General features: G+C 37.5%; 1 protein-coding gene and 3 pseudogenes across 3 annotated transcripts; 3 read left to right on the top strand and 1 right to left on the bottom strand.

Moving 5' to 3' along the window:
• Positions 1 to 9,791: 9,791 nt before the first annotated feature.
• Positions 9,792 to 9,889, top strand: LOC123806989 (annotated as a pseudogene).
• A 37,380-nt stretch (positions 9,890 to 47,269) lies between these two features.
• Positions 47,270 to 132,181, top strand: KLHL8 (kelch like family member 8). 3 transcript variants are annotated; one of them, XM_045820329.1, is made up of 10 exons: positions 47,270 to 47,395; positions 93,502 to 93,864; positions 103,144 to 103,692; positions 107,022 to 107,208; positions 115,020 to 115,163; positions 116,777 to 116,888; positions 125,338 to 125,506; positions 125,724 to 125,883; positions 128,432 to 128,633; positions 128,862 to 132,181. In XM_045820329.1, the coding sequence occupies exons 2-10, from the start codon at positions 93,652 to 93,654 to the stop codon at positions 128,983 to 128,985; spliced, it is 1,860 nt and encodes a 619-aa protein (XP_045676285.1). In that variant the 5' UTR covers positions 47,270 to 47,395; positions 93,502 to 93,651; the 3' UTR covers positions 128,986 to 132,181. The 3 variants fall into 3 exon arrangements, with proteins under 3 accessions (XP_045676285.1, XP_045676286.1, XP_045676287.1); XM_045820330.1 differs by lacking the exon at positions 93,502 to 93,864; XM_045820331.1 differs by lacking the exon at positions 128,432 to 128,633 and having other exon boundaries at positions 128,862 to 129,002.
• LOC123806730 lies at positions 57,114 to 75,298 on the top strand (annotated as a pseudogene).
• A 2,233-nt stretch (positions 132,182 to 134,414) lies between the features above and the next one.
• LOC123806729 lies at positions 134,415 to 135,626 on the bottom strand (annotated as a pseudogene).
• Positions 135,627 to 144,179: the final 8,553 nt, after the last annotated feature.

Raw genomic sequence — 144,179 nt, 5'->3', positions numbered from 1 at the left:
TAAAGGCCACTTACTTCCCTGTAGGCTCACATGACTCCAGAGGCAAGGGATTCCTCTGAGGTCTCTTTAATGTGCCACTTATCTCATTGATGATCTAATCATTTCCCAAAAGCCTCGTCTCCAAGGGTAATCACATTGGGGCTTAGCTTTTAACCCATGCGTTTTGGAGGGACACAATCATTCAGTCTACAGCAAGGATCTTCTATAGTAACAGTAATCACAGTCAAATTACAAGGAAGCATGTTCTCACTTGCCCAGGATGCAGTCTGGACTTCCCATTTGAAGTGTTCAACAGCTCCACAAACCCAGTGTGTGGTTAGAGAATATTCATAAATTCACATCAAAACACTTACAAAAAACAAAATCATTTATCTATTCAATTCAACACAGACTGGTCTTTTTTTATTTCCACATAGGAACAGAGGATAGCTCCAATGGTGATTCATTATCTCAATATAGATGTTGTTACTTTTAAATGTGGAGCTAACTTGTACAGTTAAGACTTAAATATTCCCAGACAACACCTCAGAATCTTAATTGCTTATTCAAATATTTAATTCTAATAACTAAGAACTCTTTTCTTCTGGTTCCTCAATACCTTGGCCCTTCTGATGGGTCTTTACTCAATAGTTCATAATTTGTCCAATTATATTGGTGCGTTTGGTCCTCTGCTTCTCCTCCATTATACTCATTCTCACTTCAGCCTCCCCCCTCCAAGCTCCTGCTCAAACTCAGGTCTGGTCTGGAAACATGCCGTATTTTTCAATCACTGAAACTATCCTCTATTCCCATGTGTAAATAAAAGAAGAGCAGTCTGGGTTGAATTCAATTGCAATGTGATTTAAGTATTTCCAACAATATTGTCATACTAATCGACCTTGTTATCTAATTACATTGTAAATTTGAGTGCTCTTTTTGCCTTAATGAATTCAATACAAATAGTATCCAAGATGAACAGACTACACCAACATTTACACTTTTCAAACCAAACAAGGCTTTTTCATACAAAAATGAAAAACTATTCACTCAGCATGAATTTCATTAAGTAACTTTCATAGGAAATTTATGATACTAAGCTGGGGATAAAAATCAGAGATTAAGATGTGATCCTTGCTTTAAAGACAATTACAATAGAGCCGGAGACTAAGCACATTGTAAGTAACTGCTCACCTAAAGTAAAATAGTCAGTGCCCTTAAAGTTACTAACAAAGTGATTTGTGAACAGTGATGCACCTTGAATGAGAAGGATTTACTGAGGTGATGTCATTTAAGGTCTTAAAAAAGGAGGAGGCACAAGAACATTCTGAAGACAGAAGTGCATGGGGGAGTGAAAGTGTATGTTAACACAAAATGTACACTTTAGGAAGTGTGTGCTTGTAGCAAGTCTTCCAGGGTTAACAGTGGTTATGTCGGAATTTGGGGGGAAGTAAGCTTGGAAAATATGTTTGGCATCCAACAGTGCAGATCATTGGAAAAACGTGTCGAGGTATGTGGACTTTATTTAGGAAAGCATGCAAAGGTAGTATACATAAAACCAGTGAGGTCAAATTAGTAGAGAAAGACAAAACTGGTATTGACATGGAGGACAAAACACAGGGGAAAAAAGTAAATTATGAAATAACTAGTTTGTAAATAAAAATAAATGTATGTGAGGAACAAGTATAAAGGACACATGGAGCCCTGGCTGGCATAGCTCAGTGGATTGAGCGCGGGCTGGGAACCAAAGTGTCCCAGGTTCGATTCCCAGCCAGGGTACATTCCTGGGTTGCAGGCCATGACCCCCAGCAACCACACATTGATGTTTCTCTCTCTCTCTCTCTCTCTCTCTCTCTTCCCCCCCTCCCTCCCTTCCCTCCCTAAAAATAAATAAATAAAATCTTAAAAAAAAAAAAAAAGACACATGGACAATAACAAGGGGGGGTGGAAACGGGAGGGAGGTGGGAAGGGCAGGGGAGTGGGCTGGGATGGGGGTAAAAGGCAGAAAACTGTACTTGAACAACAGTTTAAATAAATAAAAAATATGTGTTATTAAATTTCACAATATACAGTCACAAGGTGAAACTGTACAAAATTTCAGTTGCTGTAAGTGTATTTATTTGAGCCATCAACTAACTTATACATAATTTATTATTGACCATTGCAAGAGTAAAGTTGATACATTTTAGCTACTTTTTTCTGATTACTCACTATCCTGCTTTATTCCAAAAATAACTTCTAGTGCTTCAAGAGTATCTAAAATTATTTTGCTTGCTTTTTTCTTTCGCTGTTAGGTTCTTTGAACAATAATAAAATAATTTAAAAGATAAATAAATAAATAAATAAATAAATAACTTTTAAAAAAGACACAGGTCTAGCGGTACTGAGAGTGTGTAGCAGATTGATAACTTTTCAGATTCAGAACTAAGTATAATGGGGGCAATAAACAATATTAAAATAAGCATAGCATCTAAACATAGAACTATTATACAATCCAACAATTCCACTTCTGGATATATATGCAAAAGAATTGAAAGCAGGGACTCAAACAGATATTGCACACCCATGTTATTAGCAACATCATTTGCAATAACCTAAAGGTGAAAACAATCTGGTGTTCATTGTCAGGTTAATGGGCACACACTACAACATGAATAACCTTGAAGACATTATGCTAAGTGAAATAAGCCAGGCTCAAAAAGACAAGTGTGATGTGATTCCACTTATATGAGGTATCCAGAATAACCAAATCATAAAGAAAGACAGTGGAATAGTGGTTACTAAAGGGAGTAGAGGAGAAGAAAGAGGAGGTTACTGTTTAATGAGGACAAAGTGCCAGTTTGGGATGATGATGATTTTCTGGAGTTGAAGAGTGGTGATGGTGCACAAGAATGTGAATGTATTTAATACCACTAAATCATACACTTAAAATGGTTAACAAGGTATGTAATGTACAGCAGAAGGAATGTAGTCAGTGACTACATTCACTGTGCAATAACTTTGCACAGTGATAGATGGTTACTAGACTTACTGTAGTGACCACGACATAGCTATATAATGTCGAACCACTATGTTATATATTGAAACTAATAGCATGTGTCCAAATATAATTTAAAAAATGGTTAAAATAATAAACTGGATGGTATGTATATTTTATTACAAAGTAAAATATAAAAAGAATTAAGAATAAAAAAGAATTGAAAAGTAACCTTAGCATACAAAATATTCTCAATCTTAATGGACACACATAATAAGTATATTTATTGTACTGTTTATGATTACATAATTAGTTTAGGTCTATAAACCTTTAGTGAGCACCTACTGTGTCTCTGGGGCTGTGATAGATGGGAACTGGTGATATAAAAAGAATTTGTCATTTTCCAATGAGAATGAAAATCATATTTCTGATTGACAAGTATGATACGAATTTAATCCTATCAAATATTGGCAAACTCCTATATTGTGCTCATTTTTCTCTGAGACATTTACCTACCAGTTTTACATACATTTACTCATTTAAATTTTATAACAATGCTGTGGGATAGATATTACTATTAGCAAAAACTTCAGGTAAGTAACTGTAAAGTTTCAATGCCTTGTCCAAGGCCACCCAGCTGGTGAGTGGACAGATGGGGGAGCCATACCCCAGCTCCAGGGCCCACGCTCTGAATCATCACCCTCCCTGCCTCTCATGTGAGGAAATTATATTCGTCAGTCCTTCCCAGTTCTTCTCTGACTTCTCTGCCTGAGCTTCTCTATCTCCTCCTCAAGGTCCTCTCTTCCTCCTGTTCCTTAAATACAGCTGTTCCTCTAGGGATGGGTGTAGTGAAAGCGCACACCAAGACCTCCAGCCCCTGGAGTACATGCCCTGCGTCAACCCTGGGACTGTGACTCCAACGGGTTTTTCTGTCTCAGGAAGTTATGTTGTATGACACAGTTGATTTTAAGAAAGGGAGATTTTCCTCGTGAGCCTAACCAAAGCTCATGAGCTTTGTAAAAGCAGAGGATTTTTCTGAGAAGAGAAATTCGGAGAAATGTGTTCTGGTTACCCGGAAGAAAGCAAAAGGTTTATACATTTTGTGAACTGTGTAGGCAGAAGGGTGGCTAAATGCAGTCCCCGCCCACAGCCAACAGGAAAATGGGAATCTCAGTCCTACAACTGCAAGGAAACCAATCTTTTCGAAAAGTTTGGAAGAGGACATTGATCCCAGATAAGAGGGATCAAAGAGGACGTTGATCCCAGATATAAGATCACAGCCCTTGCTGACATCTCGATGTCATTGGGATGAGACTGTGAGCAGAGAATCCAACCACCCTGTGCCTGTACTTCTGACCTACAGAACTGTGACCTAATAAATGGTGTTTTCTAAGCCATGGAGTTTTCAATTTGTGGCATTTTGTTACACAAAAATAGAAAACTGATATAGGATATCATACTGATAAGTCTTTTTCTCTGATTACAGAAATATCATGTAACTCTCACTTCCTCTTTCCAGTTAAGATATGAAATTCAATTTTTCTTTTCATAAACATCTTATAAAACATTTATCTCCTTTCCTGTTTTCCTAGGTGAAATATTTTTAAAGTGTTTGAAGTTGTTTGGGGGAATATTCATACCTCCAGATATGTTTTTCCTCATTAAGAAAATCTTATGACCTATTGATTGCTCCTGAAGAGGCTGAAATCTAAAAAGGAAGATTTTAGGTGCCCTTTAGTATGTTTTTGTTTTGTTTTTCACTTGACTAAGCCAATTCTATAAAATTGTCTAAAACCATCTCCCTTTTTTTTTTTTTTTTTTTTTTTGCAGGCAGGAAAAAGCAGGCAGAACTTGGACATGTAAATCATGCAGCATATCCACTGGTCCTTCTTGTTTCTCTGCTTGCATCTCAGAGATGCTGATCTGATAAAGGCAGTGGCCAAGTCATCTCCATTTTGCTGAAAGAGATGTCCCACCTCTGCTGTGCTTACTGGTCTTGACGTCTCTTCCCTCTCCTCTCTTGAGGGCTTGGTGTGCATACTTTCGCTGGGAGTAAAATAAAAAGTAGAAGTGTATTTACTTATTCGAAATGTTAATTTTAAGAGTCACTTTTTCCTACATCAGTAACATTAGAGATTAATCCAAAGGAATTTGTTTTCTTACCACATTCATTGAACTCTGCCTCCAAAATGTAAGTCTTCTTTTTTAAATTATTTTTCAAGTACAGTTTTCTGTCTCCTTCCCCCCACCAGCCCAATGCCCCAGTTTTCCCCACCTCCCTCCCCTGTTTCCACCGCCTCCCCCACACTATTGTCCATGTGTCCTTTATAATTGTTCCTGCAAACGCTTCACAACTTTTTCTCTGAATTCCCTCCCCTCTCCCATCTGGTCACTGTCAGCCTGTTCTCAGTTTCAGTGTCTTTGGTTATATTCTGCTTGTTTGTTTGTTTGTTTGTTTGTTTGTTTGTTTGTTTTATTGATTAGGTTCCACTTAAAGGTGAGATCATATGGTATTTATCTTTCACCACCTGGCTTATTTCACTTAGCATAATGCCTTTCAGTTTCATCCATGCTGTTGCAAAGGGTAGGGGCTCTTTCTTTCCTTCTGCTGCATAGAATCCCATTGTGTAAATGTACCATAGGTTTTTGATCCATCATTTACTGATGGGCACTTAGGTTACTTCCAGCACTTGGCTATTGTAAACTGTGCTGCGATGAACATTGGAGTGCATAGGTTCTTTTGGATTGGTGTTTCAGGGTTCTTAGGATATAGTCCCAGTAGTGGAATTGCTGGGTCAATAGGCAGTTCCATTTTTAGTTTTTTGAGGAAATTCCATACTCGTTTCTATAGTGGTTGTATTTGATGTAGTTTCCCTCTAATTTCTGAAAGCTCATTGTGAGTTCATTGAACTTCCTGATAATCATTGTTTTGAACTCACTATCTGATAGTTGAGTTGCCTCTATTTCATTTAGCATTTTTCCTGAGGCTTCCTCGTTTCCCTTCAATTGGGGGTTGTTTCTTTGTTTTCTCATTGTTCGTGGGTTTCTTCTTGTTAGCCTCTGTTTCTTAAATTGATCTGTTCTGGTTCCCTGTAATTATGGTGTGAACTTCTGTGGTAGAGTACTTGTTAGATTCAGTGGTACAATGTCCTTCATGTATCCTGGTGTTCACAGCTTCCCCCTACTCTTTTTTTGTGATCAGTTGGAGGAGTAAGGCGAAATGGTTTAAGACAGCAAGACAGTGTACTATGATGTTTACATTAGCAGCCATTAGAGAGAGATGTGTTATCCTTTGGCTCCTTATAGTGTTATCCGTGATCCTCCACCCCACTATCCACGTTTTAGAAAGGATGGAAAGAAGGTAAGACTCTTATTGGGGATGAGAGGATTGTTAGTTGGATCTAGAAAGCTGTGAGGCTGTGGGAGGTCAGATTCTAAGGTAGGGTTAAAGATTAGTATATAGGAGTAGTGTGTAAAAGAATAGAGAGAACCCCTACAATAGTATAGTTCAGGAAATTGAAAAGTGGGCTGTGATCAGGTAGAGGTATTGAGTAGTATTTATAATTGTATGGACTAGGTTTTTTTAACAGTAATAGTAAAGTGACAGTCTTGTGGCAGAATCAATGAGATCTAGATAACAAGAATAAAGAGTATAGAACCTTGAGAGGTGTATTAATGGAACACAGATGAAGGATAGTAACTTATCAACACCTTGTGACTGAGATACCAGGGGAAACCTATCAAATGACAGTATAACCAGCCAAGCAAAGAAGATTATACAGAAAGAAAAAGAATGCCAAGATATTGTTAAAATAAAAAATGTCGGAAAAGTGAGGAAAAGATAATACAAATTTACAGTAACTTGCAAGATTTAAAAAAAAGGAAAGAAAAGCAGAAGATGGAGTGCAGGAGAGATAAATTTGGAGTGGAAAGAATAATATTAGGATGAATGGAAGAGAAACATAAGGGATTGCGAGATATAAAAATAAGAAGAATTGAAAAATAAAATGTCACTTAAAACATAAGATAAAATCAATCAACCAACAACAGCCACAAAAACCAAACCAAACCAAACCAAACAAAATAAAATAAAAAAACCTCTTGTTGGTTTCTAACTGGCCAGACCAGTTTTTCTGATCTTGCTGGTTTCAGCTGGCTGAGGGACGTTTGAAATGCTTCTCTCTCTTCCTGGCCAGATCTCAGCAAGTCTCTCAGGAACCTTGGGTGATCGTGAGCACACTCGCTCTCCGGGGCTCACTGCCATGTTCTTCTGGACTCCAGGGTCCCTGCAGGGTTCCAGCTCTATGATCTCAGGAGGCACCTGCGACGTTTTGGGATTCACTGCGCCCACCCTGGGAGTTGTAAAAGGGTGCGCCCCTCCACCAGACTTTTGAGATTTGGGCTCTAGGAACCCCTAAGCTCTGCGACCCTTCCAGGTTCACAGCGCTCGAGTCAGGATTCCCGATGGGGTGCACGCTTCCACAGATCAGAACTGCAGGCTCCCGAGACCTGAGAATGCCCGAGCCCTTCCCAGCTCTGGGTTTGCCACTGATCCACACTCCCACCAGGCTATGGGTGTGGGCACATTTCCCGGCCGCCCCTGGTCATGCCGGCTGGAGGCCCTCACTTCTCCCAGGTCCCTGGGTAGGTGTTCATAGTCCCTGGGTAATTTTTTCCCAGTCCAACTGGCCAATCTGTGCCTTCAAGCAACAAGTTCTCCCCTGGAGTTGCTCAACCCCTGTATCCAGGGGAGGGAGCAGTGACTCCCCTCTCCCAGGAGCCCCGAGGCAGACCTGGGAGCACCGGGCCTGGGGACTGCATACCCCTAGTCCTTGCACTGATCCCTAGGCCCCTTTTGTTTTGAAGCAGTCTCCTTACCATCTGGTTTTTCAATGATCGCAATAATTTTTGATGTCCTGCTTTCAAAAGTGATTCGGTATCCTAGTCCACTTGTTCTGTTTCTCCACCGATCCGCAAGTTTCCCTCCTCTTCACAGAAGCCGAGAAACACACTGCCTAGAGTAAAGCCGCCATCTTCCTAACATAAAATATATTTTTCATTTAAATATCCTGGAAAGATATACACCAAAATATTTGCAGTGGGTGGGATTTGCAATGATTTTTTATATTTTTCTACTGTCATCTCTGTTGTCCAGGTTCTCCCAGGGTTTCTTTTTTTTAAATTTATTTATTTGTCTAGGTTAGGTTTCTTTTCTTTTATTAAGACAGTTAACATTTAAAATATCAAAGTTTCATAAGAGAAAAGCTGTTTTCATTTTGGATAAAGAATGGTGTGTGATTATAAATGGTGTTAAGAAAACATTCCTAGGGATTAGATACCTTTAGGGGCTTCTCTTTTGCTTTTTATTATAGATATTCATAAAATATATAAAAGTAATAAAATGAATCTTATATACTCATCACAGCCTCTGCAGTTGTTAGCTCTTGGCCAACTTATTTGATCTATATTTTTACCCTCTTCCACCTCTTCTATTATTTTTTTAAATTGTGATTTTAAAAAACCCACATACATTAAATTTACCATCTTAACCATTTTTAAGTGTACAGTTAAGTAGTGTTAAGTATTCACAATGTTTGCCATAGATCTCTAGAACTTTTTATCTTGCAAAACTGAAACCCTATATCAATTAAACTCCAACTTCCCCTTCCCTCCTGATCTCAGTCCTTGGCAACCACCTTTCTACTTTCTGTTTCTATAATTTTGACTACTTTAGACACTTCATATAAGTGTAATCATACAGGTTTGTTATTTTGTGTCTGACTCATTTCACTTAGCATAATGTCCTCAAGGTTCCTCTATGTGGTAGCATGTGACAGATACTAATTCAAATACTAATGTTTGCCTAATGTTTCACTGTATGTATATGCCACATTTTCTTTATTCAACTGATTGCTTTCACCTTCTTCTTCTATTCTTTTATGCAAATTCTACACATCATATTATTGGAAATGTTCTTTATTTAATATTAGTCCAATCCAAGTAAGGCCATTCATACTAAGTACCTAATACAATATCATATATCTCTGGGTAATCATGTTACATGATATAAAATTGGGCAGAGGACATAATAAAATAAGAAAAAGAGCTTACCGGGGGGTAAAATGTTCAATTTTTTTAATATAGAGATTTGTTGCACTGTTATGGCTACTCATCAATCTTTCTAGAGTTAAGAGGAAAGAAACTCCCCATTCCAGCACCAAAGCTGGGCAATTTATAGAGGTTGCTTTAATATGAAAATTTCAGATTTTCCCCAGCATCAGTGTTTGCTCTAAGAATACAGACAACTAAATTGGTAAACACACTTTAAGGAAAAAATTCTTAAATTAGAAAACATTTTCTAGAGGCATCAAACAAAATCAGTTTGAATATTTAAAAATCAGTGGGATAACTAGCAAAATCCAAATAAGATCCATAGATTATAGAATTATAGCAATGTTAATTACCCAGTTTTAATGTTTGTACTAAGGCTTATGTAAGGTATTAACACTTAGAGAAATTGGTTAAATATTATGTGAGGGGGCACCCAAAAGACCCTGGAATTATCTTGGAGTGGGCAGTACAGGCTTTTCTCTGCTAGGTGAGTGCTCTAGGAACCCATCTGTGTCAGTGTACCAGTTGGTGTTGTTGTGAGAGGCTGCATTCAGATTCAGTGAACCTTTTTTGAGGATTTTTTTTTTTGATGCACTTGCCCATTTCACAATGGGTGAGTCATGAGTGCACCTGACCACAACATGCTGAGTGTTCAGCAATTTTCGATCCAAAATGGAATGGCCCCCCCATGCCCCACCCTCCTTATTCATCGTATTTCACCCCAAGCAAGACTATATTTTCAGGGATCATTTCTGTAGTTTGTTACTATTTCACCCCAAGTGACGTCTTTTTTTATTTTCCCGGATGAAAAAGTCCTCAAAGGGAACCGTTTTGCCGATGTGGAAGAAATGAAACAAAAACATGGCAGAAGCACTAAAAGACATCAAAATTGATAAGTTTAAAAAACTGTTTTGAGCAGTAGAAAAAATGTCTCACTAGGTGTATCGCATTAAATGGAGAGTACTTTGAAGATGACTGAAGCTTAAACATGTAAAAATACATACATAATTTTTAATAAATAAATTCCATTTGGGGGGGTCCCCCTTCATATTTGTATTATTTTTGCCACCATTGTGTAAATCTGAAATTATTTCAAAATGAAAAAGGTTTTTGAGTGGTAGTTTCTCTATATTATATTTGGCATCTTCTCAGACCTGGCCAGATAGCTCAGTTGGTTGGAGCACTGTTGCCTGAATTCACCCAAGTTGTGGGTTTGATCTCCAGTCAGGTCACATGCAAGAATCACCCAATTAATGTGTAAATAAGTGGAACAACAAATTGATGTTTATCTCTATCTAAAAATCAATCAATAATAATAATAATAATAATAATAATTGGCATCTGAGTAAAACTTGCATTTACCCTTTTAAAAGCCCAAACTTGATGGACTGGAGATTGTGAAATGCACTTACTGTAAGAAGGAAAAATAAAAAGACAATTATCTTGGTCATCCTGCCTTCGAGCAAGCCTGGGACATATTGGGAGCTTCCTGCCCAGAGACCTAGCTGCCTTTCTGATGTGTAAAGGAAAGCCAGGTGCAAAGATACAAGCAAAGATACAACCAAGCAAAGATACCCATCGAGTTCTTAATCTCTGACTTTTTTTCTATAAAAATAGAATTTTTATCTGCAAAATGACCATGAAAACTGGAGCCATGTAAAAGATAGGCAAAATGGGGCTTAGTGTTGTTTTAATTTATTATTAGCATGAAGGAAAATATATAAGTTAAATGAGCTAACAGCCTTCTTCATGATTGGATATAATTGCATTTTCATTAATTTCTTCATGCTTTTTTCCTGTGTGCCTGCATGAGCTTATCAAAAGCTTTCCCTGTGTTCAGTTGATCTGAGCTAACAGGCCTGGCCCTGTGTACAATTAATATTGTCTTTGAGCCTGATGTTAAAACTATTAGTAGCCATTAATTTCATAGTAGTTATTCTCTAGTAAGCAAGCACAAGTCTTAAAGATGAAGCTCTAGACACCTGGGCCAGGTATGAAAGAAAACTCTGAGCTCAGTTGATCTGACACAAGGCAAATAGTTGGCCTGGGAAAAATTCAGTCAAGGTAAAAGATGGGCTAATCTAGAGTAGGTTCTGGAAAAGAAGTCGTAATTCTTGCTTTTAAGGAGGGGGAAAGAGTAAGAAGAGCCCATTTAACACTGTTTGCTTTCTTGACCATTAAGGGACTGTGGTTTTATAGAAGCAGAAAAATTGTGGTAGCAAAGAGAAAGAAAAAAATTATTTTCATGAGTCAGTGACAAAAAATAGATTTTGTCAAGTAAGTAAACAAGTATGAGTAGTCTGGTAATATTCGTTATGGCAATACAGGACACTGTAGCAAATAAACCCCACATTCCCTGCAGTTAATTAATACAACAAATGTGTGTTTCTTACTCATGTTAAGGACCCATACTTGTGTGCCTGGTCAAAGAGCAGATTCCATGGCTATTCCAGGGAATGGGGTCCTTCCTTTTTTTAGTTCTTCTGTTTTCTGGGATCTCAGTGTCTTCTGAAGTGATGGTGTAAGAGAGAATGGAGAAGCCTCATCAACTTCTACAAGACATGCAGCCCCATGCAAATACCATCAACAGATGAATAGATAAACAAAATGTGGTATATCCATATGATATTATTCAGGCTTTAAATAGGAAGGAAATTCTTACACATGTTACAACATGGGTGAGCTTTGAAGACATCATGTTAAATGAAAAGCCAGACAAACAAGGACAAATATTGTACAATTCCAGTCACATGAGGTACTTAGAATAGTCGAATACATAGAGACAGACAGTAGAACAGTGGTTACCAGGAACTGGAGGAAGGAGGGAATGCGAAGTTATTGTATAAAAGGTCCAGAGTTTTAGTTTTGGGATAATTAAAAAGTTCCAGAGGGACAGTGGTGATGTTTGTACAACAATGTAAATATATTAAACACCACTGTATACTTAAAAATGGTAAATTTTAGGTTACATATATTTTACCAAAAATTTTTTTGAAAAACCTTCAGCTCAGAACTAGTCAAGAGAGTCTGGTAACAAATAATCTTTGGCTGGGCAGCTGCCTTCCAGTAATACCTCCTCACTGGAGAGGAAGCACAAAGTTTGGGTGGACATCTAGCCTCTAATGCCACAACTGGAAAGGGAGGGGCAAAGCACTGAAGTATTCCTTTTAAAAATGACCCTGTCTGCTCCTCACTCATACCTATTCAAACAAAATATGTTCTCAGTCATTATTTGTTCATAATGTTTAGAGTTTATTCTCACCTTTTTAAATGCTTTCTATATAGTTACATTTATTAAACCCTCACCATGTCCCAGCCCATGCTACAAATGCCTTGAACCACAGTAAAACTTTTTTGAGGTAGCTACTCTTGCTATCCCTATTTTAAGATAAAGGACCTGAGGGTACTGAGGAATTAAGTAACTGGGCCAGAACATGCAGCTGCTGTGTGGCACAGCCAGGACTGGCCTCACTATCCAAGGGTGTCTGTATTCTTAACCACTTTACCACACTTTCTTCTAGGACTCTGATGTGTTGTGATTAATTTGTGGTATATTTGGCTCAACTGCTTTTTAATATTGGCTTACACAAAAGAAACGTTTTACTTTTCTCTCATTTTAAAAGTCTAAGCTGTTGGGTAGTCTGGGGAAGAGGGCGGCTTTACTCTACAGTATCACTTAGGGACTCAGACACTTTCTAGCCTGTTGCTCCACCTTCCTCTAGGGTGTACTCCAGCATGTCGTGGTTCCAGCTCAAAGAAAGTGGAAAAGAGGGAATGGGGGAAAGCAGCTTCCTTCTAAGTACTATTTGACTGGAAGTCACACATACCACTTCTATTCCTATGGCTCAGCCATAACTTAGTCATATAGTCACACGCAGCTGTAAGGGGAGCCGAGCATGTAGTGCCCAACTCGGCAGCCATGTTTGCCTTGAAAACTCAGAGAATACCTGCTTGTTAGCAATATCTGCTATGCCTAAAGATCATATGCTCAATCATCAGACCATTTATAGGAACAAGGTACAAGAGGGAGAATTATTAAAAAGTCTACCCAAGATACCCAATATCTGTATAACAATAGAACCAGAAAAATAAATATATAAATAAAAACAAGAAAGGGAGAAAACTGTCAATTAAACCATAGATATCTAAAATTGATCAAAATGAGTGTCCAAATCGAAAAGGCAACTTATATTTATACATGAGTATCCTGACTGAAACATTGCTACCAATAGTGAGTAAGAAAAGATTTCTACCAAAGTGCATCATTATTAAAGTGTGGACCACCAGGGAGAGAGATAATCCTGAAAGCTTACAAAAAGAAAAAAATGTCACATTTAAAGGTCTGGGGAGATAATAGCATCAAACTTTTCAGCAGCAGGATGGGGAGGCTAAAACACTGGGAAGCAATGCCTACAAAATTCTGCGGAGATACAATTTTAGAACTAGAATTCTATATTCAAGAAAATTACCAAGGAAGTATAAGAATAGAAGAAGATATTTTCAGAGATGCAAGCTTGCAAATGTAAGTGCAAGCAGAAATGGAAGCTTGTCAATCTGCCACACAGCCTTTCTCAGGAAGTAGTCACAGGATAGGCTTCATCAAAATGAGGGAGCAAACCAAGACACTGTGTGTTGCAAGAATTAGAAGAAAAACAGGGACATACAGGAAGTGAAGTTACAGCAGGACTAGAGAGTAGCAAGTCCACCTTGGAGCCAGAGGAAAAAGGCTCCCAGGAGGCCATCTCAGTGGTGTTCCAGAGCTGACTCAGGCAAGACCACAAGGGCTGCTGCTCCTCTTCCCAACCCACAGCCAGTGGTGTCATGCTGAGAGCTTGAAATCTGCTATGGAGGGAGTGTTTACACAATGGAAGGAAGCCCTCAAAATCAGGGTTTGGTCCTCCCTACACCCAAAGAGAGGTGGTTGTTAAACATTGACATCTCACTTCTGAATTTAGCAGGTTTGCTCTTAAGTTTGACTATATGGAAATTTATATTAAGAGGTGTTTTACAAAGCTATGGAGAACTGTGAGAAACTTTCACCAATATTTCAAAGAAAATTAAGCCAGTGGGAAAAGAAGAGGCAATTATTATCTCTAGGGGAAAAATTATACAATAATTACACTGTAATTATAATGCATTATCTGGCTCATCCATGGGCAAAATTAACATAATCATAATAATGAAAGCACTAAATGTGAATTTAATCAAAATTGTAGTATAATTATATTGGAGAGAAGAAAAAGAGAAGGGGGTCTGTGTAAGAGAGGTAAAATCTTCACCAGTCATATTGGAAGTGGTGGCAGACATGAGATTGCCCCTTTTAAGATCCCCAGCTATCCCTGGCTGGTGTAGCTTAATGGATTGAGTGTGGGCTGTGAACCAAAGGGTTACTGGTTCAATTCCCAGTCAGGGTACTTGCCTTGATTATAGGCCAGCTCCCCAGTGGGAGCCACAGGAGAGGCAACCACACATTGATATTTCTCTCCCTATCTTTCTCCCTCCCTTCTCCTCTCTCTAAAAATAAATAAAATCTTTAAAAAAAATCCCCTCCTTTTGGTCCAAGGGCCCAGCTGCCTTTGAAATCCACCACTAGGTCATGCTCCTGAAGGGCTGCCTCTAGCCAATGATGGAGAGAGAAAGGTAGGCTGGTTCCTGGGAGTAGGGGATACCTCCGATGATGGGTGACTGCTACCTGAGGACTCCCCAAGGCCTCTTGACCTTTCCTGGTCTAAGGTGATTCTAACCAATCTTCCTCTTTTTTCTCTCTCCTGACTTAATAAAACCTGCAGGGCAATCTGATAGCATTCCAAGCCTTTCCCTGGTTTCCTCCTCATTTTTTCTCAAAGACATTTACCCTAATAAATTTCTTGCTTTTGTATCTGCTTCTTGAAGGGTCTGGACTAAAACAGAAGTCAATTAATAATGCCTAATAATTAATCAAACTATGGCTGTGTATACATTTTTCTTGGAATATGCATGTAAATATCAGAAGAACTAGCTATGAGAAGTGGAAGTGGAAAAGAGGCACACAGTTTTCAGCACTGATTGACTTTTTAATATATATGTATACTGTTTTTAAGTAAATTGTTTAAAAAATGAAAGACCAGTCTCACTGGTCTTTTTCTAATGGAAAGACCGGTTTCCATTATTGAGAGGAACCAAAGTTTCATCTTGACTTTATACTTCTAGCAGAAGACTCCTTCTATACAATGACTCCTTTTTTTATTTTTTTTATACCAGTGGTTGATCAAATTCCTTGAAAGTGGCTCCCCCTAGAGGTAGCAAAATGAGCTGCTAAGTGCCTACTCTGAGATGAAAGCACTATTGACAATGTCCTTGAGTTGTTTTTACGTTGAATACATACAGAAGGAAAATTTTTAGAGATTTTTCCCTCCTTTCCTCCTCATTTGGGGTAGGACAAGCCCTTAGACCTTGCCTTTGGGTTTTTTCAAATGTCTATTAAAGTGGTATACATTGTAAAAAAAATTCACTAGAACTTTAAAACAAAATCCAGGCGAGTACCTTTTCACACTTATAAAAATGTTTTATATACTAGGACAGTTTAATAAAATGCTACATTTTATTGTCAAAAACAATAATAATACCATTCACCATTTTCATGATAAAGACTATTTCCCCAGGCTATGCTGAAGTCTTTATGAAAAAGCTACCTGGCCCTAAATCCTTCAGATTTTTTACTGAAAATGTAGTGGAAAGTTCTAGTTAAATTGATAGATTGAAACATAAACTTATCACCATTGCTTCTCATAATTTCTCTAAAATGGCAAATAAAGGAATCTTTAAAAAGTACAAAGTGTCAGGATTCAAACAGATAAGACTACAACAGTCTTAGAAGAGAATACAGATGGCAGATGGATGAGTGGTAAGCAACTTAGTGGGAGAGAGAAAGCCGAAACCCCAACCCCCGGAGGAGTAAACCAAAAAGAAGCAAACTGATATTTGCACCCAACTTTTGAGTAAGTTAAAGCAAAACAAGAAAACAAATATGATATCCTCAAGGATTCAAGATATAATATATCCTCAGAACAAGAAAAATGTGCTGTTTTATAAAAGGAACATTTTGAGAACGAGAGGAGAAATCTTGGAAGTTAAACATAATATTACAGATATTAGAAGTGTGATAAAAGATTTAGAAGATAAAGCCAAGGAAATTTCACAGATGTTAAAAGAGACAGAGAGACTTAAAACAGAAGGAGAAAAAGACAAGAAAGCAAGAAAACCGGAAGAGTTCTAGAGAACAGAAAGAAATGGAGGACATTAAGAAACAACTATTACCAAAATTTCCCCTATTCATTTTATTGTGAATTCATTTCTTAACTTTTTAGAGAGTGTGTACTATATGCCAGACTCTATTCTAGGTGATGAAAATTCCTTAGTAAATAGTAAAAAGCAGTAAAATTCCTGATCTCATGGAGCTTACTCAGAAATGAAGATTAGAGCGATAACTTTTTAGACAGAAAGAGTCCACCGAATATCATTTGCAATAAATAAAAAGATTGACAATAATGGCCAACATCATGAATTTACAGAACACCTGGATGATGAAATGCTCCAAAAATCTTCTGGAAAAAGAAAGTTTATATACAAAAGACTGTGAATGAAAAAATGGGCTTCTCAGCATTCCCACAGGAAGCTAGAAGCAGATAGAACAATTTCTTCATGATCCCCCGGAAATTATTTTCTACCTGAAATTTAATTCCCAGCCAAACTACTAATCAGCATGAGGGCAGTATGTAGTCATTTTCAGATATTCCAAGTTTTCAAAAACTTTACCTATCATATTATCCTTTCTTGGGAAGGTACTAGAAGAGGTTCTCCACACAATAGAAAGTAAACCAAAAAAGATCTGGGATCTTGGAAATAAGAAATCCAACACAAGGGGAACAAAGGCAATTCTAGAACCGAAGTTGGGTCTCAGATCTAGAGAGCAAGCCACTCCAGTTGGAACAGAAGGTCAGAGAGCTCCAGGGTGCTGCTATTTGCAGAAAGAGTGAGAGCAGGAGAGAAGGGGTCTAGGGGAAAGCAGATCTCTGACCTAATACATATGTATAATTTCAGATGAGATTCATCCTGCTGACAACAGTTATAAACAAATAAAGGAAAGGTGGATAAAAAAGAATAAGCTAAAAAAAAGGCGATTAACTTGGGAGGAAATTGTATAGAAAAGAAAATATAATTGTAGTACATTATGTGGCTCACTTGTGAAGAATGCTTCCACAGTCATAATAATGTAACCTCTGAATATTTAATTTAAAAGGATTGTGGGGTTCCAGTTCAAGATGGCAATGTAGAAAGACCCAGAACTCACCTCCTTGGTGGAACAGAATGGATCTTCAGCTACACATGGAACAATTTCCTGTAGAACTGATCATCTAATTATATTGGGAGGATAGAGGGTGGAAGACTGCGTGAGTTTAGAGAGGAGCTGTTGGGTGTGTAAGATGGCTAATTCATAGAATGTAATTAGGAATATGGAAAAGTGGAGAAAAATAGTAGTATAAGCATGTTGTTTAGAAACTTGGAAATAAATACTTGAGAAACTAGTTTAAACCAGTAAGTGTTTCTTCTGGTGAGAGGATTCCTGTTTTACATGACAAGGCTGTTAAACTCTAAGTACATGCATTTCTCTGATAAAAAAAAATTAAATCATAAAAAGGCAGATGGTTAAAAATTGATACTACTTAGAGCAGTTTTCAAACAGTATATAATAGAATATAAAAATAATTGCTCAATAAATCTATTTATTTAACAAATAAAAAGAAGTGGACTATTCTGGCTAGTTCAGGTACTCCCTGAATCTGACAGAAGACCAAAGGAAGCAGGTCATCTATGCTGGTTCATGATCTAGAACAAAAAGAAATCAGGAAAAGCCTAAACCAAATTGGAACAACTGTAATAGCATAATCAATAAAATATAATTAAAAAAAATCCCCATGTGCATAAAATAAGGGCTGCTGCCCACTCACAAACTAGTACCAAAGAGAAAGTGTGTTTTGCCCCTCTCCACAGCCTTCTTCATACATCACTTCCCAAAGCTCTAGTGTTACAGGGAGTTATAGTGCATCCTAGATTGAAGTGTTTAATGAGTGGAAAAATTAAACAAAAACAAAAGAGCCATCACAAACTTCAAATTAAGGGATCAGCAAAACCCCTGTTGGTTTAAAAATCCCATTCAACCTTGCCAATACGCTAATTAATATAATAAAACACACAAAGATCTTGCTTAACATTAAGCCAGCAGGCTGCCCACAGCTTGCTGCCCACTCTCTGAGCATGCATCTGGTTAGAATGTAACCAATTGTCTCTTTGGGAGGTTAAAGGAAGGGAGGGGAAATTGCTTTGGCAGAGAGTCTAACAGTTAACTATGCCTCTTTTGAAAATTGAATTCTTATTCTGTTTTTAATGCCAAGCATATATAATGTCAAGTAAATCTGTCTTAATATAAAACATGTCAGAACTGCAGCAAGTGGATGAAAGTGAATGCGACCATTTACATTAACAAAAATAAGAGAAAAAGTCTGTACACAATGAATCTCATAGTGTTGACCAACATTTGAAAATTTTCTTCTTTTTATTTTTCATTCCTCTCTTGTGACTAGAACAGAGCTTGGCACATATTTGGCACTCAATAAATGTGTGTTTAATAACTCTAGTTAATAAACAATACACCTGTGATGTTCCACAGTCATTGTTAATATTAATGATTCATTATTAGTTCTCAATGCCCAAACTCAGAGGCCAAACACCTTGCCTTGCTTTATTTAGTCAGTAGTCACTTGTCATGCTCATCACTGTTCTAGGCACAATAAACAATATTTTTAAAAATCTCAGTTTCCTTAAGCAGCTTACATTCCTGTCTGCAAGAAAAAAAATGCACAGATAGTAAAAGTTAAATAACAGTACAGAGAAATAAGAAGTGAGTGATATAGGAATACGCTGCTGTACTTCTATTTTGATTCTTCATAAATAGTAAAAGATGCCACTGATTAAGCATTTTCTATGGGCAAGACACTGTAGTAGGTGGTTTAGATACTGATTTCATTTAGTTCTCACAACTTTGCTTCAGATTAGGTTTTACAATCCCTAATTTACAGGTACTCAGAGAGGTTACTCCTGGAGATGCTGTTAATAAAAGACAAAGTTTAGGATTCCAGTGGTCTTACTTCAAAGATTATACCCTTTCCAAGATGTCATGCTTTCTTCCTGTTTTAAAAATTTATGAAGTATGTTTGTGCCCGTTTTTGAAGCTACAGAAATATTTAGGAGATGCAGTTTGGATACTGAATTCTGGAATTGCTTGGATATCTTGAGAATTTCAGAGAGGGAAAAATTGTCCAAGAATTTGAAATCTTGGATTATTCGGGGAAATTTCTGCTCTCTGTTCACAGTGTATGTGTGAACATGAAAGATTATTTAAAGAATAGGCAGGACATTTTCATAAAAGATAGATGAGATTTTTGAACCATGCCTTAGAGAAATCTAGAGTAAGATTCAACCCTTGTACTGAAGGAGCTAATGGTCAAGAAAGTTGTAAAAAACAGACATTTGTATAGGATAGAGACACTTAGAATTAAATTAGTTTTTGTTAACACAACTAAAACATTGGTTCTACACTTCAGTAATTAGTTGTAGTTGGCCTCAGGCAAGGTTCTTAATAACAGCTGTGACTCCTCTTCAATACATCCTTTATTTTACTACAAAGTAAAAAGTAGGGTTGTAATAACTCCATGGGCCAAGAATTATATTTGGGACTGTTCACAAGATTAAAGACAGAATTTGTAATTCCATTACATATAATTTTAAATAATAAAAGTAAAACATAATCATAAAAAATTCTAGCAATAAAAAAATTTACAAAGCTTAAACTAAAGGCCACTCTTTCCCTTAAACTTCCTCCCCTGGAATCCTTCCATTCACTCATTATTGAACAGATATTTATTGTGTACTTACTATATGCCAGGCAATGTCCTACCTAGACTCTTGGACAACTCATGAACAAAATAGACTAATATCCTTATTCTTACTGATTTTACATTCTAAAGAAAGTCAACAAATAATACATATTTAAAGTATGTGATTCATTAGAGGGTGCTAAGTTTTATGGAAAAAACAAGTAAAACAGGACAAGTAAAAGAGTAAAAGAATGCAATCTGGTGGGGTACAATTTTAAGCAGGGAATCCAAAGTAGGTCTCATTGAGAAGTGCCATTGTCTATGCAAATCCCAATATATACTCAACCATTATTATTTTTACAAACATAAGATCATATTCTGGCACTGCTTTTTTCTGTTCAAGAATAGATTGTGGACATAATTCCATGTCATTATATATGAATCTGCATCATTCTTTTTAGTCATTGCATGGTTATTTCATTTTATTTATGTGTATCTCTTTGCTACACCTTCATGAACACTAGGTATTATCGTTTCATTTAAATCTTTGCCAATGATTAATTTTTAAGCAAAAAACTCTTGCAAAATATTTGCAGTTCTCTGATTATTATGTTATCATATGTTTATTGTTCACTGATTTACAAAGTGTTGTCAAAATATATTTTATTCATAATATACTTGAATATTTATCAAATATTTGATTCTAAAATTGTCTCCTATAGAATGCTCTGAATATTTATTAATATTAACCAAAATATTATTACTAAATTAAATGTTCTCATAGTAGTACTCTTCAAGATGTTTTGACCTCTCACTACTCCTAGAACCTTAACTTTCTCTTGTCCTATAAACCTTAAGAATGTTGTTTAAACTTGATTCTTAGTTTATTCTCACAGCTCCTACTACATTCTATCAAAGATATTGCTAGTTTTTCAACAAACTGGATTATGACCTAAAAAAGAAAAAAAAAGGAACTTCTTAAAAATACTGAAGTGGGACTTTATCATCCATGGGCCAAGGAAACTCTTTAGAATGATATTTAGGACTGTTTATAAGATTTTTAAAGGAGATCTAGCCAGATTAAAGACTAATGGGGAGAAATACAATATTTGCTTTGTATTTTACCTCTTCTTCCTCCTCCCGGGTTTTCTTTCACCCATACTTTTCTGTTAGTTTAAGCATTATTAAGTCCCCTGTTATCTTCTATACTATATGATTCAACTTTGGCACACAGGAAAATCACCAAGTAAAGTTAGAGCAGGACACAAAATTAAGGGCGAAGCCTAAGTACTGTAGGCAGCAAGAACTCTGCCTTTTTCCACTCTTGCCCCACAATAATTCATTGCCTAAACAGTAGTGAGGATGAGAATGTGGCTACAAGAAAAAATAAGATCATACATTTACTTTCTTAATGGCTTTCCATTGCACTTAAAATACAAAGTCCATACACTGGACTATAAAGCCCTGTAAGATCAAGCCCCAGGCTGCATATCTGACCCTGATCCCTTCTCTGACTTCTCTCACTGTCACTGCATTATAGCTAAACTTGCTTTTTTTCCTATTTCTCAGCAGACCAAGTTTCTTCACACCACAGGACCTTTCATCGTGCATTTTCCTCTGGCTTCAACACTCCCTGGGTAGTCACATGATAAGACCTTTCATTAGCACTTGGTAGACTGTGGATAAATATTTGTTGAATGAATAAAGGAAGACAGTGGTAAATATCATACATCAATTAATTCTGCTAACTCTTTTGGATCATCTATTATGTGCTGGGTGTTGGTGATAACAAAGATGAACATAAGACAAATTACACCCTTACATTCCTCTTCTTTCAGTAGAAAAAGGACTGTTGTTTTAAATGCTTACAGAAATCTTAAAATACCAACTTGCAAATACCAACTTCAGCACAGTATTTCTAAATCAAGAATTAAATTAATATAGAAACAAAGGAACAATAAAGCTTACATTTAAAGACCTTTTCCTATTTTGTAATTTGATATTGCAAAAAAGAAGAAAAAAATTTCAGGCAAAATGACCTAAACTTTCAAATGTAAAGTAGAACACATCCTCTATTGAAGCAGGAGAATCAAGGATCTGAGGATTTGAGCCTGTGGGGAAATTTTGGAGATCCACAATGGAGGAAGTGAGAATAATTTAAGAAGATGTGAAAGTGATCAAGTGGAAATTTGCAGTAATCCCCATCAAAAGGGCTTTATTCAGCTTTAGGATAAATAAAGAGAAAAACGGTGATGTTCTGGCTTTGAAGATAACTAATAGAAATAGCAAGGAGGCAGAAAAGTCAAAGACCCTTGGGAAAGTAGAAGTACATAATAATAAACTCCTGTGTTCTCATTGTCTATCTTCAGTAATTATCTCCTTATGGCTTATCTTGTCTTACTTATATCTCCATACTCCCCAACTCATTAGATTGTTTTGAAGCAAATCCCAGATATATTATTTTACCTGGATTTTAGTGCATATCTCTAAAAGATAAGGGCTCTTTAAAAAAAAACAATCACAGTACCATTGTTACACCTGAAACATGAACAATAATTCTTAAAACAAATATTCACTCCATGTTCAAGTTACTCAAATTGCCTCATAATTTTTTATATTTGTGTCACTTAGTTCAGATTACTACCAGAATTCACTTATTGCTTGTTTATAGGTCTCTTAAGTTTCTTCAAACATAGCTCTCCCTGCAGATCTTTGTTTCTTTGCAATTTGTTGCTGAAGAAACTAGAAGTAGGAGAGGAGATCAGACATGCAGCCAGTGGGGCTAGATCTTGTAGGGCTTTATAAGCCATTTTAAGAACTTTGGGGAGTTCTTAAAATGGCTTATAATTGCAATGCAATTGCAATGGAAAGCCAATAAGAAAGTAAACTATTGCAATGGAAAGCCAATAAGAAAGTAAACTATTGTGATGTCATTTTTAAAATTCTCATTCTGGCTGTTGTGTGGACAATAGATTTTTGTGGGCAAGAGTAGAAACAGGCAGACTCATTGCCATCTTCAGAGCTTAGGCTCTACCCTTAATCTTGTGTCCCTAAATTATGCCTTCTCATGAAGATTATTCTATTTTTCCAGATAATCAATGACTACATTGGGTGTAGATGTTTTCTACCATCTTTGGGGCAAGAGACATCCTTCTTTTTAGGGTTCCTGATAATGAACACGAGCAAAAATATAGCTGATTAATCTTGGCATAGCAAAGAATAAACCCTCACTTGCTCTGAAGTGCTCCCCTCTGTGCAGAGACAAAGTGGACTTTGGCCAGACTCGCCAGTGGGAACTGGCGCCTACTGTTAGCATCTTGCAGTACAAGCCTCACTGAGCCTGCTTGAGTTGGCAGCATTAAAAGAAACTCAGCCCATGTTAATTATGAGAGCCAAATGCCCCATCTTGTTTTTTCCAAATTCCACTTCAAAATAAAATGAACATTTCTTATTCTATTGAGTGCTGCAAATAGAATTCAAAGATGTAATGAAACACATTTTTCAAAGAAAATTAGTATGGAAGTTTCTGGGTTTGCCTGCTGCCAACAATATCTGAAATGTAAGTGCCAGAAATGGGCCTTTCCTAAGTCAGGAAAAAAATTGTTTTATTCTTCTGTTTTAAAAAATTAAGATTTTCAATATCTCCTAGAAAGCATAATTTTTGTCACTATACACTATTTTTTATAAAGTTATTTCCTGCTCATCATTTCCATCAGAACCTTGTTGCATAGTCACAATGACAAGACAAATAATGTACTGGTTGAGTAGACTTCCATGCCAGACTGCTTGAGTTTAAATCACAGCTTTATCCCTGTCTTAATTGTGCGACCTTAGGCAAGTTACTTAACTTCTCTGAGTTCAGGTTTTCCATCTCTAAAACGTGGATATAGTAATAGGACGATGCCATAGGCTTATAATGAGGACTAAGTACGTTTTTTGAATTTGAACACTAACAATAGCTAATGTGATAAAGTGTTAGGTATTATTAGCTCCCTCCACAGCTTTAAAATGTTGCTGAAGATATGATTTGTTTAGTTTAATTACGTGCCCAATTCAGTGGTTTTTGGTATATTCACAAAGTTGTGCAACCATCACCACTATTTAATGCCAGGACATTTTCATCCATGCACAAAGAAACTCACATATATTACGAGTCACTCCCCACTCCCTGGCAACCACTAACTACACTTGGTCTCTATAATTTGTCTGTTCTGGATATTACATGTATATGAAATCATAAAATATGTGGTCTTTTATGTATAATTTCTTTCACTTAGCATAATATTTTCAAGGTTCATCCATTTCACAGCTGTACCAGTACTTTATTTACTTTTATGGCTAAATAATATTTCTTGTATGGACATACTGCATTTTGTTTATCTATTTGCCAGATGATGGACATTTGAGTTGTTTCCACTCAGAAAGCTATTATGAATAATGCTGCTATGAATATTTACATGCAAACTTTTGTATAAACATGCTTTCAATTCTCTTGGGTAAATGCCAAGGATTAAAATTGCCAATCTGTTTTTCCAAGGTGCTTATACCATTTTATATTCCTACCAGCAACAGATGATAGTTCCAACTTCCCTTCATTCTTATCAATACTGCTTGTCTTGATAATAGCCATACTAGTGAGTATGAAGTGGTAACTTATTGAGGTTTTGATTTGCAATTTTGCTAATGATGTTAAGCATCTTTCCATATTGGCCATTTCTATATCTTCTCTGGAGAAATCATTCAAGTCCCCTGATGATTTTAAAATTAGGTTTTTAGTCTTTTTATTGTGGGGTTGTAGATATTCTTTATACACTCAGGACAAGTCTCTTATCATATACATGATTTGCAAATATTTTCTCCCATTCTGTGAGTTGTCTTTCTTGATAGTGTTCTTTGAAGCACAATTTTTATTGTTGACAAAACCAAATTTTTAAAAAATTTTATTGTTATTATATTGTTATCCCAATTTCCCCCCTTTTCCCTCCTCTACCCATCCCACCCCCTGCTCCCAAAATTAATCCACACACCATTGTCTATGTCCATGAATCATTCATACATGTTCCTTGACTAATCCCTTCCTATTCTTTCCACCATTATCCTCCACCCACCTCTGGCTGCTGTCATTCTGTTCCATGTTTCTATGTCTCTGGTTCTATTTTGCTAGTTAGTTTATTTTGTTCATTAAATTCCTCTTATAGTTGAGATCATATAGTATTTGTCTTTCACTGACTGGCTTATTTCACTTAACGTAATATTCTCCAGTTCCATCCATGCTGTCATGAAAGATAGAAGCTCCTTCATTTCTTCTTCTGTGTAGTTTTCTATCCACTCACTTACTGATGGGCACTTCAACTGTTTCTAGCACTTGGCTATTGTGAATAGTGCTGCTATGAACATGGAGGTGCTTAAGTTCTTTTGAATTGGTGAGTCAGAACTCTTAGGGTATATTCCCAGCAGTGGAATCACTGGGTCAAAAGGAAGTTCCATTTTTAGTCTTTTGAGGAAATTCCATACTGTTTTCCACAATGGTTGAACCAGTCTGCATGCCCACCAACAGTAAACTAGGGTTCCCTTTTCCCCACACCCTTGCCAGCACTTGTTGTTTATTGATTTATTAATGATGGCCATTATGACAGGCCATTTTGGCAGGTGTTAGGGAATATCTCATTGTGGTTTTAATTTTCATCTCTCTGATGGCTAGCGATGTTGAGCATATTTTCATATCTCTAAGGGCCATCTGTATGTCCTCTTTGGAGTAGTGTCTACTCAGGTCCTTTGCCTGTTTTTTTAATTGGATTGTCTTTCTGGTGTTGAGTCATGAGTTCATTATATATTTTGGAGGTTAAACCTTTGTCTGATGTATCATTGGCAAATATATTCCCCCATATGCTCAGTTCTCTTTTCATTTTGATGATGATTTCCTTGGCCATGCAGAAGCTAAGAATGTTAGATGAGTAATGGCAAGAAATGTGGATTTGAGAGGCTAGAGGGAAGAGAAATAGTAAGAGAGCAGAATAGAAACAAGGCATAAAAAGGGAAATAATAAAATTTAAAACAAAAATAGTGAGGACAAATGCAAAATGAAGAGAAGGGAGGAATAAAATATGAGATTTGAAATAAACTAAAATTAAAAAATAGTGAAATAATAGGAACAAACTTGAAGAAAAAGGAAAAAAATGTTAAAAAGCTGTGCAGGAGAGAAAAATAACTGAAATAATGATGAAAACTGCAGTGAAATTCATCTCAGCAGAGTCTACAGTTTGCCACTGTGTTCTTTCTGGATCAGCCCCTACTAATGTCAGATGGTGTCCTAGTCTCACTCTAGGCAACCCTTTTGAGATGACAAGTGATCCACAGTCTATGGCTGTCCCCTTCAGGCTTGCTGGTCCACCAGTTATGCCCTGCCATATTTCCATCTGCACAAGGCCCAGGAGTGGTTCATATAGTTATCTTTTTAAAGAACAAGCTCTTGGATTCATTGATCTTTCTTATCTTTTAAAATCATTTGTTATATTTCATTGATTTCTGCTCTGATCTTTATTATTTCCTTCATTCTACTCACTTTAGGCTTTGTTTGCTGTTCTTTTTAAGTTACTTTAAATGTGAAGTTAGATTGTTTAGTTGAGCTTTTTCTTGTTTTTTATTTTATTTTATTTTATTTATTTATTTATTTATTTTTTTGAGATAGGCTTGTAATGCTATGAATTTCCCTCTTAGGATTGCTTTCTCTGTGTCCCACAGATTTGGATTGTTGTGTCCTCATTTTCATTTGTTTCAAGTTATCTTTTGATTTTGTCTTTGATCTTATTGTTGCCCCATTCATTGTTTAATAACATGTTATTTAGCTTCCATATCTTTGCATGTTTTTCAATGTTCTTCTTGTGCTGATTTCTGGTTTTCTAACATTGTGGTCAGGGAAGATGCTCGACATGATTTCAGACTTCTTAAATTTATTGAGACTTGTTCTGTGTCCTAAAATGTGATATATCCTAGAAAATGTTCCATATATACTTGAAAAATATGTATACCCATTGCATTGGGATAAAATCCTCTGCAGGTATCAAATAAATCCATTTGATCTACTGTGTCATTTAAGGCCACTGCGTCCTTGTTGATTTTATGTCTGGAAGATCTACCCATTGAAGTCAACGGAGTGTTAAAATCCCTGACTATGACTGTATTTCTGTTGCTCTCTCCCTTTATGTCAATCAAGATTTGCTTCACATATTTAGGTTGGGTGAATAAATGTTTACTAGGATTATATTGTCTTGTTGGATTGTTTCCTTTATCATTATGTAGTGTCCTTCTCTGTCTCTTAATGTAGTCTTGGTTTTAAAGTCTATTTTGTCAGATGTAAGTACTGCTACCCCAGATTTTTTTCCCATTCCATTTGAATGAAATATCATTTTCCATTCTTTTACTTTTAGTCTGTGTGTATTTTTCCATTGGAAATGGGCCTCTTTTAGGCAGCATATCTATGGACCTTGTTTTCTTATCCATTCAGCTACACTCTGTCTTTTGGTTGGAGCATTTAAGTCATTCACATTTAATGTGATTATTGTTAGATTATTTTCCTCTCTTTTTTTCTTTTTTTTTTTAATCATTGTTCAAATACAGTTTTCTCCTTTTTCTTTTTTTCTTTTTCTCCCTCCTTCTCTCCTTCTCCTCCCCCTCCTCTACCCCTCCTCCTCCTTTTCCTTTTCTTTCTTTTTCTTCTTATTCTTCTTCCTCTTCTCCTTCTCCTTCTTCCCATCTCCTCCTTCTTTTCTTCTTAAAACAAGCCCTTTATTATTTGTTGCAGTATCAGTTTGGTGTTAAAAACTTCCTTTAGCTTTTTTTTTTTTTTGGTCTGGGAAGCTCCTTATTTCCCCTTCAATTTTAAATGATAGCCTTGCTGGGTAAAGTAGCCTTGGCTTAAGTCTTTGCTTTTCATCACCTTGAATATTTCATGCCACTCCCTTCTGGTCTGAAATGTTTCTGTTGAGAAATCAGATGACAGTCTAATTGGTGTTCCCTTGTATGTAACTACCTGTTTTTGTCTTATGGTTTTAAGGATTCTCTACTCGTCTTTTAAGCTTTGTCATTTTAATTATTATCTGTCTCAGTCTAGGCCTCTTTGGGTTCAACTTGTTTGTGACTCTCTGAGCTTCCTGTGCTTGTGTGTTGTTTTTCTTCACCAGATTACGGAAGTTTTTGTCATTATTTCTTCAAATAAATTCTCAATCTGTTGTTTACTCTCTTCTCCTACTTGTATTCCCATGATGTGGATGTGCTACATTTCATGTTGTCCCAAATGTTTCTTAAGCTCTCCCTTTTTTAAAAAATTACTTTTTCTTTTGGCTGCTCTGCCTGGGTGGGGTTTTTTTTTTTTCACTTTGTCTTCCAAATCACTGATTCAATGCTCTGCTTCATCTAACCTACTCTTTATACCTTCCAGTGTATTATTTATCTCAGATATTGCATTTTTCATTTCTGATTGCTCCTTTTTTATGGTTTCCATGTCTTTTTTCATGCTATTGAGAATCCTTATAATCATTACACTAAACCAGAGGTTCTCAACCTTTTTGGCACCCAAGACTGGTGTCACAGAAGACAATTTTTCCATGGGCCAAGGGGCAGGAGAGACAGGAGGCAGAGTTCAGGCAGTAATGCGAGTGAAGCTTGCTCCATCACCTGTCACTCACTTCCTGCTGTTTGGCCATTTTTAACAGGCTCTGGACAGGTACTGGTCTATGGCCATGGCTGGGGACCACTGCTCTAAACTCTCTGTCTGATAAACTGCTTGCCTCCATTTCATCAAGTTCTTCTTCTGGAGAGTTCTCTTGTTTTTTCATTTAAGGGTGCTTCTTTGTCTTCCCATTTGGGCTGCTGCTTTGTATTTTCTGCCTTAGTTGTTAAACTGGTCAGTGACTATAGCCTCAAGCTGTAACCAGCAGCCCCACATAGTGGGGCAAGATAATTCCTTTGGGCAGGGCTATTGCCTCCCCCCAGACTGATGCCACTTGGAGAAGCGTGTTCTACCTGAAAAAGATGGCCTTTATTATGTTGTGGTGAACTGGTTTCTTCTGTCTGTCTCTGGTTATAAGGCTTCTCTCCAGCAATTGTTCAGTTGGTTATTCAGGATGATTTCTCTCCAATTTAGTTGTAATTCCACATTGGTTCTGGGAGGAGGTTAGTGTAACTTCCACTTACTCCTCTGACATCTTAGGACTCCCTAACCTGACTGATTTTCATTTGTTTAGCTACCCTTGTATTCTGGGGATAAATCCCACTTAGTCATGGTATATAATCTTTGTAAATGATGGTGACTTCAGTTCACTAGTATTTTATTGAGGATTTTTACAAAACCAAAAGATATTGGTTTTAAACAGTTTTCTTCTCTTATGATGTCTTTGTTGGTATCAGAATAATACTAGCTTCATAGAAGAAATTTAGAAGTTGAGATGGATTTAGGAATCAGTCCATTCATGTAGGTTATCTATACCTATATGGCATATAATTGTCATAGTATTGTCTTATAATCCTTTTATTTCTGTAAGGTTGGTAGTAATGTCCCTGCTTTCATTTGTGATTTTAGTCTTCCTTCTGTTGTTCTTGGTCAGTTTTGCTTAAGCTTTATAATTTTATTAATATATTTTTAAAAACTTTGTTTCTTTATCTTTTATTTTTTTTCTATTTCACATAATTCCATTCATTTATTATTTCTTTCCCTCTGTTTGCTATCAGTTTACTTTTCTCTTTGTTTTCTAGTTCCTTAAGGTATATAATTCAGTTATTAATTTGAGGTCTTCCTTTTTTCTGTTTTAAAATTTTTCTCAAGAGTTGTAAAACAACTTTTTCCCCCTTCTTTTCAAATATACACAACTGCTGATATAATTATTTTCCTGCTCTAAGAAGATGTTTGTTAATACATTATCAAGGACTAAATGCCTGGACTGTAAGATGTAATGATTAGCATTCAAGTATCTAAAAGTTATTAACAGGGTATAGACTTTATTTCCAAAGGGGGAGCAAGAACAAAACTCATCACTATCAATGTTAAATCAGTATTATTATCTTCAATACACCAACTAAGAACTACCAAGCTTAACATTATTTTCAGAAGTAGGGTATCAATGATAAATATATATGATAATGTACCACTCCGTTCATTTCTACCTGTAGATCAGCCACTATGTTTTATGCCCTTTTAACATAGTTATCTCAGTCTAATGATTTATTTAACCAAAAGTTGTATCAGTATGTGGTTTGTTAAGCCTTCCAGTGAAATAAAATACACCTAGGTTAACTTTCTTTTCTCCTAATTATTTTATTTTTTAAACATTGTTGGAGAGAGTTTCTACTGATAACAGCTAAGTAAACAATTTTTAAAAAGAAATATGTGATTCAAAATGGCAGCAGATTAGGCAGAAGGTATACTCATCTCCTCCCAGGATCAAACTGAAATTACAACTAAATTATAGAATAACCAGCCTGAATAACTAACTGAACTAGCTGAATAGAAGTCTTTTAACCAAGGACTTACAGAAGAAGCCACCTTGAAACTGGCAAAATGGGCAGAGATGTGAAAAGGGCTGGCCCCACTCCCACAGGTGGCAGTTGAGGAATATCTCAGGTGCAGGTGTGATCCCACTGAGGAATGTGGGTTCTAAACCCCAAGCCAGGATCCCCAGCCCAGAGCACCACAGCCAGGAAGAGGTGCACACATAACATCTGGCTGTGAAGAACAGTGGGGTTTCTGTTCACCAGGAGGAGACAGAAATCAGCTAGAGAGATAGGTGGCTGCTTAAAGGGCCAATGCACAAATTTCAATCACAGTCACTCACCTTATGCTCTGGTGGAGGGAGGGCAGAGTAAAAACAGTCGTGTGAATATAGGCAGTTTCTTTCAGTGAATGAGCCTAACAGGCAGCCATCAGGTAGAGACAGGCAAAAGCAGATATCAGAGTGCTTTGGAATTTTGCTGACCTGTCTCCAGGCCCAGAGCTAGTAAAAGCCAGCCTTGGTGAAAAGGTTGGTCCTTCCCATGTGCACCCAGGCCCATGGAGGTATCCACAAACTATGGGTTACTTGTAAGTCAAAACAAGTTGCCCAGGGGCAGTCACAGGAAGCATCTGGCATAGGTCTGCACCAGAGAACTTCCCAAGAAGCCTAGAATCAACAAACCCAGTGGCCAGCTTCTGACAACATCAGAAGAGGATCCAATAAGACTCACCAGCAGCATATCCAAAGGGACATCTCAGCAGGCACCAAACTGGGCTGAGGGAATTCCATTTTGTGTGGTCAGCTTCTGCACAGCAGCTCCCATGCTGTGGTTGGGGTTGAGCCTCACAGTTAGCCAGACTGAGGGTTGATCCCATGTATGAATGGGCCAATAGCAATCAAGGCTCAATTACAACAGGAGGGGTGGCCTACACATACCCTACACAAGGGACATTTTTGGGCCATCCAGTTCAGGTGATCAAGGAGACTGCACCACTGGATCTGATAGGACACCTACTACATAAGGCCACCCCATAAATACTAGGAGTCATAGCACATCTATTACTTGGAAGAAACCCAAATGTCCATCAGTAGATAAGTGGATAAAAAAGCTTTGGTACATTTACAAAATGGAATACCATGCTGCCATAAAAAAAAAAAAGAAGGAAATCTCAACTTCTGCAACATCATGGATGGTCCCAAAGAGCATTATGCTAAGTAAAGTTAGCCAGTCAGAAAAAGACAAATACGATATAATTTTACGTATATGTGGAATCTAATGAACAAAATAAACTAACAAGCAAAATAAAAACAGATTCATTGATAGAAGACAGACTGACAGTGGTCAGAGGGGTGAGGGGTTGCAAGGCTGGTGAAAAAGGTAAAGGATTAAGCAAAAAAGAAAAAGAACGTCATGTTCACAACAATAGTGTGGTGATTACCAGAGGTAAATGGAGGTAAGGGGAGGTGGAGGAGGCTGTAGGGGGAGAAATGGTGATGGAAGGAGACTTGACTTGGGGTGGTGAACACACAGTACAATATACAGATGATGTATTATGGAATTGTACATGTGAAACCTATATAATTTCATTAATCAATGTCACCCCAATATATTCAATAAAAAAGAAAAAAATAAAGAAATATGTACTGGCCAAGTACCTTATCAGTCGAGTCCCAGCTCAAATACAACTTCCTTTTCTTTGAAGCCTTTTCTGATCAATCCAGAAAATTATGTCTCCATAATCCTCAAAAATATTATCATAGGATTTGCCATGTTTCATTGTTATTGTCTGTATGCTTATAGCATCTTCCCCAGTAGGCTGTTAAACTGTCAGTTCTGGAAGGGTGAGGCACATGCTTTATTCATGACTGTATCACCAGAGCCTGACTGAGTGCCTGGGAGGAAACACTATGTTCATCAAGGAACATGGTTACCAGCCATTTCTGGGATTTTAGCCACGAGCATTTGTGGCACTGTGGAAGTTTGTTTCACAACTGTTGCCTTCTTGTTTGCTCTCCCATTATGACAGTGTTTGGGACTTCGGAGATAGATGTCATCTTCACTTTAAAATTAGGACAGAGTACAGAGAAGTTAGATGACTTTCAAACAGTTGCACTGTGAATAAAAGTCTGGGCTATAAATAAAAGTTTAGAACACTAATGGTCAGTCATCAGCGTTCTAAAATGATGTGCTCTTTCCTGAGGCTGCTCCTATAAGGTGTCAATTAACAAATCAAGTTCATGCTTTTTTCCTACCATAAGGCAAATATTCCTTAAGTAAATGGAAAAGTGATGAATTCTACATAAAACCATAGAAGAAAGCCTACTGTTGTTTTAAGCTTTCCCTTTAACCTAGTGTCAAAGCTAACTTAGAGAGAGCCATTTGTTTCCATTCCTTCCACCTTGGAGAAAGAGCACTTCCTTGACCCCTGCTCTTTTAGTAACATTCCAGCAGAGGGAGCTTCAAGTGTTTTACAACTACCTATTACCATCCTGCCTTCATTTCCTCCCTCTCCACCTAGCCCAGAGACTTAAGTATTGGGGCTAATTCTGGTGCCAAGTCATTGGACAGCCCCTGGCTTTCCCCTTGGGTTGCATTAGAAGCTGCTAGGGTCTGAAAACCCTGAAGAGAGAGACTCTGTATTTTGATCACACATCTCTATATTCAATTAAGGAGGTCATACTTAAGTATACAATATGAAGTATAGAGCATAATTTTTTAATTCTTGATTTTCTATATAGTTAGACATCATAATAGATGGTGATTAAATGACAACCATGCTTCCTCCTCAAAAGGTGTAGCATATCCAATTCATCTCAAAGGATGACACAAGGCAATTTTTACATAGTTTTTCTATTTAGCAGGTCAAATATGTAAAAATATCTCTACATCTGCAATATGAGCCCAAAGCTCATCTCACTCTAAATCTAATGATTAGCCTAAGAATTGAATGCTGATTGTGGCAAATTGTTGGCTTTACTGTGCTTTTGGTAACTTATGCAGCATATAAACAATGACAAAGAATGTATTGTGGAGTGCTTCTAAAAAATTCATTTAGCTTGAAATAAGCATTTAAAAAACATTTATTCAAAGTAACAAGTTGAGCCCTGACCAGTGTGGCTCAGTTGGTTGGACATCATCCCACAAAACAAAAGGTTGACAGTTCTATTCCTGGTCAGGGCACATGCCTGAGTTGCTGGTTTGGTCCCCGATCTGGGCAGGAACGAGACTGATATTTCTCTCACATCGATGTTTTACTGCATCCCTTCCCCAATCTAAAAATAAATAAATGAAATATTTAAAAAATAATAAATCAAAAAATGAAAAAAGAGATGGAAAATATTGAGTATCTTCTAGAGGGTTGCTATGATGTAGGCATAAATAGTAACATAATAAAAATTTCATTTATAAAAATCAATTCAGGCAGACTAAGAATTTAAGTATAAAAGATAAAACTCAAAAGTTTTGGAAGAAATTATTTTTATGTCTCAGGAATAGGAAAGTGTTTCTTAAGGAACATATAAAAAGCTCAACCCATTAGGTAAACATTGATAATTACCTTCTAATTAAGACCTGATTATCAAGAGATAATGTTACTATTAAAAAGTAAGAAGACAAGCTACAAACTAGAAGAAGGAACTTAATACTTACACAAAGTACAGCTGCTTTCCTGCTGGAACCATGGAGAGCACAGAAGAGAAGAAGGTTCCTGCTATGCTAGGAACCCTTTAGAAAAAGTGAAGGAATTTTGTGGAACTGAAGATCAAGCACCTGAGAAAGAAGTTTGCCCAAAAGATGCTTTGAAAGGCATGGAGGAAGCTTATCTATGAAAAATCTAAGCACTATCACAAGGAATACACACATATACATACATATATACATATGTACATGTATATATACACACACATATATACATAAATTATCAGTGTGAATGATACAGATAAAAATGTGGAGAGAGGCACTCCTGTGTTTAAAAATACACTGAATCCTACACCAGACTAGAGGGATTATACAGCAGTTGAAAATGAGGGTGTTCTAAATGATAAGCCCAGTATGAGCAAAAATGTTAATAACAGGTATGCTGAGTATCTTCTAATGTATCTCTAAATTCCTCTTCACCCTGCTCTAGCTTACTGTGTGCCAGGAAGGCTGATATTTATGGACAAGATTAACAGACTTTCTTGGATTTCCAACAACTTCCTTTGGCAGGGTATCACTACAGGTCAAAGAGAGGGAGAGGAAACTTCCGCCCAAGATGGATGCATAGGTAGACATGTTTCATCTCCTTGCACAACCATGAGAAGGATCACAGCTAAACTCAGAACAAAATACAACCAGAACTGCTAGAAAATTGAACTGTATGGAGGTCTGACAAGCAAAGATTTAAAGAAGAAATATTTATCCTGACAGGTAAGAGGGGCAGAGCTGGGAACCAGGGCAGAGAGGACATTGTGTGGCAGCAGCTAGGGGACAGCAGTGAGGCAGTGGTGGTGTCAGCAACTGGCAGAATGGGTGGTCCCACATTCACATGTGGCAAGTAAAAATGGGGAGGGTTATGTGGGGTTCGAGCCATTCCAGCCCCAGGCCAGACGGTGCAGCCCAGGATTCCAGCACCAGGAAAATAAAGCCTCATAACTTCTGGCTGTAAAAACTAGTGAGGGTTGGGGTGGTGGAAGAAACTCAGAAGAGCCCATTTAAGGGACCTGCACAGCCCTAGAAGGTATGCAAACCCACCCACTCTAGGATTTAGGAGCAGGGCAGCAGCTAGAAGGGCACCAGTCACATACAGGAAGTGAGGGCAGTGACTGGAAATGGGGTGAGAGCCAAGTAAGTGGCATTGTTCCCTGTCTGGCTCCTCCCCGACATAGAGCCACAAAGGACAAAGCAGTTTGCTCCACCCTGGCAAACACCTAAGGCTCCACCCCTTACAATGTAACAGGTACACCAAGACAGGGAGTCAAAGCAGGGAGACTGCCAAATTGAGGAGACAAAGAAATATAGTCCCAATGAAAGAACAGATCAAAACTCCAGAAAAACAACCAAGCAAAACAGAGATAGCCAGCCTACTAGATGCAGAGTTCAAAACACTGATCAGGAGGTTCAAAGAATTCATTGAGTACGGCAAACACATAAGGGAAGAAATGAAGGCTACACTAAGTGAAATAAAGAAAAATCCACAGGGAATCAACAATGAAAGGAAGAAAGCCGGGGTTCAAACCAATGACTTGGAACATAAGGAAGAAATATGGTCAACCAGTACAGAGTAAAGGAACAAGAATTCAAAAAAACAATGAGCGAATCAGAAGACTCTGGGACATCTCCAAGTGTGCCAACATCTGAATCATAGGGATGCCAGAAGGAGAAGCGAATGAGCAAGAAATTCAAAACTTATTTGAAAAAATAATGAAAGAAAACTTCCCTAATTTGGTGAAGGAAATAGGCATACAAGTCCAGGAAGCAAAGAGAATCCCAAAAAAGTTGGATCCAAAGAAGGCAACACCAAGACACATCATAATTAAAATGCAAAAGATTAAAGATAAGTAGAGAATCTTAAAAGCAGCAAGAGAAAAGTAGACAGTTATCTGCAAAGGAGTTCCCATAAGACAGCAGATTTCTCAAAAGAAACTTTCTTCAAAAGAAACTTTCTTCAAAAGAAGGATTCTTTCTTCAAAAGAAGGATTTCCTCTTCTTGCAGGCAAGAAGGGACTGGAAAGCAATATTTAAAATGAAAAGTAAGGACCTACAACCAAGATTACTCTATCCAGCAAAGTTTTCATATAGAATGGAAGGGCAGATAAAGTGCTTCCCAGACAAGGTAAAGCTAAAGGAGTTCATCATAACCAAGCCCTTATTATATGAAATGTTAAAGGTACTTATTTAAGAAAAAATCAAAACTATGAACATCAAAATGACAACAAACTCACAACTATCAACAATCAAATGTAAAAAATCAATAACCAAAACAAACTCAGCAAACAACTAGAACAGGAACAGAATTCTAGGAATGAATATCACATGGAGGGTTATCAATGGGAAGGGGGAAGGGCAGGATGGGGGAAAAGACACAGACAGGAGACTTCGGCCAAGTGCCTCCTCACACAACCAAAATATGGACAATAACAATTTAGAAACAAAATAATAACCAGCACTGGCAGAAAATTGAACTGTATGGAAGTCGAACAACCAAGGAGTTAAAATAGACACATTCATCCAGACCAGTAGGAAGGGCAGAGTCAGGTGGCCAGGGCGGAGAGGGATCGAGGTACAAAAAGTGGTGGCACTGGGCACGCAAGGTACCCCAGGCACACAAAACAGCAGCAGGCAGCAGGCGGACCCTGGGTGTGGGGTGGCAACGGGCAGACCCAGCGAGGCCATGACTGTGAAGCGAGGGACTGCATGCAAGGCAGCAGGCTGACCAGGCAGTTCCACATTCGTGCACAGGTAAGCCAGGTGAAAATGGGGAGCGAGACAGACCACTGAACCCAAGGTCCCAGCACTGGAAAATAAAGCTTCAAAACACCGACTGAAAACACCTGTGGCGGTTGAGGTGCAAGAAGAGACTCCCAGCCTCACAGGAGAGCTTGATGAAGAGACCCACAGGGTCCTAGAACATACATAAGTCCACCCTGACGGGAATCAGCACCAGAAAGGCCCCGTTTGCTTGGGGGAAGTGGTGGAAGGGACTGAAATCTGACAGAGAGCAGAGCAAGCACCATTGTTCCATCTCGGACCCCGCCTCCACATACAGCGTCACAACCTAGCGACTGGGTTGCCCTGTCCTGGTGAACACCGAAGGCTCTTCCCCTCACTATGTAACAGGTGTGACAAGACAAAAAAAAAAAACATGGTGCAAATGGAAGAACAGATCAAAGCTCTGCAGCAAATAGAACTAAGCACAAAGAAATAGCCAACCTATCAGATGCACAGTTCAAAGCACTGGTGATCAGGATGTTCACAGAATTGGTTGAATGTGGTCGCAAATTAGATGAAAAAATGAAGGCTACACTAAGTGAAACGAAGGAAAATGTCCAGGGAACCAATAGGGATGAGAAGAAAACTTGGGACTCAAATCAATGGAGTGGACGAGAAGAAAGAAAGAAACAACCACATAGAAAAGAATGAAGAAATAAGAATTCAAAAAAATGAGGAAAGGCTTAGGAACCTCCAGGACATCTTTAAACGTTCCAACATCCGAATTATAGGGGTACCAGAAGGGGAAGAGAAAGAACAAGTGGAAAAGTTATTTGAACAAATAATAAAGAAGAACTTCCCCACTCTGGCAAAGGAAATAGACTTCCAAGAAGTCCAGGAAGCTCCGAGAATCCCAAAGAAGTTGGACCCAATGAGGCACACACCAAGGCACATCATAATTACATTACCCAAGATTAAAGATAAGGAGAGAATCCTAAAAGCAGTAAGAGAAAAGGAGAGTTACCTACAAAGCCATGTCCATCAGACTGTCAGCTGATTTCTCAGAAGAGAACTTGTAGGCAAGAAGGGGCTGGCAAGAAGTATTCCAAGACATGAAAGGCAAGGACCTACCTCCAAGATTGCTCTATCCAGCAAAGTTATCATTTAGAATGGAAGGGCAGATAAAGTGCTTTTCAGATAAGGTCAAGTTAAAGGAGTTCATCATCACAAAGCCCTTATTTTATGAAATGTTAAAGGGATTTACCTAGGAAAAAGAAGATAAAAAACATGAACAGTAAAATGACAGCAAGCTTACAATTATTAACAACCACACCTAAAACAAAAACAAAAACAAACTAAGCAAACAACTAGAACAGGAACAGAACCACAGAAATGGAGATCACATGGAGGGTTAGCAAGAGGAGAGCGGGAGGAAGAGAAAGGGGTAAAAGGTATGGAGAATAAGTAGCATAGATGGTAGATAGGAAATAGGGGGAGGGCGAGAATAGTATGGGAAAGGTAGAAGCTAAAGAACTTATGACACATGGACATGAACTAAAGGGAGGAATGTGGGTGGGAGATGGTGTACAGCATGGAGGGGAGTGAAGGGGGAAATGGGACAACTCTAATAGCATAATCAATAAAATATATTTTTTAAAAAGACACAGAGAATAAGAAGCATATATGGTAGGTACAAAATAGACAGGGGGAGGTTAAGAATAGTATAGGAAATGGAAAAGCTAAAGAACTTATATGTGCAACCAATGGACATGAACTAAGATGTGGGGAGGGGATTGCCAGAGGGAAGAGGGGTACGAAGCAGAGGAGGCAAAGAGGAAAAAATGGGACAACTGTAACTGCATAATTAATAAAATAGACTTAAAAAGGAGAAGTTTGGTGTGTTTCTATTCCAGTCACCTTTTTGCAGGGTAACCCCCGAGTGAACTGCTTTCTTTTATCAAGGCTTTATTACAGTCAGTGGGCCACTACACACAGCTTTCTCTCCTCCCCAGGTTCTGGTAACTGCTCTCTTACTAGCCCAGGTGTACTGCACTGTTCCTTGTAGCATTTCCTAGAACCTGTCCACACTTTTGCTAAATTCTCCTCCAATTGCTCCTTAACTGTACCAGGAATTTTCTGACTGCCGCCTGACTGACAGAGTGGAAATGGGCTCTGTGAGAGGAGAGAAGACTGAATAAAATGTTTGGTGCAGACATTTCTTTTCAATTTCTTTTTTCTAAAGAAAGTGGTACTCCAAATTTGAGGATAATATTCAGAATGAAGCTTAAAAATCTTAAATTACATGTAAATGTCTGCTTGCCAATGAACACGTAGCAAAGGTGATTACATACCTTCCATCCTGAGCTTTGTTTGGCCTCAACTATTTTCTACATAAAGGGAGAATCTTTGCACATGGCACCTCCAGCAGGTAGACACATATTTAATCATCCTGTGTGTTTCTATGATTCAAGTCTCAGCTGCTGATAAAAATAGCAACTGAAACCTTCCAACTAAGCTGAACAACAGGCTATTCTATTCTATAATCCAGTTTTGCCTCTGAGGAAGTTTAAAATTTTTCTTCTAGTTCTGCTTCCTTGAAAAATAAATGCAATTACAACAATTTCTCTTTTTCTTTTTTTTTTGAACAATTTTTTTTCAACATTGGCTTATAAAGTCCCAAAGAGAATCACTTACAAAGAGGATCTGAAAATTTGACCTTCTTTCTGCACCATTTGTGCAAGGATCATGGGTGCATGAGTTGTGTAACTGATTTTGCTGACCTGACAGCCAGCAAACGTTTGGGTAAAAGAATTACATCTTCATAAGCGTCAACAAAATAACTGTGAATTTATCTTAAAGTTGTCTTAAAGTTTCTGTGCCAACAGGTCAAGGCCTAGTGAAGTAAGTTCACATACTTCTCTGATATTTCACTGGTTGTTAGTACATGCAGACCCAGGAAAACATCCTAGGACTGAAAATCTACCTTCATAATTGGAGGGCAGGAAAAGATGGAAGATAAAGGCTGGCCACTCCAATATAGTAATTAGCAAAGTTTATTAAGGGAAACTTACATATAAGGCACGTCTTGGGCAGCTGCAAGACAAGATAGATCCCTTAGATGCTTAATAGGCACCAGAGAATTACATAGAGGAAAGGAGGGAAGATAGTCATGGGTACTAGCACATGGATGCTACCAGGTACAGGAAATTACATGCTTGACCAGCTCAGGACAATGGCCTGTCCCAGGACCCAGCACATAGTAGGATGCAGGGGTAGGGTTTATGTCATAATAGACATCAATTATAATCAGACAGTCTCTGAGGTGGTTTTCTGTAAGCTATCTCTGATTTGGCCCTGGTCCAGCTCGCCCGGTAGGATAGCAGTGATGTCATGGAATAGTCACTCCTCCATACCACACTGGTTTATCTCTTTCATTTTTTTTAAATTGACCTTGGGGAGAGAGAGAGACAGACACACACAGACAGACAGACAGACAGGCATTGACTTGTTGTTCCACTTGCTTATCCATTCATTGGTTGCTTGTTGTATGTGCCTTCAACAGGGATGGAACCCACAACCTTGGCCTATCTGGACGACTCTACAACTAACTGAGCTACTGGGCCAGGGCTGCTTTAGCTCTTTCTATCAGTAGTTTTCATCTGCAGACTTCTCCTGGCTCCAAACTGTCATGCCTTCTTTCTCCACTAACCCAGTGAAAGAGCAGTCCTAAACTATTAATTAATAAGGAAAGAAATCCTGCAAGTCAGGGCAGAACTGTGCCAGTTCCAAAACTTGAAAGCAGCCACATTTTGTTTATCAAATATAAATATTATCCTTTTTGCAAATTCCAACCCATCAGGGCCTGTAGTGAGACTGTTTTGGTGGTTCAGTGATCATCAGGTCATCTTCTGTCATTCTTCCACCATCATATACATGACTTCCACCTTCAAATAACCTCCTGGTTGTCAATGAAAAAAAGATTTGTTCCTGTAAACCCTTCCCCTTTTCCCCTGAAATTCCCTCCCCTTTCCCCTCTGGACACTGTCAGCCTGTTCTCTATTTCAGTGTCTTTGGTTATATTTTGCTTGTTTCTTTGTTTTGTTGTTTAGGTTCCTGTTAAAGGTGAGATCATATGGTATTTGTTTTTCACCACCTGGCTTATTTCACTTAGCATAATGCTTTCCATAAACTAGGGGTGGGTGGAAATGGGAGGGAGAAGGGGAGGGCTGGGTGGGTGGGCTGGGATGGGAGTAAAAGATAGAAAATTGTACTTGAACAACAATTAAAATAAAATAAAATAAAAAGATTTGAACCTTTGTAGATTTAAGAAAAGATATTTTTATTTGGGCCTATCTGAAGACATTTCTTGAGAACAGAGTTCCAAGAAGACATGAAACAGTCCTCTAACTTTAGGAAAGTGAGGGGATGTTTGTATGTGCAGGAGGACAAGGAAAAATACAACTATGCATCAGCACTTTTAACTACATTCAAAGATTACCAGTTTGCATCAGGTGGAGAGAATATACAGGTAAGGCAGGTTCATCAAGTACCTGTAATCAGGAATGTGGAAAGGGGTCTGGAAGCAATTAGTTTTACATTTTTATCAGGATGTGTAAAGAACAGTCACTGCCTTCTATAATTATCTTTTTTATCGCAGTTGTTGGAAAGTATATGTGGTTAGGGCCCTGGCTGGCGTAGCTCAGTGGATTGAGCGCGGGCTGGGAACTAAAGTGTCCCAGGTTCGATTCCCAGCCAGGGTACATTCCTGGGTTGCAGGCCACAACCCCCAGCAACCGCACATTGATGTCTGTCTGTCTGTCTGTCTCTCTCTCTCCCTCCCTTCCTCCCTTCCCTCTCTAAAAATAAATAAATAAAAAATCTTAAAAAAAAAAAAAGAAAGTATATGTGGTTAGGAATTTATTATGTTTTCTTGGTTACTGATCAAGTTGGAACAGCAGCTTAGACATAGTCCTTTCCTGTCTCATAGTCCAAGATGGCTGCTAAAATTTGTCATTTCTTCCAAAAAAGAAAGAAGATAAGAAAGCTACCTCCCAGATGAATCAATTCCCTTTAGACAGCCATTCCAAAGTCCTAAGACCTATCTCATGGATAGAACTTAGTCTTTCAGTGAGCATGAAAAATAATTTGTTATCCACGTACATAGTCATTCTCTAAAAAACTGTTTTTTTAATTAATGAAGCAAAAAGATACTGTTTAAGTAGTTAGCAATATCTGCCATGCTGCATGTATTTTAATTTTAAAAATTTTCAAAAAATACATTTTCAGTCCTGGTTGGGTGGCTCAGTTGGTTGGAGCATCATCCCCAAAACAAAAAGGCTGCAGGTTCCATTCCTTTTAGGGCACATACCAAGGCTCCTGGTTCAATCCCTGGCCAGGATGCATACAGGAAGCAACTAATCAATGTTTCTCACCTCTCTCTCTCTCTCTTTCTCTCTCTCCCTCTCTTTCTCTTGCTGTCCCACCCCTTGTCCCTGCCTTCTCTCTTTAAAATCAATAAACATATTCTTGGGTGAGGATTAAAATAAATAAATGAACAATTCAGAGATAGATTTTATTATGAGAACGCGAAGATGAATATCAGAAAGCTAATGTAATATAGACCTATATCTTAATGGAACATCATACATTTGCAATACATATTGAAATTGAAACAGGGTTACATTTGTTCCACTGTGTCAGTTTTTAACATGCACATGGATACAATTTTGCTCAGAAGTGTAATTGCACACATTTCAAACATGGAAATCAGAAAACAATGTTTTTCTCAATATGTTTTTCTGATAGCTAAAGTCACAGCACTTCTGGAGCATGGTAGGGATGGAGACAAACTGCTCTCATCCTGTTCTTTCACGTATTGTTCTAGAGAGATTTCCATAGCTCCCCACATATGCAGCCTGAATGCTCAACCATGTCTAGGCAAGTTCATGGGAAATGGCAAGTGATTTGACTCGGGCAGGATGGAACAGCAAAAGTGAAATGTTAGAGAATGGAAAAACAACAAAACAACTCCAAATTAAATAATAAAATTTAAAAACTCACCAACATAATTAATTTTCAAAAGAATTTTGTGTACAAACTGAACTGGCAGTGGCCATACTAAGGACACCTTTTCTTTTAGTTCCATTTACCCACCCAAGCTGAAACTACCTGAAATAATCACTCTAAACAAGAACAATGAACCAGCTATGGAAACATACTCTCAAGTATTGTCCTCTAGCCCAAAGCTGCATCCCCTCTCCTTCCACTCAATTTTAAACTCACATTCTATTTCACATAGCTATCTGGAGAGAATTAGCCATTGTTCTTGAGACAGCAGAATTGAACAGTTGCAGCAGAGACCTTATGGTCCATGGTCCTAAAGTATTTACTACTTCACCCTTTACAGAAAACATTTGCTGAGTCCTTCTTTATTGCATAAAGTTAATATGCACTCATTTATTGTCTGAGAATTCATTAAACAGCTATTATATATCAAGTACTGTGCTCCTACTTTCTAAGAAGCTCTCAGACAAATGAAAGAGTAGATAACTAGTTAAAATGCTTACTGGTAAGTGCTACCTTAGGGGTAAAAGTAGGGTGCAATGTAAGCTAATATAGAAGGTGCTAAGCCAGAATAGAAGGGTATTGTAACCAGTACAGACTTCTTGATGAAAACAGTATCTAAACTGATATTGGATGATGAGCAGGAGTTAGCCATTCGAAGAGGGAGAAGACACAACAGTTACAAATGCTGAGAGAGAAATTAAGGAAATTCAAATATTTCAGAGGTGAAAGTGAAAAAGGTCAGCAAAAGTTTAGAAATACCTATGACAGACTGCGGGCAAGGGTGGAAAAGCGGTCATAAACTAACTAAAATAGCATAAGCTGGGCCACTGGGCCAGGGCCAGAAAATAGTTTGTACTGGGGCAGAAGGAAGGAAGTGATTTTTGTTTAAGGAAGCTGAAGCATCACACTAAGGGGTGTTCGTGGAGGAAGGTGATAAAACAGGCATCATTGAGTGAGAAGAAAGGTTACCTAAAGCCCAGTGACTTTGACCTGGACAGGAAGGGGTGATCTTGCTGCTGGTGTGAAGGCTCTTTAAGGAGGTTTTCATAGACAGGCAGCTGTCCAGATGACTGCTCTCTAGTTACAAGCATTGCCTCCACTGCAAATTAAGATGAAATTGTCTTCATTAATCTTTCCAAATCCCTCTGCAGGCCACATCTGAAAATCTTTTGGAGATTATAAAGCCTTTTATTCCAGGATTAGAGATAAAGATGTAAATGTAAATATCAATTGAGGTTAAAACTGCAGTTTGTTGCCTGGGCGAGTTGGGGCAAGGGTGGAGGGATTGAGCAAAAAGAAATGAGAACTCTGGGACATGGGCAACATTGTGGTGATTGCTTGGGGGAGGTGGGTATAAGGGGACTAACTGATAGGGGAACAAATACAATAAAAATTAAAAGAAAAAAGTGCAATTTATTTGTACCAAAGTACAAGAGACAATGAGCTAACAGATATCAGATCTTCCCCAGTTTTGATTTATGGGACGTTAAGGTAAGAAAGGAGTTTCTAATGCAAGATCCTTCCTTATTAAGGACCAGTCCTGTTTATTCTCAAATGGAGCAGTAGAGCAATGAATAAAAGCTAAGATACTTTTGGGTAGATTTAGGAAATATGTGTTCTTTTCTTTCAGTTGCAGTTGTAGGATAGAAAAAAGTTTTCTTTGACCATCCTAAGGTCCCTAGCTACTGGGTCTGAAAATTAAACTGATGAAGACAAATTAACAGTATAAAAGCATAAAATTTTACTGAATATTTACATGTACATGGGAACCTTCACAGGAGAATGAAGACCCAAAGAAGTGACCAGAGCTAGAAGCTTTTCTACCTTTTAAACAAATAAACAAACTTGTGAAGAATTGGTAAGACAAAGGGGTTTGGGCTGGGATTCATAAATGGTAAAGAAGTATTGAGTTGGCCGAAAAGTTTATTCGGTGTTTTCTGTAAGATGTCTCTAGTAGCACTTAATTATCTTGAACTTCATTTGAAACAATTTTGTTAGATCGTGACAGCTGTCATATCAGCGTGCATTAAAAAAAGTGATCAGAACTGGTGAATTTTTGTATAGCCATTTTTATATTGAAGATGAAAGAAAGTACACAACATTTTCAGCATGTTATGCTTTATTATTTCAAGAAAGGTAAAAATGCAACTGGAATGCAAAAAAAAGATGTGTTTAGTGTATGGAGAAGGTGCTACGACTGACTGAACTTTTCAAAAGTGCTTTGTGAAGATTCATGCTGGAGATTTCTCGATGGATGAAGCTCCACAGTCGGGTAGAGTGGTTGAAGTTGAATTGAACCGAAGTTGAATTGAATTGAAGTTGAATTGATTGAAGTAGCAATCAAATTGAGACACTAATTCAGAACAATCAATGGTCTACCATGTGAGAGATAGCTGACATACTCAAAATATTCAAATCAATAAAGTTATTTGTGAAAATTTTAAAAATGTGTCTTTTATTTTACAGAAAATACTAAATGGACTTTCTGGCCAACCCACTATCTAGGAAGACAAGGGTTAGTTTAACAATGTTTGTTTATACAGCTTTCTCAGCCCTAAATTCCCTCTCTGGTGATAAAAATATCTTCTTTCCTACTGGAACTGGTAGAGTACCTTTTACATAGGAGTTTTATGACCCTTTTAGGGAAAGAAAGGAGAATGGGTGTGTGAAGGAAAGAGTCATATTCCTCTTTCTGTAACAGGTTCCTTCAGCTAAAGATATTCAATATGCCAAGCTGCCATATTTTGGGACAACATGTCCTGAACCATATCAAGATATAGCTTGTTTTATAAAAGATATATTTTAAAAAATAATTATTTGAGAGCATTGTTGTGGATATATCATTTTTAAGGGAAGGACTTTTCCTTTCAATCTGTCATTTCCTTTGAGAATCTCATTTAATTTTCAGAACTTTTGCCTGACACCCCTCTCCCAACACACAGCTCTACACTGGTATACCTTATATGTTCCCCTTCCCTGGCCACCCTATGCATACCTTATTATTGCTCATGATCTTTTTAGTTCTTTGTCTCCTCTACTAGATCTTAAGACTCTATCAGGGTAGAGGGTTCAGTTTGCTCACTGTGTATTTCCCATTCCTAGCTCAGGGTCTGGCATATAGTAGGTGTTCAATTAATATTTGTGAATAAATAAATAATAACAATATGGAAACATCAATATTTCTTTGATGCCATTAGTAACTACAAGTATTCTATTGTTTGCATATGTCAATTAGCAGGAAAAAAGATCTGTTCTATAAACATTGTTTTTAGGAAACATTGCATTGCAGACTAAAAAAGTACAGACTAAAAAATTCTATTAGAACATGATCCTGTTAAATATGCATTGTATTACATGATGCTTCCAGACAAATTTTACTTCCCTTTTGCTGTGTGTGCACACCTTAAAACTGGTCTTGTTCAATTTTTCTAAGGGCATTTGCATTAAATTTGCCAAATATGCTCTGAAGAGAAATATTTTGAAATATTACGAATTATTTATTTCCATTTCGACTATGTAAAAAAAGAAGTGATTTTTCTCTTCTAGATTCTAGAAATGAAATTTCAAATTCAAAAAGTCATTTTAGGATTTTTACATAAGATGCTAGTGTAACAATATACGTTCTTTTCTAGCATAATACAAACCTATCTGTTAATATCCACAAATGTATCTACAGTTGAATTTATTGTGAAATAGATTCCCAGGGTTGTTGCAGCTTGAAGTTGCTATATTTAGGGGATGCGGTTCTTTTTAAAGTGTTTGCTCTGTCTTTACCCTCCTACACGCCGTTGACTATTGAAAGGTTTATCTACTTCAACGTCATTTTTACTCGCAATGGATTTTAGCAGCGAGTGCTTAGGCTAATAAACTACTTTCTTAGTTTTATGACCTGTGGGTATGTACTTATAAACACATAGGTATTGTAGAGCATATGGAGAAAATGACAGGAATAAAAGTAGAAGCCATTTTTCCTTTTTTTTTTAAGTTATAAACCTTAAGAACACCACGCACATGAAGAAACTTGGTGGATGTAAAAATAAATTTTGTACTGCTACTGAAATGAGGAAACTGGCAACTGCAGAGGTATTTACGCAGTGTCCTATCCCAAAATGTGTTTTCTGGTCCACGGCTAGGCCCCCGGCCTGCCACACCGCAGCAGGACGACCCTGCTCAGTCACTGTCACACTCGCGCGTCCCAGGGGGGAGCGGGGGCGGCCAGGACGCGAGTCGGACCGACGAGCGAGAGAGCTGTAAACCACACTTCCCAGAGTGCTTTGCGCAGCCGGCGCGCTCCTCGCCCCGCCCCTGAGGCGCCGCACTCTGGTGGCTAGGACGCGGGGCTCTAGGCGCAGGAGGGCTCGTGCGGCGCTAGTCCTGGCCGCGGGGGGCACCTGGTGGCCCGGCTGCAGTCCTGGAGAGGCCAGAAGAAACGGAGCCGAGAGACTAGCGGAGGACCGAGGTAACTGGACACTCATTGCCCTTCTTTCTCCGCCCTTGTGTAGCGCCCTGCGGTCCCACCGAGACCTCTCTTGCCCCAGCTACAAATCTTGCTGCAGTCCCAGCTTGTGCCTCAGGCGCCTGGGAACTCCAGCCCTGTGAGCAGTAAACAAAACTCCACAGCCTAGAGGGTTTGGGCCCGTTAGGTGCTGCACGGTTTCCGTTGCTCCTTTTGGCGGGGAGAACGGGTTGCATTCCCCTTGGGGAACCGCAGCCTCCGGCTCCGTTAGAGTCGCCGTCAGCCCCCTGATGCGCGGCGACGTGTGGGTCCTGGCTCCTGTAGGTCTTTCAGGGAAAAGAGGGCCAGCAGGTACTTCTCAGGTCCAGGGAATGGGCGGGGCGGCTGGCTTCGGGTTGGGTTCAGGGAGGGCGCTGGACGCCCCCAGAACCACGGCTGTGGGGGCGGGGCGGCGGGCTGTCTTCAGGCCCTGCTGTTCGCGTAATCGCGGCCAGCTGAGAGGCAGAGCTGCCACTGCGGGACTTGCTCAGGGGCATGTTGCCCGTCCCGGGCTGGTGGGTATTGGGCGGGGTGGGGGCGAGGGTGAGTCGCCCATCCGGGATTTGCCCCTCGGCGGGCCCATTGTCGGTCATAACTGCTAGTACCAGGGGCTCTGCCTGCAACAGGTGTACCTCCCGGGACGGACACCTGTGGTGGAGACGGTGTGGAAGAGTGCCTCCTGGTGTGACACCAGAGACTGCAGCCTTTTTCAAGACACGCAGCCGCTCAGTGGAGTTCTACTGCGGCGATGCCAGCCAGCTCCTTCCACTCAGTCCTGGGCTTAGTTAGCTTGCTAGTTTCTTCAGGGAGTGTGACTTGTCTACATTGTTGGGGTGTTCTAGCCTGGGGCTCGCTCTTTACTGGATTTGCACACTCCCAGGTACCTGAGTTTGAAAAGCTTGTTATGTATTTTCCCACTTGGCAGTGTTTAATCAGATGAGTTTTCGTAAAAAACGGACCTTTTCTCATTATTCCTTTTAGTCTGTTTTGGTAGCATAACCACTTTTGGCCCTTTTATCCTGTGCTGATGTGCGAGGTAAAATAATATTAACTTTTTCTCTCACCTTCTAAGTTCTTCTGGCTGGGCTATTCATTAAATTAACAGTTTTTAATATATGCGCATAAGGAATTTATATAAGCATGAACATTTCAGGGACAGCGAGGCAACACTGGGTCGATAAGACATTGTGGACAAAGGGGAAAAAAGGGAGGGGGAGAATGAACGATTTACAGGGATTTTAAGAGTCGAACACAACACACGTGGCAGGAAACCCTTGCTGGGCTACACGGAAACAATGCACTGAGGAGGAATCTAGCCTGAAGTCCTCCTGTTTACCACACATAATTCAAATTAGGTTAAGGTGACTTCCTAAGATACCCTTCCTGAAGCAGGTTTCCTTGTCTGGATGTCTTGGGCAGGAAAGGGGGAAGGTCAGCAGTTCTCTTTGAGTCTTGTTTGTTAATAAAAAGCTAAAAAATCAAGATCCCAAAAAGATCTTATCACCTTGGAAGGATTCTTTGGGAAAAGGTTTTTGAAAGAACTTGGGTTGAAAGTATTTTATCTGCTAGCTGCACCTTTACTTTTTTTTTTTTTTTGCATTGCTTTTCTTCTGTGTAAGTTGATAATTGTTCAGCTCTTGGTGTTTTTCGTTCTCACTTTATGAGGAAATCCTCTTCCTAAATCTCCCTCCAAGTCTTGACCCTGACAGAGGGATAAACTTGGGTGAGCAGAAGATCTTTGCCTGGCAGTGGCTTTTTTCATTGCTTATTGCATTTCCTCTTGCTACTGCCACCTCTAAGCAGTCAACTCATGACCCACTTCCAGCTTTTAGTCACTTTATAAATTGCCTTTAAGATACCAAATAGTATTAATATAGATATAAAAAGAAATTTCATCAGCAGGATCTGATTTCTGTTGGCTCATTGTCTGTTGTACTTTGGTCCAAATAAATTGCATTTTTTCTCTTTTTAAAAAATTTTTATACTGTACCTTAACTATTAAAGCTACTAACATTTAAATCCTGTTAACATTTAAAGCTACTAATTCTTTTAGCATTTGATAAGATCACGGTTACTTTCTTTTATGATAATATATTCTGTAATAATTTCATGTTCTGTATTTTGGCAGGAAACTTAATTCACAGTCAATGAGTATAATTAACAAACAAAAACCAAACAAATAGTATTTACCCATTATTAAGAAGAAAGAAAGGTAGATAACACCCCCAACCCTTTTTTCAAACAGTATAATACAAGTATATTTAGGTTCATAGTAAAATTGATTTGATGGTGCAGAGATGATTCCTATACCTTCTGCCTCCATATGCCCTCTGCCCTGCCCCACATATGCACAGTCTCCCCAACTATCAAAAGCTCCACATTGGAATGGTAAATTTGTGACAACTGGTGAACCTACATTGATACATTGTTATCACCCGAAATCCAGAGTTTACATTACTCTGGACTTTGTGTTCACTCTTAGTGTCTGTACATTCTATGGGTTTAGATAAATGATGCCTTTAAAAAAAAAAGTCAAGAACGTTTGAGACTTGTAGAGAACTGAAATGGGTAGTATCATTTTTAGAAGATTAAAGATTTAGGATATTTTAAACACCCTAAAAGTTAATTTCAAATAGCTTTTATGTTTTAAAAAAAATTGAATGTTTAAACTTTGTTTTTTATGTAATTTTCAGTAATTATTTGTTTTTGTATAGTAATAAGTAGAGACATGAGGGCGAAGAAATGCTTCATAGGAAAATAAAATACTGTATTTTCAGTCCTAAAACTCATTAGCTTGACCATTTCTTCACTTTTCTGGAAAAACATGTTTTATGTTAACCAGTGAAGCAAGAAGAAATTAGATATTTTAGTTATATTCATTTTTCTTTATTGATATTGAGATATAGCTACAATAAAATGTGACTGAGAGCCCTTGAGCCACAGTTTTTCTCGTCTGGTGGCCTAGGGTTCCATGTGCCCAGTAACCCTGTTGGAAGATATTTTTGCCATTGTCTGCATGGTCAGGGCTTTGACATAGGCCATACCCATTCTCAGCACACAGTATCACATCTTTTCCAAGTTGTGGGTGAGAGAATATAATAGTTCTATTTATAGAAATGAATGGGTAAGAACAATGTAGGGGAGAGCGGAACTATACTTCACTATTTCCTGTGCAAGTTCTATTAATGCTTTAAAATACTTAGGAAGCAAACTTCAACCAATATACTTGATATCTGGAACCCATGGAGTGATTAGTAAGTTTAAAAATGGCCCACTTTCTTTTACAACGTGATGAATCATAAAAGCACTTTTTGGTAGCATCACCGCATTGAGTGACAAAACATTAATGGGTAGAATTACAGTGTCATCTCACTGCTTCTTAACCCGATCTGTGGGGGTGCCATAAATCGTCTTCCAAGAGTGTAAACTCTGTATATATCTGTACAGCAGTTTTCTGGGGAGAAGACCACAGCTTTCAATATGTTCAAAAGGGGTTTATGGCCATCCTTCCCCCAAAGTTCCTAAAAACCATTAGCTTCAGTTATTTATGCAGTTTTTTCTTTTTTTTTTACTAAGTATTTTGTAAATTATTTTTAACATTAGTTTTTTGAGAAAAGAAATTGAACAGGTAACTTCTGAAGTTCCATGAGTGCCTGTTTTCTGCCAGAAGTAGAGGTTGATACTTATGATATAATACTTTGATACGAATAATAATGTTGCTTCTTAGACCTGGAGATTATACCAGTGATTCATCCATTATCATTAGGCAGATACTGTCCACCCTTACCCTCTCTGGGCTTGATGTGCAAGAGAACACATGGCAAAGAATGGCACCCTAATACAATCCAACATGTTAGACTATTATTCTGAAATGCTAAAAGGTAATTTGGTTTGTTTATTCTAAAAGTTGGACATTTTCTCTTTTATCAACAAAACACCAGATGCTAAAAAAAATTAAGTATTTTATCTTCAAACTAGGTGATATTTATGTAGTATATGTGTTGTATAATATTTCTCCCTACATAGCACAGAGTGGAAAATATTATCTCCTAATTGATCATTTTACATTCAGTATTGCTGGTTAGGAAAGTATGGAATTTATAATCATCTTATGTAAATTAGATCATAATTTATAATTTGAATTTATAACATTTAAAATTAATCTTATTTGCATTTGGGGAATTTCAGAATTAGGTTATAGTTCTAAGTTTGAATTCATTCTTCTGATAGAGTTTGAAGTAAGTTATATCAACTGCTCTGTTTTCCTTATAAGTGATAGGTTGCTGGGCTATAAGGTTTTTTTTGTTGTTGTTTTTTTTAAATAACAGGATTTTTAAATGTTTCAGATTTAAACCAAATCATCTCTTCTATAGGAAAGATGGCATTTATAAAATTATAATTTTATTGTTTTGAAAAAAACCTTCACAGAATACACACCATATTTGACATAAACCAGTGTCAAATCCTAGAAATCATCGTCTTTAAGAAGAATTACATTTTTTTCACAGTAATTTACTGTGTAAAATGTAACTTTTCCTACATAACCATGAGAGGTAGAAAAAAGTGGAAGAGGATCTTTATTCTTATGAGTACAAACATAACAATATAAAGTGTTACCATAATCATGATTGGTACTGTGTGGTGATTCAGAAAATCAAAATCGCTAATATCAAGTGGTTTGTTCTCTTGGCTTGAGTTTGTTTTAATTGGCATATACAAATTTTAAGAGGTCCTTTTTCAGTTTTCTGAGTTCTTTTTACTCTGAATCATTAAAATGAGGAAACTTTTTTTTTATTTTATTTTAATCATTGTTCAAATACAGGTTTCTCCTTTTTACTGCCAGTACAGCCTCCCTCCCACCCCTCCCCCCTTCCCTCCCATTACCACCCTCCCCCTAGTTTTTGACCATGTGTCTTTTAAGATTGTTCCCCTGAACCCTTCCCATTGTCCTCTGAAATTCCCTCTCCTCTCCCCTGTGGTCACTATCAGCCTATCCTTTATTTCAGTGTCTTTGGTTATATTTTGCTTGCTTCTGTTTTGTTATTTAGGTTCCTGTTAAAGGTGAGATCATATGCTATTTGTCTTTCACTGCCTGGCTTGTTTCGCTTAGCATAATGTTTTCCAGCTCCATCCACGCTGTTGCAAAGGGTAGGAGCTCCTTCTTTCTTTCTGCTGCATAGAATTACATTGTGTAAATGTACCATAGTTTTTTGATCCATTCATTTACTGTTCGGCATCTTGGTTGCTTCCAGCATCTAGCTATTGTAAATTGTGCTGCTATGAACATTGGGATGCATAGGTTCTTTTGAATTGGTGTTTTAGTATTCTTAGGATAGAGTCCCAGCAGTGGAATTGAAGGGTCAAAAGGCAGATCCATTTTTAGTTTTCTGAGGAAGTTCCATACTGCTTTCCATAGTGGTTGTACTAGTCTACAGTCCCACCAACAGTGCACTAGGGACCCCTTTTCTCCACAACCTCTCCAACACTTGTTGTTTGTTACTTTGTTTATGATGGCCATTCTGACTGGTGTGAAGTGGTATCTGATTGTGGTTTTAATTTGCATCTCTGATAGCTAACGATATTGAACATTGTTTCATGTGTCTTTGGATTTTCTGTATGTCCTCCTTGGAGAAGTGTCTGTTCAAGTCCTTTGCCCACTTTTTAATTGGATTCCTTGTCTTCTTAGAGTGCAGTCTTGTAAGTTCTTTATATATTTTGGAGATTAAACCCTTGTCTGAGATATCATTGGCAAATATGTTTTCCCATACAGTTGGTTCTCTTTTAATTTTGACACTGTTTTCTTTAGCTGTGCAGAAGCTTTTAATTTTGATGAGGTCCCATTTGTTTATTCTTTCCTTTAAGTCCCTTGCTCTAGGGGACAAGTCAGTAAAAAAGTTTCTTCGTGAAATATCTGAAATTTTCCTATCTACATTCTCCTCTAGACTTTAATGGTGTCACGTTTTATATTTAAGTCTTTTATCCACCTTGAATTTATTTTTGTATATGGTGTAAGTTGGTGTTCAAGTTTCATTTTTTTGCACATGGCTGTCCACTTCTCCCAACACCATTGTTGAAGAAGCTATTTTTACTCCATTTTATGTTGCTTCCTCCTTTGTCAAATATTAATTGACCATAGAGACTTGGGTTTATTTCTGGGCTCTCTGTTCTGTTCCATTGGTCTATGTGCCTGTTTTTATGCCAGTACCAGGCTGTTTTGATTACAGTAGCCTTGTAATATAGTTTAGTGTCGGGTATTGTGATCCCTCCTACTTTACTCTTCTTTCTCAATATTGCAGCAGCTATTCGGGGTCGTTTATAATTCCATATAAATTTTTGAAGTGTTTGTTCTATGTCTGTGAAATATGCCATTGGTACTTTAATAGGAATTGCATTGAATGTGTAAATTGCTTTGGGTAGTATGGACATTTTGATGATATTCATTCTTCCAATCCATGAACACGGTATATGTTTCCATTTGTTTGTGTCTTCCTTGATTTCTTTCTTCAGTGTTGTGTAGTTTTCTGAATACAGGTCTTTTACCTCTTTGGTTAGGTTTATTCCTAGATATTTTATTTTTTCTTTTTGCTATTTCAAATGGGATTTTTTTCCTTGATCTCTGCTTCTGCAGTTTCATTGTTGGTGTACAGAAATGCCTTTGATTTCTGGATATTGACTTTGTATCCCGCTATTTTGCCAAATTCATTTATTAGGTCAAGCAGTTTTTTTGGTAGAGTCAATAGGATTTTTTTATGTATACTATCATGTCATCTGCAAACAGTGATAGTTTTGTTTCCTCCTTTCCGATTTGGATGCCTTTTATTTCTTTTTTCTTGTCTGATTGCTGTGGCTAAAACTTCCAGTACTATATTGAATAGAAGTGGTGAAAGTGGACAGCCTTGTCTTGTTCCTGATCTTAATGGAAAAGGTTTTAATTTTTTGCCCATTGAGAATGATGTTGGCTGAAGGTCTCTCATATATGGCCTTTATTATGTTGAGGAATGCTCCCTCTATTCCCACTTTGCCGAGTGTTTTTATCATGAATGGGTGCTGTACCTTATCAAATGCTTTTTTCTGCATCAATTGATATGATCATGTGGTTTTTGTCTTTGCTTTTGTTTATGTGATGTATTACATTTACTGACTTGTGAATACTGAACCATCCTTGCATCCCTGGAATGAATCCCACTTGGTCATGGTGTATAATCTTTTTAATGTATTGTTGGATGCGGTTTGCCAGTATTTTGTTGAGGATTTTAGCGTCAATGTTCATCAGTGATATTGGCCTGAAGTTTTCTTTCTTTGTTGTGTCTTTATTTGGTTTTGGAATTAGGATGATGTTGGCCTCATAAAAAGAGTTTGGGAGACTCCCATCTTTTTGGATTTTTTGGAATAGTCTGTGAAGGATAGGGGTTAGCTCTTCCTTAAATGCTTTGTAGAATTCTCCTGTGAAACCATCTGGTCTAGAGCTTTTGTGTGTTGGGAGTTTTTTGATTACTGCTTCAATTTCTTTTATTGTTATTGGTCTGTTCAGACTTTCTGTTTCTTTTTCATTGAGTTTTGGAAGATTATATTTTTCTAGAAATTTTTCCATTTCACCTAGGTTTTCAAATTTCTTAACATATAGTTCTTCGTAGTAATTTCTTAGAATCCTTTGTATTTCTGTGGTATCTGTTGTAATCTCTCCTCTTTCATTTCTGATTGTGTTTATTTGGGTCTTCTCTCTTTTTTTCTTGATGAGTCTGCTTAAAGGCTTGTCTATTTTGTTTATCTTTTCAAAGAACCAGCTCTTGGATTCATTGATCCTTAGAATTGTGCTTTTAGTCTCTATATCATTTAATTCTGCTCTGATCTTGGTTATTTCCTTCCTTCTGCTTGCTCTGGGCTGTCTTTGTTGTTGTTCCTCGAGTTCTTGTAGACGTAGGGGTTAGGTTGTTTGTTTGGAAAGTTTCTAACCTTTTTAGGTGGGCCTGTATCGCTATGAACTTCCCTCTCAGGACTGCCTTGGCTGTGTCCCATAAGTTTTGGGTTGTAGTGAGTTCGTTTTCATTTGTTTCCAGAAACCTTTTGATTTCTTCCCTAATATCATTCTTGACCCATTCGTGGTATGATTTCAATTTTCTTGAAATTCTTGAGGCTTGTTTTGTGTCCTATCATGTGGTCTATCTTTGAGAATGTTCCGTGTACATTTGAAAAGAATGTATATTTAGCTTCTTTTGGATGGAAGGCTCTGTATATATCAGTAAAGTCCATCTCATCGAGGGTATTGTTCAATGCCACAATATCTTTGTTGATATTTTGTTTGGAAGACCTGCCATTTTTGATAGTGGGGTGTTAAAATCTCCCACTATAATTGTGTTGCTGTCTGTATCTTTCCTGAAGTCCTCTTGTTGTGGAAAATCCACCCACACTCGGGGAGATAATGAAGCACAAACTTTATTACCTGGGGGCCCAGAGGGGGTGGCTAACATCCAAATCCTCTGAGCCCTGATCCTCACTCTCCCGGGGTTTAAATAGTCCCGGGCTTCCTACCTGCGTGGCGAAGCAAGGTTACAGAAGCCGAATGCGGAAGTTAGGTCCAGCTACCTTATATGGGAGACAAAGAGAAAACTCAGGAGGAATTTGCAGAAGCTACAGAGCACAGGAGCTTATCATGGGAGTCTGTGTACGACCTTGAGTAACTGGCCGTTGCTTTGGTTACGACTTGTCAGCTTCTACAGTGCTGTGTGAAACTTTGCAAGTGTTACAGTTACAGAGCATAAGAAACTTTTGGAGTTTTCTTTTCCTGCCACATTCCCCCCTTTGATGCTATAAGGTGTTTTATCCCTTTTAGCATCACTAATACCTGGCTATAAGGCTGAGGTCCTTGGGAGGGTTACAACTGCTGATACTGGTGTTGGTACTGCCAGAGGGCTAGCACTGTGGCAGCTGCCCTATGAGTCACTGTAGCCCTAGGTGTGGGACTAAGATCCGGAGGATGCAGGGTCCTATATGCCTGACACCTCCGGGTCTGGTACTTTACGGTCCTGGATGTTACTCTAGTCTAGTACCTTCCCTCCCCAAGTGCAGAGGGATTGCTGTGACTGAATGCAACCCAATGGCATGTCAGTGGAGGAGCTGAAAGCTGACCCTGGGAGATAGTAAGAGACCACTTTACCACTGAGCATAATCCTATGCCTGGGGGTATTACATTTGCAGGCTGGGGCTGAGACAGGGGCCACATTTGTTAAGCAAAGCACACAATAAATCCAAATACAGAGATCAAACAGAGACAAACTATTTCTAGGGTGACCCGCTTTACAGGGATTCCATTCCTCAGGGGCCACAGTCACTAGTCCAATTGTCAATGCTCTTGCGAAGGTGTCAATTAAAGTCAGGTACCCTGCGGAACAATGGTCTATTCCTTGGCATCCTTTTTTACTGGTTGGCGTCCTCCACTGTCTTAGCGTGGGTTTTGTTGCTGTCTTGGCCCGGCTGTAGTAGATCCAAGGGGTGACTTCTGCAGCAGTAAGTTTGTCCAGGGCAGTCCAGTTTTCTGGTCTGCATACTCGGCAACTTTCCTGTCCTCAACTATATAGCTGCTTACATCCATGTAGTGGGTGACATCAACATCAGGTTGGACCAGGGGCTGGTCCTGGAGGTCTGGCCGGCTGGTGTGGACTTCTCTGGTTACTCTAAGACAGTCATGGTCCAGCTTTCTAAGTTCTGCCGGTAAGCAGGTGGCTGGATTGACTTGTTTCATGGCCTTAACATGCACCCTCGGATTTCCTTGGAGGATGCCCTGGTATTGAGTCAGTCTGGGGTTTGACAGCCACTTATGCCTCTTGCAAGAGGGTTATGGCAGCAGTGACTGCCCTCAGATGAGGTGGCCAGCTGGTGGCGCCAGCAGATGTCCAACTGCTTAGACAGGTGAGCCACCAGGTGTTGCCATGGTCCGACAAGCTGGGTCAGGACCCAAGAGCTACCTTGTCTTTCTTGTGGGTGTACAGATTAAAAGGCCTCCTTGGCTTTGACAGTCCAAGGGCAGGAACATTACTGAGGCACCTCTTAATATTTTGGAAGGCTTTTTCTTAATGTCCGGACCCTTCAAAGCCTGGTAGTAGGGCCGAGTTCCACAGCCGCAGGGTGCAGGCTGGCTTTCTCTCAGGGGAACGAGCATTTTCCTCAGAAATCAGACAAGGTTCTGGAGGGCGTTGGCAACTCTGCCATTTTCTGTCCTCGCCCCTGATCACGCCGTGAGTACTTCCTGCAAGCCTGGTTGCTGAGCTCTGCACCTGGCGACATTGCCGGAGCCCCAAGGAAGCTTGCAGGCCACTGGGGCAGGCGAAACCGATAGAGCACCGTGAAGGGCCATGACAGAGGGCTGCGCAGACGCCTGTAGGGGGCACTTCAGCAGCATGTGCGTTCCCTCCCGGCACTGTTCCTGGAATGGGCTGCCAGGAGGAGGTTGTCCATGTACTGCAGAATCATCAGGTCCATCCCCCCTTAGCGAGGGATCTCCTGCTAGGGCTTCCCAAACAGGGCTGGGGAGTTCTGAAACACCTGGGGCAGTTTAGTCCAGGTCAACTGAGTCTTGACCGCTGTATGCGGAAAATGGGTTGGCTGGAAGGTGCCACAGGAATGCAGGAGAAGGCATCCTTCAGATTAAGGCAGGTAAACCACGTTGCTTTTGGGGGAAGCTGGCTCAGGAGGGTGCACGGGTTCAGGACCACTGGGTGGCGGCTGTTGGCTGCTTTGTAGACAGCCCACAGATCCTGGATAGGCCGGTACCCGCTCCTGTCTGACTGTTATCATGGGTCTGGGCAGGTGTGGCCCCATGTTATGGAGCCAATTTTTTCTCCAAGCTCCCACTTTGGGGGACCTGCCTCCCTGTCACATCCTGGGCAGGGGAGTCTTTCTTTATCTCCCTGGCCCAGAGCATGGCCACAGCCATTTAGCATATCCAAGTGACTAGCTGAAGGCTATAGGCATGTTAAATGACCATGCCATGGGTCAACTGCAAAGCTGGTGCTGTACAAAACAGTCCCGCATATTTTGCTCTGTGTGTCCCTCCCCTAACTTACACCTGTGGGGAAGGGGTGAAGACATCCTAAAATTTCCTGGACACCTTGAATTCTGGACTCCGTCCCAAATGCCCATTTGGGGTCCCCCCCTTGGCTGCACCTTGTAACGACTTTTCATTTTAGATATATACCCGCTTTAAATTCTTTTAAAGGACAATGGACGAAGGTCTCACTTGTAACTGCTTCCGGCTAGAAATGGACGTTGTTTTACCTACCCGTGGGTCTGGGGTGCCCTGAAAGTGGGTGCAGCACGGAGGGAGTCCTGCCTGTAAAGGGAAGGACCTTACAGAATCCTGGTCAGTTGGCTATTACCAGGAAGTTGCAGGCTCAGTGTCCAAAGGCTGGTATTACTGGACCGTTGACATCCTGGTTATATTCTGGAAGTGACAGATTTGGAAAGAGTTGGAAGGCACAATTAAATCATAACCATTAAATGACAAAGGCAGGGGCTTAGGTATGGCTTATCTGAGGGAGGTATACAAGGCATGCTACACCTATCCAAAGCTTTTGTAGTCCATTATACTTTACTCAGGCTGAGGGATTATATTATGATTTCCCTCCTTTCAGATATCTAAACCTTTCCTGTTCAAGCCACTAAGACAGAAAAGGGAAAATTAGTTTTAAAGTGAAGCCCACAGATCGCCCAAACTGCTTACTAACCCAACCACTCAGTTTAGCCAAACCATTGAGCTCCAGGGGGCGACAATGAAAATGGGCTCCTTAAGTGAGGCCTATATTGCAACCGATCACTCAGGCAATGAAGTCATAGGCATACGTCCTATGAAAACAGAAGAATACACAGGTTAATTTACACAATAGTCCCCAAACCAGTTTCCGTGCCTGTGAGACTGTCTTTTGGGAAGGCATTCAGTTGCAAGTTTTTTTCCTGCAATGACATTCAGCAATGGCAATTTGACAGGTCCTTCATACCTGTAAATTGTACATTTTGATGATATTACAAAACCAGTTTTATCCTTTAAATGAAAACAAACTTTTAAGACAGTTAGCTGCATTATTCTGATGTTTAATACTGAGCACAATGATTTTCCTTGAACCATAATTTTTCTCCTTAAGATCACCCTCACTGTTATTAAAGGGACTACTTTCTGTTTTCTTTTTTTATTTTGACTGTTCGTTTGCATAAACACACCAAGAGCAGCCTGAATTACTTATGATTCTTGATTCTGCTTTGCTGGAACCCACACAGGGAACCTTCAGATTGACTTCTCAGTCTGCCCCTCAGAGCACAGAAGCAGAGCCGCACATCCGCCATCTGGCTTCACCTGTACCAGTTGTTTCACTCAGATCCTTGAGACTTCCGTTGTGCCCACAGGTTTCTTTTTGGCCATCTTTCATGAAAGCAAACTTCGTTCCTTCCCTGGAAAGACTGCCACGAACTGCACAACCAACCAAAGTACCAGGCTTTTTCCTTGGGCTTACTCTAGCTTCACAAGTCAATCCCTGTTCCTCAGGGCTTTCTGGTGACGACCAGAACCCATACATGCCTCCTTCAGATGTGATGTTCCAGTCAAAGTCTTGGTTAACAAAACTATTATTAACTACTGGTCTTATTGGTCTTACACAAAGAAACCTTATGTTTTCACTTACTCCTTCAGAATGCCAAATTCTGGAGGGATCAGGTAGGGAGAAAAATACAAAGCCTGAAGGAAAAACTTTTCCCTTCTGATATTTACCAGGCTTCTTAAAACCTTTACTGCTACAGACTTATCTAGCATTTACAACTCTTTTATTTTTCATATATTTTCTGATATCCACCAAGAGTGTATTTCCATGCCTTATACCTTTTATTATTAACTAACATCACATAATTCCAAAATTCTTATTTTTCCATTTATCTTTAGTTTCCCACAGACCTTCTTAATTTTATATATATATATATATATATATATATAAATATTTAAATACTGAAATTATTTACTTTTCTACAGATTGTGAAGTTTTAACCTCCCCTGGAATCCTTCACTTCCTTTTCAGAGCAGATGCAGAGCAAAACCCAAAACACAGAGTTTCCAGAACAGTACACAGGTAGGGGCATTCTCTCGCACAGAGACATGCTCCTTCAGGCCCGGTCTTTTGGCAGAGACATGCTGCTTTGCCTCTGGCTGAAGCACTTATCAGCCCCAAATGACCCTTCCTGGGTCCCAAGTGGCAAAGGCATCCTCCCCAACCGGTTACAGGCAACCTTAAACAGATTTTAAGTACAGAGGGTTTTTGATCAGAAACAACACTGCTCTTTTCCCACAAAACCAGAAAACAAATAGTTGAGGTTTCCTTTACTCCAGGTTTAAAACTTTACATTCTTTATACATAATTTTACTTATTCAGATTTAACCATTATTCTTTTAATCCTGGTTCCTTTCCCACTCTGGGAAGGACAGCCGAAAGTCCCTGACACTGCAGGCTGCAGTTTTCTGAAGCTCAGACCCTGCAAACATTTTACAGGCCAGATGTTTTCCTTAACTTCAGTACATGTCCTTCAGAGCCATCCTTATCAGAACCAGTTACACAGAGAACCAGACAGATGTAGTCTGGAGAGAGCCCTTAGCTTGGCACCTTGCCCAGTTCCAAGATGGAGGGGCTCTCACATGACCCATTATCCAAGATGACGACAACCATGCACCTCCACCCGGGGGGGGGGGCACTCACGTGGCTCGTCCTCCATTTTATCCAAAATGGCGGCACACCCACATACATGCAATACAGTACTGGGGCAGAACCCCCCCCCCAACCCATGATGAGTTCTCCCAACTGACGCAGACAAAGGAAAAAGGGGATCTTTCACACACCCGCCGCAGGTGGGGGGCCCAGACTCCGTAAGCCTGGCCGGCCCGTAGAGTCACAAACACATTCACACAGACAGTCACACAGACAACCACACAGAAGTTAGCTGTCCCTCCCCCGAGAAGGAGCCCGATGGTCTGGGTCTAAGCCCAGACCCCTGAATTTTCCAGTCGAGGAGTGATCAGTCCCTTTCAGATCCTCGGGTCAGGTCCCTAGGGCACGTCCAGATACCTGAGTGGCGCCTCCGACAGTTCGTGGTTCATCTCTCCCCTCTGCCCAGGTGTTAGAGCTGTCAGGGACACGGCACGGGAGTCTCTGCCCCGGGAAGCCTGGAATCACCAGGGCACTTGCTCCTCCCCTGCGGCAGGGCTCCCGTGCCGACTCCCCCGGTAGCCTTCACCGGAGGCAAAATACCTGCTCGCGTGAGGGATTTCCCGGCCAACGCACCAAAATGTTGTGGAAAATCCACCCACATGCGGGGAGATAATGAAGCACAAACTTTATTACCCGGGGGCCCAGAGGGGGTGGCTAACATCCAAATCCTCTGAGCCCCGATCCTCACTCTCCCGGGGTTTAAATAGTCCCGGGCTTCCTACCTACGTGGCGAAGCAAGGTTACAGAAGCCGAATGCGGAAGTTAGGTCCAGCTACCTTATATGGGAGACAAAGAGAAAACTCAGGAGGAATTTGATTTGCAGAAGCTACAGAGCACAGGAGCTTATCATGGGAATCTGTGTACGACCTTGAGTAACTGGCCGTTGCTTTGGTTACGACTTGTCAGCTTCTACAGTGCTGTGTGAAACTTTGCAAGTGTTACAGTTACAGAGCATAAGAAACTTTTGGAGTTTTCTTTTCCTGCCACACTCTAAGATTTTCTTTATGCGTTTGGGTGCTCCTATGTTGGGTGCATATATATTTACAATATTTATGTCTTCTTGGTGGATTCTTCCCTTGAGTATTATGAAGTGACCTTCTGGGTCTCTCTTTATGGACCTTTTTTGGAATTCTATTTTGTCTGATATGAGTATTGCTACCCCGGCTTTTTTTTCCTGTCCATTTGCTTGGAAGATTTGTTTCCAGCCCTTCACTTTCAGCCTGTGTAGGTCTTTTATCCTGAGGTGGGTCTCTTGTAGACAGCATATATGTGGGTCATTTTTTCTTATCCATTCAGCTATTCTATGTCTTTTGATTGGAGCATTTAATCCATTTACGTTTAAGGTTATTATTGATAGGTACTTATTCATTGTCTTTTATGTACGTGTGTTCCCCCCCTCCTCTATTTTCCTTCCCTTCCTTAAAGCAGTCCCTTTAGAAACTCTTGCAGAGCTGGTTTGGTGGAGGTGTATTCTTTTAGACTTCTTTTGTCTGGGAAGCTTCTTATTTGGCCTTCTATCTTGATTGAGAGTCTTGCTGTATAAAGTAGCCTTGGTTGCAGACCTCTGGTTCTCATTACCTGGAGTATTTCTTGCCATTCTCTTCTGGCTTGAAGTGTTTCCATTGAGAAGTCAGCTGTTAGCCTTATTGGTGTTCCCTTGTATGTTACTTCCTGTTTCTCCCTTGCTGCCTTTAAGATTCTCTCTTTGTCTTGAAATTTTGCCATTTTAATTATGATGTGTCTTGAGGTGGGCCTCTTTGGGCTCATCTTGATTGGGACTCTCTGTGTTTCCTGGATTTGTGTGAGTTTTTCTCTCATCAAATTAGGGAAGTTCTCCTTCATTACTTTTTCGACTAGGTTTTTGATCCCTTGCTCTTCTTCTTCTCCTTCTGGTATCACTATTATACGCATATTATTATGTTTCATATTGTCTTGCATTTCTCTTAATCCCTCTTCATTCTTTCTGAGCCTCTTTTCCTTTTCTTGCTCTTTCTGGATGCTGTTTTCTACTTTGTCCTCTAGCTCACTAATCCGATCTTCTGCTTCATCGATCCTGCTTTTCATTCCTTCTACTGTGTTCTTCAGTTCAGAAATTATATTCTTCATTTCCTCTTGGCCTTTGTTGAGAGTTTCTATTTCCTTTTTCATGTTTATACAGTTTGCAGTGAGATTGATGTAGTTTCCCTCTAATTTCTGATAGCTCATTGTGAGTTCATTGAACTTCCTGATAATCATTGTTTTGAACTCACTATCTGATAGTTGAGTTGCCTCTATTTCATTTAGCATTTTTCCTGAGGCTTCCTCGTTTCCTTTCAGTTGGGGGTTGTTTCTGTGTTTTCTCATTGTTCGTGGGTTTCTTCTTGTTAGCCTCTGTTTCTTAAATTGATCTGTTCTGGTTCCCTGTAATTATGGTGTGAACTTCTGTGGTAGAATACTTTTGAGATTCAGTGGTGCAGTCTCCTTCTTGTATCCTGGTGTTCACAGCTTCCCCCTACTCTTTTTTTGTGATCAGTTGGAGGAGTAAGGCGAAATGGTTTAAGACAGCAAGACAGTGTACTATGATATTTACATTAGCAGCCAGTAGAGAAGAAATGGGTTATCCTTTGGCTCCTTGTAGTGTTAACCTTGATCCTCCACCCCACTATCCACGTTTTAAAAAGGATGGAAAGAGGGTAAGACTCTTATTGGGAATGAGAGGATTGACAGTTGGATCTAGAAAGCTGTGAGGCTGTGGGAGGTCAGATTCTAAGGTAGGGTTGGATTAAAGATTAGTATATAGGAGTAGTGTGTAAAAGAATAGAGAGAACCCCCGTAATAGTATAGTTCAGGGAATTGCAAAGTGGGCTGAGATCACGTAGGGGTATTGAGTAGTATTTACAATTGTATGGACTAGGTCTTATTAACAGTAATAGTAAAGTGACAGTCTTGTGGCAGAATCAATGAGATCTAGATAACAAGAATAAAGAGTATAGAACCTTGAGAGGTGTATTAATGGAACACAGATGAAGGATAGTAAATTATCAACACACTGTGACTGAGATACCAGGGGGAACCTATCAAATGACAGTATAACCAGTCAAGCAAAGAAGATTATACAAAAAGAAAAAGAATACCAAAATATTATTAAAATAAAAAATGTCAGAAAGGTGAAAAAGATAATACAAATTTACAGTAACTTGCAAGATAAAAAAAAAGGAAAGAAAAGCAGAAGATGGAGTTCAGGAGAGATAAATTTGGATTGGAAAGAATATTATTAGGATGAATGGAAGAGAAACATAAGGGATTGCGAGATATAAAAATAGTAAGAATTGAAAAATAAAATGTCACTTAAAACAAGATAAAATCAATCAACCAACAACAGCCACAAAAACAAAAACCAAACTAAACCAAACAAAAATAAATGAAAAAAACCTCTTGTTGGTTTCTAACTGTCCAGACCAGTTTTTCTGATCTTGCTGGTTTCAGCTGGCTGAGGGACGTTTGAAATGCTCCTCTCTTCCCGGCCAGATCTCAGCAAGTCTCTCAGGAACCCTGGGCGCTCCCGAGCACACTCACTCTCCGGAGCTCACTGCCACGTTCTTTTGGACTCCGGGGTCTCTGCAGGGTTCCAGCTCTATGATCTCAGGAGGCATCCGCGACATTTTGGGATTCACTGCGCCCTCCCTGGGAGTCGTAAAAGGGTGCGCCCCTCCATCTTTTTGAGATTTGGGCTCTAGGAATACCCTAAGTGCCATCATCCTTACGGGTTCACAGCGCTCGAGTTAGTATTCCCGATGGGGCGAGCGCTTCCACAGATCAGAGCTGCAGGCTCCCAAGACCTGAGGACGCCCGAGTCCTTCCCAGCTCTGGGTTTTCCACCCATCCGCACTTCCACCGGGCTATGGGTTCGGGCGCATTTCCCAGCCGCCCCTGGCTGGGCTGGCTGGAAATTTTTGAGTTTTGGGCTATAGGAAGGCACTAAGCGCCGTGTCCCTTCCTGGATCACAGCGCGCGAGTCAAGATTCCCTATGGGGCGCACACTTTCCCAGATCAGAACTGCTGGCTCCCGAGACCTTCCCAGCTCTGGGTTTTCCACCGATCCGCACTCCCACCGGGCTAGGGGTGCGGGCGCTCTTCCAGGCTTCCCCTGGTCATGCCGGCTGGAGGCCCTCACTTCTCCCAGGTCTCTACGTGGGTGTTCATAGTCCCTGGGTGATTTTTTCTCAGTCCATCTGGCCAATCTGTGTCTTCAAGCAATAAGTTCTCCCCTGGAGTTGCTCAATCCCCGTATCCAGGGGAGGGAGCAGCGACTCCCCTCTCCCGGGAGCCCCGAGGCAGACTCGGGAGCACCAGGCCTGGGGACTGCACACCCCTAGTCCCCGCGCTGATCCCTAGGCCCCTTTTGTTTTGAAGCAGTCTCCTTACCGTCTGGTTTTTCAATGATCGCAATAATTTTTGATGTCCTGCTTTCAAAAGTGATTCGGTATCCTAGTCCACTTGCTTTGTTTCTCCACCGAATTGTGAGTTTCCCTCGTCTTCACAGAAGCCGAGAAACACGCTGCCTAGAGTAAAGCCGCCATCTTCCTTCGGGCTATAAGGTTTTATAACATGAAGCAAACTTCTGCTTCTGGATCAGTTACCAGTGGCATTCACAAGTTCTGAAGAGTATGAGGTGGATCAAGTGATGTTTTACAAACTTATGAATGAATCTGTCCATCAGAATAATGTCTTTTTGTATTTTTTCTCAGATCTTTTTTGTCCTTTTCCCTTTGATATTGATCATTTTTTTTCCATTTGAAATCTAAATGTTTTTTAAAGTTCAAGGGTCTAAAACAATATTTGGGGTTTTATAAAATAAAGTAACAACTGTCTTTGCCTCTCTAGATTTGTTCTTTATAAAAATTGTCTAAGAGGTCTATGTAGATCTCAAATATTAATTAGGGAAGAATGCCAGAATTTGCATGGTACTTTATGTATGAAAGATAAGTTAGTGTGCTGCATTTTTAGTTATTTTAATGTATAAGATTGCTTATTTCTTTAATAATGAAAGTCTGAGTTAAATTAATTAGGTATAGAAAATAGAAATCATTTTAGAAAACAGTTTACCTGTGGGAGTACTATCATTTTAAGAAGATTAATGATTTTATGTGTATTCTCTTGAGCTTTTAAAAATTCAAAAACAATTTTCGTATGGACAGAATATTATTATTACCTGTATTTTAGTTCTTATAAATAATGTATGTATGCCATACAAAGATATAGTTACTCTCCCTATACAGAATGCCATCTTTGGCCTAGCGTTAAGAGTTTTGGCTTTGTAGTCAGGCAAGCCTATGTTGAGTACCAGGCATTGCCACTAATGTTTGTGTAGCCTTGGATAGGTTTCTTAACTTCTCTGAGCCTCATTATCTATATTCTTTTATGTAAATATAGAAATAATACCTCTTTGGGTTGTCCTGAGGATTGAAATCAATAAATGTGAAGTATCTAACTGAAATAATAGCAATTACTTATATAGTTTATGTGCCAGACAATTTATTAACTCATTTAATTCTTATAACAGTCCTATGAGGTTAGCACTGTTCTTTTCTAAATTTTTCTAAATGAAGAAACTGAGGTTAATGAAAAGTTCTGTAACTTAACCAAGGTCATACAGCTAGCAAGTTGATAGTAAGCATTCAATTAATGCTGACTCATTTCATTAAAAAAAAGAAAATGGGAAGACCTAAAGTAATATAGCAAGTCCTTATCTTTTGCTGTAGTGAAAATGTAGATCATTATAAGGCATATTTTATTTCTTTGCTGGAAAAATATTGATTGGAGGATTGTATTTTTTAATAATTATTTTATTGTTGTTCAATTACAGTTGTCCACATTTTCTTCCAACCACTCCCCACCACCCCAGCCAAACCCACCTCCCCTCTTTGCTTCCATCCCCTCCCCGCCCCCCCCCCCGATTTTGTCCATATGTCCCTCATAGTAGTCCCTGCAAACCCTTCCCCTCATTATCCCCTTCCACCTCCCCTCTGGTTACTGTCAAATTGTTCCTAATTTCTATGTCTCTGGTTATATTTTGCTTGCTTTTTTCTTTTGTTGATTATGTTCCAGTTAAAGGTGAGATCATATGGTATTTGTCTTGCACTGCCTGGCTTATTTAGCTTAGCATAATGTTTTCCAGTTCCAACCCTGCTGTTGCAAAGTGTAGGAGCTCCTTCTTTCTGCCGCATAGAATTCGATTGTGTAAATGTACCATAATTTTTTGATCTACTCATTTACTAATGGGCACCTAGGTTGCTTCCAGCACGTGGCTATTATAAATTGTGCTGCTATGAACATCGAGGTGCATAGGTTCTTATAGATTGGTGTTTCAGATTTCTTGGGATATAATCTCAGCAGTGGAATTACTGGGTCAAAAGACAGTTCCATTTTTAGTTTTCTGAGGAAATTCTATACTGTTTTCCACAGTGGTTGTACCAGTCTACAATCCCACCAACAGTGCCACTAGGGTTCTGTTTTCTCCACATCCTCTCCAACACCTGTTTGTTGGTTTGTTTATGATGGCCATTCTGACAGTGTAAGGTGGTATCTCATTGTGGTTTTAATTTGTATCTCTCTGCTGGCGAGTGACACTGAGCATATTTTCTTATGTTTCTAGACCCTCTGTATGTCCTCCTTGGAGAAGTGTCTGTTCAAGTCTTTTGCCCATTTTTTAATTGGATTTTGTGTCTTCCTGGAGTGGAGCTGCAGAGGATTATATTTTTGATCAATGACTCAGAATTTCATAATTTATAGAAGTATTAATGTCCATTTATTGAATACTTCCCATGTGCTAGATATAGGGCTAAATACTTTATGTATATTATTTCATTTATCCTTTACAACAAACAACCTTACAAGAAAGCTAAGACTCAGTTTTTTGCTTTGTTTTTTTTTTTAATCCTCACGCAATGAGATACGTATAATCCTCACTCAGATATGTATATTTCATTGATTTTGGAGAGAAAGGGATAAAGGGAGAAGAGACATTGATTAGTTGCCTCCTGTATGAGACCCAGCTGGGGGTCAAACCCACAATCTTTTGGTTGAATGACACTCCAACCAACTGAGCCACCCAGACAGGGTGAGACTCAGTATTTTTAAATGACTTGCCTAAGGGTACTCAGCTAGTAGGAAATCCCTAAACTATCTGTTCTAAAGTCTGCTATTAACCTCTAGTTTATGTGCCTCGTGTTAGATATGGCAATAGATGTCTGTAAAATGCAAGGAAACAGCCTAAGTAATTTTAAATAGAAAAATGAAACTACTCTCCTAGTTTAGACCTGGAAGTAAACAGTGATTACCAAAAACTAAGGTCTCATAGGCAAAACTAAGCTTGCTGCTGGTTTTGTAAAATAAAGTTTTATTGGAACACAACCATACACATTCCTTTATGTATGTCTATGGCTGCTTTCCTCCTATAGTGTCATAATTCGGTACAGTTGATGGGTGAGGCATACCCATTATCTATGCAGAGGCATAGATCTCCCTGAAGTTGAAAATCTGCATTTAACTACTTTGGCAGATTCATATACAGATTCCCAACTGTGGAGTTGTGGAGGAGACCTTTGAACTACATGGGTGTGATCTAGGTCAACTGAAAAAAAAAAAAAACCTTCCCTTAAAAAGCATATTTCAAAACCCCTAATATTGTTCAAGGGTCATCAAGGGTCACCTGTAGTGACAGAGTCTAGATAGTTCATAAAGCCTAATGTATTTGCTCTCTGGCCCTTTATAGTAAAAGATTGCTGACCCCTGACCTGGTACATCTCTATTCTTTTATGAATGAAGAAACTGAGACTTGGAGAGATTAGATAATTCCCCAATAATGTACCTATTAAAATTCAGTTCTCCTGTTCCCTAACTGAATTGTAATTTCTGCTATACCATGCTACCTTGTATGTTTTTTAAAATCAACAAATATACTATATGATTATTATATAAGACTTTAAAGTATCATAAAATGTTTATGATATACAGTCATGCACCACTTAATGTCCTGGGTGCATTCTGAAAAATGCATCCTTAAGAGATTTCACTGTGGTGTGAACATTATAGAGTGACTTTCATAAACCTAGATGGTATAGCCTATAACACATCTAGGTTATATGGTATACCACTCTTGAATCTATGGTTGTTGACTGAAATATTATGCAGCTGGTTACAGTATAAGAATATACTCATATAACCTACTTAAAATAGATATGCTGCTTATAATAACAATAAACATTTAGTCGTTTCTCTTTCCTTAGAATTTGAAGAGCTTTGGGAATATATGTGTACTTGTATGGCCCATGCTTTAAAGTTCTGTGGCCCACTTTAAACTAATCTTTCCTTATTTTCCTTCCCAAATTTCTCTAATAAAGAGGCTTTTAGAATCATTTTATTAATTGATTACAAAACAGCAATTGCAGTTGTAACCTATCTTATCATTGGAAACCTGTCACATATACAAGGTCTATCCAGAAGACCTTGTAATCCAGCCATGTGATATAAAAATGACGCGTGCTCACTGGCCTGCAGTGATTGCAGAACACTGTGGATGGCTTGTCAAAACATGAGAAAAACATACACAGAGACAACCAGGTCCTGTGGGGAAGTAGGCACAGAACAGCCACTCTCTTTAGTGGGGAGCGCCCTGTTTCCATTCCCAAGCAGGTTTTTATTAAGAATACAGACTTAGTTTGTGGATTCACAATCTGGCAGAAAAGATCAAAAGAAATAGGTGACTTTCAAAGATGCTGACAGAACCCCCACTGTGATTCTGGGCAAAGTTTGGAGTTTCATCATTTGAAAGGACTACAGGGCTCAAAGGGCTAGTTTTGGTTTCCTGTCTGTGCCTTCAAATTCTAATTCAATAACATCCTCCAGCAAACAGATCTTAAAGGATCTTGCATATTCTATATTTCAGGCCTGATAACCCTAGGGGTCCACTGTCTCTGGTCTGGGCACCCCTCTGCTATTTCTGCAGGCTTGAGTTGGGCAGAGGTGATAAAGGCAGCCAGGAGACTTGGATTTCTCACATCTAAGAACAAGGACTCAGGCTTTGACAAAGCTGAGGGGGCAGGGGGGCAGTCGATCACCCCTTCATTTCCACAGCCCTGAGTCTCTTCCCTGAGCCCTCCTCGTGATCATGCCTGTCTTAGGCAGTTCCCTCCATGGGAAGTCTTACCCATCATTGGCTAACTGATCAAGCCTAGGAGGCTAGGCATAGAGCAGGCAGCATTCATGCCAGGGGAATAAGTTTTGTCTCCTTAGTGGCTCCTGGTCTGGAGGTCTTTCACTCAGCCTAAGTCACAGGGGGTTACAGCTTCCTGAGACCAGGCAGGGTGGTCCCTAACAGTCTGTCCAAAAGACCTTGTAATCCAGCCATGTGATATAAAAATAGAGACATTTATTGAAGAAGATACAAGATATAAGAAACATTGTACATGAGACAATGACACCTCAGTTCCCTTAAAAGTAGGCACATTGAGACCTCACACAGTTCTCCCTCCAAATCACCATCAGCCTCCCCGTCATATTTTCCTGAATCTCATCGATGGTCTGAAATCTCCTCTCTTTCAAAGATTATTTTAATTTTAGGAAAAGCTAGAAGTCACAGGGCTCCAAATCTGGGTTGTAGTGGGACTGAGTCACCTGGGTGATTTGATGTTTTGCCAAAAAACTCTGCACAAGATGTGATGCATGAGCAGGCACATTGTCATGATGAAGCTGCCAATCAGCAGTTGCCTATAGCTATGGCCTTCTGAATTATCTGAATAGTTTCTGTGGAGGAATGTTCAAGCTTAATGCAACATTTGATGCAGATTTGTTGCTCTTCTTGCTCAGTCATTTTGAATGTGATGCCCATATAGTACACACATTCACTCAATGGCCTCTACTGCCCCCACTGACTAGTACAGTGAAGTTGTCATTGTTCACGCATGTGCATTCCAGTTCACCTTCCTTGGCTGCTAGGTTACATCCATGTCACTCAAACTGTTCTTGTTATATTAACTATGGCTGGACTTTTTCTGGACAGATCTCGTACATAGTTACAAAATAGAGATCTTAACAGTTTTATATTCATTTTTTCCACTTACCATTACATTATTCATGAAGTTTTTAAGCATTGACATGATGTAGTCAGATTTGAACTAGGTAATAACTGGCAATAGTAAGAAGGGTGTACTATTGGTGAGAGGCTGTAATAATAGCTGTAAGATGATGAGGACAGTGACTGAAGTGTTGTGGCTGGAAAGGAAGCAGGGTCAACAATATGAGAGAAATTTAGGAAGTAGGATGTATGAAACTTGGTTATAGTAGTTGGAGTTGAATGGGAACTTTGAGTATATGTGACCTATCTCATGTTCAGTGGGGAGCCTTCTTGATCACCCATGTGAATTTAGGTTGTCCCATAATACCCAGTATATCTTTCTACTATTTCCTTTATCACATTATTGTTACCATCTGTTTTTGTCCCAGTTGAATGATTCAAGCTCCTTAACAGTAGGAATTATGTCCTGTCTTATTCCTCTTTTGGAGGGAAATTATTTTAGATAAATTATAGTTGATAAAATAGATTAATCTTGTACATACACTTTTTTAAAAAAGAAAACATAAGAGATAGATTAAGATATTCCTAAATTTATTCACATTCAGGGTTTGACTCTTTTGCAGTCTAATCTGAGTCATTTATTTTTCCATATAGTATAATCTCCTAGTCCATCTAGAGGGGACGGATGATGCAGCCTTTCTTAAGTGTGTTGTATCACCATCTGAGGGATTTTCTTTTATGTTACCAATACCATTCTTCAGATTTTGATGCAGGTGTTTACTTACTTGGTGTGTGATTTACATTCTTTTTGTATGTATCTTAGTAGCAGACCATAACACAGGCTTACCTGTTGTGGGTATCTGCATTTCTTGAGTCTTATAAAGGAGTGCTTCTAAAATTCTCTGTGGTGAAAGACTAGTCTGTGAACCAATATTTTGGTAAAAGAAAACAAAAGTGAATTACTAGAAAAATGAAATTAAAAAAGGACACAAAAATACAAACATCAGCTTTTTATGAGATTTGAGAGATATAAAATTACTTTCAAATATAACTTTGCTCAAAGAGTTTTTAAATTGTGTACACTTAATCTTAGCCAAAAGGCCAAGTGATAAAATAATCCATTTTTGTATTTCATTACAGACCTGTAAAAAAATATGTAGATCAGACCTGCTGTGAATAGCACTGCTTTAAAAGCACTTGGTTGTTGCTTTTCATGTTCATCTTTGAATTTCCACAGCCTCCAGTGTACCATGTGATGACTGATTAATTAAATTAAAACTAAAAAATGGTGTTTCCCCTTCACACGGACATTTCTCTTTTTATTGAAATTTCTTGAAATGTGATTATAAAACCGTGACTAGTATGTATGTACATATGTGTATGTTGATTTCTGTGCTTGCCTTATAAAAATAAAAGGAAGTTCCCAAACTCCTAAAAGACTGATTCTTCAGTTTGCAGGATGATGATGCTCAATCCACTGAGCCACACCAGCCAGGGCTAGAAGACTAATTCTTATATAGCCATGGTAACAGCTACCAGAACCAGTATTAAATCTACTTATTAAATGACACTTCTTTAGAATTGGTTTTAAGTCAGTGTAATCAATTAGCAATAACTTGCCTTGGTGAACAGAATTTTGAAAGCCAGCTAGTCAATGACAGCCCTTCTAGTAACCATGCTTCTAAGCCTCTGAAAGTCCACCAACCCTTGAAAGGCATACTTCCAAACCCTATGTAAGATTAGCAGTGTGCTCTACTCAGAGGCACTGTGCCTGACGAGCAGAGCTCTCCCTGAACTAAGTAATAATATTATTCAACGTTGTGTTTTTTGTTTTATTTCAGATATCTAGTGAGAAATACCTTTTCATACTTGGAAACAAATTATTGGTGAATTTATTTTTTGGTAGTCTTTATATTTCTATTCAAATAATTATTGTTTGTTATCTTAAGTACAATTCTGTGACTCCTATGCATTGTCAAATAAAAATGATAAGTAATAAATGTAGTTCACAAATTTAGATAAAATCCAAGTCCACTGTTTTATTTTTTTTACTACTTAATACTAGAATTTTGGACAACTCTGATAATAAGTTAAGTGGTCCAGTTCAAACAAGGAAATGAATATGGTAGTGATACATCAACAGAATGCCTTAATAAAATAGACCCCCAGTAGAAACATCGTATAAAGTAGTCAGTACAATGAAAGTATTGTTTATAGATCCTGGAAATGACATCAGTATTTAAAAAGTAGCCTTTGATAACAGTTATATCTAATGAATGCTATTGATAATAAAAACACTTTTTTAAAGTCATAGTACTAAACTGTTGGAAGTTATGTATTTCTTGACTGAGCAGGAACTATTGAAACTATAAACCAGTCTGTTAAAACAGCAGAATCTCCTTTAATTATTAGCACAATGTATTTTTTTGGACTGTTTGATTCAAAATTTAAAATCCCTACACTTTGCTTCTATAAATAAAAAGGAAATAATGAGTATAGTTTAATTTTCTCTGACTTTAAAAACAATTTTTAAAACATATTTACCTTTGAAATAAAACACTTCAAAAATGGAGAGCTTTTTGGCTCCATCCTTGCCTCCACTCCAGCCTACACCATATCCTATCCACAAGCATGACCCATAAGACCTACAAGGTGTCCACCTCTGGCCTCCAGGCCTTCAGCAGCCACTTCTACTTTAGTGGGCTAAGCAGCAGGTCCTTAGCCTTTTTCTAGGTGGGCAATAGCTACCGGGTTGACCTGGGCTCCAACATAAATCTTCCTGGGAGTTTTGGCAGAGCTGGGAGTATGGAATCTATTAAAGCTATCCAAGTGAACCAGAGCCCACTAAGCCCCTGAAGCTGAGGGCAGGCCCCAACATCCAAGCTGTGCACAACCAGGAGAAGGAGCAAATCAGGAGCCTCAACAAGTTTGTCCTTCATCAATAAGGTGCAGAGCCTGGAGCAGCAGAATAAGATCCTGGAGACCAAGTGGACTCTCCTGCAGCAGCAGCAGCAGGAGTTGCAGTAACATGGACAATGTGTTCGAGAGCTACATCAACAACTGTTGGCAGCAGTTAGAAATGCTGGCCCAGGAGAAACTGAGATTGGAAGTGGAGTTTGGCAACATGCAGGAGCTGGTGGAGGACTTGAAGAGTAAGTATGAGGACAAAATCAGTAGGCACACAGAGATGGAGAATGAATTTGTCCTCATCAAGAAGGATGTGGATGAAGTTTACATGAACAAGGTAGAGCAGGAGTCCCACCTGGAAGGGCTGACCGATGACACCAATTTCTATAGGCAGCTGTATGAAGAGAAGATTTGTGAGCTGCAGTCCCAGGTCTCATACATGTCCATGGTGCCGCCTATGGACAGCAGCCACTGTCTGGACCTGGACTGCATCATCGCCAAGGTCGATGCTCAGTATGAGGAGATTGCCACCCACAGCTGGGCTGAGGCTGAGGCTGAGTCCATGTACCAGATCAAGTATGAAGAGCTGCAGACATTGGCTGGGAAGCATGGGGATAACCTTTGTCTCACGAAGATGGAGATTTCTGAGATTAACCAGAACATTAGCTGAATCCACACTGAAATCAAGGTCCTCAAAGGCCAGAGGGCTTTCCTGGAAGCCACCATTGATGCCGAGCAACATGGGAAACTGTCCATCAAGGATGCTCAGGCTAAGGTGGCTGAGCTGGAGGCCCCTCTGAGAACTGCCAAGCAGGACATATCCTGGCAGCTACAAGGCTACCAGGGGCTCATGAACATCAAGCTGGCCCTGGCTACAGAAATCACCTCCTACCACAAGCTGCTATAAGGTGAGGAGAACCATCTGGAGTCTGGGATGCAGAAACATGAGTATCCATTACCAAGGCCAGCAGCCATTACTCTGGTGAGCTGAGCCCAGCTTACCAGAACCTCAACTATGGCCTGGGCTTCCAGACCAGCTTGGACTGTGTCAGAGGCCCTGGCTCCTTCAGGTGCACCAGCAGCAGCTCCTCCAAGATGGTGGTTATGAAGGAAATCGACACCCATGATGGGAAGCTGGTGTCTCAGTCATCTGAAGTCCTGCCCAAGTGAACAACTACTGTGGTCCTTCCTGTCCTCCAAGCCTGTGGGAAGGGAGCTGTGCAGGGGAGCAGAGGGCCCCCTGAAGCTCAGCCCCAGTCTTCAGCTTACCCTTGGGGTGGGGGAGTTTACAACCTGGGCAGCTGCCTCTTACCCATGCCCCCAACTAAAAGCTGAATCAAATGTTTTTTTCCCAAAATAAAGTCTCAGCTGGCTCTGCCAAAAAAGGAAATAAATGTCTTTATTAAAACATTTACATGTGATTGTGATTAAAATAATATATGCAGAGTGCAGTGTTATTTCAGTTCAAATAATTTAAGTAAATATTGATTTGAGTAATAGTAGAAAAATAATCTCTAGTGTTCATAATAAATCAGTTCATTCATTCCAAAAATAATATTAGTACCTCTATTTACTGTGTGCTGTGCTCAACACGGGAGCAATAGAAGTGAAGAGAAGGTACCTATATTTTGGGGCTTTTATAGGCAATTATTACAAGTATTATAAATTTGATTGTGTGTTGAATATGGTATAATCTATGATTAGTGCAATGAAAAAGATGTGATCAGATTGTTACAGGTGCACAGAGGAAGTACTCCCAATCCAGGCTAGGAAGAAGGAAGATTTTGAGTAAGTGAACCTGAGCTGAGTCTTTAAAGATGCATAAGAGTCAGCTGGTAGGGGAGGTGGTAAAGGCCATTTCAGAATGAGAGTGTAGCCTAGGCAGAGGCAGAGAGGTATGAAGTTGTTAGGCAGGACAAGGGTCTTACAGCCTGGGCCGTTCTTACTAAGTGCTATTCTTACTAAATGTTATAATGTAATACAGTATTTTGCAGACCACCTATAAAGAGGGTGAATTTGAGAGGCACCAAGTCAATCTGTAAATGACCAGATGGTGTGTATAAGCAGTGGCTAAGCCTCCCTTCCAAATACAGAGCTTTGGATGTGAGTCCCCTGTCTCTTTTACTTGCTGCAAGTAAATGAAACTACCTTGTGACAACCTGACAACTTTGTCTTGTTCTTGAATAGAGCACCCCACATGGCAAACCCCTTCAGTTTGGTTAACATGGAGTGTGTGGAGAATTACATGCAGTCAGGTTTTACTCTATACAACACGAGGTGGGGTTAACTAACTTATTATTTAACGAATATAAATGAGTTAATTTTAATAAATACACACATGTCCTCCATCAACTTTCAGTTATAGCTCTAAATTAAGCAGAAACTGGTATCAAATATAACATTTTATATTATCTAAAATCTTCATCTAACTGAATTGTGAAGAGTATAAAGTCATATTTGTAGTGGAATGAGTCTAATAGCACTATTTGTGCCTGTAGTAGATACTGCAGCAGTAACTGTATAGCATTGAGTGTTTTTTAGAGGTGCTTTCAGTCATTCAAAGTACCGTTTGGAGTTCTCTTTCTACTTAACACTCTTCTGATTAATGTATTGTATAAAAGTCACTCTTTGTCTTCAAAAATCATGTTCTGTGTAACAGTGTTACATATTGATAGTTCATGCTAAAGTGTAATATAGATTATAAATGCAAAGAAATTTGAAAAAAGAAAATAAAGTAGACTGACTTAACATAGTAGTATCTTTATGCTTTTGCTGTAAGTTCTATTTTCTGTAATTCATTATAAGTAGTGTCTACATGTAAAAATACATTAGTTTTGTTGTATATTCTCTGCGGTAAACCAGTATCACCTTTCTGCTTCTGTTTGATGTATTATTTTTCCTTCAGAACTTTCTGTTTTGTTGATTGATATGACTTGATTGACAATTAGAAGAGCAAAAAATGGTCTGAACTTCCAGCCTGCTTCAGTGTCATAATGTGCCAGGGTGTGATAGAAGCAGACTTCCATGGGCCATGTCTTTTTTTTTCTCTTGTTTTCAATATCAATATATTTGGGGAATAGTGTCATAATTTTTTTCTCCTTACAACTCATAATCTTAGATACATTTTTTAAAGTTTTGGGTTAGAGTTTAGGCTTAGTTACATTTTGACTTGATATACAGTTTTTACAAATTACAAAGTCTGCTAAGTTTCTTCAAATGAAATTTTTTAAAGTAAATATTCTTTTCCTGCTCCTGTATTTCTGTTCTATTACAAATAATAGATTTTTTAAGTTGAGGGCATTGCATTCTTTAAATAGACTATTTTAAGAGAAGTTGCCATAAAAAAATTTCAGGTTGCTGTGTCTTGCCCAAATGCTACAATCAAATGTAAACATACAGACTTCCAGTCAAGATAACCATAAGAAGGTACACAACTAACTTAAAAATGAAAACACCCAGAAATGCTACAAAATCATCCAGAAAAACACACCGAATTGTACAGAAGTCTGACAACCAAGGATTTAAAGAAGTTATATTCATCCAGACAGGTAGGGGCTGAGACAGGAAGTTGGGGTGGAGAGGACTCAGTGTGGCGGCAGGGGACCAGGGCCGGAGACGGGGTGAGGAGATGGTGGCTAGTGGAATGGGCAGCCCCTTATTCATGTGTGGTGGATAAAAATCAGGGAGACACCTTGTGAGTGAGGGAGCCCAGCACCAGGCCAGATCATGCAATATAGGGAAAAAGCTTCATAACTTATGGCTGTAAACCCAGTGGGGGGTTGGGGCAGCAGAAGAAATGGCTAGTTTCTCAGCAGAGCCCTGAACTCAGTCAAACCCACCCACCCTGGGAACCATAACCAGGACAGCAGCTAGCGGGGCTAGAGTAGCATATGGAAAGTGGGTGAGTGACTGGAAAGAAGGCAAAGGCCAGGCAAGCCCAGAAAAGTCAGCGAGAAGCAGCATTATCCCTTCTTCAACCCCTCCTCCACACATGGAGCCATGGTTGCCCTGCCTGGGTGCATTGAATATGGCAAAAGCATAAGGGAAGAAATGAAGTCTCTTACTAAGGGAAATAAAACCCACAGGAAACCAACAGTGAAGGGAAGGAAGCCAGGATTCAAATCAAGGTTTTGGAATAGAAGGCAGAAATAAACATTGAACCAGAAAAAAAAAAATGAAGAAACAAGAATGAAAAAAAAATAAGGAGAGTTAAGGAAGACTCTGGGACATCTCCAAAAGGGCCAGTATCTAAATCATACGGATACCAGAAGAAGAAGAAAAAGAGCAAGAAATTCAAAACTTATTTGAAAAAATAATGAAAAAAAAAAACTCTTCCTCAATTTGGCCAAGGAAATACACATACAAATCCAGGAAGCACAGAGAGTCCCAAACAAGTTATATCCAAAGAGGTCTATACCAAGACATATCATAATTAAAATGCAAAAGATTAAAGATAAAGAGAGAATCTTAAAAGCAGCAAGAGAAAGGTGGAGGGTTACCTACAAAGGAGTCCCATAAGACTATCAGCTGATTTCTCAAAAGAAGGGAGTGGCAAGAAGTATTCCAAGTGATAAAAAGTAAGAACCTATGACCTAGATCACTCTAACCAGCAAAGCTATCATTTAGAATGGAAGGGCAGATAAAGTACTCCCCAGACAAGGTAAAGCTAAAGGAATTCATCATACTAAGTAAGCCGTTATTATATGAATGTTAAAGGGACTTACTTAGGAAAAAGAAGAATATCAAAACTATGAGCACTAAAATGACAACAAACCCACAACTCTCAACAACTGAATCTAAAAAACAAACTAAACAAACAACTAGAAGAGGAATAGAATCATAGCTATGGAGACCATTTGGAGGGTTATCAGTGGGGAGAGGGAAGGGGGAGGATGGAGGAAAGGTATGGGGATTTAGAAGCATAATTGGATAGGTACAGAATAGACAGGGGATGTTAAAAACGGCATAGGCAATGGAGAAGCCAAATAACACACATGCACAATGCATGGACATGAACTAAGGGAGAAGATCACTGGAGGGAAAGGGGGAACTGAGCAGAGGGGGGCAAAGAGGGAGAAATTGGGGCAACTGTAACACCATAGTCAATAACATATACTTAAAATATAAAAATAGTTTTATAGACATGAATATTTATTAGTACCCTTTTCATAGAACAGTCCTCAGACAAAGGAAATAATTTTGTGACAACAGTAATAAAGCTTTTTGCTAGACAGGTGCTAAAGTGGTTGGATATTAGGGTTAGAAGTGTAGGATAGTTTTGAATTGTGTATAATTAAACCTAATAAAGTTTAAACAGGATATTAGCACTGGGTGGGGGGGTGGTGCATTATGGCTGGTATGGCTCAGTGGATTGTGTGCTGGCCTGTGAACTGAAAGGTTGCTGATTTGATTCCCAGTCAGGGCATGTGCCTGGGTTGTAGGCCAGGTACCCAGTTGTGGATGTGTGAAAGGCAACCAGTTGACGTATCTCTCACACATTGATGTTTCTCTCCCTCTCTTTCTCCCCCTTTTTGCTATCTCTAAAAGTAAATAAATAAATCTTAAGAAAATAAAAATTAAAATGGGATATTAGTAATGTCTGTAATCATAATTCTTAGACACTTAGGGTACAACCTATGGTATGATGAAAGTTCTAGATTAAAGAAGATTCATTAAACTAACCAATAATGAAGAGTTGACCCAGATTTTATATATGCATATAAAATATTTATATATAATATATGAATATGTTACATATAATATATAATATATATTTTTATATACATTTACATATATAAGTATCTCTCTGTATATATATATGTATGTATATGTGTGTGTGTGTGTGTGTGTGTGTGTGTGTGTGTGTGTGTATATATATATATATATATATATATATATATATATATATATATATATATATTTGGGGTAGGAAAAGCACCCAACTCACAAAAGTCATATTGATTGGATCACTCATGACCCATGCTCATCATGTGGGCAAGGTACATAGATGTTGTTAAGAAATAGCCTTCTCAAAGAGTTCACACTGTATTAAGTACATAAGTCTAAAGCACAAATAAAGGTAAGAAAATGAATGAGTTAGAGAAGTACAAAATACTATGTGGAGTCATAGGAGGGAGATCACATCCCATTGGGAGAATTTAGAGAAGGCTTTGTGAAAACAAGCATTATTTAAGCGGGGTCTTTACATCATTCCTCCACAAGGAATGCTATAAGTACTCAAATACATATTTGAGGAAATCAGAATCGTGAAGTCTATGGTATAGTATAAAAAGAATGGGCTTTAATCAGAGCTGAATTGAAACCCTAGCTCTCACCATTTTCTACCTGTGTGACTGGGCAAGTCAGGGATGTTTAGGCCATCTGTAATGTAGTCATGATGCTTTAATTAGAGAGCATATGTAAGATTTCTGGCAAAATATATGGGACATAGTGGTTTAGTTAGTACTCTTTCCCCTACTTTATGCTAAAAATTAATGGAGGAAAAGACTAGTTGGTAGGCTGGAGTCAGAGCAAGGATGATCTTGAATGCTAGGATAAGTGGTTTGAACTACATATGGTAAGCAGTATGGAAGTGAAACCTAGAGCTAGATATATCTGGCAGCGTTGCCCTTGATAGATGTATAGAGATGGGAGGGAAGGGCATGATGATTGCTTATAGAGGCTATTATAATTCAGGCAAGAGATATGAGTCTGAATTAAGAGTTCAGTGAGAGTGGGAAAAAGGAATGAAATGGGAAAGAGAATTTCCCCAGTAAAAATCAGGAATTGAAAATGATAGGCTATGTAAAGTTGAGAAAAGATACGGACTTCTGGCCAAGGTGGAGGCACAGGTAGATACATTTGCTTCTTTGCACAACCAAAAGAAGGACAACAACAAATTCAAAAACAAAAATAAGCAGAACTACCAGAAAATCAAACTGTATGGAAGTCTGACAACCAAGGAGTTAAAAGAAGAAGCATTCATCCAGACCAGTAGGAGGGGCAGAGACTAGCAGCCAGGATGGAGAGGAATCATAGTAAGGCAGTGACTGGTGGACTAGGGTGGGCACGGCAGTGACTGGCAGACCTTGTGGCCCCACATTTGCATGCAGATAAACTGGAGGAACAATTGGGGAGGCAGACAGAGCAACCTAGGGTTCAAGTGCGGGGGAAATAACACCTCAAAACCTCTGACTGAAAAAACCTGTGGGGATTGCAGTGGCAGGAGAAACTCCCAACCTCACAGGAGAGTTCATTGGAGAGACCCATAAGATCCTAAAATATACACAAAACCACCCACCCGGAAATGAGCACCAGGAGGGCCCAATTTGCTTGTGGGTAGCAGAGGAAGTGACTGAAAGCCTCCCAAGAGCCAAGCAAGTGACATTGTTCCCTGTAGGACTCCTCCTCACCTATAGTGCCACATACTGTAATGTGGGTTGCCCCATACTAGTAAATACATAAGGCTCCGCCCCTTACTACTTAACAGGTACACTGAGACAAAAAATATGGCCCAAATGAATGAACAGGTCAAAGCTCCAGCAAAGCACAGCTAAGTGATGAAGAGATAGCCAACCTATCAGATGCAGAGTTCAAAATGCTGGTAATCAAGATGCTCATAGAAAAGTTTGAGTATGGTTGCAAAATAGAGGAAAAAATAAAGTCTATGCAAAGTGAAATAAAGGGAAATGTACAGGGAACCAACAGTGATGGGAAGGAGACCAGTACTCAAATCAACAGTTTGGGCAGAAGGAAGAAACAGACATTCAACCAGAACAGAATGAAGATAGAAGAATTTTAAAAAATGAAGAGAGGCTTAGGAACCTCCAGGACAACTTTAAATATTCCAACATCCAAGTCATAGGGGTGCCCAAAGTAGAAAAGGAAGAGCAAGAAATTGAAAACTTATTTGAACAAATAATGAAGGAGAAATTCCCTAATCTGGCAAAGGAAAAAGACTTCCAGAAAGTCCAGGAAGCTCAGAGAGTCCCAAAGTAGTTGGACCCAAGGAAGCACACACCAAGACACATCATAATTACATTACCCAAGGTTGGAGATAAGGAGAGAATCTTAAAAGCAGCAAGAGAAAAGGTGAGAGTTACCTGCAAAGGAGTTCTGTGAGCTGCTTTCTCAAAAGAAATCTTATAGGCAAGAAGGGGCTGAAAAGAACAATTCAAAGTCATGAAAGTCAAGCACCTACATCCAAGATTACTTTACCCAGCAAAGCTATCATTTAGAATGGAAGGGCAGATAAAGTGCTTCCCAGATAAGGTCAAGTTAGAGGAGTTTACCATTACCAAGCCTTTATTATATGAAATGTTAAAGGGACTTATCTAAGAAAAAGAAGATCAAAACTATGAATAGTAAAATGACAACAAACTCAAAACTATCAACAACCAAACCTAAAAAAAACAAAACCAAAAATGAACTAAGCAAACAAGTAGAACAGGAACAGATTCACAGAAATAGGTATCACATGGAGGGTTATCAGCAGGGAGGGGTAGGGTAGAGAATGAGGTAAAAGTTACAGGTAATAAGAAGCAAAAATGGTAGGTAAAAAGTAGACAGGGGTAGGTTAAGAATAGTATGGGAAATGGAGAATCCAAAGAACTTATGTGTACGATCCATGGACATGAACTAAGGTGGGGGAATGCTGGTGGGAGGTGGGGTACAGGGAGGAGAATAAAGGGGAGAAAACCAATGGGACAACTATAATAGCATAATCAATAAAATATAAAAAAACTACTTTCATTTTAAAACATGGCAAAATTAAAACCTCAAAACAAAAAAGAGTTAGATATGGCTCAGGTTTTGAAATAGGACCACTGAAAAAATGGTTTTCACTTGCAAAAGTAAGAGAATTAGAAAGAATGGCTGGTTTTAGAGGAGAGAAAATAGGGACCTTGATTTTTTATGTATTTTTGATGTTGTTTTGTAATTCTGTTTCACTTGCGGAGTACTATAAACAGTACTTTAAACAGTGGTTAACAGCACAGATCCTTGAAGACCCTCTACCTAGGTTTGAATCTGGACTCTATCACCTGGGCTCCACTCTATTTCATTGTGCTAAGTTTCCTTATTTGCAAAAAGGGTAAAATAAAAGTAGCTGCCTTATAGAGTTGTAGTGAGGATTAAATAATTTAATATATATAACACTTAAAACAATGGCTGGCAGATATTAGTGTTTTGTGTCATGATGATGATGATGATGATGATGATGATGATGATGATGATGTTGATACTGATGATATTGTGTGCCCAATATATTATTCTATCTTTGAATAATCCTTTTAGGGATTAGAGTAGTTTGTGATTATATTGCATTTTGTGTCCTTTAAATTTTTATCATGAATATATTAGAATAAAACTTCCTTTTATCAATTTTTTTATCTTACAGTAAAACTGGACATTTTTGGTCTATAGTACTATGAATTTTAACATGTATAGATTTGTCTAGTTGCCACCAAAATGAGGATATGAAACATTCCTATAATCCCCCCAAACTCCCTTGTGCCAGTTCTTTATAGTCACACCCTCCTGTCTCAACCCCTAGCAACCACTGACCCATTTTCCATCTCTGTGGTTTTGTTCTTTTGAGAATATCATATAAATGGAGTCATATAAATATAACCTTTTGAGACTGGTTTCTTTCATTCAGCATAATGCCATTGAGATTCATCCAAGTTGCTTTATGTATAAATTCGTTCCTTTTTATTGCTGAGTAGTATTCCGTTGTATAAGTGTACCATAGTTTGTTTTATCCATTCACTTGTTGAAGATTATTTTGGTTATTTCCAGTTTGGCAGTTGTAGGTGGAATTGCTATAAATTGCTATGTACTGGTTTTTGTACAAACATAAATTTTAAAAAATGTTTAATCCTTACCTGAGGGTCTATTTATTGATTATAGAGAGAGAGAGGAAGGGGAGAGAGAGAGAGAAAGAAAGAGAAAGATCAATGTGAGAGAGAAATATCAATTGGTTGCCTCTCGTATACATCCCGTGTGTGCCCCCTACTCAGATTGAACCTGCAATCTAGGTATGCACCCTGACTAAGGATCAAACCTGTAGCCTTTTGGTGTACAGGGCAGCACTCCAACCAACTAAGCCACCTGGTCAGAACCTCAAACATCAGTTTTCATTAATACTCAGGAGTAAGAGTGCTGGATCATAGGGTAAGTTGTATGTATAAGAAACTGACAATTTTTTTTAGAGTGGCTGTACCATTTTGTATTCACCAGCAGTGTATGAAAATTACATCTGTACCAGCATTTGGTAGTGTTAGTATTTTTTTATTTTAGCCATTCTGGTAGGTATGCAGTGGTATTTCATTACAATTTTAATTTTCATATCCCTAATAATAATGCTGCTGAACATCTTTTGTGTGCTATTTGCTATCTATATATCTACATTGTTGAAATGTCTTAAGTCTTTTGCCCATATTTTAATTAGTAATTGTTTTCTTACTGTTAAATTTTGGAAGTTCTTTATATAGGGGTGGGCAAAAGTAGGTTTACAGTTGTTCATATGGAAAATAATAAAATATTAAGTGATAATACAAGAACAATCTCTGTTTCACATATTCACAACTGTATATCTACTCTTCACCCCCCCTGTATGTTTGGAGTACAAGTCACGTCAGATGTTTTATTTGCAAACATTTTCTCCTCATCTGTACCTTATCTTTTCATTCTTTTACAGTCGTTTTCACAAGAAAAATTTTAAATTTTGTTGAAGTCCATTTTATCAATATTTTTAAATGTATCTGAGAATTCTTTTCTAAGGACTAAACCCAGACATGAAGTTTTTCTCCTGTGTTTTCTTCTAAAAGTTTTTTGTGTGTGTGCAGTCTGTGATTCATTTTCAGTTGATTTTTATTTAAGGTCTGAGGCTGAGGTAAAGGTTCCTTTTTTTGTATGTGGATGTCCAATTGCTTCCACAATATTTGTTAAGACTATCATTTCTCCATCGCATTGCTTTTATCCCTTGTCAAAAATCAATTGGCCATATTTGTGTGGGTCTGTTTTTGAACTCTTTATTCTGTTCTTTTGCTATGTGTGTCTATCACAGTGATTTCAACTGGTATGCCCAAAGAATTTTTCAAACATGCAATACCAGACTATTAGTCAGGGTTGCTGACCTCTTTTCTTTTAGATAATCAAATTTTAAAAAGTGGCAACAGCCAATACAACCATGGCCATCTGGTGTGAATGAATCAAAGTTATACCTATTTTTTTTTTGTCAGATCAGCTAGAAAAAATTATTTTGGTGTGCCACAGAATTTTAGTAATTATTTTGTGTGTGCCATGATTAAAAAGGTTGAACTTCACTGGTCTACCATTTACCATTGCCACATTGTCATTTTAAACTAAGTTTCTGATTTTAGAATAAATTTTTAATTTTTAATGTATTTTATTGATTATGTTATTACAGGTGTCCCAATTTTTTGTCCTTTACCCCCTCCACCCAATACCTCCCTTCCATCCATCAGTCCCTTCCTTAGTTCATGTCTATGGGTTGTGCATATCAGTTCTTTGCCTACTCAATTTCCTATACTGTTCTTAACTTCCCCCTGTCTATTTTGTACCTACCAATTATGTTCTTAATCTCTACACCTTCCCCCCCATTTTTTCCCTTCCCCCTCCTAGCTGATAACTCTCCAAATGATCTCTATATCTATGATTCTGTTCCTGTTCTGGTTGTTTGCTTAGTTTAGTTTTGTTTTGTTTTAGATTCAGTTGTTGATAGTTGTGATTTTGTTGCCTTTTTAATGTTCACAGTTTTGATCTTCTTTTTCTTAAATAAGTCCCTTTAGCATTTCATGTAATAATGGCTTGGTGATAGTGAACTCTTTTAACTTTACCTTGTCCCCGTAGCACTTTATCTCTCCTTCCATTCTAAATGATATCTTTGCTGAATAGAGTAATCTTGGATGTAGGTCCTTGTTTTTTAATCACTTTGTATACTCGCTGCCAGTCCCTTCTTGCCTGCAAAGTTTCTTTTGGGAAATCCACTGAGAGCCTTATGGGTACTCCTGTGTAGGAAACTCTCTGCTTTTCTCTTGCTGCTCTTAAGATTCTCTCTTTATCTTTAACCATTGGCATTTTAATTATGATGTGTCTTGGAGTGTTCCTCTTTGGGTCTACTTGGATTCCTGTTTGGGACTGTCTGTTTCCTGGTCTTGTATGTCTATCTCCTTTGCCAAATTGAGGAAGTTTTCTTTCATTTTTTTCAAATAAGTTTTGAATTTCTTGCTCTTCCTCTTCTCCCTCTGGTATCTCTATGATTCAGATATAGGCCCTTTTGGAGATGTCCCAGAGTCTTCTTAAACTCTCCTTTATTTTTTTTTTCAAGGCTTGTTTCTTCATTTTCTTCTGATTGAATGTTTATTTATACTTTCTGTTCCAAATTGTTGATTTGAATCCTGACTTTCTTCCCTTCATTGTTGGTCCCCTGTGGATTTTTCTCTTTTTTTAAGTATTTTTTAATTGATTATGCTATTACAGTTTTTCCAATTTTTCACCCTTTATCTCCCCTCTGCCCTGCCCCCCCAACCCTCCAGCATTTCCCCGCTTAGTTCATGTCCATGTACATATAAGTTCTTTGAGTCCTCTGTTTCCTATACCATTTTTGACCTCTCCCCATCTATTTTATGCCTCCCAATTATGCTTCTTCTTCCCTGTACCCTTTCCACCCATCCCTCCTCCCTACAGAAATCCCTCCATATGATGTCCATTTCTCTGATTCTGTTCCTGTTCTAGTTGTTTGCTTAGTTTTTGTTTTTCTTTTCTTTTGGGTTTGGTTGTTGATAGTTGTGAGTTTGTTGTCATTTTACTGTTCACATTTTTTATCTTCTTTTTCTTAGATAGGTCCCCTTAACCTTTCATATAATAATGCCTTTGTGATGATGAACTCCTTTAACTTGACCTTATCTGAGAAGCACTTTATCTGCCCTTCCATTCTAAATGAAAGCTTTGCTGGATAGAGTAATCTTGGATGTAGGTCCTTGTCTTTCATGCCTTCAAATACATCTTTCCAGCCTCTTCTTGCCTGCAAGATTTCTGTTGAGAAATCAATCCACTGATAGCCTTATGGGCACTCCTTTGTAGGTAACTCTCTTGCTTCCTCTTGCTTCTTTTAGGATTCTCTCTTTATCTTTAATCTTGGGTAACTTAATGATGATGTGCCTTGGTGTGTTCCTCTTCGGGTCCAACTTCTTTGGAACTCTCTGGGCTTCCTGGACTTCCTGGAAGTCTATTTCCTTCACCAGATTGGGGAAGTTTCCTTCGTTATTTGTTCAAATAAGTTTTCAATTTCTTGCTGCTGTTGGTCTCCTTCTAGCACCCCTATAATTTGCATATTGGAACATTTCAGGTTGTCCCAGAGGTTTGTAAGTCTCTCTTCACTCTTTTGGATTCATTCTGTTCTGTTTGGATGTTATTTCTTCCTTTTCTTCCAAATCATTGATTTGAATCCTGGTTTCCTTCCTGTCACTGTTGGTTCCCCAAATATTTGGCTTTATTTCATTTTGAGTATCTTTCATTCATTTTTCCATTTTTCAACCAAGCACAATCAGATCTGTGAGCATTTTGATTATCAGGGCTTTAAATTCTCCATCAAATAGGTTGCCTGTCTCCTCATTGCTTAGTTCTCTTTCTGAGGTTTGGCTTTGTTCTTTCATTTGGGCCCTATTTCTTTGTCTTGTCACACCTGTTAAGTTGTCAGGGGGTAGGGCCTTAGGTATTCACTGGGGCAGGGCAATCCTCTCTGCTTCACTGTGGTGCTGCCTATGGGGGAGGAGCCAGAAGGGGAACAATGCAGCTGGCCTGAGGGTCTCTAGTGCACTTTCCAATGGACTCTCATGTGGAACTAGAAGTTCCTCCCACGATGGCAACCCTGCCCTAGTCCACAGTCAGCTCTGAAGCTCAGTTTCACCTTCAGTAAGCCCCGCCCACTTGGTCCTCTGCCTCACCTCAATTTTTCTGAGCTGCCTGGCCCTTGCAGTCTGCTGTTTTACTGGTCTGGTTATTCTGGCTGACTGTTTCTTTAATTCCTTGGTTGTCAGAGTTCCATGCAGTTTGATTTTCTGGCGTTTCTGGTTGTTTAAGGATTTTAAATTGGTTGTTATCCTCCTTTTGTGTGTGGTGTAGGAAGGTGGTCTAATTTTATTTTTCTGCATGTATCTGTCCAATTTTCCCAGTACCATTTTTTGAATAAAACATCTTTAGCCCATTGTATGTGCTTACTTCCTCTGTCAAACATTAATTGACTATAAGGGTGTAGGTGTATTTCTGCACTCTTTCTGTTCCTTTGATCTATGTGTCTGTTTTTATGCCAGTACCATGCTGTTTTGATTAGTATGGCCTTGTAGTATAGTTTGATATTAGGTAGTATGATTCCTCCAACTTTGTTCTTCTTTGTCAGGATCCCTGTTGCTATGCAGGGCCCTTTGTGGTTCCCTATAAATTTTTGAAATATTTGTTCTAGTTCTGTGAAATATGTCATTGGAATCTTGATAGGAATTGTGTTGCATGTATAGATTGCTTTGGGTAGTATGGACATTTTAATGATGTTAATTCTTCCTATCCATGACACAGTATGTGCTTCTACTTGTATCTTCTTTTTCTTCAGTGTCTTATAATTTTCCAAATACAGATCATTTGTACCTTTGGTTAGGTTTATTCCTAGGTATTCTTTTTGAAGCAATTGTGAATGGGTTTGGTTTCCTTTTTTAAATAATTTTATTTTAATTATTGTTCCAAGTACAATTTTCTGTCTTTAACTCCCATCCCATCCCACCCACCCAGCCCTCCCCACCTTCCTCCAATTTCCACCTGCCCCTAGTTTTTGTCCACGTGTCCTTTATACTTGTTCCTGTAAACCCTTCCCCTTTTCCCCTGAAATTTCCTCTCCTCTCCCCTCTGAACACTGTCAGCCTGTTCTCTATTTCAATGTCTTTGGTTATATTTTGCTTGTTTGTTTGTTTTGTTGATTAGGTTTCTGTTAAAGGTGAGATCATATGGTATTTGTCTTGCACTGCCTGGCTTATTTTGCTTAGCATAATGTTTTCAGTTCCATCCATACTGTTGAAAAGGGCAGGAGCTCCTTCTTTCTTTCTCCTGCATAGAATTCCATTGTGTAAATGTACCATAGTTTTTTGATCCATTCATTTACTGATGGGCACCTAGGTTGCTTCCAGCACTTGGCTATTGTAAATTGTGCTACTATGAACATTGGGGTGCACAGGTTCTTTTGGATTGGTGTTTCAGGGTTCTTAGGATATAATCCTAGCAGTGGAATTGCTGGGTCAAAAGGGAGATCCATTTTTAGTTTTCTGAGGAAATTCCATACTGTTTTCCATAGTGGTTGTACTGGATTATTTTCATAATTTCCCTTTCCATTAGTTTGTTATTGGCATATAAAAGTGCAACTGATTTCTGGATATTTTGTACCCTGCTATTTTGCTGAATTCATTTATCATTTCTCGTAGTTTCTTGGTGGAATCTTTGGGGTTTTCTAGTACAGTATCATGCCATCTGCAAATAAAAATAGTTTTACTTCCTTCTTTACAATTTGGATGCCTTTTATTATTTCTTCTTGCCTTGATTGCTGTTGCTAGGACTTCCAGTATTATTTTTCTTTTCTTTTCTATTTTTTTAATATATTTTATTGATTATGCTATTACAGTTGTCCCATTTACCCCTTCACTCCCCTCCATCATGCACAACCTCTTCCCACCCACTTCCCCCCTTTTAGTTCATGTCCATGTGTCATACTTATAAGTTCTTCAGCTTCTACATTTCTCATACTATTCTTACCCTCCACCTGTCTATTTCCTACCTACAATCTATGCTACTTATTCTCCATACCTTTTACCCCTCTCTTCTCCTCCCACTCCCCTGTTGCTAACCCTCCATGTGATCTCCATTTCTGTGGTTCTGTTCCTGTTCTAGTTGTTTGCTTACTTTCTTTTGGTTTTGCTTTAGGTGTGGTTGTTAATAAATGTGAGTTTGCTGTCCTTTTACTATACATTTTTTAAAAAATCTTTTCTTAGATAAGTCCCTTTAACATTTCATAAAATAAGGGCTTGGTGATGATGAACTCCTTTAACTTGACCTTATCTGAGAAGCACTTTATCTGCCTTTCCATTCTAAATGAAAGCTTTGCTGGATAGAGTAACTTGGGATATAGATCCTTGTCTTTCATGACTTGGAATACTTCTTTCCAGCCCTTTCTTGCCTGTAATGTCTCTTTTGAGAAATCAGCTGACAGTCTGATGGGAACTCCTTTGTAGGCGACTGTCCCCTTATTTCTTGCTGTCTCTAGGATTCTCTCCTTCATTTTTACCTTGGCTAATGTAATTATGATGTGCCTTGGTGTGTTTCTTCTTGGGTCCAACTTCTTTGGGACTCTCTGAGCTTCCTGGACTTCCTGGAAGTCTATTTCCTTTGCCAGAATGGGGAAGTTCTCCTTTATTATTTGTTCAAATACATTTTCAACCTGTTGCTCTACCTCTTCCCCTTCTGGCACCCCTATAATTTGGATGTTGGAACGTTTAAAGATCTCCTGGAGGTTCCTAAGCTTCTCCTCATTTTTTTTAATTCTTATTTCTCCATTCTTTCCTGTTTGGTTGTTTGTTTCTTCCTTCTGGTCCACTGTATTGTTTTGAGCCCCGGTTTCCTTCCCATCACTATTGGTTCCCTGTGCATTTTCCTTCATTTCTTTTATGGTAACCTGCATTTGTTCATATAATTTGCGACCAAAACCAACCAATTCTGTGAGCTTCCTGATCACCAGTGTTTTGGACTGTGCATCTGATAGGTTAGCTATCTCTTGGTCACTCAAAAGGATGAGTTCTGGGGCACTGATTTGTGCTTCTGTTTGAGCCATCTCTCTCTCTCCCTTTTTTTGTTTTGATGTGGTCACTCCTGTTATGGTGAGGGGCGGAGCCTTAGGTGTTCACCAGGGCTGGGCACCCCAGTCGCTAGATTGTGACGTGGTACGTGAGGGCGGGGTCGGGAGGGAACAATGGTGGTAGCCCCATTCTCCGTGGAACCTCAGTCCCTTCCCTGGGATCCTTGATTGTGCGCTCTGCCCTGCTCCACAATCGCCACCTCACTGGGTCTGGGAGCTGCCGCTTGCATACTCAGGGTCTACCCACTGCAATCTTGCGCACCCCAGATGCCTTACACACTCCTGGTTGCCTTCTGCGCCCAATTCTCCTGGTTCTCCGTGTCACCACCTGGGCCGGCTGCTTGTCTCCACCCCTCCTACAGGTCTGGATAAACAGGTCTATTTCAACTTCTTGGCTGTCCAACTTCCATTCAGATAAATTTTCTATCAGTTCTGGGTGTTACTCTGCCTCTAAATTGTTGTGGTTCCAATCTTGGTTTTGCGTGGAGGTAAGGTGCGTCCACCTATGCCTCCATCTTGCCGGAAGTCCAGTATTATTTTTCTTATCCTTTCCATTTCAACTTGTGTGTGTCTTTGGATCTAAAGTGAGTCTCTTATAGACAGCATATACTTGGATTGTGCATTTTTATTCATTTTGCTAATCATTGTTTTGATTCGAGAATTTCATCCATTTATGTTTAAAGTAATTATTAATAAGGAAGGACTTGTGTCATTGTGTATTTGTTTTCTGTATGCCTTATAACCCTTTTGACCCTTATTTCCTGTATTTCTGTCCTTTTTGAGTTTAGTTAGAATTCTTTGTAATGAAGTGTTTAAATTCTTTTCTTATTATTTCCTTTGGTGTATATTCTATGGGTATTTTCTTTGTGCTGTTCATGAGGATTACATTTAATATCCTGAAGTTATAATACTCTAATTTGAATTTATAGCAGCTTAACTTCAGAAACTCTAAAGTTAATAGATAGAAACTGATTTTTTATAGCTCCATCTCTACCCTTTTCAATTGTTGATCTCAGCAAATTACATCTCTTTATATAAATATAAACTAAAAATTTAAAACTTTTTTAACTTAAATTTTATTTTTGACTTCTTTTAAGTTATTTTCTTAAATTATGTGTGAAACAATATTTGGTGTTACAAACCAAAGTTACAGTTAATAGTAGCTTTTGCATTAAAAATTTTTTAGAAATGTATTAGTTTTTGAAATCATGCAGAGAAAAAATATAGTTTCAAAGTATTGTTATAATACTAGCTTTTGCAATTATTCATGTATTTACTTTTATTGAGATATTTATTTCTCCTTATGGCTTTGAGTTAGTGTCTAGTATTCTTTCTCTTTTTTTTAATTTATTTTTTATTGGATTTTTTCTATTTATACCCCTTGTGCCCCCTCCCCCACCACAGTCACCAAACTGTTGTTCATGTCCATAATTTTCTTTTTGCTCAAATCCTCCATTCCCCAGCCCCTACCCCCAGAACAGTCAGCCTGCCATCTATAAGTCTGTCTCTATTTTGCTCATTAGTTCAGTGTTCATTAGGTTCCACATATGGGTGAAATTATATGATATTTGTCTTTCTCTGACTGGCTTATTTCACTTATCATAATGTTCTGTTTAGGAACAGCATTCAGCGGTCAGAAGATAGGGTCCTTTTTATCCGCCATGGCTCCTACAAGTTGTGGGCAGGCTGCTCCAGGAACACATGCACAGCTGCTTGCCACATGGCTGGGGTTGTGGGATGGACAGCTGCTACTGTACTCTAGGAGCTGAAATTGACAAAAATTAACCATAATATACCATCCATGTCTTCTCGTGAAAGTTCCAAGCTTTCAACATTCAAGTTCCAAAATAGTTACATCAGACAGTTTCTGCCACTGCAGTTGTTGTCTAGTTGGGAAGACAAATTCCTGGTGCTTTCTATTTCACCTTCTTCCCAGAATTTTCAAAATAGATCTTAAAAGAGTTTCTTCACTTAAACAAAATACAGTTGACCCTTCAAAACGTGGGTTTGACCTATGTTGGTCTACTTACCTACAGATGTTTTATAGTCAGCTCTTTGTGTCCATGGGATTCACATCTGCAAATTCAACGAGCCCTGGATCAACAGCAGTGTTTTCTCATTCTCAGCCATGGATATCCAGTCATACATTCCAATTGTGAATCAAAAATACTAATTTTGATCTGTGGTGGGTTGACTCCATGAATGCAAAAGGCCAACTGTAGAATTATATGTGGATTTTCAACTGCACTTAGGTGTGGTGCCACTAACCCCCTCTGCATTGTTCAAGGGTCATGTGTGTTTTGCTGATGTAATTTATGGGACATATAGCATAAGATCTCCAAAGTTACTGTTATTTTTTCATTTATATAGTCTTTTTACATATATAGCATTGGTAAACTATAGTTATTACTGAATTTTTTTTTATTTTGTTTCTATGTGTCTTTTGTTGTTCATTTTTCAGTTTCAGAAAACTGGATAATGGCAGTTGAGTGAGTTTAAAACTGTCTGAAGCTTAGTGGGTGCATCTACCTTCTGCTGTTGCCCTCTTGTTTACAAAAGAATAAATGGGGTGTTTGAGAATACAGCTTTGTTAAAAAAAAGAGTGTTGCAAATGGCTTCAGAATCTATGAATGCAAAACAAAGTAGGAGTCACTTCACAAAGGGAAAAAGGCAACAGCACCAGCAAATAAAGAATAGATCTTCGGTTAGTGATGGTGATGGAGAAGAGTCCTTTATCTTTGAAGCACATGAAGCTTGGAAAGATTTTCATGGGTCTCTTCTTCAGTTTTATGAAAATGGAGAACTCTGTGATGTCACACTGAAGGTGAGACTGTATTCTTTTTTTACTCTTCTCATTCTCTTTAGCAGGGGCATCCAACCTTTTGTTATCTCTGGAAGAAGAATATTTGTCTTAGGCCACACATTAAATACATTGTGACACAATATCACAAAAAAAATGTCATGTTATAAGTAAATTTATGATTTTGTGTTGGGCCACATTCCTAGCCATCCTGAGCCACATGCAGCCCATGGGCCACAGGTTGGAAACCCCTACTTTAGAGTATTATAAAAAATGATGGTTTCTATTACCATATAGGCAAATTTTTGGTGTTGTACTTACTGTTGTAATCATAATTATTTTAGTCTCAATCCTTTTTATTGAAGGAGAAGGGACATAAGGGAGAGTAAATAAAGGGAAATTAGCGTAATGTTGATGGTCATTATTTCTTAGTTTAACTTCTGAGAGTTCTAGAATTCCAAAACAACAAAGTTATTATTTTATTAGTAAAATTAACAAATTGTTGTTGACCAGATAAGCTTTTAACTTGTGAATTTAAAAACTTGATGCATTCACTTTCTCTTGATTTTAGTTAGAAGACAGGAATTCTTGGTTGTTTACTCAATTGTACTAGTGTTTTACTCATGTTCCTATCCTGGTAATTTAATATCTACTTCAGAACTATCGTCTGTTAAGTGAGATTGTTTATCTATACCTGATGGTGAAGTAGAGTCTGTTTAACTTGGATGAAAATGTCTTTAGTAAACTTTAAATCAGTGAGTTATAGGATCATTTTGGTCTGTTAGAAAAGACAGTTTTAATAAAATTGGAAAAGTGATCAAGTAGAGTGGAAGAGCCTGTGTTCTAATTTTTTTTTTCATTATTTGTTTAAGGTACTTTCTTATTTTTATCTCTCAGTGTAGGATTAACATTTTTTAGTGATTCATATACATCCATGCAGCATTTTTCACATAAGATTTGCCACTTTGGGATCTCTTAGATTTTGCTTTCTGTTCCTGATCAGACAGATTCTTTGGGTGTATAGTTGTGGAGGTTGAGGGCATTCTTGGAGAATCAGATCAGGGGACACTCAGCAAAAGTCTGTAACTGAATGCATAAGCTTTGAGTTTCAGGCCTAGAAGATACAGGAGTATAGGGTTCCACTGTGAATAAGTAATCTATAATCTCTTTACTTAAACGTTTAGTGTCCTTACATATTTCTAGGTCCTAAGATTTTGAGAAGAAAGCTATTATATAATTCTACTAGCTCCGTGTGAAATTTAGCAATGCATATATTTTAGTGTAAGAACGTGTTGATCCATATGGTAAATTATATTTTAATCTCACACAGTTGTTCAACCTTAGCATGATATTCAGTGACCTATACTGGCTTTGGCAAAAATAAAAACTGTAAAACAGATTATTTGAATTTAATCAATTATCAATTCAACATGTCAGTATATGCATGAAAAATAAATAAAATATTACTGATTTTATAAATTTTAATTAGATTTTAGAATAATTTTTGCAAGCTACTGCATATTAACTTTGTTAAGTAAAAAGGAAGGATACAGCCATTTTAGGGCAAGTAATAACTAAATTCACAACTTTTCTTTGTTTATTGGGTAGCATCAGTAATAGGTTAAAGTGGAAACTTCAAAAGAATCTGTAGTGAAAGATGAAAAATACTCTTTGAAGCAGTGACAGAGGTCTTTTAGGAATGAGAAACCTTATTAATATAAAGAGGCTATCAATTTTTCCTTCAACTGTAAAATTACAATGATGATTAGGTTATTGGTGAGGAATAAGATAATTGAGATGTGTAAAGTCCTTATGACAGTTCTTGGCACATAATAATCAGTATATATCAGCTGTTAGGATCATTATGTGTACTGTTACACTATTATGTGCACTATTGTTGTTCCAGAGTTGTTCCATACTTCTGCTATGGTATATTCTGTTCCTATCATTAGAAAGAATTAGAACTTAATGTTTTATCAGGTCTCTTACTGGATTGGTTTCTTTTGCATTTCTTCAACTTTTCAGAATTTAATTATCACAGAACTAAACCAAATAGGATTATTGATAATTTGTAGTGCTTTATTCAACATAAACTTTACTTTTTATATTCATACAACTTTGAAGATTTTTCCCTGATGTAAATTCATCTCCTTTCTTTTGTGTTTTCTTTGATCCTAACTGCTTTAGGATGAACATTTTTGGAAATCAGTTATCATAATTTATTTTATTATTCATATATAGGACTATTAGCCCACTTTAAAATTACAGAGTGAGCACCTGTATTATAAACAACAAATAAATTCATTTAGCCAAATATTTATTAAGGTTCTATGCTAGTACATGGAGAGTATAAATAAATTTGAATAATATTCTGTACTAGTCAGACATAGGCACATACACAGCTAACTAGAATACAATTTAGTGATTGTCACTTTTATGTTATTTTTATGGAAGCCTAGGAGAAGGATCTATTATGTCTGAGAGGTGAGAGGTGATTGGAGAAGCTTCACATTGGAGATTATATATTAAGGTCATTCCATGGAGAGGCAAAACTTGTTTATATATTATTATGTTTATTAGTGAAAAATATTTTAAACTATATCTAGCAGCAGTTCTAAAATTATATGGAGAAAGCCTCTTAGGGCAACAATTTGGTTGGTGAAAGAGCAGGAAGAAATTTTCTTGGAGAAGTATTGAATAGTACTTACAACGCTTAGTTTATATGTTATAAATCAACAAGAGTAGCATTTACAAAAATGCTTTTATTCATGCTTTACGTAGTTTGAGGAAATGTCATTGTCCTTATGAAAGATCATAGTTAATTTTGCCTCAAGAGGTTAATTAGAGATTATCAGAGTAAAACAGCCCCTTATATTACCTCCTGATTCAATAAATCTGTGTTTTATTCACATTATTTGGCTTCTCTTTTTTGAAAGTGCACATTTCTGTGATTTTTAAAAAATAAATGTTTTTTAAAAATAAATAGAGGATTCTAATATACATTTTCAAGGCTCCACGTGTTATTATTTGCTGTCAAGTAGAATAAGTACTCTGAAAGATTGCAGAAAAAAATATGTGAACTACTTCATAATATTATACTTCCAAGAGATAGAAATCTCAACATTATTACACTTACAGATGTGACAGTTAACTCCTAATGGAAGAGCAGACATATTGTAATCTAATAAAAGAAATGGTAAAGGAGAAAGTAATCCTATATTTAACATTTAAGCATTCTATTTTAAGAAGTCTAATAAAATGATCACTCCATCCAACTAGTAAGTCAATATTTTGATTTTTTCCCATGTTGCTTAGAAGAGGGGTATTTACAATTAAAAAAGAATTATTAAAAAAAAAAGAAATCTCAGGAGAGACCCCCCAGGCCAGAACCACCCATCTAAACTGTTCTCAAATTTGATACCCATAGACTGTATGAGATAACACATGTTAATTATTTTTTAAAGAGGGATATTTAACTCTTTATATTCCTAGATCCTTATTTATTTGACCTTCAAAATGCTATCTAAATTATTTCCATTGTGTAGATTTTTTTAAATGAATTCAGCACAATTAGTTAAGATTATAGAACAGTATATATGGCTAGACATTGTGATATGGCAATTCACTGCAAGCTAAAATTATTTTGTGTTTTAAACATTTAACTCTTCCTTGACCTTAGCAATAAAACACTTTTTTGGCTATTTGAACTCATTCAAATTGGTGAATTATTGAAAAGAAAAGCTATTTACTTTAAAAGGGCAAAATTGAAAGGTATTGAACTGAAAAATTGGAATACAAGGTTTATAGATGTACATAAAAGGAATCTTGGTTATATAGGGGTTTTTTCCCCCTGCAATCTTCATTTCTGTTCCACTGTGTGTCTTTGGCATTTTTATTTCAGTGTAGTTCTCAGACACTTCAGTTACTGTTTATGGCATAATTATAAACATTTCAACCTAATATACCTTAGTTTTTGTTTTAATGATTTTTTTTAAAAATTGGTATGTTTGTAAAATTATTTTTAACAATCTGTGTTAGTGGAATTATGTAATTAAAACTTAGAAATGAAATGAACCTATGTAAAACAACTAGTTTGCAAAAGAATAGTTCAGGATAGCCAGTTTTTGAAAATGTTTTAAACATAGCTAAAATCAATGAAAGTTTGTTTACTTATCAACATATTAAATATATAAAACATTTATTGCTTTTGAAATTTTATTTTTTAAAAGATTTTTTAAAATTTATTTTTAGAGAGGGGGAAGGGAAAGAGAAAGAGAGAAACATCAATGTGTGGTTGCCTCTCTCACGCCCCCTACCCAGGGGACCTGGCTTGCAACCCAGGCATGTGCCCTGACTGGGGATTGAACTGGCAACTCTTTGGTTCACAGGCCTGCTCTCAATCCACTGAGCTACACCAGCAAGGGCTGCTTTCCAGTTTTGATGAAGCAGATATTCTCAAACACTGCTGGTAGATAGGTAAAGTGGCTTATTGTTTTTCATGGACAGTTTGGCAGTATGTATTGAGAACTGTAAAAATACCTTAAAGTTTTTGATTTATTAATTCTGCTTTTCAGATTTTATCTCAAGGAAATATTCTAAAATGCTGAAAAAATTTTTGTTCTAAGATACTGCTTTTATTTAAAATATGGAAACATCTAAGTGGCTGATATCAGAATGGTTAAATAAACTGTGTGTTACATCCACTGTATAGAATAGTATATAGCCAATAAGAATGAAGTTTATAAAAGTTTTCAGAAACTTGGGAAAGGGAGAACTTAGGAAACAAATTTCAGGACAATCTCAGTTATGTTTCAAAATGCATAGAAGAAAGTTTAAAGGAAATATACTAGCAAGTTTGTAACTGGGTACAGAATAGGGGTCCCCAAAATAGAAGAGCATGTTCCCCACAAACCTCTATTGGGGGAAGGGAGAGTGAATGATATGGCATTTAAGATACTTTGCATAACAATGGCAAGTTAATAGCTGTGCTATTGCCCAGGGCAAAGGTGTATGTGACTTTAAGAGTGTCTAGTGACCTGTGACATAGCCAGGGGAAGCGGATGCCACTGTGTCACAGGGAATTCTTGCTCTGACTAAAGATGGCAACTGAAAGAAGGTAAAAAATACAGGGGAACTGGCAAAAGTAGCACATCATGGGAGGGCCCAGATATGAGGTCACATAGGAAGTTTCAGGCTGAACATTTGAAATTAGAGCAGGCTGAAAGAGAAGGGGATTCTGCCATGATACCTGAAAGAAAAGGAAGAAACCATACAGGAGGAAAGAGTATAAGGAGAAGGCTGATGGAACTCTGTGGGGACCTGCCTAAACAAGCTTGGATTTGTGAGAGATGCTTGGAGCTCAGCTGAACTGTGACCAGGAATGCTGAGTCGCAGGCTTCTGCTTCTCTAAAGGACTTATGGAGAAGCCACTCTCTTGGAGGCATGTACCTCCCTGGACTCCACCATGACACAGTGTAACGTGGCACATGTTTCCCTGATGAACTAGTACATAGTGGCTGAGAACAATGTACTCCAGATCTGGAAGGAGAGAGCTACTGCAAGATGATGGTGACTCTGAAACCCATAAGTGCACATTTCAGAGGGGATGGAGACCTGTTTGGACAGCTGGCTTAAGAACAGAGATGTGGGTAACTTCTGGGCATGATTTTGGCTTATAGCCTTTTGGGGAGTGTGGGAAGTGTTAGATCTCATGAGAGAGGAGGGCTCTGAGCAGGAGTGCTTTCAGCCTCCCTGAGGTTGGAATCCTATAAATAAAAACTTATTTCCTTCAATACTAATTGTTGGGTCACGTATCAGGGCGCCACGTGGCTAAGCCCTGGTTTGCTTGGTTACAAGTTGACAGTATTTCTTGAGTAAATCTTTTTCCTTTTATTTTTCTCTGCTTTCATGATTTTACACATCAAATATATGCTGTATAGGAGGAGGCAGGAGAAAGAAAACTTAAAAAGTAAATGATCTTTTTATGTAATATAGGTACATTTTGCAAGTCAGATCTGATAATGAAATTTTTGATGTTCTTTGTTTAGTTAATGTTATTTAATTTTATATCATTATAGTTCATTTTACCTCATAACTTAGTAGAAGATCATTTATATTTTCAAACAGAGTTCTACTTATTTTTTCATATAGTGTTTCTGATTGGACCTAAATGTGGTATCAACAATTAGAATTACGGATGCTTGACTCCCCCTGTTCCCTTCTCCTTGTGTTGAAAGGGAAGTGCTTTACCAATCCAAAAATCATTGTTTCATTTTATTTTGATCCCTACTGGGTAATCTGTGGAAAATTACTCAAGGTTTTGATTTCTAGTTTGTATTTCAAGTTTTTATAAAAAATGAGGATCATATTATTAATGTTGATATTCTACATATTTCACAAAAGTTTAAGCTTGACATGTTTTTCCCTTGAGCATCTTGAATTATTCATATGTTCACTGATTAGATTTTTTAAAAAAGAATATAAATTAGAATGTTTACTATCATTAATGATACATAATGTAGTATTTATTTATATCATTTTAAGTTGTATAGTGATGTCTATATTTTGTAGTTTGTGTATTTTTCACCTAATTTGAAACATCTAGTCTATAGACTTTGATTTTTAATTCTAAATTTCTGGTGAAGTTTTGTTTTTTTTTTTGTAACAGAGAAGAAAAATGTAGAAATCAACTTTCAAGAATATAGTGAAACTATATAGTGTCAAAAGAGAATTAATAAAAAGGGTATTCTTTTTGATGTTCCTATTTCATACACATTGCTCAAGGCTCTTTTTAAAGTTAAGATGGGTATTTATTTTAAGGGGTACATGGGGTGTGATTGTGTATGTGTGTTTTGTGTGAGTGTTAAATATCCATGTTTTTGTTTATTTGAATTAAGAAATTAAAATTAAAGCATACTTACAGAGGGGACAGAATCTTATCGTAAACAACATGAAGATAACTTATGGACTATTGATTTGTACAGCTTGGATGAGAAGACAGTGTTAAAATAATGTCTATCTGAAAATTTTAGAACTCTATTTTATAGTACTGTTATGTAGTAGAATGTTGGCAAGTTGTTTAATTGAGCAGGTATATGCCATGTGAGATTTACAGATATTCGCATAAAAATCAAATCTCAGTGGTGGTGTGTGCAGATAATTCAGAAAAGGGATATATTAAGGCTATTCTCAAAATGTTTGGTATCACATTTTAGATCTCATTAGGGCTGAAGTGAATTTAAAAACATGCCAAGCTTTCTACTTTAGTGTAATTTTTGAGCTTCAGTAGAATCTAAACCCTACCTTATAAATTCTTTTTAAAAATTTAACATAGTGTATATGATAGAAATAATCATTTGTTGAATGTGTGTTATTGCTTTTTCCTCTAAATCAGTGAAAAAAAGTTGAGCAAGGACATTTTTAAGCAAAACCATTTATATATTGTAACAGTCCTTAGGCCTTCTTCATTAGAAGTTCTTATTTTAAAATTAGTTCTCTAGCCCAGTGGATTGAGCGTGGGCTGCGAACCAAAGCATCACAGGTTCGATTCCCAGTCAGGGCACATGCCTGGGTTGCAGGCCACAGCCCCTAGCAACCGCACATTGATGTTTCTCTTGCGCTCTCTCTCTCTGTTTCTCCCTCCCTTCCCTCTCTAAAAATAAATAAATAAAATCTTAAAATAAAATTAGTTCCCAAATAATGAGACACAACTATAAGTGTATTATATAATCAAATGCTACATGAAAACAGGAAAATTGCCAAAACACTACTGTTCTATTACTTATACTCATAGACTATTCAATATAAAGTGCTGGGAAAATTGGATACCTACTAGGTTAAAAAGAAGATATCTGTCTATTCAGTACCCAGAACTTCTGGATGGAAATAAAATTGTGGTGTGAAACATTAGAAAAATACTGGAAAAAATACTTAAATACTTATGGGATATTAGAATGACTCCTATTTCAACCATAGTACCAAAAGCAGAAGTCAAAAATAAAAGATTGATTTAATTATTTAAAAATTTATAGGGGGGTATAAAATTTAAAAGCACACTATTAAACAAAAATTTGAAGTATATATGAGACAGATGACTGATACTCTCAATATATGTGTTCTTATAAACAAATTTTAAAAATGTCATAGAAACAAGTTTATAGAAGAAATACAAATAGCCCACAATGTATGAATGACTCAGTTGTATTAGTTAAAGAAAGATAAACTAAAATAATGAGATAATATTTTCACTCATCAAATTGGCAAGTATTTCTTAAGTTAATACTCAGAATGTGGAATAGATATTGTAGGTAGATTGAAAATGGACAGTTTAGCAGAATACATCCAAATTGTACCTATTCTTTGAAGCAGGATTTATATTTTTAGGAATTTATCTGTAGGAAATAACAGGGAATGTAGACAAAGGTTCAGTTTCAATGAAGTTCATTACTGGATCATTTATAATGGCAAATTATTGCAAGCAATCTAATCTTTCAATAATTAAGGTAGTGAGATTTCAGTGATTCTATTATTTTTATATAAAATACATTATTTCAAAATAAGCTGGGAATGATTTAAAAAACCCTAGGTTAAGTCATAGAAAATACTACTAAATATTGACTTATTTACTCTGTGCTTCAAAATTCCCCACTGATAAATTGTGGATAATAATAGTATCTAATCATAGGGCATTAGGACAACTGAGTGAGTGAATATATAGGAAAAGAACTTAAATAGTTCCTGACATGATGACTATAGTGAATAATATTGGACTGTATATTTGAAAGTTGCTAATGTCTTAAAACTTTTCATTACAGGGAAAGAAAAAAGTGTAATTGTGTGAGGCAATGGATGTTTACTAAACATTGTGGTAATCATTTCGTAATATTTACATATATCAAATCATTATGTTGTATACCTTAAACTTATGCAATGTTATAGTTTACTATATATACATTATATATGTAATGTGTATACACATGTAATGTATATGTATACACATTACATATACATTATATGCACATATACACATACATTATATGCACATATACATATGTGTGTATACATATACATAATGTATATGTATACACACACACAGATACATGTATAAAAGTAAAGTGGCTAATTTGGAAGAAGAAAATTACCTGGTTTTAAGAAATTGGCCTAGATTAAAAATAAGTGAAGTGACCAAAAAATTACATTGTTAAAAACAAATACTAAATTTTTCTGGAGTTAGTGTCCCTGGTATATCTTACCTGAAACTAATTATGATATTAAACTGAGTCTCTTTTTGTTTGTTTTGAACAGGTTGGCTCAAAGTTAATCTCTTGTCACAAACTGGTATTGGCTTGTGTTATTCCCTACTTTAGAGCCATGTTTCTCTCAGAAATGGCTGAAGCCAAGCAAACAGTGATTGAGATTAGAGATTTTGATGGTGATGCAATAGAAGACCTGGTAAAGTTTGTCTATTCTTCACGGCTGACTTTGACTGTGGACAACGTCCAGCCTCTCTTATATGCAGCCTGTATTCTACAGGTTGAACTGGTGGCTAGAGCTTGTTGTGAATACATGAAGTTACATTTTCATCCTTCCAACTGCTTGGCAGTAAGAGCCTTTGCAGAAAGTCACAATCGAATAGACTTAATGGACATGGCGGATCAGTATGCCTGTGAGCATTTTACTGAAGTAGTGGAGTGTGAAGACTTTGCAAGTGTGTCACCCCAGCATCTCCATAAGCTTTTGTCCTCCAGTGATCTAAATATTGAGAATGAAAAACAGGTCTATAATGCAGCCATCAAGTGGCTTCTTGCCAATCCTCAGCATCATTCCAAGTGGTTGGATGAAACACTTGCACAGGTAGGGACTGAAATGAGATTATGTGTAAAAATGAACGATACAGAAGCAAATCAACATGTTTCATTTGTCATGAAAGGTATAAATTATCCATTGACATAATACAATGTGAAAATGGCTTTGACTCTTACTCTCCTTTTTATTCTCTGTACTATTTAAGGATAAATCTGAATTTGCTATATTTGAATTAGAAATACCATTCTCTGCTCTTTAAACTAAAATTTAAAATATCCCTTGAGATAGTAGTAATGAATACTTTATGGTATTAGAAAATGGTTTTGAGGAGACTGTTCAAAATTAATTCACAGCTGTTGTTTTTAATGAAGTTTCTACCAAATTACTTTGCTAATAAAAGTACATTTATTCCTAATGCATATAAATTTGATCTGGAAAGAATTACAAGATATCACTTCCCATTTTCTTCCCTCACCCAATTTTACTTTTAAATCTGAGAAATGTGTCTTCATTTTAATCATTTGTGTTTACTGTCAACAGATGTGACTTGGATAATAAGTAGGCCTTCGAATTACTTTGAAAACAAATCTGTCAACAAAAACAAAAAAGTTTTATTATCTTTCAGCTATATCTTATTGTGTGTGTGCATGCTTTTAACTCAAAATAGTATTACTGGGTTTGATAATCTCTTTAATCTACTAGAAAATCAATGCTTCTTTAAGAGAGGAATGGTAACTACTTCTACTAAATGAGGGGATGCATCCTTGAGTTAGTCTACACCATATTTTGCCATGAATAATGTGCATCCACTTTTTTGGCCCAAACTTCCAGGAAAAAAAATATTTTAATTTTTTAATTCAATTGTTTATTTATTTATTTATTTATATTTTACTTGTTTTTTGTATTATAAAGGAATTTTAGCATTCATTTTTGAACATATTATGGTACAAGAAATTTTATGAAACAAATAATTACAAAACACAAGAACCAGATACAAAGTACAAGAAATTTTATGTACCAGTAACAAATTTACAATATTTATGCATCATAGAAGACCAAGAACTCTTCATCACTGTTAATATTAGAGGTATCGTCTTCTTCAATTTCTACATTACCAGTGTCTTCTGAAGAGTCACTGTCCTCATCCCGGTATTTTCATTGTCCTCAGTTCCATCCATAGCATTGTTGATGACACATTTTTTTAAACAATTTCACAACTGCTTCCTTCTTGACACCTTCCACAATCTCAGGATCCAATCACAAACCTGGGCAATGGATGCTTTCTTGATCCTGCCTATAGGTGTTAAACCATTACCAGCTGACTGCATCTATGATGTCCAATCTTTCTGAAAGGGCGTGTTTACTGACGCATCAAGAGGTTGCAGTTGGCTGGTTAGCCCACCAGGTATCACCGCAAGTTGGGTTTTCAAGTCCACTGTGACTGCTTTTGCACTTTGTGTAATGTGGGCTTTGAAGTGATCAAAAACAAGCAAAGCTGTTTTTTTAAGTAATCCTCCAAGCCTTGGTGACCAGACTTTTTTAAACCAGAGTGTCATGCCTTATTCATTCATCCTTCCTTGTTCATGCACGTGGACAATAACTCCACTCGGAATCTTTTCTTTCGGAAAAGTTTTTCTTTTTCTTTCGGAAAAGATGATCACAGGTGGTAGCTTTGTCCCGCCTGCACAACAGGCTAGAACAACAGTGAAATGTGTTTTCTCATGACCACTAGTTTTAACAGCCATGGTCTTTGCTCCTTTTACGTCCACAGTTCTGTTGGGTGGCACATCAAATATCAGCGGGACATCCATATTGGTGATTTGCGATAGTTCAGAGTTGTAAGTCTTTTGAAGATTGAACATAAGAATGAAATTCCAAAACTTGATTTTCATAGGCTGCTGGAAGTTTTGGGGCAAGTTTTGTTCATGTCCTCGTGTTCAAACCTTCTAAAGCACCATTTAGGTGTCCCTGAGAAATCATCTGTTTTTTTTTCTCGTGCAATCCTTTTACCTTCTTGTACCATATTGGTTGAAACAGAGATCCCAGTCTGACACTGCTCCAGAATCAGGTCTTCACCTCCTGCTCCATATCTGGCCATTTTGGAGGTTTCCCTCACATTGCCTTCTTCTGTCTTGGCATCTAAAGAAGCTTTTCTTCCTGTTGCCTCCACAACCTGATGTCACTGTCTGCGGGAGGAGGTCCGAAGTGTCTCTCGGCAGCTCTGTTGCCATACTTTTTAGCTTAAAGCTTGCAGTGTACAAAAACTGTTTCAACATTGTCTAAGGGATTTTCCGATAATTTCTCCTGCCTAAAGTATATGAAAAGAAATGTCGTGCTGTTCACCCTATGGTAAAAAAGTTGGTGTCACCTATCTTATCAAGTGGATAACAATCAGGCATCATCTGTCTTACTCTGTGGATAACAATACATCACTCTTCGTTTCATTTTGTTGAATTGTTGGCAGAAACTGCTTTCATTGCAGGTTCTTTGTAAGTTCAAAACCAATTATGGTATTCCTGGGTATTATTTTTCATAGATATTGTTATTTCTTTCTAGAGTTATACTTTTAATGCATAAGCATAAATTAAAAAATGAAATACATTTATATAGATATGGAATTAGTACTACCCATATATAATGAGCATCCTTATTTTTCCCTCAAAAATTTGGGCAAGAAAGGGTGCATTATACACGGCAAAATACAGTAACTTTCCAAGGTCATTGATTTAAAGAAAACAACACCTGTTTGTTTCAGATCTGAATGTTTGTGTGTTTAAGTAAGAAATAGATCACATGTTCGTATGTTCAGTCTGAGCTTTAAGGAGCATAATGACAAAGAACAGCAATTTTGTTTTGATTATGCCTTTTCTTTAGCAGTGAGGAGCCTTTTCTAATTATGACTATCATTGGAAGTAAGAAACTTGAATGAAGACAATTGAATTACTTTATTTAGTCTACTGATAGCTGCATTTAAAAGGGAGGATATATTTACCATATAATCTAATTTTGTTAGTGCAGATCTACTGGAAATTGCTTTAGAATTTGGCACATTGTATTTTAATTCTTTATGAAGTAAATGAGTTTTTAAAAGGTAATGTACTGCAGCAGGCCCTAGCCAGGTAGCTCAGTTGGTGAAAATGTTATCCTGATACCCTAAGGTTGTGGGTTTGATCCCGTTTCAGGGCACATACAGGAGTCAACTGATGAATGTATAAATGGGTGGAACAACAAATTGATGTTTTTCTCTCTCTTTCTCTTTCTCTTCCTCTGCCTATATAAAATCAATATTAAAAAGAATATAATGTACTGCAGTGAAAGTAGAGAATGAGTGATCAGTTACAAGTTAAATTTATATCTACAAATACTCATGATCTTAGGTTCGGTTGCCGCTGTTGCCAGTGGATTTTCTTATGGGTGTTGTGGCAAAAGAACAGATTGTGAAGCAAAATCTAAAATGTAGAGACTTACTGGATGAAGCAAGAAATTACCACCTTCACTTGAGTAGCAGAGCAGTACCTGACTTTGAATACTCTGTTCGGACTACACCAAGGAAGCATACTGCTGGTAATTAAATTACTCATTTATCAACTCTGCTAGAAGGATCTTTGTTGTATTTGAGGGTTGGTTATATATGCCCAGTCTTAACTGGATGATTAATATCTGATTGCCTTAGAATAATAATTGGCAAGTAAAGTTATTTATGAATTTTTTTAAATTTTAAATTAACTGCATCTTGGAAATAGTAATAGGGATTGGGAAACACTGGACAGTTGACTTTTTAAATTAAATTTGTTGAGGTGACAGTGGTTAATAGGATCAATATTAAAATGGCTGTACAAAAATTCACCAACTTACGTTTTTAGAAAATGCACGCTGATATGATAGCTGTCACAATACAGTCTAACAAAATTATTTCAAATAAAATTAAGACTGCTAAATGCTACAGTAGCCATCTTATGGGGGGGGGGAACTTTTTGGCCAATCCAATACATTCATTAATTTGTGTATGTTGAATGATCTCATGCCTTTGGAATGAACCCCTCTTGATCATGACGCTTGTGCCTTTGGAATGAAAATAGTTCATGGCAAACTATTTTCTAAATGTATTTGTTTAGGATTTTTGCGCCTGTATTCATCAAAGATATTGTAGTTTTCTTTTTTATGTGATCCTTGCCAGGTTTTAGTGTCAGGATTCTGTTGACCTTACAAAACATGTCAGGAAGTATTGCCTCTTCTTCAATTATCTGGGAGAGTTTGAGAAGGATAGGTATCAAATCTTATTTGAGTGTTTGGTAGAATTCAGTAGTGAAGCTACCTGGTTCTGGACTTTTACTTTTTGGGAGATTTTTGATGGTTATTTCAGTTTCCTTACTGTTGATTGTTCTATTTAGATTTTCTACTCCTTGATTCAGTCTAGGAAGGTCATATGTTTGTAGGAATTTATTCATTTCTTCTAGGTTGTTGAATTTGGTGGCATAGTCTTTCATAATATTCTAGTATGATCCTTTGTATATCTGTGATGTCTGTAGTAATTTCTTTCACTTCTGATTTTGTTTATATGAGTCTTTTCTCTTTCATCCTTAGTCTAGCCAGGGATTTGTCAATTTTATTAATCTTTTCAAAGAGCCAGCTCTTTGTTGTATTATTTTTTTCTATAGTGTTTTTGTTCTCTGTTTTATTCAATTCTGTTATAATTTTTATTTCCTTCTGCTAACTTTGGATTGCTTCTGTTCTTGTTTTTGTAGTTCTTTAAGATGTAATGTTAGGTTGTTTACTTGTGATTTCTCTTGTTTCTTGAACTAGACCTGTACTGATAAAAATTTCCCTCTTTTACTGCTTTCACTGCATCCCTGAAGTTTTGCTATTTGTATTGTCATTCTCATTTGTTTCTGTATATCTTTTAATCTCACTTTTTATTTCTTCTTTGACTAAGTCATTTATTGGTAATGTTATTTATATTTGTGGATTTCTTTACTCCTTTTTGGAGTTGATTTCTAACTTCAAAGCATTGTGGTCAGAGAATATGCTTGGTATAATTTTAATCTTCTTGAATTTTGTTGAGGCTAGCTGAGGTTAGTTTTGTGACCCAACATTTGGTTTGTCCTTGTGAATGTTCCATGTGCACTGGAGAGGAATGTATAATCTGATGTTCTGATGAAAGGCTCTGTAAATGTCAGTTGGCTCTGTAAATGTCAGTTGGATCTGTAAATGTCAATTATGTCTACTCATTCTAGTTTCTTACTTAAGGCCAATATTTTTATTGATTTTTGTTTGGATGATCTATCAAGAGCTGTCAGTGGAGTATTAAGGTCCTCAACTATGATTGTGTTTTTGTCAGTTTCTCCCTTTTGTTCTGTTAGTTATTTTATATATTTTTGTGCTCCCTGATTGAGTGCATATATATTAAGAAATATTATGTCTTTTCGATGTAGTGTCCTCTCTATCATTATAAAATGTCCATCTTTGTCTCTTGTTCCCTTTGTTAGCTTGAAATCTATTTTGTCAAATACAAGTATGGCTACACCTGCTTTTCTGTGGATGTTATTTGTCTGGAGAATCATTTCTTACCATTTCAGTTAGAGTCTAAGTTTGTCTTTGCAGCTTACACAATTCTCCTGAAGCAGCATATGATTGGGTTTTGTTTTTTTATTCAGTCTTCTACTCAGTGCCTCTTTATTGGTGCATTCAGTCCATTTACATTTATGGTAATTATTTATATATGAGGATTTCCTATAGCCATTTTATCTTTGTTTTCTGGTAGCTCTGTATCTCCATTGGTTCTTTCCCTTTGTGTTTTTGTCTGTTGTTTCTGTTGGTGGTATTTCATACTTCTTTCCTTTGTCTCCTCTTTTTATCAATAGCTGTGTCTGTTTTGGGTTTTTGTGTGAGATTACCATTAGGTTTATGAAAAAAAAGTTTCATATATATATATATATATATATATATATATATATATATATATATATATATATATATATATATATATATATACGGTAGTCATTTTTTTCCTGAATGCATCTGATTTCCATCCTTGTTTGCAAATTCAGCCCTTTACCCACTCTTCTTTTATGTTTTTCTTGTCACAAACAATCTCTGTTTATGCTGTAAGTTTGTCAGTGATCTTACTCATTGTTTTGGTAGAATAACCCCCTTGAGTATTTCCTGCAGTGGAGATCTTCTAGTGACAAATTCCTTCAGCTTCTGTATGTCTGGAAAATTCTTTATTTCTCCTTCATATCTAAAAAAATAACTTGGCTGGATATATTATTATTGGCTGGTAATTTCTCTCTTTCAGTAGTTTGAACATTTGGTTCCACTCTCTTATGGCTCGTAGAGTTCTGCTGAGAAGTCTCATGATAACCAAATTGGCTTTCCTTTATAGGTTACTTTATGCTTTTCCCAGGGAGTCTTGAGAATTCTTTCTTTGTAATTAATTATTGACAGTTTTAAAAACAATGAACCTTGTAGAAGGCCTTTTGGGATTAAGGGAACAAGGTATTCTGTTTCCTGCTTGGATTTGAGGATGTAGCTCTTCACATAGTTCTAGGAAGTTATCAACTATTTGTTTGAACAGGCTCTCTGTTCCCTTCTCTCTCTTCTTCTTCTTTGGGTGCTTCTATTATTCTTATATTGCTGTTTCTGATGGAGTCATACTTTTCAAGAGTTCTTTCATTTTTTATGCCCAAGTATCTCTCTCCTTCCCTCTGCATCATTTCTAGATCTCTATTTTTGGTATCATCATTCTTTCCTTCATCTGGTCAGCTCTATTTCCTCTGCTTCTAGTTCATTTTGATATCATTTATTGAATTCTCCATCTCCAGAATTTCTGTTTGGTTGTTTTTTAAAGTTTCAGTCTCTTTGGTAAAGTTCTCGTTTCATTTTTTAATTTGTGTTCTGAGCACATTAGATTACCTGTCTGTATTTTCTTGCAGCTCATTATTTTCAGAACTGCAGTCTTGAATTCTCTGTTATTTATATAACCTATTTTCATGTGCTTAAGTTTGATTTCTGTAGATTTTTTCATTTTATTTCTGTGCTGCCTCACTACCTTGGTTATTCATGCATGGTATTTGATGGATTCCTCTTCTGTCTAGGCATCTGTGTATGAGTGGCACTTCTTTAACAGGTTACTAGGAAGGTGTCTTTCTATTATTTTCCAGTAGGTGGAACTAAATCACAAGGTTTTAGCTCAGTGAAATTCCAGTGCTCCCCGCCCCCCCCCCCCCCCAAGCTGTCTCTGGCTGCCATTACTGTTACTGTAGCCATGATACATGGGACTGGGTTTGCTGGGGGAACCCAGTCACCTTCTTTGTTTTGCCCTCCCAGTAATGGCGACCTTGAACCTCTGCTGGGTGCCCCCTGCACCTCAACCTGGGACCAGTCACAGAGTACATCCCCTGCTCAGAGAAAATAGTCATTCTGTAGTACCAGTTCTCAGGTTTGCAGACAGTGGTGCTCCACAACCCTACACCAAGGACAAAGGGAGAAGAGCTCTGGGCTGGGCTCTGTGCCTTTATTTCCAGGAACCCAGTGCTGTATCCTTGCCCATTATCTCTGGGCTCAGCTGTGGCTCATATTGCTTGCTCTTTCCAAGATGCCCACCAAATCACTTTGCTTCTCCTGGCTGAAGGGATTGCCTTTCACAGCCAGCTTCCTCCCTCCTCCGGGCTGAGCCCCACCGTGAGCTTCTGGCTGCAGGGCTGCATCTGTGGCTCAGCCCTTCTCCCTACTTATCTCCTGTTTGTTCCCAGTTGTCCACCTTTAGATGCTTCAATGTGTGGATCTCTCAGGCATGCCTATATTTTTAGCAGGGAATCTTTTGGTGAGTTATAGCTGTTCAAATTGTTGAAATTTTAAGAGGAGAGGCCAAGGAGATTTCTCACACTGCCATTCTTCCGATATCATCCATGAGTTCTTACTGTACATGATTCAGATAGTTTTGCCAATATGCCAGTTTTTTAAAAAACCATTACATAATACATTAGGGAGATGATATAGAATTGTACAGCTGAAACTTAACATAATTTTATTAACCAGTGTCACCCCAATAAATTCAATAAAAAAATAAGTAAAAATAAAAATTTAAAAAGCCATTACAAATCTTATGCGCTCTGAAGAGCCTGCTAAAATGTCTTATTTTGAGTCCTTTCTAATTCTTTAGGCAGAATTAGTTCCTGTCATTTGTACTTTTATAACACTTTCACATTTTTTTTACTATGTTGCATTAAAATTCATTTATGTGGTATATTTTGAGCTCTACAAAGACAGATAAGTATCTTATTTAGTTTTGTATCTATAGCGCCAAGCACAGAGCTTGACACATAGTGCATTCTTAAATACTTGGGGTTTTTTTTGTATTTTATCAAATCAAAAGGAAGGTACTAAATCTAACGTTGTATAACAGGCTATATTAAACTCTTAGAATCTAACACTCTTATTTTTGAGGAGGCATGCAGTTTCACCTTTATTTGCACAATTTTCAGATTTTACCTTTTCCCAAGTTCATGTTTACTAAATGTTACTCTTTATAAACACAAAGAGTATATGAGGGAGAAAGGGGGATTTCTCCCACAATATATGAGGGAGAAAGGAAAATAAATGAGGTCCAAGAATTCAGGTGTCAGTACTCTGACCAGAGACTTCCTGTAAATTTGCTGCTATCTAATATAGTTATTATCAAAGGTATCAATGGGGTAGCCTAAAATAACAACAGAAGGCAATATTTGATTATATATATGGGATTTTATCTAGGTAGTATAAAGAAAGTTTGAATGTCATAGATCTGCTCTGGAGTATAGTTATTCTAAATAATTTTAACAGGAAAGGACTGCTGATTTCTTTTTTCATAGGTTGGTTTTACTTTATAATACTTTACAAACTAAATTATTTTACTTTATAATTAAATTATTTTAAAGTATAGATTTATTTTAGTTGTGAATCCTGTTTCGGGATATCAAGGTATTTAATGAAATTCTTCAGATTTAGGTTTGAATTCAAACAACATCTTGGCAGTCTAGGTTATATGCCAAACATAGGCCAACCCTCACATATATGATCCCTTACATGATTGCAGGGACTTAATGAAATAGGCGTTAGTAAAGGATTTGATCCTCATTATGAGATATTTGGTATTGTTCCATTTTATGGATGAGGCTAAGAATCAGAGAGGGTAAAAGTATGCTCAAAGACCCACAGAGAAATAGCAGAGAAAGGATTTGCATCCTGATCTTTTTGCTTCATTCTTAGTTTTCTTTTCTCCCATGTCATGTTCTTAGGTGATCTATGTAGGTAAAATACTGATTTACATTTAAAGAAAATCTCATCAATGATTACAATTACATTCTGGGATTATAATTCCAACAGTGCCATTAAACATCTGTATTTTGAGCAGATTTCTTATTCTCTGATGGCCTCAATTTACTTATAAACAATTTTGACTGCATGATTTTAAAAGTCTCTTTCAACTTTAAATGTCTCTGACTTAAGATATTGGATTAGTTAGAAAAGACAGTACAAGCAATTCTGATCATTCATTTATACAGACATTCAGCAAACATTAATTAAGTGCCTACTACGTGCTGGGTTCTAGTTAGCATTAGAAATAAAAACACAAATACCCATCCCTGTTTTGAGAGAACTTATAGTCTGATCTAGGGAAATAGACATGTCAGTAAATAAATGCCATAAAGTATTACAAATTCTTTGATTTAATCATAACATATAGTGGGAAGCATGAAGAAAAGAGTGGTAATTTTCACCCTTGCAAGGGTCAGAGGAGGTTTTATAAAAAAGTAAACCTCAGTCTTGTTTTTTTATAAGAAATTGTTGTTTGTCTGGGTGCCAGTTAGGGAAAGGGGTTTTTTGTTTATTTTATATTTATTGAATGCCTGAAACATTCCAGGAACTATGCTAGTTCTTATTAGTGCATAAATACTTTAACACACAGTCTTAACCTAGCTTAGCTTCTGGTGACAAATATCAGTGTAATACAGATCATTTCAAAATAGTGTATTAAGTGAAAGTTGCCAAAAAGTTCCTATCAGAACATCAAGGATGAGCACTAACTAGATGCATGTTGCAGGAGCTTGAAGTTTTAAGAGAAAGAAGGGGAAAATCAGGTTAGAAACTGCAGGGCCTTTATGCCGTGCTGAGGCTTTTGTCTCCCACAGCAGAAGTTCTCATAGTGTGAAGGAAGCAGTGGCGCCTGGACCGGTAGCATTAGCATTCACTTGGGAACTTCTTACCTACAACAGACCTACTGAATCAGGAACTTTGGGTGTCAGGCCCCACAATCAGTGTTTTATGTTATTGGGATGATTCTGAACCACGCTGAAATTTTAGTTCCTTGTTAATTGTGGTAAAATACATGTAAGCACCCCCCATTTTAGCTTTTATATGCATTGGGAAATCAAAGAATTCTTGTGACTGGCTTTATTGTGATATTGGCTTTATTGTCGTAGTCTGGAACTGGACCCACAGTATCTGTGAAGTATGCTTGTGTAACACTAAAATTGCCATTTTTAAATGTATAATTTAGTGGCATTGCTAACACTTTTAAGAAACTGTTGATGGAGGTAATGAAAAGCTGTTGCAAGAACCTTTATAATTAGATCACTCTGTTGACAGTCAAAAACAAAAAGACGACTAAGTGATAAGGACTTTGCAGTAGTGGGCACTAACTGATGAGGACCTCACTTAAGGCAGTGGCAGTGGGAATAGCGAGGTAGAAGGAGGACATCTCAGGGAAGGGAGAAGTGGTTTAGGTAGGTGAGGAAGGGAGATCCTTTTGAACATGTTGGGTTTGGGTGCCTTTGGGACATCAAGTGGAAATGTGGCTTACAAATATAAATTGAAAGGCTCTATCATAAGATGGGATTTAAAATAAAGGAATAAAAATTTTCCTGTGTGAGCAGGAAGTATGTAAGAAGTAGGCCTAGGATGAACCATGAAAAACATAGGAAAGAGAGAAATGATCAGACAAAAAAGGAGACTGACATTAGGGAAGCCAAGAGAGTTAAGGAATTTCTCAAAAAACACTGATCAAATGTTGCAGTTGTGTTCAGTATGAGATTAAGAGTTCATTGGCTCTTGTTATGACCTTAGAGAGAGCAATTTTACATAGCAGGTAAAGATCAAACTATTGTAATGGGATGTTAGCAAGCAGGGGTAGGTTATGTGTCTTATTCTTTGACAAAAATCAAATGAGGAAAAACAGAAAAGAGAGATTTCTAATAATGTAATAACACTGAATGCTACCCAAATAACTCATTTTTTACCATTAATCAAATTTTAACTTCCTAAATATTTTTTCCATATTAATTTTTCAAAAAATTGGCAACTGTGATTTTGACCTCTGTTTGTGACTTTACCTTTAGGTGTGTTATTTTGTGTGGGTGGTCGAGGTGGATCTGGTGACCCTTTTCGCAGTATTGAGTGCTATTCTATCAACAAAAACAGTTGGTTCTTTGGACCAGAAATGAATAGTCGAAGGCGACATGTGGGTGTCATCTCTGTGGAAGGTGGGATCACTATTGTATAAATCTCATCACATAATCACGATGCTCTTTTAAAATATTTGAACTTTGAGAATTCTTTCTGTAAGAAAATTGCTTAATGATAAAATATGTTTCAGTATATCAATAAAATATTTGAGTGGTGGTTATTGTTTTATGCCCATTGATGCTCAGTGTACAATCTCTTGCATGCAATTGCTTTTCAGAAGATGAGTATCAGGGAAAAGAGAGTTAAAATAAACTATATTCACAAAAGAATCCACATTAAGAAAAATATTTATTGAACCCAAGTAATAAATACATATCACCTTTTTTCTATACCCATCTAATTATTATTGAAATGAGATTTTTTTTTTACTGGTTACTGAAAATGATTAATTGCAGAAAACATGGGAAAATTGTTAGACTTTTTAAAAATCACTTTTACTCTGATTATAAACACATAAATGCTTTTTTGGAAAATACAACATTTTAATAAAAGTAAAAATAATCTGTAACCCAAACACCCAGAAATTGTCACAGTTAAAATTTTGATATGTAACTTTCCAGTTTGTATATTTTATTTCATTTAGAAAAAGTTTGATCATATTGTTTTATATTTTCTTTATGTTACACAAGGGAATTTTTTAATTTTACTAAATATTCTCTGAAAGCATTGTTTACTGATATTATCTACTAAATAATAAGAATGTTGGGAAACCTAAGAGAGGGATAGCATTTGAACATTCAAATAGCTCCGTGTAGAACAGCACATTCCAGGCATTTTATTAAGTAGAAGCATACATTTGTTTTCACTTGAATACAAAAGTGACATTGATCATAATGTTGGCCAAAAGAAAACTTGAAAATTTTTATGCTGTTTTAATTATACAAGATCTGTGCAGAAGGTATCCAGCCATATAATATGAAAAATAGAGACATTTAGAGAAGAAGATACAAGACATGAGAAACACTGTACACAGGACAATGATGCCTCAGTCCCCTTCAAAGTAGGTACCTTGGGACTTCACACAGTTCTCCCAATCTCCATCAGCTGCCCCATCGTATTTTCCTGAATCTCATCAATGGTCTGAAATCTCTTCCCTTTCAAAGGTGATTTTAGTTTTGGGAAAAGCCAGAAGTCACAGGGTGCCAAATCTAGGCTGTAGGGGGCTGAGTCACCTGAGTGATTTGATGTTTCACAAAAAAAACTCTGCAGGAGACATGATGCATGAGCAATCATATTGTCATGATGAAGCTGCCAATCACCAGTTGCCCATAGCTGTGGCCTTCTGAATCATCTGAATAGTTTCCTTGGAGGAATGTTCAAGCTTAACACAAAATTTGATACAGGTTCCTTGCTCTGCTTGCTCAGTCATTTTGAATGTGATGGCCACACAGTATACAGGATCACTGAATGGCATCTACTACTCCCACTGACTAGTACAGTAAAGTTGTCATGTTCACACATGTGCATTCCAGTCCACTCTCCTTGGCTGCCAGGTTGCACCAATGTCATTGGAACTGTTCTTATCATATTAACAATGGCTGGACTTTTTCTGGACAGACCTCGTATATTGATTATATATAAATAACTAGGTTTATTTGGAATCAAATGAAAATACTTCTTTATTTGACAGGTAAAGTGTATGCAGTAGGTGGACATGATGGAAATGAACATTTAGGTAGCATGGAGATGTTTGATCCTCTCACTAATAAATGGATGATGAAGGCATCAATGAACACAAAGAGGTAGCATGGACATTTATTTTGATTTTTTGGTAGAAAATAGAGCTGCTTTGATTGAAAGGGATAATTTTTTACTTTTCATATTTTTAGAACTTTTAAATATCTTCTTGCATACATTTTGTTAAAGCATCCAATGTGATGCTTTATTATAACTTCTTTTAATTTTCTTGAGAATTAAAAATGTTTCCCTAATAAGATAATGGCTTTAGGATTAAGGTATATGTACTCTAACATGATAAGAAAATATCCCACTATTTCTATTAATTGTTTTTTATCATTATAAGTATTAATATTTAAAATCTTCAACTATAATAAATTGAAATATATGTTGATAAATGGATCAGTCTAAAGGAGAGGAAGGTATCTAGTAATGTGACTTAGTAAATGTTGACTAGCCTGTTCAGAATTTTCAAAATGAGTTAAATACCAAATTTTTAGATATGTGACAAAATCAGGATTCGGAGATGTAGTAGACCAAAAATGTACTCTATATCTAGAGGCAAAATCTAAACATATTAAAATTGGAGTTATAGATTAAAACCTGCTTTACATAATTTTAAAAAATCAATTATACCAGTACAACATAGTGGGATGTCAGGTTTATGATTATGTTTCATATGGAAAAAGTACTTGCACAGCATTTAAAAAAGAGAGAGAGAGAGAGAGAGAGGAAAATAGCAAATATAATATAGTTGCCTATATTAAAGAAATTGAAGCCTTTCAATCAAAGGAGATTAGATTGCAGTTGCACTATTCTTTATGCTGATCTGTCTGTATCTATAGCTCTGGTCTCAAAGTGCCAATATGCAGTATCAGTTGGGGAGTGGGAATAAAATATGAGACTCTGTACATTTTTAATTGCATCCTTTGAAATTTATTTTAAGTGGATGTTTTATAATGAATATAATCTGTTAGTATGTGTTTATAATTTGAAAATAGTTATGGTCTATAGGGGTGCACAAACATGGTTATAAATGTAGACTGCATGGAAGTACAGACTAGTAGGTAAAAGATCTGAAAACCATGTCATATAAAAAATTGTTGAAGAGTTTTGGTCTGGAGACATAAGCACTTAAGAGAGTATCTAGATATTTTAAGAGATGTATGGTGTCTTAGAAGGAAGGAACAAATACTTACAGTTCAATGTAATAATAATAATAATAATAATAATAATAATAATAATAATAATAATAATACAGCATACTATAATACCTCCCAATGACTGGAATTATATATGTTGGAGAGATAACATTTTTTGCACCAAGTGGGAGATTGACTTACCTATTCTTTTCACTTTTTAAATTTAAAATTCAGCAAATAGGGTGAGGATTTCAAAGACTGAGCTTAATAACTTCCATAAACCCAGCTACCATAATTCTGCCTCTTTGTTTCAGAGTGAAAATGTAATAATGGAAAAAAAAAGAGGGCTATCTGAATAAGTATCCAAAATAATGCTTAAGAGTAGCTTTGTATAGAAACAGAATCAAAACATCTCTATTATAATTTTATTTAAAAGAAAAACACCTATAAATGAAACCTAATCAACAAAACAAATAAGCAAGCGAAATACAACCAGAGACATTGAAATAAAGAACAAACTGACAGTATCCAGAGGGGAGAGGGAGAGGGATAATGGGGGATAATAGGAGAAGGTTCATCAAAGAACATGTGTGAAGGACACATGGACAAAGCCAAAGGGGGTAGGTTTGAGGGTGGGAGGTGGGGATGGGTGGGGCATGGTGGGGTGAAAATGGAGACTACTGTACTTGAACAATAACAAAAAAATTAAAAAAAAACAACAACAACAAACTTCAAACCATCATGGCCAATATGATTTGTAAATAGTAGCAACATTCTGTAAGAGCTAAAAATGACTTGTTGCCCACACAAGCAATTTCAGGTTGAACTGCACATGGGATACATTGCCATATGATTTTCTGTACTCTGCCAATTTAAAATGAAGTGTTTTTAACTGGGTTTTCTTCATGTGTTATTAAGTATGAAAGATTAGATGGAACTATGAAAAGAGTTCTGCTAAAAAGAAATTTTTAGCCTTTTTTTTTTTCTCACAAGGCAAAAGAATCCTAGGGGAAAAAACTGATCTTAAAATATACTATTACCTCCTATTTATCTACAAGTGACATTTTAATAGTTCAGTAGGGTTTGATTTATGCTATATGGTAACTACAAATAGTTTAAATTGGCCCTGGCTGGCGTAGCTCAGTGGATTGAGCATGGGCTGGGAACCAAAGTGTCCCAGGTTCGATTCCCAGCCAGGGTATATTCCTGGATTGCAGGCCATAACCCCCAGCAACCGCACATTGATATTTCTCTCTCTCTCTCTTTATCTCCCTTCCTTCCCTCTATAAAAATAAATAAATAAAATATTTAAAAAAATAGTTTAAATTGTAGTACATGAATTAAAATGAGGGAGAAAACCCTGAAGTACATTTTTAATCTTTATATTCTTGCCTCTTTATTATGCTAAGCTGTTTTTAGCCAAGAATTGAAAGTTCTCTAGCAAATAGCAGTTGAATTTTGTTAACCTTTTAAAATATGCCTTGAGAACTTTACAATAGCTACCCAACTATATAAAGAAATAACAACTACAATTATTTTGTCATTATTTGCTTACCAACTTGTATTCTCCCAAGTTATTTTTTCAGTGTGCATTCCAAGATCATATTCACATGTAAAATAACTAGTTTTCTTTACTCCCCTCCCTGCTTTTTCATCTTTCCACTAAAATGGACACTGGTGTTTGTTTAACCTGTGGTTTTATTGAAGCCCCTTATCCTAACAGAGCATCTCTAGGGGTTGATTTATTTATTCAACAAAGGCTGGTTAAGTGACCATTGCAAGATATACCAAGGGTTGAAGATACAATAATAAGACAGCCAAAGTCCCTGCTTCCATAGAGCTTACATTCTAGAACATAACATACAAATAAAGACACAATTACACGGCAGTAGTAATGTTAGCACAGGGTGAGTAAAGGGTGCTGGAGAGTGGAAAAGATCTTAATGAAGTCCCATTTAACCTAAGATCTGAAGGGATAGCATAATTTAGCCTAGTTAAGTAGTAGTGGGTGGAAGAGTAGCATGGGGGGTGCAGAAAGAAATGAAGAGTCCTTGAAAATCGGGAGGTTAGCCACAGCAGAATGAGGACCTTTCAGGTTTCCCAGATTCATTTTATCTAGTGGGCTTTGAAATACACGTACACACATGCACTTTTTAATAGCGTGGGGATGATGTAATCATGCTTGTCATTTCTAACATCCTCTGCATATGAAATAGAGAAGGGATTTGAGGAGGACCAGCATGAAAACAGTCTGGGAGGCCAAAAGGATTATTGTAATATTTCAGTCAAGGAATAATGGTGACTTGGACTAAAGTAATAGAAGGTGGGAGAGAGAAAGGAGGACATATTTGAGAGAGAGTTCAGAAGAGTATTATCAACAAGATAATTAGGTGTGGGAGCTAGAAAGAGCAATAAGGTAGAGGCAAAGATGATCCTTCAGTTTTTGGTTTAAGCATATGGATATGGATAGTGATGCAACTTTTTTGCATTAGGCAGAACAAGACAGGAACAAAATAAAATTTTTGTTTGTCTTGTGATGGGTCTGCTAGTATTTTATTGCTGTGTAACCAATTACCACAAACTTAGCATCTTAAAGCAACATCCATTTTTTAGCTCACCATTCCATAGGTCAGATGTCCAACAGGTATGACTAGATTTTCCACTTAGGGACTCACACGGCCAAAATTAAGGTGTAGATAGGGCTGAGCTCTTATCTGGAGGCTCTGGGGAAGCAGCTTTTCCAAGGTTCTATAGGTTATTGATAGGATTCTGTTCCTTATGATTGTAGGGTGGAGTTTCTCATTTGTACTGGCTGTTGGCCAACGACTACTCTCAGCTCCTAGAGACTACTCAGGTTTTTGCCAGGTGTTCTTCTCTATTGTCAAACAAGCAGTGGCATGCAGAATCCACCTCATTCTTTAAGTTTCTGACTTTTCTTCTGCTACCAGCTGGATAAACCTCTCTGCTTTTATAGGGTATATATGATTAGAGTAGACATTCAAGTAATCTCTCCTTTGCCATATAATGGAGCATATCATAAGCAGAAACTAGAGAGTGAACATCCTGGTGGGGGCATCTTAGAATTCTGCCTGTCATGGGGAAGTAGACAGTGAGTTTCATACACACTATAGTGAAGGTAAAGAGCCAGCAAGACAGATTGGAGGTAGAAGTTGGATATATATCTGGATATTAAGAGTTACCATAAATCCATTGAAAAGATGAGATTGCCTATAGCGAGAAATGATAGGGTGAAAAGAGGCCTTAGGGAACTTCATAATATAATGAAGGAGTAGAAAAGAAGGCACTGATAGAGGAAGCTGAAAAGCAACCAGCCAGAGATGTGGGAGGGAACTCCAACATGCAATGTCACAAAAATCGAGAAGACTTTTGAGGAATTAAGAACTAGCCAATGTCATGTGCTCTTGTGCTTTGGTGTGTGGGGAGGGAAATTATTAGGCACACTTATTTCTGGCATGATATAGCACCCTTGTGTTCTAGAGTACAGACATGTGTTCACACACCTACACATTTTTTATGGCCACAATATTTTATTATTTTTTAAATTTAAAATAATTTTTTATTGTTGTTCAAGTACAGTTATCTCCATTTCCTCCCCACCGCTCCCACTCGCCCCACCTATTCCCATCTCCCACCCTTGATTCTACACCCCATTGGCTTTGTCCATGTGGTCTTTATACAAGTTCCCTGAGGACCCTTCCCCATTTTCCCCCCCATTATCTCCTTCACCCACCCCTCTGATTACCGTTGGTTTGTTCTTTATTTCAGTGTCTTTGGTTATATTTTGCTTGCTTGTTTGTTTTATTGATTAGGGTCCACTTACGGGTGAGATCATATGTTATTTGTCTTTCACTGCCTGGCTTATTTCACTTAGGATAATGCTTTCCAGATCTATCCATGCTGTCACGAAGAGTAGGAGTTCGTTCTTCTTTCTGCTGTGTAGTATTCCATTGAGTAAATGTGCCATAGTTTTTTGATCCACTGATTTACTGATGGGCACTTATGTTGCTTCAAACACTTGTCTACTGTAAATTGTGCTGCTATGAACATATTGGTGCATAGGTTCTTTTGAATTGGTGTTTCAGGATTCTTAGAGTATAATTCCAGCAGTGGATTTGCCAGGTCAAAAGGCAGTTCCATTTTTAGCTTTCTGAGGAAATTCCATACTGTTTTCCACAGTGTCTGCACCAGTCTGCATTCCCACCAACAGTGCACTAGGGTTCCCTTTTCTACACAACCTCACCAGCACTTGTTTGTTGATTTGTTTATGATGGCCATTCTGACCGGTGTGAAGTGGCATCTCATTGTGGTTTTAATTTGCATCTCTCTGATGGATAGTGATGCTGAGCATCCTGTCATATGTCTCTAGACCCCCTGTTTGTCCTCCTTGGAGAAGTGTCTGTTCAGGTCCTTTGCCTAGTTTTTTAATTAGGTGGTTTATCTTCCTGGAGTGGCATCATGTGAGTTCTTTATATATTTTGGAGATCAAACCCTTATCCAGGGTATCATTTGCAAATCTATTTTCCCATGTGGTTGGTTCTCTTTCCATTTTGTTGATGTTTTCTTTAGCCCTGCAGAAGATTTTTAATTTGATGTAGTCCCATTTGTTTATTCTTTCTTTTATGTCCATTGCTCTAGGGGACATATTGGTGAAAATATTGCTAGGTGGAATATCTGAGATTTTCCTCCCTATATTCTCCTCTAGGACTTTTATGTTGTCACAAATTATATTTAAGTCTCTTATCAAACACCTTCAATTTATTTTTGTATATGGTGTAAGTTGGTGATTGAGTTTCATTTCTTTGCAACTAGCAGTCTAGATCTTGCAACACCATTTGTTGAAGAGGCTATTTTTACTCCATTTTATGTTTCTGCCCCATTTGTCCAATATTAATTGACCACAGAGACTTGGGTTTATTTCTGGGCTCTCTATTCTGTTCCATTGATTTATGTGTCTGTTCTTATGCCAGTACCATACTGTTTTGATTACCATGGCCTTGTAATACAGCTTGATATCAGGTATTGTGATCCCTCTCACTTGTCTTTCTTTCTCAAAATTGCTGCAGCTATTCAGGGTCGTTTAGGTTCCATATAAATATTTGAAATGTGTGTTCTATATTTGTGAAATATGTCATTGGTATTTTCATAGGGATTGTGTTGAATCTATAAATTGCTTTGGGTAGTATGGACATTTTGATGATGTTCTTTTAATCCATGAACCCAGTATATGCTTCCATTTGTTTGTGTCTTCCTTAATTTCTTTCTTCAGTGTTGTATAGTTTTCTGAGCACAGGTCTTTTACTTCCTTGTTTAGGTTTATTCCTAGGTACTTTATTTTTCTTGTTGCTATACCAAATGGGATTTTTTTCCTGATTTCTGTTTCAGATATTTCATTGTTGGTGTTCAAAAATGCCTTTGATTGCTGAATATTGACTTTGTATCCCACTGTTTTGCCAAATTCACTTATTAGGTCAAGTAATTTTTTGATGGAGTCTATAGGATTTTCTGTGTTCACTGTCATGTCATCTCCAAACAATGACAGTTTTGCTTCCTTCTTTCCAATTTGGATACATTTTATTTCTTTTTCTTATCTGATTACTATGGCTAGGACTTCCAATACAATGTTGAATAGAAGTGGTGAAAGAGGACATCCTTGTCTTGTTCCTGATCTTAGTGGGAAAGCTTTTAGTTTTTGTCCATTGAGTATGATATTGGCTGTAGGTATCTCATATATGGCCTTTATTATGTTGAGGAATGCTCCCTCTAACCCACTTTGCTGAGTGTTTTTGTCATAAATGGGTGCTGTACCCTGTCAAATGCTTTTTCCTCATCTATTGATATGATCATGTGGTTTTTGTCTTTCATTTTGTTTATGTGATGTGTTACATTTATTGATTTGCAAATATTGTACCATCCTTGCATCCCTGGGATGAATCCCACTTGATCCATGGTGTATGATCTTTTTAATATATTGCTGGATGCGGTTTGTGACTGTTTTGTTCAGGAATTTAGCATCTGTGTTCATCAATGATATTGGCCTGTAGTTTCTTTCTTCATTGTGTATTTATCTGGTTTGGGGATTAGGATGATGCTAGCTTCATAAAAAGATCTTGGAAGTCTTCCATCTTCTTGGATTTTTTGGAATAGTCTGTGAAGGATAGGCATTAGCTCTTCCTTAAATGGTTTGTAGAATTCTCCTGTGAAACCGTCTGGTCCAGGGCTTTTGTGTGCCGGGAGTTTTTTGATAACTGCTTCAATTTCTTCAGCTATTACTGGTCTGTTCAGACTTTCTGCTTCCTCTTCATTCAGTTTTGGAAGTTTTTTTTTTCTAGATATTTTTTCTAGAAATTCGTTCATTTCGCCTAGAATTTCAAATTTCTTGGCATATAGTTGTATAAGCATAATATTTTATGAGTCATTTCTTTATACTCAAGAGAAAAGAGGTTAAGGTGACTGAAAATGAATGATAACATTATCCTTAAGAATTCTTTCCTAGGATACTGCTTTGGCAAACTTAGAGTTAGAATCTCAGTAGAACTGCTGCCCTCACCAATAATAGGTAATACATAGCACTAAATATGGGCCAGTCACTGTTCTTAGTGCTTTGTCTGTATTAACTCATTAATATTAGCTGTACCTTCTCCTGTCTCAAATGGGTTACAGATAAAGAAGCAAGGTAGGAGAGATTTATAAGATACACTACTTTATCTAAAGTACATACCAAGTCAGTGACAGATAATAGTTCTAGAATAGTTCAACTTTTGATTACTGTAATGTGTTTTTTAAGAAATTTATGTGATCTTTTTTTCTGATCATTATTACAGTAATTTAACATGGGGTAAATCTCTTTTCCAAGAAGAGAAACAAATGTCTTGTATAAGTGAACCAGTTTGATACAAAATTTGTAATATAAAAATTTTTGTTCTTTTGTGCAATGTAATGAAATCCTGCAACAAAACATGCTCTGCAAATTACATGAATTTAGAAATGGCATTGACTTCTGATCTCCATAATAAATCATCTTTCAATTCATCAGCCTCTCAATTATGCAACCGTGTTTTACTAATTGAATATTTTGGACTCCATTTATAGTATTTTGTTGGTTTTTACCTTATTACTTCATTTAAATTTAAAGTAACCTGTATAGACTATGCATCGTAAAACTCCGGAGGCACTGTTAACATAGATGTGCACATTTAGCAATACTGTAACTATCTGTTTAGAAGCGTTGATAAATCTAAATACACGTTGAAGTTTAACATCATGAATGACTTGCATTGGCACAATTGTTTTTTTGCTACCTGTTTTCTGAAAATAAAACCAGATGCTAAAATGTGTTTTATCAACTTTGTAGGCGAGGAATTGCCTTGGCCTCCTTAGGAGGCCCAATTTATGCAATTGGAGGGTTAGATGACAACACTTGCTTCAACTACGTGGAGAGATATGACATAGAATGTGATCAGTGGAGTACAGTCGCACCAATGAATATTCCCCGCGGAGGAGTTGGCTCTGTGGCTCTAATAGTAAGTGATATGGCAACTTGCTCATTGGATTAGATTGTATCACATTCTTAACCAAATAAGGAAAGATCTGGTATATTCATATTTTCAATGTGCACATATCAATTATACTCCATATTATTTCACAAAATGCTGCTTGCTTTCAAGATTCTGGTATACCATCAGGATAATATATAAATAAATTCAAAGTCTAATGTGATATGTTTTTATTTTCTCTTAGAACCATGTTTATGCAGTAGGTGGCAACGATGGGGTAGCTTCTTTATCTAGTGTGGAGCGGTATGATCCACATCTGGATAAGTGGATAGAAGTTAAAGAGATGGGTCAACGAAGAGCAGGCAATGGAGTTAGTGAGCTCCACGGTTGCTTATATGTTGTTGGTGAGTGGATGGTATTTCTCTGGTCTAACTTTTTACAGGGTGTACAATAACAGTGTTATAAAAGAACACAATAACACAAATTATAATGCTTTCAAATAGATTCATTAATGCATTCATTAGGTTCAAATGGAATCCGTCCTAAGGTTTGCTTTTGAATTCTTACAGTTGACATTCATGCTTTTTTGTTTATATCTTCCTGTTTCATGTTTGAAACTTCTGCCTCCATGGAGAAGTTTGATATACTTGCTACTCCATACTCCTAGCAAGTGTATCTAAACTAAGGGATAAACTAAACTCCATCCTAGTATGGAGTAGCAAGTGTATCTAAACTCAGGTATTACATTTAAATAAGATACATATTTTTTAATCTAAGGGCAGAAATTGAATGTGCTTTGCTAAAATCTTTAAAGATCTAAGACATGTTTTTTGCATCTCAAGAGAATTATGTTGACTACTTTAAGCTATACAGAATGGGTATTGGCATCATTATATTAATTTGTGACTTGCAGAGTTGGAAGGAACCATAGGGCAGTGCTTTCTCAAACTCTGATATGCATATGAATAATATGGAGGTATTGTTGAACTGCATAGGAGGGGCCCAGATTCTGTATATTTATCAGTTTTCTAGTGATAATTGATGCTACTTCTGGTCTACTCACTTCCAATAGTAAGGCTTTAAAGGACTAAGATGGGAATAATAATGCCTGTCTTTCCAAATTGTTTTAAGAATTAGAGGTAATATATGTTAAGCATCTCCAACTGCATCTGGTGCTTTGTAGTTACCCAATGAATAGGTAGCTATATTGGGATTAGTAATTTCTTCCTTTACAGAGGAAGAAGCAAATTCAGAGTTTGCCACTAGCACATGTCATACTTACGTTGATGTAAATTGTTTGGTGTTACATAACTTAGGGTTTTTGAAAAGAGAATGGGATACTGTTAGCATTTAAATATCTGCAAGTAATAAAAGTAATGCTGAATCTTCCAGTGCTCATGTGCGTTAAAGAAGAGAAGAAATAACATAATTTACCTTCAGATCTTGCCTGATCACAGCAGTTCTGTGAAGGAGTCAGTCTCAGAGAGATGAGTAACTTACAGTTATATGCCTAAACAAGTGACAAAGCTGGAATTTGGACTTGGGTCTTTGAGAAACCAGAGTTTACAGTACACGGTTGCTACCTCACAGCTCCCTGTCCAGCATAGGCATTGTGTATGTGTTATGTCAATAAGAGTATCATTGTTGCTGTTACTTTTAAATCTAACCTTATAGCTGGAACAGAAATGGTAAGAATAAAACTGACTCAGGTTGAACATTAAAAAACCCCCTCTAAGTCTTCAAATCCTACTTAAAACAAATGTAATTGTTTTGAATAAGAAAGCTTTGTAGGTAACTATACACATGTCTGACAAGCTGTTTGCATCCTCTTTCCTCTGCTTTGAATTCTTTCTTATATATATGCATTACCCAAGGAAATGATAGGAAGCCAGTGCAAAAGAGGGCTATGAAAAATATAACCAATAAAAACTTAATCTTTTACATTAGCATGAACAATAATTAAAACTAAACTCTGTATTATAATGAAAAGGTGTTCTATGTCATGGTGTTGATGACAGTTGTTATCATTTGCTGATACATTTGGTAAAATTTGTCAAGTTATGCACATAAATTTGTTGAATTTTACCTCAGTTAAGTTGATTACATCAAGTTAAAGCCATTAGAGAAGTTACCTGTTGATATTCTTTTTACTGACCTTGTTTGTAAATAGGTTGATCATAATATCAATACTTCCTGTCTTCAGGAAAATAGGGTTAGTCACCAAAGAAAACTGTTATTCATGTAGACTGAAATAGAGCCTAAAAAGGGATATTTACTTATAAAGGAAAAAACAAGCACTGTTAAAATAACAGTCTATGTTTAACTCTCAGGGATGTTATAAGTAACATTGTTAGAATGATTTGCAGAGAGTACTGTCGTCACCTACAATATTGTAGCACGAGGATGTAGTTTTGGCAAAAATTGGTAAGAATTCAATCCTAGTTTACTGTTTCTAGTTATGATGGCAATTATAGTATTAAAGGAAACCGTTGGAAAACTTTAATTTACATCTAAATGAGTCAAATGACTTAATGTAGTATATTTTCTTCTCAAGCCTTTTTACTGTTTAAAAATATAATATACACATGTACACACAGAGGAATCTCAGTGTTGTCTTGCTTGCTCATAGGAAGCTAAGGAAAAATTATAGGAATGTCTGTTGTTTTTTTCTTTTCTCTTTAATTATATTCTTAGATACAGGGACTCTAGTGTTTCCTTCTTTAAGATTAAGTGCTTGTATTGCAATGAAATACTATTTCAATTATCTTGAATTGTAGAAAATATCTAATAGGAATTAGTAGTGGTGATAGGTGTTGAGGTGGGTTTTTTTTTCTGGATTTTCTCTTTTCTCTAAAATGTTTTTAAAAGATTAGGTTTGTTGAAGTTGTTGAATTGAGGCTTAGCAGTTAATTTCTATAAAATGTAATGCTTTTAAAATTTTTCTCTCTATAGGTGGTTTTGATGATAATTCTCCTCTTAGTTCAGTTGAGCGGTATGACCCTCGAAGCAACAAGTGGGACTATGTAGCAGCACTTACCACTCCCAGGGGTGGAGTGGGGATCGCAACAGTGATGGGCAAGATCTTTGCAGTTGGTGGTCATAATGGCAATGCATACTTAAATACTGTAGAAGCATTTGATCCAGTGCAGAATAGGTAATTTTTGTTATCTGCTTTAATGGGATCTTCCAGTAACTGATTACTTCACAGTGCTAAAATGCTGCTAGATGTAGTTAACATAAAACATTTAGGATATCTTATCTCCCTAAGAAAGCTTGGTGTCTTTTAAAACCAGTCCCATAATAGGCAATTTTTATCTTGTTGATATTTTGAGTAAATCATACTTTGTTTCAAGATAACATTCTTTCTGCTCTTTCTTTTCAGATGGGAGCTAGTTGGATCTGTGTCTCACTGCAGAGCTGGAGCAGGTGTAGCTGTGTGTGCCTGTTTAAATAGCCAAATTCGAGATGTAGGTCACGGGCCCAATAATGTGGTTGACTGCATGTGATTTGAGTTTCAGCCGACAACGATTTAGTCCTGTCTGATAGTGAAGAAAGACGATCCGGATTTTGTATGACCATCTTTGAACAATTTTAACTACTACTAGAGTCTTATTTAAATGTGAACTGCTGTATTGTGACTAAGTGCAACTTTTGGAATAGTAGGTAAAGAATTATTAGTAATTAAGTTAAATTTGTTTCTTCCTACTGTAGCAAATAATTGAGTAGGGAAGGAAGACATTGTAACCTAAAACCATACCTGCTCTGAAAAAGGTTTAAAGTCATGCCAAATGTTGAAATCCCCATTTTCAAAAGTGGATGAATCAAAATGTAAAACAGAGTCTTTTGCTTAGTTTTACATCTTCTTTTGCCTAAAGGTATTAACCTTAGGCAGTGGATTTTTCCTAGAGGGCAGATTAGAACCTATTCATCAACACTAGGATATCAGGATAGGTAAGAAACCTCCTTTTAAAGAGCATTTCTATTTGGTGCTGATGAATGTATGCCTTGCTTTTTTCTAGGTGTTGCTTTTTCAATTTCTTAGATATTTATAGAAGTAGAAACAAATGTGTCCTCTTTCTGCATGCCACTTGGCTGCATTTTCAGAAACTTACAGGAGTGTTAGAAGATCTTAATTTCAGTTTGGCTTATTAAGACACCAAGAGACCTAGCTAAACTAATTCAACCTGAATGAATATACACTTTTATTTTTTCATCTCTTACAAAAAGGAATTTTTACATTATAAGCAAAAGTTGAACTAGAGTAAATATTAGAGGAAGGCTTTAGAGTTGATGTTACTCTGGTGCCCAGTGAAGAAACCTTGAGAAAAAACAGTACAGCTTATGTGACTCCTTAATGAGGGGAACCTAAAATTATGTTCAACACTCTTTTTTGACTTAATTGTTTGATTCTGAACTCCCTATTTTGCTATTTGCCACCATTCTGGTGTTTCTAACTGTACAGAATGTGTATTAATTTATTATCAGAAAATGAATGCATTTTTACAGAAACCTTATATAGACTGTAGTTTACTGATTAAAGTCCATCATCACAAATAAAAGATATTGTAAAACAGAGAAATATTTTTTTCCTGTTTTATTTAATCCCCTTTGGTATATTTATTGAGCTTTAATTGAAAATCTTTCTGTACATTAATTTGAAGTCAGGATATTCGTACACCTACTGATTTAACAGCTTTTCATGGTTTTAACCAGCATTATAAAATGACCTACCCTTTATATGTATATATTTTTATAAATATTTATGAAGAATATTAAATATTTTCTATTTTGTATTTGCAGTGCAGTTTGATACTTCTCTGCTAGGCCTTTCTAAATTTTCCTTTAGTAATGCCTTAGAATTTAGTATAATTCACTGCTGGTCAGTCTTCTGGTTCACAGGGAAGCAGGGGAATGAAGAACACTAACCCTGTCTAGCCAGCCCTGAAGTTCATTGCCTAGTTAGTAGCTCTGGTGGTCCTCATTAAAGGATAACCTGGGCTTGTCCATGCAGTAGATCAAAAAGCCACATTACAAAAGCTAGTATCTATTAGGTATAATAGACCCTCAAAAAAAAAAAAGGCAAAATTGTAGGAGAGCTCAGCATAGCATAAAAAGGTCTTTCATGAAGCAGATTTCAAATTTCCCAAATTATGCCATTTTTTTGCTCTCAGCCTGTGAGCAAGTCCATATGTCATTGCTGGATCTGACCCAATGTTGTCTTATATAACTATAACCATATTCAGTCAATCCCCAGAGCATTTAACTCTGTAGTACTTACTAGACTGGCTACAACTGGCTGGATGTAGAGAATAAGTTTCAAAACCTGGTTTCAACTGTGTATTTGTCATATCTAATGGCGTTCTTGTATTACAGTGCTTGCCGAGCTGTAGTTACCAGTTTATTCTATTTATTTGGTAGTGAAAGGGATTTTGATCTTATTTCTAAGATTAAAATATTTTTTCTTAAACATTTCTGCATTTGTCATGTGTATAGAATTTAGGAACATAAAGGTGTTACATTTCCAATTGTGATTTTTATTTTACAGTAGTTACCTAGCATACTAAGTTGGTACCCCAGCTACCCATAAAATATGAACTACTCACAAGAGAAGTCACATGAAGCAACGGAACATGTGGCTGACTGGCACATTGTGTGGGCACAGTCAGAAGCACAGCCTTGAAGGACCTGGCAATGGTTGAAAAGATAAATAGCGGAATCATATGCACAATCTCTTTATTAAACACATATTCTTTAAGATATGAAATGAGAATCAGGCCAAAGGAATTATGCAGTTGAAAGATGATTATGTTCATAGGTATAAAGAGATGAAATATTAAAAGATGGCTCCTTAATTGTGAGGCCTGTTACTTTCAGCTCAGATGTTAAAATGCCTATCAAAAAGTGATATAAAATAGAGCTAAATTTTGAAATTGTACATGGAAAAAAGAAAAAATGAAAATTTGCATATTATTTCTTCAGGATATATTTCTAGGTGCTTTTGTGTGGTTTTCCCATTAGTCATTAAAGCCACTGCTTTACTATTATTGCACTGCCACTTTAAAAACAAATTACTCAATATTGTTTTTGACTAATTTCACTATATTTTGTGTAACTAATTGATTATTTTTTAGTGTTTGAATAAACTCTGTATTTCCTTGGAGGAGTTATTATTCATTCTCTTAATTACCAAATGTATTTTGAACTTAAAATGCTATTAAATGTCTAGTTAAGAGATTATTGAAATTGCATGAACTACTCTCACAAATGATAAATGTGAAAAATTTGTTCCCTTTTCCTCTGTGTAGAGAATGCATTTAGAATCTAATTCATGTCTTATCAGTTAAGAATGTTTTCTGTGATTTCTTATCTTAGACTTTTAAAGAAATTACAATTGGGATGCCATTGGCTCTGTCTCTTTTCCCCTTTATGTGGAGTTTACAGGTGGCAATAAAACTTCAACATAATATTTTCTTAAAACTTCAACATAATATTTTCTTAAAACCATGTGTAAATTTGTGTAGTAATACTCGAGAACAAATCAAAATAATAAATTATGTACACTATCAAGTACTGAGATCAAAGAGTTGGGTTCGTATCAGTGCTATTTATTAAACTACATTGCATGTATCTATTATAAATAGGAATGTCTTTCTATATGGTCAATAAAACTTTACTTCTGTTTGATTACTTTTATGAATCTTATCAAAGCATTGTAATTATTTTTTCTCCATCACACAAATACAAATCAATTTAGTAGGTTGGCTGCAATATTTTTCTCATAAAAAGGATATTTCTGTTTAACTAAAAATAGGAAGATGTTTGTTACCCTTACAAAGGTTAAAGGTAACTGATATAATCAGCCACTAGCAACTGTTTCTTCAGCAATTGCAGACTTGTACTGTATAGAAATGAGATTCATTATACATTAAGATGAATGTTGTCCTTATAGGTAGTAACTTAGTGAAACTACAGTTTTGTTTAGCTGTGTTGCCATTGTTAAAAACTTATCTGAAACTCCTCTTTGAAAAAACAGCCTGAAGATCCCATTTGTCATCTGAGAGAACTGGTCTCTTGAAAGTTGTGTTGATTTTGAGCAGGGTCTTAACTTGGTTATGGTCCTGTGTATTTTATTCATCATACTGGATTCAAGATATTTTATGCTTATCACAGTTGAAATCTACCCACAAAGAATATTTTCTTTCACTGGAAAAAACTTTTTCAAAAGTAAACAGTTTTAGTGGAAGAGTGCTAAAATTACCCTGAGCAATAGCACCTTCAGTGAATGAAGTATATAGCTTCTTTGAGGGCAAACTTTACTTGAATGCAAAAATTCTAGTTGTTTTTGTTGCTGTTTTAACAAATCACTCTTCTATTATCTTGATTTAAAAAATAGTTTCAAAGACATTAAGTATTTCAAGATCCACAACTAATCAGTGGTTGACCAGTGTTCTTTATGATTGAAAAAGTTAACTGTTCCACCTAACCAGCTATGAAACTCTGCTTTCACAAGACAGTCTATATACTTTTAAAGGAAGATGATTTGTTTTTTCACAGTCTCTTCTTAGCAGTATAAAAATATTTCTGGTCACTATATTCTTTTTTGTCACTTTCCTATTATTTTATTGAGATGTAATTGACATATTAGTTTCAGGTGTACAGCATAATGATTTGATATATGTGTGTATTGTGAAATGGTCACCACATAAGTCCAGTTAAACATCCATCACCATCCATAGCAACTTCCAAATAGATAATGCAGTATTACTAACTATAGTCACAGTGCTGTACATAACATCCCCAGGACTTAGAACTGGAAGTTTATGTCTTTGCTATCCTTCACCTGTTTCACCTACTCCCTGCAACTAGCTGCCTCTGGTAGCCACTGGTCACTATATTTCTGTATGTATTTGATACATATATAAATATATGCAACATGGATATTATCAAGTGTACTGTTAAAACACTCGTATACCTACTTCCTAAGAACTAGACTATTTCTGGTAGGATCAACTCCACATTAGTGCACCCTCTCAATTCCAATTCCCACCCTACCTGAGAGGTAAGTATCCTGAATCAATCATTAGTTTGCTTTTTTTCCTTTAGTTGTTATACATATATCCCTAAATTACATATTGTTTACTTTTGTTGATGAGCTTCATAAAAAAAATAGTATTGCCCTGGCTGGTGTAGCTCAGTGGATTGAGTGTGGGCCTGCAAACCAAAGGGTCACAGGTTCAATTCCCAGTCAGGACACATGCCTAGGTTGTGGGCCAGGTCCCCAGTTGGGGTCACGTGAGAGCAACCACACATTAATGTTTCTCTACCTCACTTTCTCCTTCCCTTCCCTCTGTCTAAAAATAAATAAATAAAAATAGTATTATACTGATATGTTAGTCTTTTTTCATTCAACAGATTTATTTTTGTAATTTTTTTCAAACTGTATTAGTCTCTTTTTATTCTTATAGTAATCTCTTCCAGTTCTGTTCGTAGGTAATGAAATGTCTAAGAAATCCACTTCAAATGTTGGCTCTTCTGTGAGCCTCTTTTCCCTTTACTTCAACTCAGAATTAAGACTTTTGATCCTTGTTTTTTTGTATTCGAGTGTCAAGAGTTGTTTTCACTGTAGAAATTATCTGAAGACAGTCATATGCTTTAGTAGCGGTGTATAACCAGGCTTTAGCTTCTCCAGGAATTCTATACAGGATGAATTTAAATATGTATTAAACTAAGAGGCATTCTCTCAAATGAGTTTAATGCATTTTATCTTTATACAACCTACATGCCATTCATTTCTTTAAAATGATGCCTCCACTCCAAGTCAAGGTCAAAATAAATGAAGAGCTCAAGATAACATCAGTCCCATTTGTCCTAGTCCTGGTGTGTGGCTGAAAAGCAGCAGTTACAATGACAGGTGACAGACCCAATTTCCAGATTCTTAACTCTTTTCCCTCTTTAAACCATCCTTAAAGAGAATCATATGTGGGGTTGCACCATCTTCACAGTACTCCCACAGAGCAAGCACGCCATCTGAATTCAGGTTTTCATCAATCAAGAACTGGGAGTTTTGAAATTAGCAAGGATATGCTCAGTTTGTTCTGTACCCCTGTCATAAAAGGCTTTGCTCTTGCGGGTCTCTCTTCAAGTTTCCCTTTGACTGATTTCATGTCATCTTTGATGTACTTCTCATAGGCTTTTTTTGTGAAGCTTGTTTCCTGCAAATGATGATGGTTCATGACAATATCAACACCAGTGATGGCTGTGCTTTCGGAAACTTTGCCCTCAGGACCTTCAGTGGAGACATTGCCACCAATGACTGAGTCATCAATGTTACTCTCTGTCCACTGTCCCTCTTCCCCTCCCCTCCAGGCACAGCCTGACTGTAATCTTCCAGATGTAGATATCAGAGAACATCTCATCCTGGCTGATGAGGTTGCTGGCAGCTGGAAGGAGAGGAGGGCTATGCTAGCTTAAGTGGAGCTTGGGGGTTGGGGGAACCTGGTGGAAAAGCTGTAATTTGTGTTGGATATAGTTTTCTTTTTCTTAACTTTTATAGCACTAAAATGAACAATCATATTTCATATAGTTTCTTGGTACATGTGTGCAAGGGTGTTTTTAGAGTATATGCCTGTAAGCATAGTTAGTTGTAGGTATGTGCTTGGTTAGCTTTGTATCAGTTTTATAAATAATACAAAGTTTTTTTCAAAGTGGTGTGCCAGTTGACGTTATGGTTTACCACTCACTTGCTATTGTAACACTTAATTCTTGCCAATCTGGCAGGTATAAAATTATATTTCATTGTGGCTTTATTTTTTTCCTTATTGATTGAATATATTTCCTTGATTACTAGTAATTCCTGTTTCTTCTGTGAAATACTTCTTGATGTCTTTTGTCTATTTTTCTATTTTTGTATTTTTTCCATTTTTATACTTAAGAATTCTTCATAATGTATTCTAATACTTCCATTTATTTTTATTGCACATATCTGTCCAGTTTGTGGCTTGTGGCTTATCATTTTGGTGTTTTGGTAAAGTTAATTATAAAATATTCAAATGTAGTTCTTTTTGTGTCTTAAGAAATTTCTTACCATCTCTTCTAAAAGTCAAAGTTGTAAATTGAACCTGTGCCCGGCTGGCATAGCTCAGTGGATTGAGCTCGGGCTGCGAACCAAAGTGTCGCAGGTTCGATTCCCAGCCAGGGTACATGCCTGGGTTGCAGGCCATGACCCCCAGCAACCGCACATTGATGTTTCTCTCTATCCCCCTCCCTTCCCTCTCTAAAAATAAATAAAATCTTTTAAAAAAAAGAGTTCCATTTAAATTGAACCTGTGATGCAGCAATTCTTATCTCAGTATATACTCAATAGAAGTGCATGCATGTGTGTAACAATCATAATACTGAATTTTCTTTCAATATTAAAAAAATGCTTAAATACACTACAGTATGGTCATACAATGGCATAATATGCAATCAAGAACATGAAGTATTACTACACAAAATATAGAGAAATCTCACCAATCCAGAAACAGAATAGTACATTATGACTGAATCAATTTATACAAAGTTCATAAAATAGGAAACAGAACACCTGAGAATGTTGAATATGTATGGGCTACAAACAACAAAGATTGGTGACTGGCAGTGCGAGAACTAGAAGCTGATCTGGGGATTCCAAAAACTACTATGCCTGAGATTTTGATGCAAGGTCTTGGCATGAAATGTGTTTGTGGCAAAATTTGTTCTGCAGCTTCTGCTACCAAAATAGAAGGAATTGTGCTGCAGTTGCTAATGACTTGATTCAAACCACTACTCATGAGCCAGATTTACTCAAGAAGGTCATAACTGCGAGGAATTGTGGGTCTGTGGCTGTGATCCAGAAACAGTCTGTCATCCTACTGGAAATCACCTGGTTCTCCACGCCCAAAGAAGGTGCAACAAAGTTGCAGCAAAATCAATCCCATGTTAACTGTTTTTTTTATTGGGAAGGTGTTGTCCATCATGAGTCCACCCCTCCAGGCCAAACAATGATCTTGTTCAGAGATCATTGAACTACCTCAATGTTCTTCGTCAGTTGAGAGAGAGAGTATGATGAAAATTGCCACAGCTGTGGGCAACTGGTGATTGGCTGCTTCATTGTGCCAACGTGCCTGCTCATGCATCATGTCTAGTGCAGAGTTTTTGGTAAAACATCAAATCACCCAGGTGACTCAGCCCCACTGCAGCCCAGATTTGTTGCCTTGCAACTTCTGGCTTTCCCCACAACTAAAATCACTTTTGAAAGGGAAGAGATTTCAGACCATCAATGAGATTTAGGAAAATATGATGGGACAGCTGATGGTGATTCCCACAAGGGATTTTACAGAGTGTTTTGAACAGTGGAAGAAATGCTGGGAGAAGTCTTGTGAGGTCCCAAAGTGTCTATGTTGAAGGGGACTGAGGCATCAGCGTCCTATGCACAACATTTCTTCTATCTTCAATAGCTCTCATATTACATGACTTGATACTTTCTGGACAGACTTCATACTTCAATAAAACACATGGAGACCACCCTGGCTGGGTGGCTCAGTTGGTTAGAGCATTGTCCTGATACACCAAGGTTGGAGGTTCAATCCTCTGTCAGGGCACATGCAAGAATCAACCAATGAATGCAATCAATGTATGTTTTTCTCTCAAAATCAATACAATTCAAAAAACAAAAAACATGTGGAGACCAAAAAAAGAAAGTCATATGTGTTTAGTCCACCTGGAATTGATTTGTGTGTGATAAGAAAAATTTAATTTATATAGATAACCAATTTTATTCTGTTTATACTAATTCATCCTTTCCTTGGGGACTTTAGATGGCCAATTTCCACGTAAGTAAACATGTCTTACTGTTTTTGGACTTACTGTTCTATTCCATTGATCAGTTTGTCTAACAAAGGGCTAAGTGACATTATTTTAATTGCTGTAACTTGATTAAAGCTCTTTAAGACACAAGTGGCAGACACAAGGTCCATGGGCCAAATTCAGCTCTCCCCTTTGTGTTATCTGGCCCAGCACCTTGTTTCTACCCAGCAGCAGCGCCAAGCTCCTTGCCCCTAGTTAAGGAGTAGTTACATTTATACAGTCCTAAAACTGCATTCAGCTTTTTGAAGGCAACTGTGAGGCTGATGTGGCCCCAGTGAAAATGGGTTTGACACCCCTGTCTTAACACAGGGAAGAGCAAGTCTTCTCTCCTTATTTTTCTTAAGGAGTGGTCTTGGTCTTTTGCTCTTTCATTACATAGAATTAGTTTGTCAAAGTGTTGGGGAAAGAGCAATTTAAGTAGATTAAAAAAATAGAATCACATTTAATATGTAGATTAATTAGGGATTATTGACAGCTCTACAATATTGAATCTTCCTAGGTTCTGCTATTCTTAATTAGGGCAAGAAAATTTTAAATAGAGGTTGAATTTTAGAGGTTGCCTTTTTTCATCTTGAAGTAAACATGGTTTTTCTACTTTAATCTGGTAATGGGGTGAATTACCAGAAAAACATCTGAAAATGTTTTTATTTTACTGTCACTTTTTATAAAAATGTTTTAGCTTTATTAAAGTATAATTGACAAAAGTGTATATAGTTAAAGTGCAAAATGTGATGATTTGACATGAATTATTTGTGAAATGATTGCTATAAACAGGTTAATGAACTCATCCATCACCTCACATCATATCGATGTGTGTGGTAAGAGTGCTTAAAGTTTGCCCCACACATTTTGAGGTCATAGCACTTATTGTTATGCTTGATAGTTTTACTAGAGACAGTTATAGTTTTGTCTTAATATTTTGAAGTTGTTTCTGGTGTCATGGTTTCCTTTGTATTACAAGTCATCTCTTATCTATGGGGTTTCCTTTTTCTCTCTGCTGCTTCTAGGATCTCATCTGGTCTGTAGTTTCACTAGAAGGCCACCTGGATGTGTCTTTGTACTTGTCATGCTAGTGTACATTGTAATTCTTACATTTGTGATGCTTTCTGCTCTGAAAACTTTTGCCATGGAAAAAATTTGAATATTACTGTTCTCTTTTTCTATTTACTAACGTTCATTTCTGTATAATCTACTCTTAATTATTGAAGTTTTCAATTACAATGTTTTCATTTCTGAAAGTTCTATTTCATTTTTTTACATAAGCTTGGTTGTTTGATGTACTCTTCTTTTTGTTTATCACTTTCATTCTTTCAGCATTTTCATAATACTTCATATCCTGTGGCTGATAAATCCAGTATCTTGTCATCAGGAGTCTATATTTATTGTTTCTGAATTTTTCCTTATGGTGCTATTCTTTCCTGAGTTTGGTGACATTATTTTGTAAACCCACATACTTAGTTGAACCTGTAGAAATCCAGAGATTCTAAATTGGGCACGTCCTCTGTGACAGGTTTTGCATTTGCTTCTCCAGGCCAGGAACTGCTCCTGGGACGTGTTAGCTCTCCTCTGACCTAATTCCCAGTGCTGGGGTTTGACTCCTTCCCTTGACAGGGTTCAGTGCTCGGTCTCCCAGTCTCAGCGTTGACAACGGCCTTTGTCCTCAGAGCCACCGTGGTCTTCTGTCTACTTACCACTCCTGCTCAGGTTCCAGCTGATACATAAATTGGCCTGGGATGTTTCCTTGTTTGTTGTTACTGAGAATTCAGTATTTAAAAAGAATGTTGTTTATAATCTATCTGAGAACTAACAGTGATAGGACAACCTTTACATTATCTGGACATTCACAACCCCCAGAGCAGAATGTTGCCACTGCCATTCTATAGGTCCCAGAAGGCAGTTTTATCTTAATATTCACCTACCTTTTATGCACTAAAAGTCCCTCCGTGAGAGTTATTTGTTGACTATCTTAGTAGACCTTAACAGAATGATCCCATATATTTCTCATACTTGAAGCCTTGAATAAATTTAGTTTATGAAAGGATAATTCATCACATGTAAGATTACTTGGCATAGATGTGTCAGTCACTTTGTATGTGTGCCCTGAATGTCTCAAGTATCAGTTACTTTATATACACCTGTCCCTTGGCACGTGGTGTGTTCACTAAATCCCTTTTGTAAGTATGAGTCCCATACACTGATGTAGGTTCAGAAAATAATTGCCTGGAACTTTGCAACTGTTGTTTTTAATTTCTGTTTTGCCTGTTGGCCAAAAGTAGTAACATTTTTACCTGGCCGTAAATTTCCTGATTTCTCCCTATTCGTCCGTAAACAATGATCATTTTTCCTGCTGGAAACCAGAGCTCGGGGCTGAATGACACAGTGGCGTTGTATTACACACAGACACAGCGCTGTACTTTTCCTTCTGTTTCACTTCATTTCTCATGCAGTACTCGGTGTGCTTTTTTGGAAGTCATTTTTATTTTGACATATAATTTATGTAAAATTCACCCACTGTGTTTACAGTTCATGATTTAGTGCCAACATTACAGTAATCCAGCATTGGGACATTTTCATCATCCCCTCAAAATTCTCAGGAGCCCTTACAGTCAGTCTCTACTTCTGCCCTCCCTGCGTCCCCTCAGAGGCAAGCAGCCTTTGCGGGGTGTTCCGTAAGTGAAATAACAATCTACAGTCTTTTACATCAGGCTGCTTTCACTTAGCAGGTTTTTAGATTCATTTCACCCATACTGTAACATTTTTATTGCTGAACAGTATTCCATTCTATGGGTAACCGCATTTTATTTACCCATTCACTAGTTGGTCATTTTGATTCTTTCCCACTTTTGGCTGTTATGCCTAATGCTGCCATGAATGCTCATGAATATGTCTTAATGTGAGCATGTTTCCATTTTTCTTGGGTAGGATCATACAAGTGAATAGCTGGATTGTAATAAACTTTTAAAGAAAATACCAAACTTATCCACAGTGGCTATGTTACTGAACACAGGTCTGGCTGCCTGCTGCTATAGAAGCTGAGACTTGAGAGGCAGGTGCCGATGTAAAGGAAAGTGGTTTTATTTTCAGGTGCCAGCAACCTGGAAGGTGGGGGACTACTGTCTCAGAGCCCATCTCCACTTCTCAGTGGAGGCAGAGGTTTTTATAAGGAGGGAGAGGGAAACAGAACAAAAAGATCAACAGCGGAGGAGGGTGCGAAGTTCTCTATGCACAGACAAGCAAGGTCCATTCTGATGAGGCAAGTGGCAGTCCAGTGTGCGTCATCTGCGTTTAGTCATCCTGGCTCCATGGATGGAAGCCAGCAAATCTGAAGCAGGGATGCCTGAAGGTCAGAGCCTGTCTCTCTTGAACAGTTAGTTCCTAGGACTCTCATGCACACACGCTATTTACCTGCAAGCTACATATTAGTCAAGAGTCAGCACTTACAGAAACAATGTTAAAAGAATGGTGGGGTTGCCAGTACTGTTGTGGCTCAGTGGGTTGGGCATCATCCCAGAAAGCGAAAGTTCGCTGTTTTGATTGCCAGACAGGACAAACGCCTTCTCTCCCTCTCTTTCCCCCTCTCAAAAAATAAATAACATCTAAAAAAAAAATGGGGAGGGTTACCATTTCCTACCATTAACAATTCTCCACTGTCAACAGCTATACTATATTATATCCCTACCAGTACACTATGAAGTTTCAGGTTTTTCTCCAATACATTGTTTTTCAGTGACAATAGCCTCTTCTGAGTGTGAAGTGGTATCTTATTGTTAAATCAATGTGTTTCCTACAGTATTTTTTCCCTAAAGGAATGGTTGCTCTCTAGTGGTGCATTCTGCACATTACATTTGGGGATAACAGCACTAATGAGAAGCCTAAAGCTAAAACTTGTTAAGATTTACATTCGTTCCACGTTGTGACTGCATTGTTTAGCCCACAGAGTGCAGTTGGAGGCCTGGTAATAATTTCCGTGTTAGCTCTGCTAATCATCCTCCGGAGCTGGCTTGTTCACTGCGGCGTTTAATCCCTGGAGGTGCACTGTAGTTAAAACTAAGCCTCTGTGTTTCAGATCTCATCCATTTTCTGCCCTTAGAGCTTTGGAATAAGGGCTTATGCCTGTGGAGTGGCTGATGCCTATGAAGGGGAGGAAAAGCCCAGAGACAGTTTTGTTGACTCAAACCTACCACATCCTTTCAAACCAGAACCAGAGGAGTAATTAATTCTTACCAGTGGAATGAATGTAAATTTTTTTTAATGAATTGCACACAAATGGTATGTCTGGTGGCTCTTTGGTATTCTTAGCTAACACTTTGTAAATATGCCCGTAGAGAGTTGTAAAAAATTTAGAATGGGTCTCAGCTGCCCCGGGGCTCCCAGGGCTCTGCTGAAAGTAGAGAGCACTGTGCACATTAAAAATAGTGAACTGAAGAAAGTGAGCTAAGGAAGGAATCTGGCCAGGGATTTAAAGAGTGCAAAAGAGGTGAGTGAAAGAGATGTGGCTTCAGGAAATTAGGTAGTAGAATCAAATATTTAATGGTTTAAAGTAAGGACCTCCAAGTTTTGCTTCAAACAGGATCTCACTTATTTTTTAGAAAGTGGAGAAAATGTACATACACGAAGTTTTCCTAATTTGCTGTGCCCTAGCACAATGCATTTACCCAACAGTAAGTTTGACTGTCCTATGTCTATAAAATACTTGTCTGTATGTGTATGTACCCATATGCACACACCAATGCTTGAATAGTAGAGCACGTAGGGTGGGCCCGACCATGGCTGCTTTACTGCTCCAGTCACACGGAGGCAAGAGGAAGAAGGCCGAGCCGTCCACTTCTGTGGGGCATTTTTGGTATACAGTAATTCCACTCCATTGTAAATATGGTTCAGTCCAGAGGTATAAGGTTTGGATAGGAGAAAGTTGATTCAAAATCAGGATAAGCATTGAACATGAGGGAAAATGGAATTAAAGATTTTTAACATGTAGAACTTTTAAATGTTGGTATGATGAACACTGCTTTTTAAGGAATAGGTGGACATTTCGATTAATCCAGTGATTCTGCCATTGCTGCCAGAACGGACAGCGCTGTTTAAGTCTTCTCATAAAAACTGCCACAAAGCAGTGATGTGTACACTTGCCCGTCTAGTTCTGCAGATTTGAAGTGTTATAAATTGTTTTGAAAAATGCAACAAATGTTCATAGCACCCCCCTCTCCAGATTTTAATTTTGAAAGTGATCTTTTTAGTTTCTGTTTATTTAACACATCACTGCTAATATTTTTACTATGTAGACTTTAGGATATCATATATACTAACCACTCCTTTTTGTTAACAGGTGCAGAAGTACAGCACCAGACATCCAGGTGCCTTGCACAATGTAAATTATTGTTGCTTTGCCTTCCCATTGATAGTGTTGTCCAGACACTGCGTGGTGAAAGTGGCGAACACCCCACTGGGACCAAGGCATTCAGCCTTCAAAGTCACATTTCTGAGCTAGTTTTGTTCCAACCCTCTACTATCCAACTTGGGGGAGGACCCTGGGGTACTGCTGTCTGTGGCCTATTTTAATTATTTTGGATATGCTGAGAATTTAACCTTTAGAGTTTACCTGGTTCGTGACTTTAAAATTTTTGTTTTATGCTATTTTCTTTAAAGGTTTATTACACCACAATTGTAATTACTCCTTTGAGATGCTTGTAATGTCCTCCGTTGAGATCCTGGGTACCAAGTCCTACCTGCAGGAGGAGCTTCTTCAAAGCCTCCAAGATGGAGCTGGACAGTTGAAGGCATCTCTCTACAGCCCATGCAGTTGCATACAATTTGTTTTCCATGTCCAGTAGTATCCATAGGTGTAGAAGCCTGTGTGCACACACCTGTTTGTGTGTGTTGCTGCTGTTGCGTTTAGATGATAATTTACAGAAAGATTTAGCAGTAGAGTTATAAGCCCATAATACTTTCTGCCTCCCACACGTGAATTAAGGTAAATGAGAGGTTAAGACTGGTCTCAATTATAGAGAAGGGTGATTTAAAGCACTCATCTGGGGCAGGCAGGCAGTCTTTTAAATTGAAAATGGAATCGTCTGTTTAGGAAGTACTTCAAGGCCGCCCCTCCAGTCTATTAGAAGGGCACAGGTCTTTATTATTAGAGCCATGGTGTCTCACTACAGTCTTGCTTTCAGCCAAGTTTAAACAGGGAAACCACAAACACTGAATTGGTCCTGTTCTAAGACAAAATGTACAAGACGGGTGTAGCTTTCTTACCACAACCAAAGCAACAGCTACTAAACCGCTAAGACCCATTGTGCTTCAAAGTCGTTTGGACTTGACTAGAGGGTTCTGAATGCCACCAAATGTTCTGCTTAAAAGGAACCTGGATTATGACATTTTATGTTCCCAACAACCCTGGCAAGTAGGGAACAAGTATCTATTTAAATAATTCAGGCTCCAAAGTGCCTAAATACTTGCTTATAAAAAGACTGAGGACATGACTGGGAAATTACTACTTACCTCCGAGTTGTCAGTGGTAGTGATCCTGACTCACACAGTCTCTGGGAAACAGCCCTTACCTACCTAAGACACCAAAGCGGAAACCGCAAAAGCACTGATAGAAGTCGACCTACTTAAAAAACTGTAAAAAAAATGCCATAATGAAAAGCGAAACATAATTTGGAAATATTTACAACATAGTAAGAGGGTAATATCCTGAATATATAAATCAAAAGAAAAAAGGTGAATAGACTGGATCTTTTTTTTTTTTTTTTTACTGCTCAGCATCCCTTTTCCTCATTAACTGTACCCTTCCCAGAGGTGAACTCATGATTGA

Source organism: Phyllostomus hastatus, unplaced genomic scaffold (genome assembly GCF_019186645.2).
Source record: "Phyllostomus hastatus isolate PE091 unplaced genomic scaffold, TTU_PhHast_1.1 phas_scaffold_39, whole genome shotgun sequence".
Lineage (NCBI taxonomy): Eukaryota > Metazoa > Chordata > Mammalia > Chiroptera > Phyllostomidae > Phyllostomus > Phyllostomus hastatus.
This window is presented reverse-complemented; position numbering and strand designations above follow the sequence as displayed.

Coding starts and splice junctions, on each gene's coding strand:
- KLHL8 (XM_045820329.1), top strand. CDS start 93,652: ATGGCTTCAGAATCTATGAATGCAAAACAAAGTAGGAGTCACTTCACA. Junction 115,164..116,776: donor GGGTGTCATCTCTGTGGAAG/GTGGGATCACTA, acceptor TTTATTTGACAG/GTAAAGTGTATGCAGTAGGT. Junction 116,889..125,337: donor GCATCAATGAACACAAAGAG/GTAGCATGGACA, acceptor TCAACTTTGTAG/GCGAGGAATTGCCTTGGCCT.